This window comes from Caenorhabditis briggsae (genome assembly GCF_000004555.2).
Source record: "Caenorhabditis briggsae complete genome, chrX, whole genome shotgun sequence".
In the NCBI taxonomy this organism is placed as follows: domain Eukaryota; kingdom Metazoa; phylum Nematoda; class Chromadorea; order Rhabditida; family Rhabditidae; genus Caenorhabditis; species Caenorhabditis briggsae.
Window position 1 is genome coordinate 12,485,964 of NC_013491.2, and position 140,478 is coordinate 12,626,441.

The following is a 140,478-nucleotide window of genomic DNA, read 5'->3' on the forward strand; positions in this document are numbered from 1 at the left end:
ACTTCTAGAAAAACTTTCTATAAAACAAGTGGGTAGTTTTTCGAAAGGAGTTTTCTCTTGAAATTCACCTCGTGAATAAGAATCAAGTTTTTAAACAAGGCCCACGTCACTTCCAACTCATTATTTTTGTTGATCCGCGCTTAATTTTCACAAATATTATTCACTAACTTTTATAACGATAAACTTTTCTTCAAGATTCATAACCTGGCAAGCGGACAAAAATTCAAAAATATTTTTTTTTTTTGGTTTTGTAGGAAGTGTAAACAATCGAGATTTGAGTTTTGCAGCTCCTTAAAGACCACAAAAAATAGGAAGTAATAAATTCCTTCCTATTGGCCCTTAAACTTAACTATACTGAAGCTTTTTTGAGAAGTCGTTTGAGCAATGTGATTGACAAGGTTCGCTCCACTGTTTGAACCGTTTTACTAATATTGGGAGTTTTTTTTGAGAGTTTCAGAGGTTGGTTAGAAATTACTGAAAAGCTCATTTTACATCAGTCACTTTTTTTCCTGGAGGATTTTTTCCAGAATATTCTGAATCGTTTTTATTGTCAGCCGATAAACAAATAAAAATTGAAACATTTTTTTTCGGAAATCATAACGTAAAACCTGTATAAAAACGGTTCTTGTAACAGAACAGCCCTCCGCTTGGAAAAATAGAAACGCCTCTGTAACAGAAAAGAGCCCCTTGAAAATTCATTGTTTGAAAGTAACATTCTCCGTACGTTTCCAGTGGAAAATGTTTTGGAATTCCACATTTTTGGGAATTCCAAATTCCACAACTTCACAGAAACTTGTCGAAACACTTTTAGGCTCGAAAACTATTTCAATTTCAGTGAAATTGAGAGATTTTAATGAATTTTAAACAAGAATTCGTCGAAATTTTTGATGAAAAAAAATTGAAAAAAACAGAAGGACCGGCCCTTCTAATACAGGTTTTACAGTGTTTCCTCACTGATTTTCAAATATATTTTGAATCCATTCATCTTCTGAGTTCTATGAAACAAAGAAGTTACACCAATGATATCATGTCTGACTAATTCAATGATCTAGCATCTGGAAGTGATTTAAGAAAATTTTCAGTTGTGTCTTTTCCATAACAGTGATAATTTCTGCAATTAAGATGACCGAGAGCTATAAAAACCAGTCACGATCGTTCCAGAACAAAACCAATATAAAATTTTTTGAGCACCTTAACGTCATTCTTGTGCAGATAGGAGGCATCACCTTTTGTTCGTCAATTTTATGGACCTCCAGTAGTACGCACACCACTTTTCTCATTTCCGGGTGCCAAAACGGGATCAAGTTAGTGGGCGGGGCTTGTCAGTATCGGTTGGTATGCTCCACCTACTTCTTCCAATTTTATTTCGTACAAACTGCTAATTTCCTCGTCATCTCCTCATTTCTCTCTTCACTCCTCTTCAGGCCTCTCATGTCGATTTCTAAGCTGCTTCATTGAAATTCTTTCCGAGAAACAATAGATGGTGAAAGAATTCCTCTTCATCTCTTATTTTCCAATATTTTACTCATTTGAACTGAACACCTAATCAGTAGGAAAAGAGGAACAACTTAATTGAGATTAACCTCTCACTTCATTTCTTCTGCTGGGTGGGTGCATCTGAGGAGGGTGAAAAATAGAATCGAACTGACGTTTGCCACCACTTAACCCTCTCATTTCAATTTTTCTCCCTTTTGCCTCAGAACAAAAAGTAAAAAGTGCTACTTTTTCCTCATTTCTGAGTGAAAGAGTTAACAGACACATATCCACCAGTGTTTTAATTATCCTCTCTTGGATAATAAAGGACAAAAGTCTCTAGTCTGAAGAAGACTCAAACTAAGATCTTCATTCTAGGCGATCCATCTTTTTTGTGTCTTTTTTCCCAAATGATAATATCCAGGAAGTAGACTTAGTAGGATCAAAAGGATATAGTTTAAATTGTAACACTATTTCTGAAAGTTCCTCTTCAGGGAAGCCTTATATTTTTGAATTTGGGCCAAGACTTTCGTTCCTTTTTGATAATCCTTACTATAGTTTTGCTAAAACTTCGGCATTTTCATTCTCATTAATTGAACGTTTGCCTTCAGTTTCCACATTAAACACTTATACGATTTTCAGGTAACACAACAAAAGAACTCTTTTAGCTCTCACTATGAAGGCCGTTCTTCTTATCGCCATTCTTCTCGGCTCGATCGCCGCTGTCAGCGCGTTCAGACTTCCATTCCAGGTACTATGACGTGTTTCGAGTAGTCACATTTGATTCAATTTATACTGACGTTTAGTTAAACACCGATTACCAATCAAATAGTTTTTCCAGTTCTTCGGTTCCCAAGAAGACTTCAACAGCGGGCTTGCCAAGCGCAACTACTATGAATCTAAGCCATACAAGCGCGAGTTCAATGCCGACGATTTGACACTCCGCTTCGGAAAACGTGCAGGTGCCGGAGAGCCGTTGGCTTTCTCACCGGACATGCTCTCGCTCCGTTTCGGAAAATAACGGTCAGGATGGATTGGTTCTTCTTTCTCGTCAGCTTAAACAATACTTATTTTCACGCTCTTTTCCAAAACAGCTGTTCTCTTTCTGAATGTCTTTATTCTTTTCAAAAAACAAATGGTTGGACGACGCTTAGATACGATTCCTAATAAAGTGAATTTCTGTTGATCATTGCTTTTTTTGGAAATGGAGACAACTTTTGAAGAAAACAAAAAGATAAAACAAACCAAAAAACGGGGTAATCTCAAAGCCAGCCAGAAATTTTTATCACAGGAGGAATACATTTTTATTGGGAAAAATTAAATGGAACTTCAACCGGGAAAAAGCAATAACCTGAAAATTTAAATTTCTTAATTTCAGCTTATTTTTTAGGTCACTGAAATGATCGCAATAACTGCTTTTTACGGTTTTTTAATGTGATTATTCCGGTGAGGCAAACAACCCGGCAAAACATGGAAAGAATCAAAAATCTCGGAGAATGAACCAATCTGTCTGCAACTTCAGGTGAAAATCGAGTTTGGTAACCAAATTTTGACGCAAACTGGCGCACGCTGACGCACTTTTCATGTTTTGATTTTATTTTCATATTTTCCCTCAACTCTTTATTAGTAGATTTACAAAGTTTTATGTTCATATTTTAATTTTTAGGAGGACGGCACTACTTTCTGTACACTTTTTTTGGTTTTTTTCCTGTTTTTGGATCCTTGTGAGCAGGCCAGTGGGGCAGGAATACTACTTCTAGAGAAAATAATGATGTCGAAGTCATCGTGCCATAAAGCTCGAAAAATTGAACTATTCAAAAAGATGTAGAACCTGCTCACACGGAAAAACGTGTCCAGCAGAAAGTGTCAAAACCAGATTTTCCAACTTGATCCTCAAAAAAGGATGGCCTGTTTTGAGTCACATCAAAATCTAATAGCGATTTCCGTGCAGGAAACTTTTAAAACAGGTGTTCATGCTTGTTTTCACAGGATTTTGGGATCTGTCTGAACTATTTTCCCGGCGGAATGGGATAATTTGCCCGAAGAACACCTGTCTTCTTTTGGTTACCAAACTTTTGCCCCGCCCGTAGTAAGTCTTATAGGTTTTTTCTCTCCGAAGTTTCAGCCAGATTGGTTCCTTTCCCAAGTTTTTGCTGAGTTTTTGCTATTCTTTAGACTTTTCGAGGGGTTTGTTGTCGTTTGGAAAATTTCAGCTTTTAAAAAATTAGTTTAAATCGTTTTAGTAGTTGTTCTTCTATACTATCTTTTTCTTTAACATTTACAATTAATTCATTTTTGAAAATTCTGTTTTACAGGTAACCTTGAAAATTTGATTATACAAAATGGTAACAATGACCCAGCTGAAAATCAAACTTTTATGGGAGTAATTGCGTTCAGGTTACGAAATATGACAAATCTGAAGTTTCGCAAAAATACGTACCCAGATATGATTATTCAAATACGTGATAATTTTTCAAAAAAAAATCATACAACAAACGTAAAGTGGGCACTGATTCAATTAATTTGTTCAGAACACGAGTATAGTTGGCTTTCTGAAAACCCACGAATTCTGTAATCCCGTCTATTTCTGTATTCCAAAGAAAAACAAATTGAACCTGTTCAATATTCTGAAGATGATTTGTTTTTTGTCATTTTTAGTGTTTTCCGAAAACTAATGTTCATACTAAACACAATTCATTTTTCCTGGAGTTCAAACCCTTTGAACCAACTTCCAGTATCTTTTTAGTATTCCAGTCCATACCATAAGCTATAGGCAAACAAGGAAAACATGTATCAAAAAAAAGTCACGTTATTGAGAAATTAGACATTTTTACTGGATCTTGAAACTTCTTTTTTTTCAATTACTCACTTTATTGAGCCTCAAAAATATGTATAACACATCTGAAGAGAAACAAAGAATGAGAAAGTGAGAGAGGATTAGAAATCGCGCACCGCAAACTTATGTATATCAAAGGGATGAGAGAAAAAAGTTGAGTCTAGATCATCAGAGATGAAAAAGAAAAAAAACGTAATTTTGATTACCGAGCAGCTATAATGACAATTAATAAAAAAGAGAGGATATTCGAGAGAAATGAATATAATTGAGCTCCAGAATGGAAATTTCAGAAAGAATTTGGTGGGCATTTCGCAATAACGATGAAAGATTAGAATGGGTAACAACTACAGAAAAGTCACAATGAATCGACTCATAGGATTGGGGCGCAAAATAGTCAATGGATATGAGAGGAAACGATTCTTGAGTTAACGAAAAAAATGAAGAAAATAGAGCATCAAATAAAAATCAACCAGATTTGAAAACTTTTAGAAAAATGTTTATAGTTCGTCTTCGTCGGATTCTTTTCGTGTACAGTAGCACGCTAGACCGACAAGGATGGCGAAGAAGAAAAGTGAGCAAAATGAGAGCATGGCGGTGGCGAACTGTAAATTATTACGTTTCGAACTTTTTGAAGAAATATGAATGATTAGAAATATAAGCCGTGAATACCGTAAAACCCATATTAGAAGGGCCGCCCTTCCTATTATTCCAAGGCACCTCCGGAGGGCTATTCAAGTTTTCCGAGCTTCTCTCGGTCAGCTTTTCTATCAAAAGGGCCTATTTAATACAGGTTTTCTGGCATTAAAGCTGTTTTTTTGTATCTAGATTAATCCTGCAAAATGTTGGATATTAAAAATTTCGGGTTGTCTGTAAAGAAACATAAATTGCTAACAAGTAATTCGAATTTCTAAAAAACTTTTTTGATTATTGGTCATTTTGACCATTGTCAGGAGTTTGGAACTCGGCTGTCAAGTGTCCAATCACTTTGAAATTTTTGAAGGTTATAAAACAGTCCTGGCATGAACACTTTGAATTCACAGGATTTTTAGAAAAATCCTATTTTTTTGAGCTTCTTGCTGATTTTTAAATGGCACGAGCTTTCTTTCATTTTGGCAGTACAAAAAAGTCAAAAGGGGTGTCCTTCAAAAATCGGTAAATAGCTTTTAAAAAACTAGGAATTTTCGAAAATTTTCATGAAAGCTTTTTTCAATTTAGGTCTGTTGTATACGCTCCAATGTTTTCCAAGTGAACGAAAACTCGACATCCGAGCTCCATATTCCTTAAAATGTTAGAAATCAACTGATGTATATGTTTTTGACAGGTATTTCAGGTAATTGACAGGTATTTTACGGTATCTACACAAAAAATGCGTATATTCTAACAGTAAATGTTCACATAAGAAACAACCCTATACTTGTACTTTGAGCCCAATTATTTAAACTTCTATAAGAGATATCAAAAATGTATCAACTGGTAAATTGTTGGTAATGCTTTGACGAACATTTTATGTGTTTAAGAACTTTGTTATCGCTTACAGAGATTGAGGTAATTGAGCTCAAAGTGCAAGTACATGATGACCATTTATTAGAGAAGCTATAACGTTTGATGTTTATAACTCCTCTATAATATCCATTTTTTCAAGTACCGTACCTGCCAGTTGCCCACATCTCGGTCAAGTTGAGCAATCCTTTGTATGTTCCCTACATCGACAGCGTCCAGCGACCTGGCGTACCAATTCCAGAACACGTGACCCTGCCACCGATACCCAACCTGCAATCAGCAAGTGTTATTTAGCCTATCATAAATATTCCTACCTGCATGCTTGGACTATCAGTGATCGAGAGATAGCTCAACTCTTTTGCCGTCGTTGTCGTCCAATTGAAACTGAATCCATCGTTTTCGTGTGTAGGCGTGCTAAATACGTTAAGCTTTTATAGAGAATTGATCCGAAAATCTTCATACCCATAAAGTGCAAAGTTGGCGACCAACTCGGAGAAAATCTCAACAACTCGCTGATCCAGTTGCCAGTTCATATCTTTTCGTTTATTCAAAAACCTAGGTGTGACGTTGAATATGTGTAGTTTGTCAACGCCATGAAAAGCTCCTGAAATAAAATATTTCGACTTTTGAGAAACATCAGAGAGGTTTGCTTACTATCAATATCATAAAAATTTTCACTGATGTGATCGAAAGAATATAGATAAACCGGTAAATCGTGTTTGAGGTAGTATGTGGCTAATTGAGATGCAGGGGCGTCGTACCAGAAGTGGGAATACATCTGGAAGAAATTATCATGAATACTGTGAAACCCGCTGGTAAAAACTCACTTTTAATAGAGAATTGAACAAGACAGATTCAGGAAACGATGGATCCACTTGAGTCCATACATATTCTGACTTGCAGCCTTGTGATATCAAACGATGGTTTTGAAACTGCTTATAACTCATCGTCAGGTTTTCTGCCAACTTTTCTCCATGCTCCCATGTGATGGAAGAAAAATTGAGCTCTTTTTCGTTGAGGAGTACTGAAAATATTCGAATTTTAAAGATCAGTGGATTTTCAAAACATACATATCCTCAATGAACTTTCATCTTTTGTAGTTCCAATTACAATCGGAGTCTTCCTTCGATGTAGTGTCAACTGTTCCGGTGGCTCAGGTAGCACACCTCCGACACCATCGATAATTGGCACGAACTCTTCATAATCATCGTAATGAAGACGCTGAAAAACAGTTTTTTATGACTACGACTCTCCACTAAAGATGAGTTACTTTGTATTGAAAGATTTCTTCTTTCGATCGCTTCCTAGCACAATCAAGTAGCTCTGATGAGTTGAATGCTCTGAAAACGAACCTTTAGTAACAGTACACATGAATCAAGTCTAACCTGCAACCAAACCGGTCGTTCATATTCCACGTGGCATTGACTTGTGTGTTACGAACGACTCCTGGCTGGAGAGCAGAGCCGGACATCAATAAAACTTTTTGGAATAGACCTAAAAAACATTTATGGAATTATTGTTTGAGACTCGCTTCAAAACTCCAAGTACCTTCCGCTCTTGGTGACAACGCTAGCAGTGATGCAGAAGCTGCTCCAGTTCCATGGCCCATCAAAAGAATATTTGAGGGATCTCCTCCAAATACTTCGGCATTTGCTTTTACCCATTTGAGAGCCCAAATTTGATCCCATAATCCTATATTTCCTGGTAACACGCTATCACCCGTTGATGCGAATCCTAATGGTCCTAATCGATAGTTGAATGTGACGAAAACAATCTGAAAATTTTCGTATTTTGTATTCATTTCTTTCATCTACACACTTTGCACACATCATTTCTCCCTCAACATTTTTCTTGTCTCCATTTCAAAATCAAGTCCGTTAGAGCGAAAAGTTCACAACAGAGCCTAATTCGGTCTATGTGCAATCAGTGCAAAAGATTCAAGTAGATACGAAGATACGAGGAAAAGTGCGAAGCGGATATTCAATGTCGTCAATGCAAAATTAGCAATGCTTGTTCTATTCGCTATTCTACATTTTTGTCTGTTTCCTGAGCTTCTTTATCTTTTCACTCCATTTGCAACAGCAGAATCGCATTTTATGCTATCCATCTTTCTTTTTGCACAAAAAGATGATCGAAGCAGAACGAAAAAAGCACATCTGAACTGATGCAAAACGAAGATGTTCCTTTCCTCTCTTTTTTTTCTTTCTCGTTTTTTTTTGGCCACAATCATGTTGAATTTATACCAAAATGCTCTCAATTTGATGCCTCATAAATTATTCCATCAAACTTTCTGCGTAGGGATAAAGCAACAAGACCAACCACAGAAGGAGACACATATCCCAGCACAACGGGATGAGTGAGTGAGAGACAAAGAGAGAAAAAGAAAACAAAACAAGGATGTGCATGGAGACATGGTGTATGTGTGTGTGGGGGCAAAAACGCGAGAGTCATCGTCTAGTGGCACAGAAGAAAATATAAGTGTGAGGAGTGAGTAGTGGAGCACTTGCCTTGCGTGACACAAAGTTGCTGAGAATTGCCCGCTGAGGAATGTCGCTTCCGGAACCAGTTTGGAATCTGCCGCCATGGATGAAAACAATCACCGGATATGTGTCATTTGTGTACTGGTACTGTAAATGGGATATGATAAACAACAACAACAAAATGGGAAGTTACCGGAGTCGGCGAAAAGACATTTAGATAGAGACAGTCTTCGGAAACATGAGCAACGTATCGTTCGGGTTCTCCTGCGTCGTTTTCGTCTATGTTTTGCATACACATTGCACTGGAAAAAACATTTTTTCTAGAAGAAAAATTTATTTCATTGATTATTCGACATTTTTTTTAAAAGAAGGTGACGTTCCCCTGACATAATTGAGAGTTGTTCCTTGGCTCTCCCATCTCTGGTTTCAGAAAAAAACTGAAAATTTCCCCGCCAGACATCCAAATATATATCAAACTTTTTCTTCCTCACCGTCATTACTTCCGACCAATTCTCACAAACTCATTAGTGGGAATGTCAATAGAATTAGCATGTCTGAAGCTTATTATGCTCACTTCGGTCACTGTTGTTTCCTCTTTTATCAGTTGTTTTGTCAGCCTACTCTAGAATGTTCCCCATAGAGCTCACCTGTATTGTGTTGCATTCATCACCCCTCGCCATTTCGCTGGTTCTTTTGGCATCTGAAATTGTTTCCGTTTTCTGAAAATTCATCAGTTTTGAACACTTCCCTGAAACCTGAGATAGCCCACAGGTGGCATGGCGAAGGGTATTCCTTTAAAAACTGTATAATCTTGACCATCTATCAACTGAAAAGTAATGTTTTAGAAACAGTTAGTACACATCAGTAAAACGTACCAATCGTTCGCCCCGAATGGCCCCGGAATTGACAGTTAGTTCGAATGGGGAGATGTGTCGTGTGGTAGTGGCTAAGTGTGAGTGCCACCATAGAATGAACGGTGATAAAATCCAACGCATTTCCAGATAAGGTCAACTATCCTACATATCAACTACTCTGCAGCAAATACATGAACTATCTGTAAGTAGAAGAAAGTTAAAAACGCCAGTTTACACGAAAAAATACGGCAGAATATGGAAATATGGCGAAAAGGTCAAAAAACAACATAGACTTTGTTAGAAAGTTTTTTATCATACCGTATTTCCTTTAGTAGAGGTATATGGGCTTTTATTTTTCAACCTCCTTCTCAGGGTGAATTTCTATCGAAGAACGGGCTTCAAATAGAGGGTTTTCGGTTTTCCATTGGATAGGAATTTAGAAAAAACGACAAGCACCAAGGAAAATTATTAGAAAAAACATCAGCAATAAATTAAAAGAAGAACTGCACAAACATGGTTTGTAGTTTAATTGAAAAAAGAAAAATTGTCTGGAAAAATATGAAATGTTTTATGAAGAAAACACTACAAAATTTTTCAAAATCAGAATGAACTTAACTGGTGACGAAGAAAGTTTGAAGCATTTAGTAGAAAACAAGCAAACATGATACTTATTGTGATATAAGCATTTTGGGTTCCCATCTTTCTTTTTCAGCAACAACTAAAACTTTGCGTACAAAGACTTGTAAAGAATCATTGGTCAGTTGGACGACTTTTGCAAATTTCAGAAAAAAAATAACACAAAGTTGACTGGGAGGTCATGACCGATAGAAAAAACGGGTGATGGGGTGTCCCAGGACCCGAGATCAAACACGTCTCCTGTTTTTTCTCTCCACTTCCAGTCGAAACATTTTTTCTGCGTCATGTTTTTGGCGGCATGCGTCGAATAGCGAAGGCCCTGGACACAGGGATAGAGAGGCCCCAGGGCTGGAGAGAGCGTGATTGGTGCTGGAGCAAGCCTAGCCTTCTTTCTCGGTTTCTAACTCTGTTTCATATTTTGCCCTAGGATGGTTGTACGAGACATCAACGGGCGGTGTGATGGGCCGGCGGAAGCGGAAAACCGGCGGGTTCGGCTCGTCCCGTGGGGCCAGCCCTCGGGACGACGACGAGACTGAGAAGAGCTTATAGGATGGAGACATCCATGAGAAGGAGGAGGATGTGTGTACGGACGCTGTGGTGCAACTATCTCACAAAAGTTGCATATGGAAAGCATTCCTCATTTTAGAAAAATGGGAGACAAAACAAGTGTGCCACAGATTTTTTTCTAACAAAACTAGATTTTAATGTTGTCAGTACTTTGGGATATTCAATTTTCACTCAGTTTTTTGAGCTATTGACAAAAGTTCTAGACCTAAAGTTGAGTAGAACATGAATAAAAGCTTCAAGTTTGCAGAATTACAATTCAGCTTCATAAAACTATTATACAGGTAAAAATAATGCCAAAATATTCTATGAGACTTAATTCGAAATTAAACAACTCTTACGATTCCAAAATCCTTTTGTACTAGCTGTATACAAATTTTATGACACTTCTGTTTTTTACGTCTTCACATTCCTTTGGAAAAAAAACAGAAACAACAAACTCAATCATAACTCACAACCAACAGAAACGATTCATCATTTCAAAGTTTGCGTCTATTTTTTGCGCGGACCACTTCCAGATCACCATCCTGACATGCACCCAAGAGTAAGCCACAGAACGAAAAAAATATTCGATTGGGGAAAGATATTTCGGACAAGTCGTCGTGTCGTCGGCAAGATAGCAAAATGATGTTAGTGACAAAAACGAGTTGAAGAAGAGAGGGGAACCCGAGGAAAGGAGAAGACGATGTGCAGAAGGATGTCGTCGTCGTTGTCCCAGTGTTGGAGCATAAAGCTCTACTCCATTTTCCAACATCGTCAAATCGGAAACGCGATGGCGTGCTGTTGAATGCCTCTCATCAGCAAGATACACGCGGATAATAAAATGGTTTCGATTCTTCACAACCAACGCCAAATGGTGGTTGCTGCTTGCTACCCGTCTCCGTTGTGTCGCGCATCCGTTGTTGTATTTGCTGGATTTTTTTTTGACGAGGGACAGAAATAGATGAGAAGCAAGAAACTAGATGGTTTTTCTGAAAACAAACATAAACAAACAAAACGATAAACACTTGCATTTACTTTGTCATAACAGTTACAAGAAATTCAGCAGCTGTTTTCTTAAGAATGAGGGATATTCTATAAAAAGCGAGCATTCTTGAAAATGAAGTCTAGATTTCTATGAAATCAGAGTCACTGGCTGAAAAAAAGTATCAAATAGATACAAATCGAAACTATCAGTTCAAGAATTTTGTATTGAGTTGAAAAACATTTATTCCAGGTAAAAAACAGGATTGTAGATAAAGAGTGAAAGTGAAATGTTTTTGTAAATTCAACGATTAGAAGACGTCTAAAGATTTTGATGTTTTGTATTTTATCGAGTTCATTGACAATGAAAATTCCACTGAGGCCATGTCCGATAGTATTTTTGAAATTCATCAACCTTAAAATTCGAGTATATTTGTTCTTGTTCATACATTTTCAAGCGTTTTATCTCATTCGTAAATTTTTATCAGTTAAATTTTTTGAAAATGTGAAAAAATTTTTTAATTGTTACTTCTATCATCATTGCAATGTCTGGAATTATCATAAGTGCATAGTGTCGTATCAAATCTTCTGTAGATAGAAATTCAAATTTGAATTATCTGATTTTGATTAATTTTTATTTGTCAGTTGCCAAAAATCAGCTACCCGGCTCGGCAAGGATCTACCATAAGTATTTTTATGATTTTTATGATGTCTTCGTGGAAATCAGTAGCTTTTGAATTATTGTTCACACCTACTCAGAATTCATAAGTGCATGTTATCTAATTCAAAACCACACTTTCAGACAAATCTGAAAAGTCTAGAAACCAACCACCTTCGACACATAGACATTTGTCACATCCGAAAATTAGAATGATCAAATAACACAAAAACAGAAAAAAATGGAATAAAAATCATACAATGTTAAACAGATTCAATTCGACAACGTGTTAATTTCAAGTATTTTTACCTTTTTTTGCACCTGACATCTCTTGTCTGCCGGGAAACGGGAACGTGCTTTAATTGAGACAATTGCAAAAAACACCTTTGTATGCATTATCAGTGATCAGAGCAAAATGAAAACGGCAACAAGAAAAAAGCAAATCGTTTATACGTTAAAAAAAATTCATCTGACCAATGCTCAGAACGCTCATTATCATCACTATAATTTTCAAAGTCAACATGCACTCCTTTAAACGATTCAAGGTAATAATAATTTTCAGATTTGAACAAAATTCTCACATGATGTTCAATTTCTGTTGCTTTTTCTGTTCACAAGTAAACAAGTGAACACCATGCTTCAAAAAATTCAAACAAATTATTTACCATTAACATTGTTATTCTTTTCAACACAAAAAGTTTGGAATTTTCGAAGAAAACAGCTACCTCCCATGTCCTGGTTCTTTGTCACAGACTCTACACGCTCTGAAAATTCGGACTCGATTATGTTCTTTTTCCGCCGGGAAAAAAAAAATTTTTTTTTCCGCCAATTTGTCCGAGTCATTATGAAAAACACAGGTGTTAATCCACCTTCAAGTGGTCAGTCTGGATAATTAGCTTGTTGTATTCAAAGATCTTTTGATCATAGGGTGAACTTCCTTTTTTTGAAGCTCACATATCTCGCACGAGTATTTTTTCTTGTGTTACTGTTTCGTTTTTATTCAGTGTCAGTGGCGAAGGAAAAACAAAGGCAGACAAAACAGACAAAACAGAGATAAGAAAAAAAACTAATCACAAAAACAAAAAATATACAGACGAGCATATTTCCGTGGTTTGGTTCTTTTTTTCGATCGGCAAGAAGATTATTAATATTTTGTTCATTCGGTATAGACATCTCATCAACTCAACGAATTGGAATTCACGTCATAAAAATGTGCATTTCATAGAATGAGAATATTTGTTCACTCAGAAATTTTTTGTTCCTTATGGGACACAAATAATGTATGTTTTTGATTGCTTTTTTTCTTTTTTGTCACTTCTCAAATTACCTTTCTATTGTTTCTCTCGCTGACCTCATTGAACTAAACTTCCTTTCAACATGTTTCTCTTTTCTTTTTGCTCCGCGCATTTCTGCAAAAAACGTTTTCCCATAATGAAAAATGAACCTACGCAAACGGTAGATTTGATTCAATGAACTTTTTCGTGAGAAGACCAAGAAGTTCCCGGTCTCAAAAACGTTAGAAACTCACGTTTTTTGAAATTGAACATTCTCAAAAAAATATTTAAGACACCAACCGCCAATTCCAAGTGCACAATGCTAATTGAGTTTAGTGGATGGGAACATAATACAATCAATTTTCTTGTTTTATTCTCTCTCTCTTTCCAGTTTTTTCTCTTTTTTTCCGGTCCAAAATATGATTATCCTGCGTGTTGCCAAACGAAAGACGATTTTGGTGGGTGTTTCGTTCAGTTTAGAAATCGTTGTTTTGTTTTTCTAATCCTGGACTTATTTTAACAGTCTCTCAAACAAAACAAAACGATTAATGAATCAGTTAAGAACAAAAGATCAAGAGAAATGCACTTTATTTTTTGGAATATTCCCATACTACATTTTTTTTTCTCTCCTTCTGCTCCATTTCCCAGTTTTTGTCCTCTTGTCTCTGTACCAATCCGTGTAACATGAATATTGAAATGGGCTTTGTTCTATTTCACGAGTGTCCTTTCTTTATAGTACATGTCCTCCAGTCAATGAGAATGAATAATGCAGCGTGGATTCTAACTGACACCCGCTGTCAATCTATTATATTCTCTCTGAAATTGAATATTCTCATGTGGGGGCAATTTGAAAATAACACCATTTTTTTTTATTTCTTTGTTCGCATTCGAAGCTGATACAAAGCTGATAAAGCAGAAACGTGATAACAATAGCAAAATTATTCTCTTTGTGCTTGAAATCCGCTCAAAATCCAAGCGGATTTAAAAATTTTGTTCTGGAAAATCAGCCTATTATGAAACCTCGTGTTGTGACTCACTCAAAAAAACAAGGAAACAACATTTTCTTTACTTTCACATTTGTTCTCACGACACTTTATGAATGTGACTATTTTAATCCGCCACTTTTCTCCTATTCATGTTTTCTACACTTCCAATTTATATTCAAACTTTTTTCTCCTACTTTTAGTTTACTTCCCATACTAGTCGCCTTGAGGAATAATTAGTTTTCATGGAGTTTCTCTTTCTATTAGATATCCTCTTTTTCAGTTTTTTGTTTACAATGAAAGGTTTCTTTCTGAAATCCTACCAGAAGCCTCACACCTCTATCCCATCCCTCCAACTGTCAAAAAACTGAGCAGTCGTTCGTATTTTCAGCTGACATAAATTAGCGAGTAGGTTAACAGCGTCTGCCTCATCACCGATAATCAGCTGATGGGGAAAAAACACAAGAAAAAATGCGAAATGAGAGTTCTTGGAAAGAAAAAAAATGGGAACACTGTGTGTTCAGTTTTTGTTTTTTTGTCTTGATTTATAAATTTTTTCCGCTTTGAATTTCGTTTTTCTGTAATGCTGGAGATTACTCATTTTTTGAGGTTTCACCTGGGGAAAATGTGTATTTATTATAGTATAATGTATTTTACTTGCGTCATGATACTATCATTTTCTAGGATGCCCTTTTTTAGCGTTATCAGGATGATAATAGAATAAATTTATTCAAATGATTCTATAACGTGTATTCTGAGTTAACGGTTTTCTGAGGAAACTGTTCAAGTTAATCCCTTGATCCACAGCTTTCTTGCTCAACCCATTTGGTTATTCTGGTGCTCACACACGGTTAGGCAGAGAACTTCTGACTGAGTGACAGATAAAATGGGACATAAAATGCATTGAAGTGAGCGATTGCAACGGCAAAGAAGAACGTGTCCTTACCCGTCGTCTTTTTTTTTCTGTCCCATTTCCCATCCTCGCCTTTTTATTTCTTCGGATTTTTTTCTCCTCGTTTGCTCATCTCATCTCCCGATTTTTTTCTCGCCTCGCCTCCGTATTCAATTTTTTTTCTTATTGCATTTGAACGCGTGGCAAGGCTTCTCTTCTCGTTTTTCTTCCTTTTCTACTATCCTTGTTTTGAAAAAATAGCAAAGTAGGATAAAAGGAACAGGGCTTCTCATACGGAAAAAGGGACCAAATTGTTATTTTTAGTTTTTTGTTCTGCTTTGATGGGAGCAGGATGTCAGCTATAACGTGATTTTTTTTCTGTTTAGCATCAAACAGTAAGGGTGACGTAAACATTATGCGGTAAAGTTTGTGCTGGAAACTTACCATCACTATTCAAAAAGAGGTAATAATAGTTCGGATTTCTGAAATCCGAAAAACCTATTTTTCCCCTTTTTAAAAATTTTTTATCAGTAAAAAATATGTTACTGTCATATTTCGATATATATTGTTTTTGTAACATTTTACTACTGAAACAACGCACAGTTTCATTTCTTTTTTCCAGTTCTAAAAAGTTTGGACATAATTTTTAAAAACACCTTTTTGATTTAAACTACATATTTTGTTTCCTATGGTATTGAAACTTTCCGATTAGCCCACTCAAACAGTCAACGTTGAGCTCAATTATCTCGACTCCTGTCGAAGATACTGCAAACATGTCAGCTGTTAAAAAATTTATCATAATATCGTTAATATTTTACCAGTAAACAAAATGTTTTATCTCTAACTGGAATCGAGATGATCAAACTCCAAGTTCACGGTATGGGTGGGCTACTATTAGAGGATATACGGTAGCTCTAATTCTAGCAGATGACGGTGTTCTTACTTCGAACAATATTGAAAACAGTTAATAGCAACATCTTGATGTGCCCGTTTTTTCAATATTTTGTGAACACACCGTTGTATTTGACTTATTTCCTTCCGCAATATAAGCAGTAAGTGTTTTCCTGAGCGTCAACAACATCTTCTCCTCCTCAAGAAATCCCCCCGTTCGCCCGTTCTCCTTTTTCTACTAAACACTTCAACCCGAACGAGAAAAAAAAGAAGATAACTTTTCTCATCTCCCATTTTCTTCGCACGTCACCAAACTCCCCGTTTTTTTCTCCTTGATGTCCTTCATCCATATTAATTTCCTGTCCATTCCCATTTATTTCACACTCTTTTCCACTTTCCGCGGTTTTTTTTCTGGAATGGGGTGACACATTAATTGAATTCTTAAATCTATCTTAATGTTGGTTTGCAGAGCCGATTTGCTTTAAAAAACAAATTTTTTTGGATGGTTTCTTCTATTCCATAATTTATCAGATACCGTAAAACCTGTAATAGAAGTGCCCCCTGACTTTCAACTTTGAGCTCAATTACCTCGGTTCCTGATGATGATATCAAAAATGTGTCAACCGATAAATTGTTTATTGTGATAGCAGCAACAATTTATTAGTTGACAAATTTTTTACATCTTTATCAGGAACCGAGATAAATGGGCTCAAAGTTAAAAGTCAGGGGTCACTTCTATTACAAGTTTTACGGTAGATTATTGGTATATATAAAATTCAGAATGAATTTCCGAGTAGCGAAAATTGAATTCATATTATTTCTATTGGTTTTTAGAAAAGAAAGGAGAGTGACACATGATTTTCATTTGTGTCTTTCCTAGTAGCGTGACCAACCAATTACTTAATTTTTGACTCCTGACAATGGCTGGATATTTTTTTTCATTTCTTTTTTTCCCGACCACCCATTCATATTCCAGCTGGGTGATTTTTTCTCAATATACCGTATATCTTTCCTCTAATAGGATCCCACCTTCTTTCCTTCTCAATTAAAAACAGAAACATTTTTAATTGAAGCCCTTTTTTAAAAAACAAATCCACACAGAAAATGAGGTTCAAAAATAGAAGCCCATGAGCCTCTATTAGAGAAAATACGGTATCAGAACTTCTTGATGGGATTCAAAACTCTCAAAATATTTGGTTGTTTTCTTATCTGATTTAGAATCCAAAATAGAAAATGAATATCATTTGGAACTTTTTCTTCCTTCTATAGCATCATTTTTAATGCAATCCGGATAGTCTGATGACGTCTAACATTGTGTGCCTCCTCCCTTGATTTCCTCTCAATGAATTCAAATTTCCTCATCCATACTTTTCAAATTTCTCAATTCTAAAAAAGAAGGAATAAAAAACCTGGAAAACCAATTCTTCGAAAGCCGATTTCCGGGTATACTGTAGAAGCCAATTATCTATGACGCTCGTTACCGTAGGATTTATGAGCTTATTCGGTTCGCGTGTGCGTAAAAGCTTTTGTAGTTTTATGTGATTCCATTTTCAATGCCAATTCCTGATGTGGTTTCGTTTCTCTCTTTGTTTTTTGTTTCTTCGGTGGGGGTGTTGCCTTTTGTTTATTTCTTCTACTCCGTAATGTCACTCAATCCACAACCAACGAAAAAAAGCAAAAACAAGACCAGAAAACCACCCCACATGCTTTCCTTTTTTGAATTGTGTTGTTTCATTTCATATATCGCAATTCTATTGCACCGGGACTTCTGATACTCAATGCTCAACCGACCAGAAAAGAGCAGTAGTACGGACTTCCTGGTTCTTCTGCCAACTTAACATTCATTTCAAGTTTCTCTCTTATTCTGTCCAGCAATGACAGTGGGAGACTTTTTTTTGTGACCGCAAGAGTCGAAATGTTTATTTTTAATTTATTTGGCCAAGAGTAGGATGGGGAAGAAGGCGAAAGTCATCCGAGATGGAAACATATTCGTTTCATGAACGTGGTGGTGTCGGTTTTCTAAGGTTTCTGGAGGTTTTTGTTGTCTTGTGGTGACGTTGAAAGAGTTCAAAAAACTGGACCGGAGGTTAGATAAGCAGTCAGTCCTTTCCATTTTTAATCCATGCTTAGCTTTTGTTGGGTTAAAAATTTTTCGAAAGAGTCTTGCTCTTTTTTGACGTGATTTATATTATTTTCCTGATGGATTCTAGACTTGTTTTATAATTTTTAGAAAATACTTTCAAAATTATTTATTACCCGATTTTTTAACTTGATTAAAAATTTTCACATCATTTCCTTAAAGACACTTTACGATCGTAAATTTCATATAAATCAGTTTTCTGTTTTCCCGAAATTTCCTTCTTCTGATCTTTTGATATTTCCAATCTACAGTACTTTTCTAAATGCCGGATCTTCGGTTCCGGAGTGACAGTATCCTGTTAATTATTCATGACGAATAACACTTTAATAAGTCTTGCGAAATTGCATATTATTCATTCCCTCTCTCTTCTTGGTAGGTAATTGATCCTGCCGACTGATCCGTGAATAACTATAATTAAATGATCGCTTACTGACTACTAGAACAATAAGAAGTTGTGTATGTGCATGAAAAATGAGCTGTAAAAAATGTCGGAAACTTATTCAGCAAAGATCCATGAATATATAGGAAGACAAGTGGGAAAACAACAAGGTTCCATGTATTTTGATGTGTGATGTATTTGTCTCCAACTTGAATTTCTCCATCAGGAATAATCCCCGCTTTTTGAACCGTCTTTAATTTCCGAACTTTTCGTTTACAATTGGACCAATAAAAATAATTGAAAAAAAAAGCTTAAAGGAGGGTAGACATCAAAAATTTCAAAATTTTCATTTTTACTGAAAAGATATAACTCTGAAGTATAAATATAGCTATGTACTTAAAAACCTGAAAAAAACACTTCAAGGACGAAAAAATGCTCTTTTTTGTCACCCTAATTTCTTCACTAGCTTGCTGCTGCGGCGTCGCTTCATAATGTGAAAAACGCGATGGTCGCCTCTTACACGCGTAGTATAGTGGGTACGCTCTAGGCTAGTATTCAGGAGGTCAGAGGTTCAATCCCTGCTGGTGTTTTTACTTTTTTCTTCCCTTGTTTCCTTCGGATTGAACTTTTTGAACTCGGAATTTCTGAAGGGCTACCAGCGTGCCGCCGAGGCCTCGCTCCGAGGTACCAAAATCAGTTGAAAATGAAGAAACTTGTTTTATTATGTTAACAAATAAATTATGAAAAAAACTACAATTAATTTTTAGAAAGAGACATAACAATTGAAAAAAAAAACCACATAATTAAAACAATCCTCGTGCAGGGCTGGTCGTCGGAAGGTGAAGGAAGCAGTAAAAATGGAGACGTCTCTGAAAACCCCAGTCATAAAACAGTTTTTTATTCCTAGAGTAATAACGAGAAGTAATGAGATAAATAGGAACAGTGAAGAAACGGTTATCGAAAAGAAAATAGTTTTTTTCGCATGCCTATAAAAAACACCGGCGACTGGCATAATAATCGGTCGATAGAACTTTAAATTTACATAAAAAATTCACTTTTATATGGGTTTTATAATAAATAAGAAAAAAGAGCTTTTTTAATGTTTGAAGTCGTTAAAAATTGAAAAAAATAAAGTCGGGAAATAAAAAAATAAAAATGTTTGCGCGTGGGATTGCGTGCTTTAGGTGCGAACACCGCGACGACAAAATACACATTCCCTGAAATTTTCCCCGAAATTTTTGCTGTCTGCCCTCCTTTAAGACATCATAGTGGTCCTTCTTGTTTTTGCCGACACCACGCCTTTTTTAGTCCTCGTGATCATGATGGGCATTAGCGCGTCATTTCATCGTTTTGAACAAATTCATTGGTTAAGGAAAAAAATTAGCATCGTTGGACGGGGTCCTCCCGCCATCCCCTACTTCAAAAGTCAAAGTCCATGGAAAGCATTCAACGAAGGCAATTTCGGTTTTTTTTTTACTTTTTTCTCTTTTTTCCTAACGGTTCTACACATTTCGAACTGAAACTGATGGATAAAAGGAGAGGATGAGAGGTAGAGAGGAATTAATCATTTTTTTTTTGACGGATCGGATGATGATGTGTGGAATTTTGAGATGATGTTAATGTTGTTCATCAAAATATATGCATTCGGAAATGGCGAGCAAGGTCATTATGAGTTCTTGAAGAATTCCAAGAAGAGACATATGAATTCATTGAATTTCAGAATATACAGAATAGAGATTGAATATTGAATATTTTTCACTGAATGAAAAAAAAACATATTCTGAAAGTCTAATTAGCGTAAAACCTGTAATAGAAAAATCCCTTAACATCAAACTTTGAGCCAATTTATCTCGGTTCTTGTCAGAGATATGGAAAAGTTTTTAACGAATAAATTGTTTGCCATAATGTTACAAATATTTCGTCAGTAGAAAAATCATTGATATGTCTTATAGGAGTCGAGATAAATGAGCTTCAACATGATAATATGGGGGCCCTTCTATTACAGGTTTACGGTATTTGAAAACCGTTTCTTTAATTTTTTTTTTCCTATGTTTTATTCCAAATTCTAAACCAATTAATAATCCTGATACGTTTCGTTTCTCCTCCCTCCCATCCAGTTCCAATTTCCGTTTAGTTCTCTTTTTCGATCCTGCCTGCGTAGTTGATATTCCATTTGAAATTGAATTTTCGATCCCCCGATCCTGTCAAACGCAGACAGACACTCTTCAATTATTCCTCAATTGTTCTCGCTACCACACCACCACTTACTTTTCTCCCTTTTCTCGACTTTTTTCAACCTTCTTTTTTCAACCCTCGGCACTTGCCCGTTCAGATTTTTTTTTACATTTTTTTTTGGTCCTGCCAATCTCACAAAATTTGATTCTCCATTGTGTTATCTGGGTTCTTGATCAAGGCTTTTCACACCTCCATTCGCTATCTTCCAAAACCCTTTTCTTTCGTTTTTTTCCTCTTCTCTCATTTTTTGTCTTATCTCCCATACCACACATCTCACATCCGGACACACTCGCATTTGTTAATCGGTGATGACGATGTGCCACATTTTCTTCTTGACGCGAGCTTCTTCACCACTGTTTCTAGCATTTTTTTGTCATTCCCAGTGACTGATGGAACTCACAAATGTATTTGCTTCGCTTCTAGGGAGCAGAAGAGACCGAACACCACACTTCTTTCCCACCTTATCTGATGGTTGGAAAAATGAAAATCTCTATTTTTTTTCTCTGATTGTCTCTTTTGAACTTTTCAATGAGGGTAACTTTTCAATGGGGTAGAAATTTCTGGGCTTTCAAAAAAAGTGCACTTTTCAATTGTGAAATAGAGTACAACATAGTCATTGAGTCTTTCGGAATAGTTTTGTAGCACTAATACGGTTAGTGGATTCCGGTCCCAGAGTCGTAGGCATTGTATCCTTTATATGCTACTGTTCGTAGTTGAAAATAGAGTTTTAGTCTGGATTTAATCCCTGAAATAAAAGGAAGAAACCCATTTTCATGAGTTCAATCAGACTATCTATGGCTGTTGTTGATGAATCAATCTTTATGATGGATTACGGTAGAGACAGTTGGGTTTACGATGAATGTAACACACGTCATTACCTATCGCAATCCATCAGAAAACATATGGCAGCCAGAAGAGTTGTCCACTTAGATGAGGTGTCTTAAGACCAGGTCAAACAGTCCCATGATGTAACATTTGTCGACGAAATTACACCTCTTGTATGTATTCACTTTATACATCAAGAACGTCTTCTGGGTACCTACAATTCTCACACTTGAAAAAAGGGGAATATATCGATTTATCATTATATAACGGGAGAAATGTTTGAAAAGTGATAGTATTCATATAAAGATATAATACGTGCCTAGGATAAAATTATCTTGCGCTCAGCTGCATTATCCCTGAAAATCATAACTTTAATGGATCCATAATTTCTCACTGGAGGTTGAGAACGCCTTTTTTATGATTCTTCTGAACATGATTTTATACTAAATCTTGTTTCCTTGTGAACTTTTTTCCCCTGCGAACATGCGTCATTTCATCGTCCAACTGAGAATTCGCATAATGACAAATTGCCAATCAATTATTTATTCCGTGTCTACGAAGGAAAGGAGAAGAATCGTGTGGTTCAGAGCTCTCACCCCAACCACACACACAACACAAATACACATCTGCTTCCATCTGTTCTTTTCAATGGGTTTATCGGTTTATGGGCACAGCGGTTCCTTGCAGTCTGTCCTTCTGCTTTCCATTCGTCTCGTATTGCTGTGCGTTCCGAGGAGATGACAAAAGAGGGGCGGGGTCGGGGAGTGCCCCTGTGCTGCTGTGGGGGCATATCATTGGAAAGAACACAAAGGGGCGGAGCTCTCCAGGTTCTCCGTGAGAGGGTACCTTTCCTTTCTTTCATTTTATATTCTCTTCTTCCGCGATTTCTAGAATTCTGAAATTTCAGCGTTTCTTGAGATGAGTGGTAAGTTCCGGGATGATTCAGGATGAGTTGGATCGAATTTGATAAGATATTCCAAAAAGGGATTTCTAGGTAAACCAAATAGTTTAATGATAGGTATTCATCAAGTACGGTAGTCGTTCTCTAGCTACTCATCATATTTTGTTATTATTCTCCTATGTCACTCATGCTCCTCTTCTTCATATCTCTTTCCTCTTCCACTCAATAACAAGGCTATTGTACCTCCTATCTCTTTTTCACCCCATCCCAGTCACTCCATGCATATTATTGCATGGTCATATATATTCAGCAATAGATATATATTTTATTCTTCTTTCATTTTTTTTATATCCATGTGGTCCTTCTCGTTTTTCAATAGCAAGGACAAGCGCTCTTTCGTGGCATGTGAATTTTTTTCAGAGTCTGTTTTTCTTCAGGGAAAGTTCTCAATTTCAGATCTAAGTATTTTTTCGCATTCTTAAACACACGGGGAGAGAGTTTACGTTTTTCTGAAATGTTTTTGGGTTCTGCAGTTTCCCATACTCACAGGCATCTTTCTTTATACTTCTTCCTTCCCATTTTCCTTTAGCGTCTTCTTCTTCTTCTTTTTCTCCTCCCATTCAGAAAAGCCCGTGTTTTTGGTAGCAGTAAAAAGAAGACAGAAACATTGTTTTGTTACCGCGAGAGCCCTACCGGCTCATCTGTCACAAGAACTACTCCAAGGATCAGAACGTGTCCATTTTTCTCCTGATTATTTTTTCCTTCTGTATGGCTTGTTGACCAAAACAAACTGGAGGGTCCCTAGTTTTTGTTGTTCGACTAATACTAAGGGTTATTATCGTCGTGAGAAACCGGATACTATCTTCCTAGTGCGATTATTATCACTGTATGAGCAAGGCATACTCTAGAAACGTGGGCAACATTAATGGATTAGATAAGAGAATGACATTTCTTCAGATCCATGATATTAAATCGTGGGAAATTGTTAGAAACTTTCCAACGAAACGGATTTGGAGAATGTCGTGAGAGTTTAGATTTAAGTTTTTTTTTTCAAGAATCTTTTTTGGTATTTTCCAATTGGTTTCAGTTTTATCATACTATAGTGAAATACTGTTTAGTTTAAAGAAACAGCAAAGATCCCTGTTTCTACTTTGAGAAACGGTTTATTGAAAGTTTTCTAAAATTAAGAGCATTCTCAATATAATGTACCACGTATGAAACGGGTCAGGCCTTTTTAGAATTGTCTCTGCACGGCCCGGAGTTCCAGTAATTTTCTCTGATGTTTTGTCGAAAGAAGTATTTTTAAAAATCAAGTTTTCTGCCAACTAAAATGTTTGTGAAAACGGTATCTGGTTGAAAATATTTTTACGAAAAATTCAGAAAAATTTTCGAAATTTTAGAATTTTTCCAAATGTGAGAAACTGGGCCCACCAGGCCTGTGTTTTGATTGAGTACAATTTCAAAGTCTGTTTTTTTCACTCGAAACAATACTCTTGAAAACGACCTAAAATATATTCCCTATTTCCTTTCTCCTCGAATTTTCAGTCCGAAACTGTTTTTTTTTCTGTAGGGTTAAGACTATGAACTACAATAGATAACTCTGAAAAACTTTTTGCAAATTATCTTACGAGTTCTAGAGTTTCTCACGACATTTACAGAGCCAATGCCTTTTTTTCTTTTTATGGCATTATTGAATTTTCCTTCAATATAAATTCCCAATATAACCCTGATTTTCCCGTCTGTATCGATCACCAGTCGTTTTCTGAATAATCTCTGACAGACACTTCCGAGTCCTTACTCTTCTTCGAATGTGTGAATTTGTCAATGACAGACACAAAACAACATGTTTTTCCTTTCTACCAGCCAACAATTACAGAAAACCTCCTCCACTTTGAGATACTATTTCCACACCTGGGAAAACTGGGTCGAGAACAAATGCATATACGTGGACAGAGCCCATGAACAGAACGAAAGAAAAGAGAGAGTCAACCAACGCTCCCTCAATACCTCAAACTGACTCATGGACCTCTCGAGTATTATATTTCTGGTTCCTTCCTAGTCCGTGGTCCATTGCTTCCACCACCACCATTACTCCTGTTTGTTCATCCTCTCCTTCTTCCTATATCATGTTCCTTCTTTTTCCAGCTTTCATTTTTTATTGTCCTGGAATTCAGATGAATCTAGATGAACGCATTTCTAAAAAGAAAAACATCTCTTCTAGCAAGATTCTAAGAAAAATTCCAAAAAAAGTTGCTCTTTTCTTTCATTCGTTCCTCGTCCATCTTTTTTAGATCGACTGGTAATTGTTCCGTGAAGCAGAAGAAGAAATGTGTGTGCCTCATTACCCATCCTTACCCGTCTCTCCATTTTCCTTCTCTCTCTCTTGAGATTCCTACGAATTTTCCCCTATTTTTTCTTAATTTTTTTCTTTTCTCTGCCTACTCTCTCTTCATCTCTACCTTCCTATCTGCTCCAATTTTTGCAAATTTTTCAAAGTTCATTTGTTCATTTTTGGCCCTGTTACAGGTAGTTCCTCGGGTTTGGGTGAATAAGTGTGCTTGTAGCCTGTCTACTCAATCTATGTCTGCTCAATCGTCGTCTCAACGGTCTTCAAGTACCAGCAAGACACGGGAACGGAGTGAGTTGGCTCACAGAGTGGGCTCTTTCCTTTCTTCATTTTTTCTGTTTTTTCTGTTCTGTAGGATTAGAAATGCACTTTTTATAGTAACTTTTATCGTCTGCACTTCGTTTCCATTATAAAAATTGGGGTTAGAGCACATGTCCTTTTTCAAAAACTGCGGCTATTAAAAATGTTTAATTTCAAAAAGATCGCCTTCTCTCTATCTCTCTCAATTTTATTCGTTTCATCCGTTAAGCCGCTCTGGGGGAAATTGAAAAAAAAAGTGCAAAGGAAATGAGAATTCAGTGTCGTGTGTCTGAAATTGAATGGGATGAACCCGAGTGATACGGTAGTCAGAAAAAAATTGAAAAATGCTTTCAGGGAAGTCAAAATCTCGTCGACGATGCTGGTTTGGATGTCTGTGGTTGTCATCGAAAGTCAGTCTGATTCGATCTTCCAGTCGTTTTTCGAGGTGAGCTTTTGCAAACAAAAAAAAAGAGAAGCAAAAGAGAAAAGTGGTTTTTCCGTCTGAGTAAACCCAGTAGTCTGATGAGAAGACGAATGTGTGTTCGAATGGAAAATTGAAATCAACTCAGCGAATTTGAAAAAGAAAAATGCTGCATGAGACCCAAAAAAAATTTTCTCTGAAAAAACAGAAAAAAACAGAAAATTCCAGGAGTCCTGAGCCGGATGAAAGCTTGACGGTGGCCGACAGAGTGATGGGAATCATAAACGAAAAACCGCTCAAGATGACACACATCACTAGAGCTACAAGGTATCATCCCTTGTATTCCTATAAAATTCTATTTTTGTTTTTCAGACTCGTCAACGAAATTAGCTTCACGGATCGTAAACAATTCGTCGATTGTGGTGTTATCCATCAGCTGCTGGAACTCATTGGGGAGACTGCCATCTCGGATTTCTCTACTTCGTAAGTTAAGCGGTGGTAGTTCACACGGACCCAGACGATTACCAAATAATAATAATAATAGAAAGGATTTTACGAAAAAAAAATGACTGCCTTTTTTGGATTAGCGAGGAACGGGGTGACTATAGAATTCTGTTGTTCTGCAAGAGCATGAAAGAACGAACGGTGTCTAGTTACAAAATCTGAAAACTTCGAAAGGAAGTAAAGTAATTGTGTTTTTCAAAAACACAATGCGTTTGGTTTTGAATTCTGAACAGTGGTCCGGGATATATGTATATCAAATTTCTATAGCGAAGTTCCAGAGGTGGAACCAAAATCTGATTTTCTGAACTTATTGAACTATTTTTTCGATTTTTTATGATTACCAAAGTTCATTACCAAATTGAAGGCGTCAATTGTATTCAAGTTTTCTCACCACTATAACTCTCATTAAGATTTTCCCACAAACACATTATCAATCGGTCATCAAAACAAACTACTGTTATTCTGAAATTACTGAAACATTGCAGATCGAGACCAGAGGAGAACAAACGTCGTGCTCGTCGCAACTCGTCTGCTTCATTATCCCACAAGGGAACTGGATACGGAACTGGATCCACTCGGTCTCGTTGGGATATTGAACGGACTGTCGAAGAAAAATTAATCCGAGAGGAACATTTAACCTGGCTATTAAGTATTCTTAACTCTTTCATGTTGGGATGCCCAGTGTTGGATCATTTAAAACATAAACCTGAAGAATTGGTTCACATGAGTGAGACTGCTATCCAGCTTATTGCCGAGTCTTCAATTTTGAGCATTCTGGAATATAATCTGCGGAACGATAGCTTCTTTGATGTTAGCGAGCATTTGGAAATCTATCAGGCGCTTCTTGAGACTGCTGCTTGTATGGCTGCGGCTCCCGAACTGGTGCAGTTTTTGGTCCGACCATACACTCCAAACGCAAAATCTATTGCAAAAGAATTGATACCCCGTTTCAAGGATAACATATTGGCGACTCAATCTCGTTGGGGAGGCACTTTGGAAGAAACCAACTTCCGTATGACTGAGTTCGCCGCCAAAGTTTCTACACTCTCTGACGTTCGTTTTTTGTCTATTTTCTTTTCTTAACTTTTATCTCAACCCGCCCATTTTCAGTTTGTGATTGACGCCGCTCGCGTCTACGAGCAAACTCTGCCGCCCGAACAACGCATTCAAACAGCCACCCATCGCCGTCAGTCACATCCAGGAGTCCACTCAAAAATGCAGGAGGCAAAGGATGAAGAGACCATCTATAAGAGCAAAATGCAAGAGCTCCAATTACAAACTGCCAAGTGAGTGTTGTTTGTGTGGTTCTTCTGACTCGTCAATTAGTTTTTTTTTCTCTCTCGCGACGATCACTAGAACATGTTTTATTCATGGAGCAATAGATGTGACTATTATCCTAGTGGAATATTCAATGCGATTGAAAGAGTGAAAAGCCTCAACGTTCGGTTTCATTTTTCACGTGGGCCAGCGCGTTAGCAACTTTTTGAGAGAATACGAAACAATAAATTCGATAAAACAGAATATTTTCAGATTTATTGGAGACTTTGGAAAAGTCGCAGTTCCATATGCGTTCAAGAAGGAGGCTAAAAACATCAACCCATTTAGTCCACATTTGCGTGACAGGTATAATAACTAGTTTTCCAGTAACCAAGCAATCAAGAATGTTTCAGAACCAAACGCATTGCCAAGGAACTCGCTTCCATTGCCAACGCACTTCCATTAAACGCCAGCAACAGCATTTACGTCTGCTATGATGAGGGTCGTGTTGACATCATCAAGGTTCTCATTTCGGGACCAGATGACACTCCATATGCCAATGGACTTTTTGAATTCGATGTCTTCTTCCCAACTGGTTATCCATTCTCTCCACCAAAATGCTCTTTCCTGACTACTGGATCTGGAAATGTGCGATTCAATCCAAACTTGTACAACGACGGGAAAATCTGTCTCTCCATCCTGGGCACGTGGGAAGGGCGGCCAGAAGAGAAATGGAACCCATATTGCTCTTTGATGCAAGTGCTGGTCAGTATTCAGGTACATATTCAACTTTTTGGAATTTCTCACAGTCTTTGTTTTTGCAGGGATTGATCTTTGTGAAAGATCCATACTTCAATGAACCAGGATTTGAAAGATACCAGGGAACCGAGCGCGGAGATGAGTACTCGCGCAAGTATAATCTTCAAATTGAGCATGCCACATTGAACTATGCCATTAGGGAGCAATTGAGGAAACCATCTGAACATTTTAAGGTAAGAAGCTGTCAAGAGATTTTCAAACAATAAAGTTTTTCAGGAAGTTATCGAAAAGCATTTATGGCTAAAACGGGAGAAAATTCTGAAGCAAGCAAATGCCTGGATCTCTAACATGAAAAACGACTTTGGAGATGAGAAAATGAGTAAAAGAAAGGATGTGTTCGCTTTTGAAACTGGATTTAATCCAGCGACACAGGTGGAAATTATTTTTCTGTTTTACAAAAATCATTTGAAATTTTCAGGAACGGGTTGTAAGAAATCTGATTGATGAGTTGCAAGCAATGACTTCTCCATTTGCCAAGGAAGAGGCAGAAGAGGCTGAAAGAGTGAAAAAGGAGCAATTGGAGCTGGAAGAGAAGAAAAGGAAGGAGGCCGAAGAGAAGGCGGATATTGAAAGAGAAACCCGTGAGCTCGAGGCTGATTTCCAGCGACGGAGGTCCAGCGCTGCTCTAACGGGTGTTACTGTCATTCGCACACAACCAATGGGTAACTTTCTTGAAAATTTTCATTTTAATTCTAATTTTTCTTTTTCAGGCGACTACATTCCACCATCTAACAACAACGAACCATCTACGTCATCTGCCAACATTTAATCGCGTCATTTATTGCAAATACAACAATTTTAATTATAAACGTATGTAATAATAATCTCATCATTTTTTTTTCGTCTTCCTCTCTACCAATTAATTGTATCCTTTTTCTATAATTGAATTTTGCAATTAGGCAGCAAGGGTGCCTGTGAGGATTGCGTTTAACGCAAACGGTTTGTTCGAAAAATGTGTGATCTCCTGTCTTCAAAACTATTCAAATTCCCGTCCTGTCTCTCTTTAGAGTCTCAAAATGTGTTCGTTTATAAAACTACAAAACTTGTAAAAATTTATTTTCTTCGCAAAAACATTTTTCCAAAAAGAAAACCCATCTCTTCACTGTCAAAAAACCTTCAAACCTGTTTCTGCTTTGTATTTTACCTTTGTATTTTACCGTACTGCTTCTGCTCTCGAAAGCTATCCTATCCTCTGTTCTCTTGATTGTATCAGAATTAAAACTTCTGAAATGAAGAATGAAAATTGGCAAATTAAAAGAAATTTTTACAAAAAAAAGATCAATACCATTTGTAAAGACCCGGTAGACAATGGAAGGGGGAAGAAAAAGTGAAGGTTACAGTTTTCTCTTTTTTCGGCATACATAATCCACACCAGAATGTGCGCCAAGTGGATGTTGAAGAACGAACCGTCGATCTGAAGCCAAGTAAACCGAAGAAAAGAACAAGTTTTAGCTGGAGATGCATGAAAAAAAAGATGAGAAATAGAGGAGAGAAGAGAGGAAGAAGGAAAGAGGACTGTTTGGTGTGAAAGGGATTAATTTCAAATCTCAAAGACTGTCCTAAAGGACGTTCAAATTTTAGTTGTCAGAAAATGCTAGAAATATTGTTTGGAATATTGCGATTCCGGTTTGACTAGACTTGAGAATAAATGAAACCTTTTTTATTTGAAATACAGTATTTGTGCTTCTTTTTTTCTTATACTTCGAAATTCTTCTACTCGAATCCTTTTTTTGAGGAAGTTCTCTTACAGTTCATCACCCTTTTCTATAATGGAAAAAGAAACGATTAGTCATCCTCAACATGTTCAAAAAGTTTAATGGTAACGTCCTCGAGACAAAGGAAGAGGTGTAAACCACATCAGATCTTCGGTTTCTATTCCTTTCTTCTGCCATCATTCACTGTGAGTCACCTTCATAGATTTTCCTTTTTTCTGAAACAGCCCGCTTCTCTGTCGTTTTTTGTCATCTCTCGGCCTTTCTCACTTTCAATTATGCCAATCACACAGAAAAGGCTTTCGTTGTTCAGTCTTCCCTCAATCTCTTCTTCAGTTCTATTTTGTCTCTCATCTTATCCGATTCTTGATACTTTTCCTTGCGCAATGATCCATGTTTTCTTGATCAGTGATTAATAAAGATAAGATACCGTTCTCACTTTCATTTTCTTCCAGTTTCCAGAACAAAACAAACAGAGAAACTGAAAAATTTGTGAAAATTTTACTGCTACTATTCGCTCCTTTTGGATGCATCAGAATGAGAATAATAACGGTATTGGCAATATCAACGGTTGTTTTAACAACTCGAGCAGATACGAAACCCATACTGTCCAATGATGCACCTCCAGAAACACAAGGTATGACGAAAAACACTGTTCAATTGAAACATAAATTTATTCAAATTTTTCAAACATTTAAAACTAAATCAACCAAATTTTTCCAGCAATCAAAGATGAAGCATCCCAGATTCTCTTTGGAGAACGTGGAATATTAACCGGAATTTTCCGTATGATGGACCAACAACGCAAAGTTCAAACGGCACCACAACATGACACAGTTGCTGCAGACAATAGTAAAATCGGTGAGGATATAAGTAGAATAAACCTGTTTTCTATTTCTCACACCAGCATGACTAAGTTGGCAAGTGCCGTCACTTTTGCTGCTGCTACTGACCGTGACAATTTTTAGTTGTAATTATTCATACAAAAAGCTGGCTTACACATTTCAAAAAAAATTGATCAGATTAAAATAGATGAGTTATCTTCAATTTATAGGAAACTTCGACTTCAAAAAAATTGTTGACACGTTGGTATCGGGTTCTGCATCGAAAGGAGAATTAGGGGATCATGGAACTGAATTGCCGGAAGTTCTTGGCATCTGCAACAGATTGAGTTGTGGAGATATTTATAAAGCAATCGACAAGTTCAGAAAATCTGAAATGTTCAGTAATTTCCAGGTGAGCAGCAATTCTTTATACAGTATTAGTCAATATGATTTGGAAAACCATATTTTCAGATTTATTTTCGGCTATTTTGATTTTTTTTTGGGAGCTTGGAGCTCGTCTTTAACACAGAATCTATTGCAATTTTCAATTTTTCAGTTATATACCGATTTCCGAATAACCCTTTTGGGCCGTTTTTGTGCTGAAAACGTGAAAAAACAGGTGTCTATTAGAAATCGCCAAATGGCTGAAAAACTAAGAACTTTTAATAAGTTCTGTGAATGCAAAGTTTTCAATCTAGGCCTGTGTTACAACCTCCAAAATTGTCAAAGCAATCGGAAACTTGACAGACGAGCTCCAGCCTTATGAAATTATTCAAAATGATTTAATATGAAAAAATATGTTTTTATTTATCCTGTTGTTCTGTATCTGAAATGATTTTTAAATTTAGACCGCCTTGACACTTGTAAATGATCCAAATGGCTGGGAAACTATTGGAAAACTTCTCTCGAATCCTGAACTGATTGCTCAATTCACTGCCGGAAGTGGAATGGAAGAGTTATTTGGAAGTTCACTAGGAACAGCTGAGAAAGAGAGTAAAGCAAGTGAGGAAAACATATTTTCATTCATTTTTTAACTGGATAACGTTACAGATAGAAGTAAAAACTCGAAGATAATGCCAGAAGATGGTGATTTTGGAATCGACTTCAGTGAAGACGGCGAAGGAGAGAATGTGACAAAAACAATAGATAAAACTGATCCAAAAATTGAGTTCAGTGTAGACAAAAAGGGAGGATCAGAGGATTACTACAGCGAGGTAAACTATTTCCCTAAGTTTCCGATTTGACAGTGAGAGAAATACAGATTGCAACCGCCGGTGACGAGTCTGAGGAGGAAATCATTGTGGATCAAACCTTGCCCCCGTCTACGAAAATTACAAAGTCAGCAGCAGGAACAACAGATTTTAATGGTAATGTTAGAATATTGAAACAGATTTCAAATGTTTTGAATTTTCAGAAAAACTGCCTCCGGTTTCATTCTCGATCGATGGTGGAGGAGATGAGAAGGAGACTGAAGAAACCGAATCCGTGATGACAGCTGAATTGCCACCTAAAATTTCGCCAAGGGTTTTGAAGGTAAGCAAACTTTAAATTTTAGAAATTACGCTACCGTATTTGCTCTGGACACCCTATACTTGCACTTCGAGCTAAATTATCTCGGTTCCTACACAAGATGTCATAAAACTTTCAATTAATAACTTATTCAACATGTGATAACCAATACTTGATCACCGGACAGATTTTCGATATCTATCGTAGTAACCGAGATCATCGAGCTCAAAGTACACTTATTGGGTAAGCTTTTAATGGAGAAATAACGCACGGTCTCTCTAGCTCAATCCATGAGAAGTACTGTGCCAAAATTTGTTAATTTGGACGCTATCATTTTGATTACCCCTAACTCTATTTGAATTCTCCTCAATGACTTTTCCCTTGACGTTTTTCCAGAAAAAAACCTATGGCCCGCATCATTTTAATTTCTCCGAAAACCCATTAAACGATTTCACCAATTTGCTCCCCCTTTTTTGCGATAACTTATCTATCATCTTTGATTACAGAGAATACATGCCGGAGGCCCAATAGACACAAAGGACGGAGTACAACCTGCATCCGTGACAAGAGTACGTATGGAACCCACGTGTTGAGATAACAATTCTCATAAAATTCTAGATTCTAGGGGCCTGCGGAGAAAAAATGTTAATGATGTTTTAGAATACTTTGATATATTTTTTCAGCTAGACTACTCTCACTTTTGGTTCTTTCAGATTTCCTTCGCAACCACATCCTCACCAACCACATACTCAACGACGCCGTTCTTCCGTCCCGTACAAATGACAACTAGACCTGTTATGAAAACCACTTGGCGGACGAGGATTACAACCACCACTAAACCTACCACTACTACCACACTAAGAAATTACAGAAAGGATAACGACTATTATGCAATGTATTATGATGACGTTGATAAGGGATAATTAGTTCTCTGGCAATTGATTTTTGTATATATTTTTCTTCTTCCTGTGATTTGTTTCATGCATTCCAATTTTGATTTTCAAAATGATGTTTTATTGAAGTAATACAACAAATTATTTTCCAACTATATAATTAATATTATTACGATCTGTATTAATACAATATTATTATGTATGATTTTCAAGAAACAATCGAAGCTACCCATATGGAAATAATTATTCTTCAAAGAGGGGTGTAGTACAATGACAATAAATCATGATATCCTGTTTTGCACATTGACGTATGGAGTTTGGAATTTTTCTCACACAGGAAAACAGTGTGAGAGGAAAAGAAGTGAGAAATAATAAAAATTTAATTACCGCTGGAGAGCAATAAAATGTGATGTGACAGTACGGCTTTTGAACCGGGGGCAAGGTACAATTAAAGGACATATGGAGAAGCAAAAATATATTTGTGGGCAGCATACCGCATGATTTTCACGCGGAAAGAACGCTATTTTACAAGAAATCGAGCAAAAAAATTGAGAGGCTTTTGACATATGATGATAGAAATAAAAAGAAACAAGGGAACTAGAATCTTCATGGAAGAGTACGGTAGGAGTATCGTTTGCGGTTGAATTGATCATGAAAAGTTGGATAACCGGGGCAAGTGGCAGAAAAAAAAGCAGAAATAGAACATATGGAACACATAAAACAAGAAAAAAGATAATTAAACTGGATAAAGATAGAAGGAATTCCCACAAAACAACTGGAATGTAAGGGCGATGGTGAGAGAAGAAGAAGAGGGAGAAGATCGGAAACATGTGTCCAGAAGAGACAACTCACAGTTTATTGCTTTTGTTTAATCAAGGATGGAGAAAGCCGATCGAATGTCGTTCTTCATTCGGTCAAGGGTCAAATTGTTGTATCGGGTCATGTTAGCAGTGTAAGCGTTCTGAAAAATATTGATTTTTAATATCCACGGAGACATAGGAGACTCACTTCGTCTTGTCCAGGTGTGACCCTTCTGCAAAAACTTGAGTAGAGTTCATCCTGATCGTCTTTGTTCAAAGCGATATACTCTTGTTCCAAATACGCATCGTAATAAGTTTTGACAACTGAGCGAGCTGATGCTGCACTGTCAATGCAGATCTTGTTGATTATGTACTCCTAAAACCAGGAAATAAGAATGTAAATTCCTAGAATTTCTTCGAAACTTACATGACAGATTTGATGGCATGCGATAAAATTGCAATGCTTATTCTGTTCCACAAATTCACTCTTCTCTTGACGGCTGAACTCCATCTCTGCCATTCGGTCCACTTCGGCTTGAGAAATTTCGATTCGGATACTGTTACAAACATTTGAGCACTCTTTTTGAACGTATCTGTCAGTCAAACTCAGACAGTTGATGTTGCGGTCAAAGTTGTCAAAGTTCTGCATACATATATGCTTTTCTGCTGACCAAGGGGTACGGTGCATTCTGCATTCGTTTCGAAGGCAAGCATACTTTTGCATTGTTGATGAGCAGAACATTTTTAGATTGTTTCGATTCTTCACGATTGCAGTGTCCAAGGGAATCTCGAAATAGTCGGTGTCATAGATTTTATGGAAGTTAGCCTGTAAATTTCAAATTTCGAACTAATTTCAAACAAATCCACTAACATGAAATTCGTTTTTCCATTGTCCTTCACACACAACATCACAAGCGGGGGTACCCTTCCTATAATCATTTGAATAGTGTCGCCTTGGTCGGGATTTATGGCAAAAAGTGATACAGACAAGTGAAAACCATACTGCGGTGAGAAATGTCCACATTCTCATATCTGGAAAAAGTAGCTATTGAAAAAAGAAGTTAGAGTCATTAACTAGGAAATAGGACGAAAAGTATCAGTTTGAGGAAAGAACCAAAAAGAATTCATGAATTGTTCTGCACGAAACACACGTGTTGGGTGGAGCCTAAAAAAAGTTTTGTCTCGTTGGGGTGCATCTGTTTCAAATCAAACAAAACTTCTTCGTCTTCGTCTTTCTATTGTTTTAGAATTTAGCAAAAATAGAAAATTGAGAAAAAAGTTGGTGAAGAACACAATTTTGATATATTAAAACAAAAAAAAGAAAAATATAGTTTGACGAAATTTCGAAAATTTTTGAACGAGACAGGTATTTCAGTTGTTTTCAAGCCCTTTCTGGCGCCTAGAAACAGGGGGTGAAGAGGTGTTTGGATTCTTACCCTACTGACTTACACTCTACTGAATCAGTGAGTTATGTTGTAGGCGGTCATTCCAGATGATGAAAGTGATAAACTAGACAAACAGTGATAAGAGAATGGCTCCTGTAGTATAGGAAATAATGACTCAAAAAGGTTCTATATTTATGGTAAATGTGTTGCCTAAATAAAAGAAGGGAGATTGCAAAAAAAGCGAAGATTTTTGAGTTATGAATCCGTGAGAACCAACCATTTATGACGCGCTTTGAGGTTGGAGTCCCACGTACTCAATGAGTCAGAATAAAATTACTGAATGAATATCTGAAGATGTTAGAAAAGAGTAGGAGGTTGAGGTGAGCAAGAAAGAAATGCGAGAAGTGATGTAACCAAAAATAGTGAAACTGTCGGAGCATGTTATGAAATAAATTGCAAAACTGTTTTTGGAATTTTAAAATGAATTTCGAAATTTTTAAAGTTAGTGTTTTGGGATTTTTTTCATGACAAAAACTTTTGACAACTTGGTTTCTAACAACTTCAATTAGGGTTAATCTATTTGAGCCCATAATCAGCGAAAGAATCTCAATTAAAACATCATAAACTGGAAAAAGGGCAAAAACAGTTATCAGTTAAATAAATTACACGGCGTATTGGTGTGAAGAAATATGCTAAAATAACACCTATACAGCTGAAACCATCGTTATCGAGTTATGAAATTATTTTTTGATAACAAATGACCCACCCATTATTATTTCAACGAATTCTCTGGTTTACGACGACAAAGTTGAAAAAAATCCAGTACTGTTTCATTCATTTCTCCCTCTCTTTTTCCTCAACTCTCGGCTTCAAAAGAACTTTGCCGGCATAGCTCTCTATCGAATTCCAGGTTTTACGAGTTTCAGAGAATTGTTCACTACAATTGACACTGTTTTGAAAGTTAGATGACGGAGACTATCAGCGGGTTCTTTGATCGATGATAAGGAGGTGAAGAGATGTGAAAACGATATATGAGAAAAATGCACGTGTCGTTAAAAAATAAAATTTCTTTAAGGTAAGGTAACAGTTTTAGTGCAATTCGAATGAAAAAATTTGTTATAAACACACAGGAATGTAGGAAAGATACTGGAGTGTTGCACTATATTCACACCTGGAAGGCAAATGCAAGAAGGATCTAGAACCGTTTCTTGCTTCCGGCTGTTGTTTTCCTTTGATGCTTTATCATGTGTTCTATTGGTGCAGGCAGAACAATAAGACAACATTGCTAGGCAATCAGCCAAACAAAAAATAATTCACCACAGTCTTGTCAAGAATCTGAGAATTTCCGGAAATTTCTGGAACAATCAAGGATTGCGATGTCAGTCTTGCTTATCATCATATGATAACAACTTGCTCACATCATTTATGAAAGCGATAGTTTCAACATAAAAATAGAGCATTTCTTAATTTGAGGCAGTGGTAATGGGAGTCATTTGGAGTGGGCGGCGGTTTTTGGCATATTTCTGTTCAAATGGTTATTCTTTTTTGCTGTTCTTGCAATTTCGCATCATGAAAATTATGGACCAAAAAAATAATGGACCGGCTCGGGCTTCCAATAATGTTTCCTATTTTTTCCCTTTCGTGTATGTCTCAAGAACAAAAAAAAACAAAAAAATCAAGAAATATTCTGCTATCTGAAGCGCTCAAAAAAACAAACGTGATTTAAAACTTTTTTCAAATGACTGTTGTGACAATTATGAAATTTTCAGTAAATACTCATGCTAAGCAGACGGGATCATAATTTTCCGATTATGTGAAAATGTTCGAAAATCACTTTTTTCTCAAAGTTTTTGAGTTACTGTACAAACCCAGCTAAACTATCACTTTTGTCCGACATCAACGCACGTTGACAGCGAGGGCCTCATTAAAGGCGTATTTAAAAACACAAGAGCATATTACCGTAGTTGCAAGCCAATTTTCGATATTATTTGCTTATTTTCTCAATGATTTTCATTAATTGTGTTCAATTTTTTCATCAGCGTCGCAGAAACAATTAAAAACCGAAAAATCGAGAACATGGTATTGTCAATGGGCTCAAAAATTGTGTGTTCAGCTCCTGCATCTTCAAATCTGTTTGCAAGTTTTCAATTGTAATGCTTTCAAATCAGGAAATCGCCCGACTTCACGGTCCAAGGCAACAGGTCAGAAATCGCGCCCAAGTCAACATGAGATTTTAGAAAAAATTTGCATCTGAATTATTTGGCTGAGGATCAAACTTTTAAACGTTGGGCGAAAAAATCACACCTTGCAACTCGTTGATTAAAAATAAAAAGGTGAAATCCACGTCAACTTTGAAATTATTAAATTTGTTCTGGCCTAAAAGCTATTTGGGGCGCGTTTTTTTACCCGTTGCCTTGGACCCAAGTGCGACTTCGTTAACAAACTTGCTTATAGAGCTCCAGGAAAGATCCTAACAGTTTTGCCTCTCACAACTGCTTATTTCGAAAACAGCCATCACAAATAACTTCAAACAAGGCATTTGACTGAGATGCATCCTCTGGACGCATGATTTCATCTTAATTGCTGGCTGGATCTGGATCAATCATCTGAAAAACCATCTCAAAACGTCCGACCCATTTCACCGGTTACAAAACATTCAAATCAGGCCGGTGCGGCAACAAAATTTTTTCGGCAATTCGGCAACTCGGCAATTTGCCGAATACGAAAAAAAATTTTGGCTATTTCGGCAATTTTCGTCAACAAAAGTTTTGCGTATTTTTTAGTAAAATCGATACGTAACTCACCTGAAAATGCTTCTATCAGGCTCAGAACTACAGAAAATGTGTTTCATAAGTTCCTTAAAAAAGTAATTACAAACATTGGCAACTCAAGACCACGTTTTTTATGCAAACTATTTCTCTTTAGCATTAGAGGGTATTCCAATGGTTGAAAATATTTGTTCCGATTGTGAGTTTTGAAAATACTGCGCTCAACTTGTTAGGCAACCCACGACACGTTCCCTAGAGATTTGAGACAGGTTGGATAATTTTACTGATGAGTTGTGACTCATGACATCTATTTTTCTACTATGCTCTCAAATTTGAAGCCCATTTTTAGATCCGATGCAAGTATTTTTGATGATTATTGGGACACATTTCCTTTAAAATTCACTCTGAGAGAAGATGGTGTTCAAAATTTGTTTTTTCGAACTTCGAAATCATTTTTTTTTGATTAAAAAAATTGTGAAGATCTCTAAATTCAAAAAAATTTCAGTTGTCGAAATTGCCGAAATTTTTTTGCCGAAATCGGCAACGGCAATTCGGCAACTTTTTCTTCGTTGCCGATTTCGGCAACGGCAAATCGGCAACAAAAATTCGGCAATTTCGGCAATTTCGGCAATCGGCAATTTGTTGCCGCACAGGCCTGATTCAAATGCAACTAACTAAACTGTAGTTGAAACACTTTATCTAACAAAACAATAAACAAATCAAATTAAATAATAATTTAATAGAATAGTGACTTAGTTCCGACTTATACAGAATTTAATGTTGTTAAGCCCGAAAAATACGAGAAATGTAACGCTGGTTGAGAGGGAAAATCTTCTCAAATTGGGAAAACACCCGTTACAATTAAAACAAAATTGCATGGTGAGAAAAGGTAATTATTTTGGTGTCATCGAGAGAAATAATTTAAAGCTCGGTCTTGTCGAGGTCAATGTCGGACAGATCGATGTCGTCTTCGGCTGGAAGGGCTCCGTCCTTTCCGTCCCACTTCTCGGTCTTCTCAATCTTTGGGAAAGCGTTTCCTCTGAGGGAAGAAGTACGTCCTTTTCCGTAAGAAAGATCACGGAGGAACTCGTGGATTCCGTCCTTTCCGAACGATCCCTTGAGAACGGCGTACTTGCTCTTGCGGAAGTTCAAAGCAGTCATGGCTGGATATCCAAAACCTCCGACCTCGAAAGCCTCCTCAAGTGCTGGCTGGGAAGCTCCCTCAACCCAGATCCATCTGAAAAGAGTTAAAATTAGTCGACAGTCAAAAATATTATAATTAGCTACAACTTACCCCCAAAGGTTTTTCTTGAATTTCTCAGATTGCTCCTTGAGCATGGCCAAGTAGTTGTTTCTGCACTCAGATTGGCAGTCGAGAATGTGTGGAAGGAAAGCAAAGATGCAAAGTTGTTTCTCCTTGCAGGCATCCTCAACTACTTGTTGGTTGACCCCCTCAAGAATCTCTGGAGCTGGCATGTTCTCTTGTGCTTTAGCGGAAGCCCAGGCGACGATATCGGAAGATTGACGTCCTCCGTCGTAGTCTTGAGCATCAGAAGCGTCAGATCCTGGGGCAAAGTACTTGATGGTTGGGAATCCACGGATAGCGAACTTGTTGGCAGCAACAGTGTGAACAGTGGCGTCAAGGGCTCCAAGACGAACCTTGCCCTTCAATTCAGAAGCAGCAGCCTTCCATTGTGGCTCGAGGCTCTTGCAATGTCCGCACCATGGGGCGAAGAATTCAACAAGCCAGATGTCCTTGCTGTTGAGAACAAGCTCGTCGAAGTTGGCATCGGTGAGCTCGACAACATCGTTTCCAGATCCACCACCTCCGCGCTTTCCAGATCCGGATCCACTGTTTCCTCCAGTAGACTTTCCTCCAAGACGGGCAGCGACAGTCTTTTTGGCCTCAGCGAGGAGGGACTCGGTGATGGCCTGAGCGGTTCTTTGTCCTGCAAGAAATATCGATTTTGGTAGGTCTCCTCACAACACACGCACGTTGAAGAAAGGGGCACGTTAGATGACCCAGATAGAGCGCGCACACATCGCAACCCTAAATACCGGTACACACAACTGGTTGACCGTTTCTTCTCGGTCTGTCAAGGCCGTTTCGGCCACGTCTCTACTGCGAAAAGAGATCACCCAAATATCCACGAGCAAACAGTCACTAAATACACAACACTACCAGTTGCAGTCTCGACAGAGAGAATGACCGATATAGTGCAAACACAAAGGTTGGAAAATAGTTCGAGTATTGAGACAAATTGGTCTTTGTTTGCCGTGCCGCACAGTACCGCTACGTGGTTCGCTGTCCTTTTCAGATGAACTCTCTAGGAAAAAACCACAACCCACCATTGAAATCAGTTGGCTTCTTCTTGTCAGCTCCGAAGATCTTGAGTGTTGGGAATCCTTGAACATTGTAGGGTTGTCCGACGGATTGGTGTTGAGTCATATCGACAGCTCCAACCTTGGCGATCCCCTTCAGAGCAGTAGCGGCCTTCTTGTATTCCGGAACGAGGTTCTTGCAGTGTCCGCACCATGGAGCATAGAATTCAACAATCCAGATGTCGTCAGAGTTGAGAACCTTTGATTGGAAGTTGGCTTCGGTCAGTTCAACAACATCGTCCTTCTTGGAGTACATTCCACATGCCGAGTGGATCGCTGAAAGATGTTTTTATTGATTTTCGTTTGCGAAAAACTTGAAAAATAATAATATTTGTTCTTTTTTCATAACAAAACAGGCATTTCTGTTAGAAATTACTGGGAAAATCTCAAAATGCTTACCCAATGTGGCGAGAAACAGCTTGATGAGAGCCATCGTGATCCAATTATCTCACTGGTTTGGTTGGTGAGACTGTGAGGGGCGAGCAAATCCAAACTGAATGGAACAGTCGGTCGAGGAGGGCGGGCGTTTGTGTGTGCGACGTCGCTGACTTGTGTGTACGCAGTTGATTGGCTGACGTGTCGTACGGCGGCGCGCATTTGCGGTGGACTAGTCGGTTGCTAGGCCAGCATTGCGAATTGAAACGTGTAATATGACGATGATTTAAAACCGAACAAAGGAAGATTCATGTTTAGATTTCGTGTTGAAATAAATAAACAAACAGAAATTGCGAAATAGTGTTGTCACGTCAAGAGGGAAGCATGTGAAAATGTATTTTTCTCTTGTCATGGAAATAAATGTTCCATAGAAACGCAAAATATGAGTTACTTCCCGAAAAAAACGATCAAAAAAGAGTTTTTCAGAGTTTATCAAAGCAAAAAAAAAAAAGAAAAAAAGCACCATAGATAAGTACAATCAAAACTAAACAACCTGTAATCGGAAATTGGAACCGGTTTACCAAACAAAAAAGAAAAACACTACTAATCGAAATTCAAATCTATAATCTTTGCTCCTTGACGTCAATTTTTCGTCCACCGGCACCACTGGCCATGATGTTCTTGATGACAATGACGATGGCAAGAATATGGCAAATGTTGACAATGATCATGCAGATGCGGTAAGCGGTGAAGGTGAAGCAGCGACGAACGTTTTCCCTAAAAATCGATTATTTAGAATTTCACTGACTCGGAAAAATAACCAATTACCTGGCATCATGCTTTGGGTTCAATGGAAGACATGGCCAGAAAAAGCGAAGCTTTACAAACTTGACAATTCCCCAAGTGAGAGCAACCAACTTGATGCAAGAAGAGAGGTAACAAGTGCTTGCCAAAGATAAACGTGGCTCATTTGTGAAGAGAATGTTCATCAGCGTTGGAAGAGGCACCTGAAAAATGTGTTTAATTGTTTTCTATTCCATTTATTCTTTTTAATATTGAAATTTCAAGGTTTACCCCTTAAAAAATAATTTTTTATCATTACCAACTTTCAGTTGTTCTTAACACGTGTTTACACAAGCAGCTACTATTAAAATTAGCACTATCAAATGATATGTGTTTCCCAGTCTTCGTGCTCCACCGATGAATCGAGTGGTTTCCGACCTTTGTGACCCGTTTCAAACGTAACAGCCGTCACATTTGTTCTTTTTTTTTCTACATAGATGTTTTCCTCATCGTTCAGTAGAGTCAAAGAGGAGCAATATGATGGGGATAGAGGGTTTCTTTTAGCTGTCACCACAGCACCACAATTCATCATTCACTACATGCACAACGTTGTTTCCTCAAAATACACACGATCTCGAATGTTTCTACAATCTTTGATGATTTTTGGTTTTTGATAAAAATTGTACTAATTGAAAGAGTCAAGAGAACAAAACGGCTAAACTAGGAATAAATGCACTGCAAAAAATCATATTTCAAACACCTATTTCCTCTAATAAAACCCCAACGCAAGAAGTTTAACTTGAACTACCACAGTTCCCGTAAGAGATTTGAGAAAATCTATAAACTGATAAAATATTTTTCATCGTGCAGTCAACATTTTTGTGATTAGGAGATTTCGCATTACTCTAACGGAAGCTGTGATAGCTCAAAGTAAAAACCTAGAGCAATTTTTTTATGAAGCAAGTCCGGATTTTCTACCGTTTTGTGTGAAGGAAAAATCGGCAACATGATGAATACCGTAAAACCTGTGAAAGGAACCTCACACAGTCAAGTTTGAACGAAGTTATCTGAAATCCATTGCAAAGTATCAACAATATATGAACTGACAAAAAACACGTCTGATTTTATGATACGATTCATCAGTTGACATTTTTTTTATATAATTCAGAGGAACAATTGGTTCAAAACTGAAGTTATTTGGAGTCCTTCTGTTACAGGTTTTACAATAACGGTAACTCACTAAAACAAATCCAGGTTTTAAAAAAATGTGAGAATTACCAAAAATTTTTAATTTTAAAGGTGGAATAGCCGGTCCGAACAGGCCGGATCGGGATATTCTATAAATATCAGTTTTTAAAGATTTGTTATCTCGATTGAGGTAGATTAATTAATTTCAGAGTTTTGACTTTTCCGGCTTTTTCCACAACACTACAACCCCCTCTCATACTCATTTCGCCACCCCAAAAGTGTGGAAAAATGCTATAGATCTGATCATTGAACCGTTGCTTTCTTTTTTCATGACTTCTCCGCAATCTCAATTATCTTTCATCGCACCTGATGTGATCGCTCGACCCACTCTCTCGCTCTTTGCTTCTCGCATTTTCTCTAGGGTCCATGTTGTTTTTATGCCAGCAATATTTTGCCAACATTGTAATGATAGCCACTGGAGTGTTTTGGAGAGGGTGACCGGCTCATCAGTCTACAGATTATTAGTTTTGGTTTTTAGTTTTTCTCAAAAATCAGAGTGAACTCAGAGAGTAAACTCGTTCAGCTAAATCGAAATGTGAATTTGAGGAAAATGGGATTTTCCAGAACACCGAGGTCAAATCACCTAAACATAAATGTTCTTCAGATGTTTTTCAAACGCCCGCTCCTAAATTTTTCGACAAAGATACACGGGTACGAAAAACGCGTTGAGGTTGTTAGTGTTGACAGAAATTCGATACTCAGAAGTTTCCAGGTTCAGAATATAAATTTCGAAAGAAAGAACACGTTTAGAAAAAACTCACTTCTTCAAGAGCAAGAACCAATGATTTGGCGAGTCGAGCGTAGAAAACGTTTTCTTCTTCGTATTTCAACGTCTTGCAGACGTCGATCATTTCAAAAATGTACACGAAAACACTGATCCCAGTGAAGAAGAAGTATCCATACGCAGCATATGTGGCAATCTCACTTTGGAAATTTCCCAGATATTCTGAGATTCTGAAATAGATCAGGGTTGAGAAATCGAATATTTTGATTTTCTGCTCAAATCTGATCAAATTACGTCGAACTTGAGACCATCATTTGTACTTTAAGAAACCGTTCTGCAATGTCTTATACCCTCCAATAGATTAAATTACCGAGGAGTACTGGTGTCAAACACTGCTATCCAACTCAAGTTACTGTTTTTTTCAACAAAAATAAATTTAAATCAGGTGAATTGAAAGTTACCTGTTGCATACAAGAAAGTCTGCCAGTACATCCAGCGTTGAAGCGATTAAAGTAATTATGGCAATAATTCTGACGGGAGGTGCCCATTCCAAGCCGTTCCTGAAATTCGGAAACAATGATTCGGGTTCTTTTTTGTTTAACTTGAATTAGACAATTCAACTTAAAACTCACTTGGCATCATTATCCGCCCAAGCCAATCGGACACCCATGATTCAAACAAAATAGACTAGAGATAAAGATCCTATATTGCGGTTATCAATAATAACAGAAAAAGACGAGTAATGTTTCAGAAAGGAGTATTTTTCTCTCGGATGGCTCTTTGCCTGTGTTTCTCTATCTTCTCTCGCGGGAAGCCACGGCAAAGAATGTGTTGGATGGGTGGGCGGCGCCTCTGCGAACAAGAACACAGCTGTCTTCTGGCAGCAAAGGTGCATGGTTTTCGACCTGGTATCCACGTCATGGGCAGGAATCCCGGAAGGACGGTGAGGTGAATTGTCACAAGTTGAGTTGGAAATTGAAAAGTGCTTGTTTTTTAATTGGAATCTTTGACCCATTTGACGGAGCAAATCAACTAAAAATTTTCGATTCAAGATAAAAATTAGGAAAATTCAATTTTCCATTTTGGTGATGGCTGAGCGAGTTTCACAAGTTATAATTCGAGATCAACATGAAACCTAAAAAACATTAGCGCTATTTTTTCAGTAGGAAGCTGATTATCACAGTTTGTCTCAAGTATTATTATTATTATGCTGGTACGCAAAATCGGAGCTTTGGAAGAGAAAATCTGGTAGGCGTGGCCATCGCTGAGCTATCATAATTAGCAAATATTCTTCACTTTGATCTGAGGACCAAAAAAAAATCTAAAGACCAAAATAACCGACGAGAGCCTCAAATTTTTTACTAGAATATTATCCACCTACTGCATTAACATGGTTTTTTTTGAATTTCACATCAAATTCAACGATGTTTTCTGAAAAGATCCTTAATAAGCGAGATAGAACAACTCCGAGAATTTCGAAAATTTTATCAGTAAGGAAAAAGTAAAGATTAAAAATCTAGATAAATCGTTGTACGAAAGTGTGACTCATTGCACCCCATAAATTCCGAAGCTAGGAGGTACCCACATTTTCACGTGGACGTCGATTTCGAAATTTTGACCTGCTTATTTCATTTTTTCACGTCTGACATCATACACCGACACTTCGTTTAGCACAACACGAACAGGTGACTTGCTTTTGTGGATGCGGGGGAGCAGCTCATTTCTCTCATCAGAGAAATCTCCTGCAGAAAAAAAAAACTCACCAGGTCAACAACAAGTCAGATCAGTAGCAAACTCTCCATCCACAAGTTTGACTTTTCGTCTTATCAGTTGTTTTGTATATGTGCGCTTTTCTATTATCATCTATCAGTGTTAGTGCTCCGTCGACTGCGATCATGGAGGACTAGTGTATTTTTTCACAGAAAACTCTCATGATTAATGTGAAACTTGTGCACTTTACAACAAGATGACTTTGAACCGCCTGGGGTCATAGCTCGATTGATAGGAAAGAGAAAAAATTTTTGGGAAGGTTGGTCGTTAACAAAACCGCCATGTGATCCATTAGTATTACTCCGGGTGTGGGGAAGTAAGTGTTTGACACTAATGAATCATGAAATGATGAGAAAGTTGACGGAAGTGATGATTATGTTTGACAAATGGGAAAATGAGATACCTGAATCCTTGGGAGTCATGAATTTTGCTCTGCTTTCAGGAAATTTTAGGGATAAAGATTAAAAAAAGAATATCACCACTTTTGCCGATATAAAAATGTTGAATCTGATAGCAAAGAAAATCATTCAAATTTTCACATTGAATTACATGTAAGCTTTATAGAATGCAGGACATCTTGAGTAAAATTATACCTTAACAAGATACAATAGGTGAAAGATAAGCGGTGTTTCTGATGAGCACGTGTTTTGGCTGAAAAAAAATGAGGAGTGAGAGGGAGCGTATATGAAGTGTTGCGAGGGAGAGACAAGTTGTTGTGACTGTGACGAGAACTTACCATGTCCAACATAGTATAAATGTGTCCTTTCTCGAAAATAATAGTCAGCGATGTTTACAGAGAGTGTACAGGGTAAGGCAAACGTCTTTGTGCATAAACAATTTGTTGTAACTTTCTTCTAAGTAATCGGGAAATTGTTGAAACTTTGCAGTTATTTTTTTTTCTATTGCTGAAATTTAAGAATCACTTTGATTTTTAGAATTGTCTTTTTTAGTTTTCCTGCTAGAATCAGAAGAGTGGTTGATGACATAATGCTTGAGACACGAAATTTTTTTCATGTTTACTCTTGTCTATCTATTGTACTGGTAATGGCGGGATTTCGAAACGTTAATTTTAAAAAACTATGAGTCCTGTTTCAAAAAACTTTTCAAAGCGGCAGGAATTCGAGAGGAACTTTCCTACAATTAGGAAAAATATATTTTACGATAGGGTAAAAAGATCTGGTTAGAATGACATAATGCTTTGACTATCTATCTCATTCCCTAAACAAAAAATGAAGTTTTTCGAACTTTTGAACGGTCAGCGGATAACCATGACTGAATAGCAAGTACCGATCGGAGTTTAAAATAGCATTTTTTTTTCGAAAACTACAGATTGTTTTCATTATTGTAACATAGTGTGAACACTCCTACTAGTCTCTATTCGGCCATCACATATGCTGGAAAAAATTAGAAGAAGTTGCGTGCCAACATTCCTTGAAAAATTACCTTATCCCTTTGAACCTATGATGGTTTCGCTAATATTGTAAATATTGTAAAACCGTGTTATGAATTAAAGTATTGAATGAGAATTTGAATGATATTGATTCATCACGATATCCCCTTACCCCGAGTGATATTGAAGCGGAAACTTGATTTTCACCACTTTAAAAAAACCGGTTGCTGCTCAGCGCAGGAAAATTCTGGACAAAAACTGTTTTGTTTTTCAGAAACCACATTTTTCGCAGATGATAGTAAAATATATTTTCACATACTTGTAAAATTCCGGGCCGGGCCTGAGATTTTTTTGCATTGTTTGTCTGTTTGATCGAACAAGATCGAAAAAACTCGAAAAAAATGTTTGATCTAGAGTTAAATTCGAAAAAATGAAAGGGGATCTCTTTGGTTCGTTACATGAAATAAGGTGGAACATCCCAATTTGATGGTTTAAGCAGCTGAAAACTTGCGCAGTGACTAATGAACCTCAACAATGGGAAATGCGATTTTGTGAAAATCATCTGAAAATTCTTGATAACGCCTAGTTACAATTTTTGAAATTCAAAAGGTTTTTAAAAAATCCGTTATTTTCTTTTTCACTTTGTGTCAGATGCTAATATTTTCCAATAGCTGTCAATGCAAAACAGAGATTGGCAGAATTCCTTATCACTAATTCCAGATTCGGGCTTTTATTTTTCAACCTCCTTCTCAAGAAACTACCTGAGAAAATTGTAAAAAAAAACACAATCTGTAAATTTATATTTAACCGGCCTAACAATTTATGAATCGGAAGTTTATTGTCAATACATTCGATTACAAATACATATTCTTAAAGTTTCAGAGTTGATTCAACTTCTCCAAAAGCTCTACTGCAAAATGTTTTCTATCACAAAAGTGAGTTTCAATTGTAGCGAGGTATCAGTTAATGCAAAAATAGGATTTGTTTATAAATTACAATGTTTTGTTTCATATACAAAATGATGATAGAACCATTTTGTATTTTCAAAGTGATTGAATTATTACTTGAAAAGACCTGAAATACAAACTCAGAGAATAACTAATACATTTCTTGCAGAGATGAGCGGAAGAGATTTACGGAAATTTACGGAAGACGGTTCTCAAGGAGAGCTATCGATTTTTTGACTGTTTCTCTTTCTGCTTTTTCTCTTTCTTTCTCTCTTTAACTGAATTTTACTTTTTCAGTTTTTAAGAATATCCTTTTTTAAATTCTCCCTAATGTTAAACTTCCATGCAATTACCAAATCATATTTTCCTTTGCTGATCAAAAAATGTATCGCAATCGTCGAAGTATTATTTTCTGCTAAATTCAAATTCTCGTATTTTTGGCTTTATGACTATAACTTGAAAGAATATTGTTGGAAGAGAGAAATTTATTTGGATTTTTTTTTGCATTAAGAGAATATTAGGAATTCAAGGAAACGACCAATGACGCCATTTTTGAAAGGAACTTGCGTATTCACAATGAAGTTGCCTTTTCAGGATCAGACTCGTAATAGGATGTCTCTACGATGTTCATTAGAGCGAATGATGACACGAACGGCGGAGAAGAAGAGTCCACAGACAATAGCCGCTGAAAATGATTAGCTTGAAAGTTATTCAGGAAAAATTCGTATTCTTACCTAATGGGAGGTTCCATACATCCAAAGTTTCCATGATGTCAATCAAATCCATTGTTTTTGTGAGTCTACAAATTCAATGTGGTTAGGGAATATTTCTTCTATGGTGAGCATAAAAATTTAAGCGTCAATGGAAAAATATTTCTATTTTAAGGCTACTGATTCCGAGCGATCCCAAATTTTATGAGTGTAGCAATAATTACACCCTTTTTGAAAGTTGTCATAGCAACAAGAAACTGGTGCTGAACTCATGTGAGAACCTTTATTTTTTGTTTTCTTCAGTCAAAAACAAACTAAAAACGTTCGAGAATTCGGATAGAATGAGAGAGAAGAACATTGCGTGAGTGATGCGTAACTTTCGAATTTTTCTTTCGAAAAAAAAGAAATTTCTGTTCTTTATGATCAACTTTTTCGGAACAAAAGTTTATTGATACGACAAAAATACGAGTGACGCAGCCAAAAATACGAGAATTTGAATTTTGCAGAAAATAATATTTCGACGATTGCGAATACACTTTATGATCAGCAAAGGAAAAGATTATTTAGTAATTGCATGGAAGTTAAACATTAGGGAGAATTTAAAAAAGGATATTCTTAGAAACTGAAAAAGTAAAATTCAGTTAAAGAGAAAAAGAAAGAGAAAAAGCAGAAAGAGAAACAGTCAAAAAAGAAATATATGTCTGGTGTGATAACAAACGTTGAATTGCGTATTTATATATCGTGCACAAAGTCTCCTTCATCTTCTTCTCGGTCCATTTGTAAAACAGCAATGAGGATAATAGTCATAATGATGCTTCCCACAACTGAAAATAATCTTGTTAATTTCATTCGAAAGCTATCTGCAACTTACAGAGATCTAATCTGGTCGGGAGAAAGACATGCAAAGGTTCAAAAACTTCACGCAATATTTTATAGATAGCAATAGTTAAAATCGTGGACATGGCAACGCGATGGACCTGGAAAAATACATTGTATTTATTTTCTGAACAGAAATGGAGAAATGAAGAGAGAAATGTAGATCTGAATAGTGTTTCGCTCTATCAAGAAATCAGAGATGAGCGGAAGAGATTTACGGAAATTTACGGAAGACGGTTTATTTTCAAAATGAAAAATGCTACCAAAAAGTTGTGAACGGACAAAATGTAGAATTCAATGAGAGTTATTTATTGGTATAAAAGTTATCTCATAATAGTGATGGAGAGTTGAGATGTGGCGTTTCTTCCGTGTTCCGTCTTCCGTATGGCACACGGAAGACGGAAGACGGAAGAAAGACTCTATTTGAATAATCCAACAAAATTTCGAAACAATTTTAATACCAATCGATAGCTCTCATTGAGATATCGATAGCTCTCATTGAGAACCGTCTTCCGTAAATTTCCGTAAATCTCTTCCGCTCATCTCTGCAAGAAATGTATTAGTTATTCTCTGAGTTTGTATTTCAGGTCTTTTCAAGTAATAATTCAATCACTTTGAAAATACAAAATGGTTCTATCATCATTTTGTATATGAAACAAAATAATGTAGTTTATAAACAAATCGTATTTTTGCATTAACTGATACCTCGCTACAATTGAAACTCACTTTTGTGATAGAAAACATTTTGCAGTAGAGCTTTTGGAGAAGTTGTTTCAACTCTGAAAATTTAAGTACATGTATTTGTATTCGAATGTATTGACAATAAATTTCCGATTCTTATAAATTTACAGATTGTGTTTTTTTTTACAATTTTCTCAGGTAGTTTCTTGAGAAGGAGGTTGAAGAATGGAAGCCCGAATCTGGAATTAGTTATATAGAATTCTGCTGTGACAAAGGAAATAACGGAACTTTTAAAGACCATTTGAATTTCAAAAAATTTAACTAGGGGTTTTCAAGAACTTTTAGATGGTTTTCACAAAATCGCATTTCCCATTGTTGAGGTTCATTAGTCACTGCGCAAGTTCTCAGCTGCTTAAACCATCAAATTGGGATGTTCCACCTCATTTCATGTAACGAACCAAAGAGATCCCCTTTCATTTTTTCGAATTTAACTCTAGATCAAACATTTTTTCGAGTTTTTTCGATCTTGTTCGATCAAACAGACAAATGCAAAAAAATGCAAAAAGATCCCCTTTCATTTTTTTTTGAATTTTACTCTGGAATCATCAAATTAAGTAGAGCACATCATGAGATTTTGTACATCACATTAAACCACTGCTTCTTTATGACCCTTTTAAGTGCGTTGAATCCTTTTTTAGAGCACTCCGAAGACAAGCAAACCACGCCCCTTTTCTTCCATTTTCATTTCATTTTCTTTTCTCTAGTTTTCCAAATTTTGAGAGGATGACGACTGGTTTTCATCTGATTTTAGAATTTCGCTATTTTTTCTGTTTTCTTTCCGAATACATTCGTAAATTTTTCAGAGCTCGCTTGAATTTCGGAAATGCTTCACCTACTCCCACTCATTGCGGCGATCAGTGCACTTATGGCAAACTTTATCGCATTGTCCGATGATCCGTACGTCGGACTCGGCATTGCATGTGGGTTTTAATAGTTCCAGTTGATAAAGTATATTAATTTTCAGGCCTCTTCGTTCCACTTCTCAGTCATATCGTCACTGAAAACTACGGTCACGGACGCCGCAGAAACCGTCTCTGGCGATAAATTCCCTTCCTGGCAACATTCACAATGTCTAAACCCTGTATTTCCAAGAGTACTTTTCATAAGATGTTCCTTTGCAATTAAATCGGCCACGAATGAAAACATACTAAACCACTGTGCCGAAATTTGACTTTGACATAATATTAAATCTCTTATTTCCAAAATAAATCATTCCTAAGGACGCTTATATTTTCAAAAAATCCAGATTCGGCAGTTTTCGAAAAAAGTACGAAGAGAACCAACAAAACCTTCACAATTTCAGATTCGAAAAAATCCAAGTAAAATCGATATGTAGAAATCTAGTGTATTTAGAAGCATTTACTTTACTAGATGTTCTTTGAAAATAATCGATAAGGAGGATGAAAGGATCCGAACACGGAACATTAAGTCTGAAATTTCCGTGTCTTCGAAACTTGTTTTTCACAGCCAACCTCTTTATCTGACATTTACGTTGAGAATCAAATCCAACCTTTTAATCGTTTCAATTTAAAAACAAAGGGACTTTATGATTACGTGACTTCCATTTTCCTTATTCCGATTTCCGTTTTCCATACATCCGAAATCTGTTACCGCTCAACACCGATGAGATTCAATGGTCTTAGACTTGCGTTCATAAAGGTGGCCTCTTGATCTACACAGTAGTGTTTGCGTTGCGCGCGTTGGTATGGTCCTTTTCTTCACTCGCCCCCTCGCTCATCAAAAGGCCGCCAAAACGCGTAGTGCGCAAAGGGGGCTGATTGACACAAAACGTGTGCGCGTTCGGCGCGAATCGCGGTTCTCATTCCTCAGTCGTCAACTCATTCTCATTCTTATTCATTTTACTCGCTAACTCTCCTTTTTTTCTAATGTTTTTTCGTTAACTTTTGATATTTTAACGTGCGTTTGGAAACTAAAGATAATTTCTATTTTTAGTTTCAAATTACAAGTGCTTAGCACAAATTCTTGTTTGAAGTGCTACGTTTCCCTTGACTAATGTGCAGCCTATTTAAACTATTTCTAAATTATCGATTTTTCATTGACGGAACAGCATTTCCCCCGATAAATCGCGTTTCTTGATGCTTTGCACCCGTTTTCAATGCTTTGTTTAGACACTGCCGTGGAGTAGCTGCTGTCGTTGTGTCTTCGTCTCTCCGAACCCTCACAAGAAAACACGATTGCAGTTGCTATCTCGTGCCGCCCGCTTTGCACTTATTTCCTATACTTCGTTCAGACACAGCAAGCGCCGCGTAAAATAGCTTTCACCGTGGCGTCTTTGTCTCTCAAATGCGATTTTGGGGCGGTATATTACTGTTCTGCACCAGACAGTTGCCTCAGACTAGAAGATATTAGCCAGTTGATGTTATGAAGGGTTATTATTTAGATGTTTTTGGAGCAACATAAGGACCAGAGGAAGCGGAAAACAATCGTTCGTAGTAGGTGGCTTGGCATTTTCTAACGCGCGAACCATTTAGCCATTTTCGAGTGAGTCGTGACCTCAGACAAGCGGAATTGTGGTATAATCTAGTTTCTATTTTTTCCAAGCTGGGTTGGTATACATCAAGCTGTCTCTTGCAGTGCGATCGATTCATAGCAGGCATGATGTTGCAAGTTGCTTTTGCCCGAATTAGATGGCTGTTAAGACTCGAATCGTCAGTGGAACAACACTTTTGTAATTCCCTTCTTTCTTGTGTTTCCGTTCCTTTTTTGTTTTGGATAGTGAAAAGTATTTCACATCAGTTCTGTTTCCCGTTTTCCTCTTCACCTTGCTTCTTTCGGCCGCCATGCCACCTGCACACGTAATGCCAAATTATCGATTATTTGTTGGCGGAACAGCTTTGTCCCCGCAACATTGTGCTGGTCGATGCTGCGCACTCGTTGTTGATGCGTTGTTTAGACACTGATGAGGTGTAGCTGTCTCCGTTGCGTTTTCGTCTCCTCAAACCTCCTTATGAAGATAGATTTTTCTTCATTTTTTGATAACCGTCGTTCACTGATGTTCTTTTCGCAATGCACCCACCAAGAATAACATTATTTTTAGCGGATTAAGGCTTCCCCGCTGTTGTCGCATTTATTTTACATTTTTCTTTTTAGAGCGTAGCATAGAACGGTTGCCACTGTTGCTTTTTCATTTCTGAGAATTTCCCGCCGCCAACACCGTCATTTACTGTTTTCATGCTCTTATTCTCTACAACTTCTTATATATCTCAATATTTTCGCAATTTGAAAGATTCTAAAGCTTTTTATTTCAGAACTTGTTATCAGAATGTACAATCCACCAGCTTTACCCTATAATCCGCCAGCTCTATCGGATGTAAGAAATAATCGACGTGGAGCTTCCAATGCAAATTATCGTGCTAATCCTCAATGGCGAAACCCGCAGATTCAGCAACACCAACTTGCTTACAACCAGCAACCGGTAGAGCAATTCCGCGACAACGACAACAACCGCAACTTTGGCCGCAACTGCCTTCATCCCGGAGTTGGTCATCCACGCGCCAATGACCACGTTCGCAATTATGACCCGAATCGCTCTTTTGGAGGTAAGAGTAAACTTCTGCTAGTGACTTCTAAAGCGTACATTTCCAGGTCAGAGTCTCCGCGGTCGTCGTCCGGTTGATTTCAATCAGACGCTCCCAATCACTCCGGAATGGGTGAAGCAACACAACAACGATGTCGCCAACCGTTCGTTTGGTGGTGACGCTTACGCTCAGCGTGGAAACCGAGCGAACCGTGGAGGACGTGGAGGCGGTCGTGGAAATGGTGGTGGATACGGCCGTGGGAACGGACGCGATGGGTTCTACAGAGGAGACGGATACTCCTATGATGACGAATCCGGTCAAAACCGTTTCAACCACAATCAATCCGTGCATCGTTACAACTTCAACAACACCTTTGATGCAACCGCACTCAGAATTCTCGAGGAATCCCATCGCTCGTTTGCAAATCAATCGTACAATGGAAACGTGCCGGATCGTTGGACAAGTGGCCACGATTACCGAGGACTGGGAACCGGACGTGGTGGATACAGAGGAAATGTCGGGCTTTCATGCAACCAATCCAATCGCGGTCAATATGCTTCACGTCCAGTCTGGAACCACTACAACGAAGACAATGGAAACAGCTCCAACTGGAATAATTCATTGATTGAAGAATCCAGTCGTCGTGGACGTCATTATAATAGCCAACGTGGTAATCGTGGAGGATCCGGAAACGGACGCGGTGGGTTCGCAGGAAGTGTCGGTACATACCGCGGTCAACAACTGCCAGCACCATCAGAATCAGAAGTAGCCACCCAGCAAACTGACGACAGCATTGCTAATGACTTCGATGGAAATGTCGCCATCTGCGAAGCTACTGGTTCTTCAGACGCTGCTAACTGCTCAATCTCACAAGGAGTATACAGCTTGTCGTCGATGGAAGCTTCGGAACAAGGTGAGTTCCCTATTTGAAATCGCCCATTATTATTTTTATTTTTAGATGTCAGTGAAAGCCTTCCAAGTGTTTCGGACGTCGTCTCCCAGAACAACAGTTCTCGTCGTCAAAAGCAAAAGCGACCACCTTCTGCAGGAAGAAGAGTCCCAGTTGATGATCTGTTTGCGAACACTCAAGGACGAGCAACATTTGTCACCAAGGAATCTATCACCGATCGCAATACTTACGTGAATAGTCTCAACGCTTCCTTCCACGCAGGAGTCCATGACGAATCCACTATTCTGACTATCCCAGATTCTACATCGATTGATGATGCTCCAAGTAACTCTTCGATCCTCGACAAGCTATTTCCTCCAAAAATTGTTGATTCCGATGAACAGGGGACTTCCCAAGTCATCGCTCCGAAGAACAAGAACCTGACCAATGTGGTCCCAAAAAGCATTAGCTCTGATGTGGCCAAATTGAATTCGACTTTTCACGGAGATATCGATGAGAAGGAGCATGATGATGTCATGTCTCAGTTGAACAAGACCATCGGAAGCGTGCCCCAAGGGATCTTACGTTCGCGAGCTGAGGAAAGGACACCAACAAGAAGACGCTCGAGGTTAGTGTTTTCTTATTTTATTCACCTGTTAGCTGCGAATTGTGAATGAAACAAATCACAACATTTCCATTGTTTCCAGATCCGTGAGATTCGGTTCATCGAACCAGTTTGTCGAACCGAGCCCAGTGTCATCCTTGAGATGCGATTTCGACGTTGACTCCCCATCCCAAGAGATCAGAATCCCCATCAGAAGAAGCCAATCATTGGAGAAGATTCTTCCATCAGATCTTCCATTCCTTCGCCCAAAATCACGTTTTGCTTTTTCCAAAGAGGATGTCATTGAAGACGATTTCAAGAGTACTGCTCCATTGAACAGAACCGTTGTCAACGTCCCAGGAGACCATGAGTTTGTTGGCAGTTACACTGTCAGGGAGGGTTTCACCAGACTGATGCCAATCGTTCAAGTTTCCGACGGCATGGTCACCTTCCTTCATCCGGATACCAATCAGCCGATGCCAATGTCTCGGGATTTTTCCGTCGATCTGCATCCAACGGTGGACTACGTGAGAGGAACACTTCCAGCTGGAAACTACACACTCCTCAAGTCTATTAACCATGGATCGTCCGACGGAAGCCTTTCACGCAACATTTTTGGACGCTCAAGTCATAGAAAGCTGAGGTAAGTGAAGTTTAGAAACTTTCCGATATAATACAATAATTCCAGTTCCCCAATGGTGTCGAACAAGGCCACACTGATGAGCGTTCCGAAGATTTCTTCCGAAGTCGAAGGTAATGGTGGTTCCGACAACGATTCTTCGCCAGTTCCAGTCACGTTGCCAACACTTGATGGGTTCCATAGACGAGTTTCTATTGATAGTGAGGCTTCGGAAAATGTTTCACCATCCAGTGATGCAGTTTCCACATGTGAAAATGATCCAACTGAAAGTTTCCATGATGAGATCGCATCGCTCTCCAACGCACTGGCTAACTATTCCATCACTTCTCCAAACGGTCTCATGAGCGCCTCAATGATTTGGCCACAAAAGAAGAAGTCTGGCAACAAGAACATTGCTTCAAAAACCAATGCCCCATCGGATTTTGGAATTTTGAAGAACACGATGACGCTTCCCCCACTGTCTAAAGGGAAACTCGGTTTCGGCCCGCCGCTCAGGTAATTTATCAAATTCCAAATGTCAGGTAACAAATGTTCTTTTCAGAAACCCACTCAAAGATCTTCCCGAATCGGAGCTGTGGACCGTTGAGCGTGAAGAGCGCATGAATTCCAGACCAGCGAATCTTCGCGGATTCGTCGAGAACACCCGCTCTCCAAAACGTGTCACGTCGAAGATTCCCGAAATCGGAGAAACTCCTGTTACCCGTGGTTTCGGAGTCTCAGCCCGTCGTGTCAGCCTTCGTGGACCCGGATTCAACGACGAGGATGTTCACCGGATGAAGTTCCTCACTCCGTCAACGAGCACTGCCATCGAGTGCTGTTCGTCGGATAGTTCTCACCGTGAAACTCCTTCCCCAGATCAGTAGTCTTATCTACGCTACTGATTTTGTCAAATGTATAATTTATTTATTATTGCCCCATTGTCAGATCTCTCCACCCCGTTACCAGTTCTTCCCCCCGTAAATCTCGAATTCTTTTCCCCCGTGTTAAATCTTCTCCTCTTTGAACCCACCTCCTTATCAATCCGCTGGTTTTGAGGTTGGTCTCACTTATTACGGGACACGGATCCCCATCTTGTAAATGCTAAAAAACACTTCGCGAAAATAAATCTTTTTTTTGTGAGACCAGAGTTTTCAGTTCTAAAAAATGCACTATTGTTAGACACAAATTTTCAGTGGGGACTTTTGATAAGAACTTAAGTTTTCGGACTTTCATAGTTGTCGGTAGAAAAATCAAAACAGTTCCTACATCCGCTAAAGAAACTTTATCCGCTTATTGAGAACATCTCAGAAGATGAAATCAATCTTGGTTACAAATTGGATTCAAAACCGAAATCATATTCCAAGTAAAGTCCGGATCATATAACAGAAGAGAAAAATGTTTAACAAACCTAATGCCCCCAACGTCTTCGCCGCTCGAAGCGGCGGATCACACACTCAATGACAAATGAGAGACTGTAGAGCGACACAACTGAAAATATGGGAGAGCTGAAGTTTGTTGCAAATGAAAAAATGAGGCTCACCAAGAAAGAAAAACTCAACAATAGATGAGAAATCGAGTGTGTTGAACATGATTAGTGTTGGTGATGGTCGACGTTCTGAAAAGTGAGAAAGTGTTTGAAAAAAAACTATGTAAAAAGGCTTTTATGACAATGTGAATTCCATTTTTACTTTAGGTCAGACGTTTGAAAATAACCGATTTCTTATTTCAAAAGTCAATAAAACCGACACATAAAAATGTCGGAGTCTAAAAATAAAGAAAGTCTGACTCTAATCTCAAATACGAGCATATCTTGAACTTTCAAACCAACTATGCAAAAAATTTAATCAAGAATTTGGGCGCTGTCACCATGATTAGTTATACTTTTGAGACATGTTATATTAAAAAAGTTTAGAGAAAAAAATGGTTGATTTCAACCTTTTCTTGGAACAAATATAAATTGCTCACAAATCGAAAATCCGTAGATTATTTTTACAATCCATACATCGCTAACGAGATGCCTCGATATAAAAAATTTAGAAGTAGGTGCAGATATGCGATTCATTCAGTTATCAAAATTTTCCATGTCCAAGGTAATAAATATATTTATTTTTTGGAGATATAAGTTATTTAATTGTGATAAGATCATTTTTGTTCCTAGTTCTTAAGTTTCATCTACTTGAAAACACTTTCAGAAAACAAAAAAGAATTCTGAAATTCTTTAGTTCTTTGTTTGCTTGCCAGTCTGAATGAAAATGATTTGTTTTGGACAAGTCACATTTTCAAATACTTTTTCGAAAAATACTGTATGAACATTTTGTTATCTCTTATCACTACTAACCGTCCTTAACGCCTAATACGTATACCAAGCTCAACGCGTTTGAGCACACATTCAACAACGTAGAAGAGACTGTATGCCAGAATGGCTGAAATTGATAAATATCGAAAAATGCGACAACGTTATTCAAACTGACTCAGACAAATGATTTCGGTGACGTCCGATTGCTTCAAATTGTTAAACAGGTTCAGTATGGACATCATAGAATCAACAAATGCACAGCAGATAAATGAGAACGGTAAATCTGTAATAAGATTGGAACTGAAAATAATAAATCGTCTATTTGAAAAACATCTGACTGAGAATACTCTCTAGAGAGGTCTTTGTTATCAGTAAATCAAAGAAATAACTCAAATTTAGGAGGATTTTAGACAGCTGAGTATGGGAATGAAGAATTGAAAGAAGAGAAACTGGAAAACTACTATCATGGGTTTCGCTAAATACACGTTTCATGCTTGTGAGATAATAATTTCCCTAAAAATTAATGAAATTTTTAGTCGGAAGTCTGTTCTTTGCAATACAAACTACGATTTTACAAATGACACCAGTCAATTTGCATGATGTTGATGCTTGAACTCCGCTGAATCAGGAACTTTCTAGAAAACGAAATGACAAATGGTGCAACGCGGCAGTTTGGGAGTAATGGGATTTTTCCTTTTGAATCATTTGAAATGCAGCGTTACAGATCATTAAGTCAAGTGATGAGGGGAATAGAGAAAAAAGAGCAGACGTTCGAAAAAAAAGAACCTCAAAGAATATCTTTGATTCATTTTCTGTTCTTTCCTTGTCATTGGAAATTAGGTTTCCACTCAGAGACGTTTTTCCGACTTGATTTTTCTGACATTTTTTTTGAATAGAACTGTTTGGACCAAAGTATGACAGAGGCACACTCGAGGTCTTTCTTGGCGGTCACGAATGAAATTACATTTGATATTATTTTGTGTTTTCGAAATGGCAGTACCTTTTTACGAATGCCCCAAAAAATGATTTTTGTCGTTTTCTATATACAGGGTGGCTGAAAAGTATTGAGACACTTGTTAATGGCTCTTGGCACCGTGCCAAGTCGTATTTTCGAAAAGTTTCGTATTATTTCGAAAATAGGGAGCGTATATAAGCCGACATTAGAGCCATTTCCCATCACTTTATCTCTTCACGAAGTTATGCGAGCTTCTCCTCATCGCCAAACCATTGCCAAGCTGTTCAACGACGGCATCTCCACCGGTGACATCGCTCGAAGACTTCTTCTTCCGAGAGCAACTGTCTATCGAGTTGTGCAACAATTGAAAGATCGAGGACATGTGTTGGAGCTTAAGAAAAGCGGAAGACCTCGTACTGTCAACACTCGCCGGACTCGTGGCATCATCAAGAAGAGAATCACACGAAATGATGCGGTCAGCATGAACCAAATGGCTTCATCGCTCGGAATCTCAAGACAATCGGTTCAATCCATTTTGAAAAAGGACTTGGGTCTGAACAGTTATCGGCTCCTTCGTGGCCAATACCTCACAGAACAGTCCAAGAAGAATCGGCTCGAAAAAGCGAAAAAGTTGCTCGACGCACTCAAGGTGCGCCGCCTCTCTGAAGTCATTTGGACTGATGAGAAAATTTTTACGGTTGAGCCGCTTCCGAACCGACAGAATGCTCGGCAATTGTTGTCAAAGGACGAAGCAAAGTCCCCAAAACGTCGTCTGGCCTACAAGAGACTTTTTCCAAAGTCAGTGATGGTGTGGGCTGGATTGACGTCGGAAGGTAAAGTCCCATTGGTTTTCATTGATAGAAATGTGAAAATCAACTCGGATGTGTACCAAAAGTTGGTGTTGATGGATGTTTTACGTCCGTGGGTCACTAGCCACTTTGGCCAGCAACCCTTCATTCTTCAACAAGATTGGGCCCCGTCCCATGGCTCGAAATCCACGAAAGCTGTTCTCGACGCTCATTTCCCTGGCTACTGGGGCAAGGACATGTGGCCCGCTTCCTCGCCCGATCTGAATCCACTCGACTTTTCCGTTTGGGGATATTTGGAGGAAAAGGTGATGGCTCGATCGCACCCAAATGTGGATTCACTTTGCTCAAAGCATGGGATGATCTTGACGATGACTACCTCCGGCGCACCGTCGCTTCTGTTCCAGCTCGTTTGAAGGCGTGCATCAAGGCCGAAGGCTCAAACTTCGAATATCTCCTCTGATATCTTTTCTATTACTATCATTTGTTGAAAAAATAAATCTGGTTCTTTTGTTGAAACTCCATTTTTGAAAATACAACAAAAAACAAGTGTCTCAATACTTTTCAGCCACCCTGTATTTTTAAGAAACGAGTGAACATTTATGTCTATTAAAATAGTACTCCAAAAATTCTATATGACAGGAATGATTATATTTTTTATTTTTGGAATTCTTGGGTTTCTCAACTCAAGTAATTGCCTACGATAAATAGAGCACATAAAAACTAAAAATGTTTATGACTTTTGAAGTAGCCTATTTTTCAAGGAGAAGTTCTAAAAAAAGGAAAAGCTCTCAAAAGTTTCAAAAAACAGGAATTTACCAAAAATAAACATAACATTTGAAAAAAATACCTACAGATAGTTTCACATAAACAAAACTGTCATTGAAACATATTGCTCAAGAACTTCAAGAATTCTCATTGAAAGTGATGAGACATCAAGAAATTATTTTTCTCTAAGTTTTCGCCTAAAGAAGTCCCCACCGATGCAGATGAAACGCCAAAAAATATTCTGTATGATCGTTGATGTATCAGTGCATTTTTACGCACTCCGTCGATTTTTTTGCACTGAAAAATTTTATTTCTAGCAATAGACGTTCTGTGAAGAAAAAATAATAATGAAACGGGTAGCTTGGAAAATATGAAATGTTACAGGAGGATGAATGAAATCAGAATTTGATAGAAGAAGCGACAAAATTTATGGCTCCGATTCATGAGCGAGAGGATTCAATGTTTACTCTGGATCCAGAATGAACATGCCTGCAAACTCAAAACTGTTTACTGATTATCAATAACTTTTTAAACTCACCGACTGCTGCAACGAAAACCATGAGAACAACGAATTGAAGCGGAATGATAATAATATATTGGCAGATGAAGATTTGAATAACTGACACTGCCAGCAAGAATGTGTAGATTCTAGAAAGAATTGTTTTATTAACAGAATCAATTGTCTTCAAGTTTCCATACAGATCCAAAAAGTTCCTTAGATAAAACTCACTGGTGCATGGTCCTTCTGACCGGATATCCCATCTTTCCAATAATATATCGCACGACGAACAAAACAAAAATGATGAGAAGCACAATCTGTGCAAAAATGAACAAGCTTCCAATGATTTTGAGAATGGTGAGACATGGTTTTGAAAGAATCGGAGTGAAAAAATCGTAAATTCGCGTAAAGTCTTCGCGGATAAGCTTTCCTGCTGTTTTGAGGTAGATTTTATAAGCAGAAACAATGAGATTTTTCATTTGGACACGAAAAGTGGAGAGATTGGGCATAAAAGAACGAACACTCAGAATAATTTCGTAATAGCGCCGAATAGGCGCCACACAGACACAGTATAGACAACGAAGCGCCCCAATTTCCCAATTTCCAAGGAGGCAAATTTATGACCTGACAGGTGTTGGGAGCCATCAAGGTTGAAATATTGCTCCCACTTAATAAGGTCTAAATTGAAAAAGTGCTCTCGGAAAAATATGAGAACGTTGTGGAGAGAAATCTTAAGGAGTGATGAGAAGTTGAGGGAAAAAGTTTTGGCAAGAAAGTTTTGTTTTTCCCAGGACAAAGTCAAAGATCATCAGGAATTTTTACGATTAATATGATTTTTCGAACTTGATAGTGAACCGGAACACTGAAGAAAATCACCAGAGAGATGTTCTTCACTGACCGGCAGGATGATTTTTTAAACTGAAAAAATGAATTGTAAAAACGTTTCCCCAATTTTTGCTCCAGTATTTTTTTAGGGTTTCCTATTTTTCGGCGTTTTTTTGAATCTCCACAAACTTCATGGAGTCCTTTAACTGAAATAAAGCCAATTTTCCCCCCAAGTTCGATATAGTTTACCAAACAGTCTTGAATTTTTTTATATCAACTTTTTCACTTATTCGATAATGTTTTTTTTTCTTTCCTGCAAATCTAAAAGCTCTTCAGTTTTTTAACTTTATTTTGAAAGTCTTCAGAGATAGTTAATGAGACAAATATATGTGTGAAAGGTAATTATAAAGTGTATACATGGGCCAACATATATATTGGAGATCAAACTAACAGAATGAAAACTTGTTCGAATCCAAAAAAAAACCGAAATCACTATTTTCCAATTTGTTCAAAATTGTTTCATCCCATTTTTTGAGAAGGATCAGATATTTTGGAGACCGAGAACGTGGAAAAAATTTCAAACTTTCAGCATTATTCAAAAATAAGTGAAAATCAATTTGGGAAAAATCTCGAAGAATTATGATTTCCAGATATTTTCTACCCTCAAAAGGAAGGCTGCAAAATGGGAACTTGTTCCATTTCAACGTAATTCTACATTTTTTGGGCAAAAATCGATAAATTGATTTTTCAAAACTTCTGGAAGTGTGTAACACAAAAAAGTTGATTTCCTCTTTCCCGAGCTATCTGAAACGATTTTGTTCCAAACAAGCCTGGTGAGATGGTGAAAATAAAAATTTAGATATATAAGGATGACGGTGGAAGTAAATGTATAGAACTTTCAAAGAAATGACAATCAAAGTGCAGGGGTTCAGACATAAATTTCGGTAGTGTGCAATGCCGGAGTAGTCTCCGTCGGTTGCTCTTGCGCATTCGCAGCCTCGTCTCCGGTCGTCGTTGCTTCTGCTTCTGCTGTCGCCGCCACGGCTACTTCGCCCTCTCCTCGTTCTCCCATTTCTATCCAACGTCTTTCTTCTTCGCGCGCTTCCTCTTTTGGATTGTTCTGGCAACACCATTCCGTAATCCAGCGACAAATGGGCCGATTAGTACCGTCGAGTTTTGGACGACATTTCCAGCACTTGCATTGCATTGCTTCAGGGGATGTGGTGAGTGTTGGACGATGGATTTGATACATGTAGATGAGAGTGTACACAATCGGATGAATGCAAACCCAGAGTTTGGCGATGATGTCGAAAACTGAAATAAAATTAAGTTGAGATCAAGAAGAAAACATTTTTAGGATAAGTCGTATTTGAATAAAATAAAATTGAGGTTTAAAAGACAATAAAATGGAGTTAAAAAGAAATTTTCATAGCGTTTCACACAAAAATACAACATCAAATAATTTTTTACCGTTTGGACGTAGAACTGGATGAGCACGAACAACCATGTAGACGATTGGGACGATAAGAGGAACATCATGTAGAACCTTAAACAGTTTGTTCTTTTTTTCTGCTTTCTTCAGATAGCTTACATGAAGAGTGATCTGTTTGTTGATACTACGGCTGAAAGTATCGATTGGGTCGTTATCGTTATAGCAAAGATCGGATCGGTAAACTCTGTAGGTGTGCTTGAGAATTCGGGAGAAATCAATGAGCAACATCGAACTCGAGCCTATTTGAATAACACGAAGCGATGTGATGAACGTATCGTAATGGAAATAGGTGGCTGGGTCGTAGTTCGGATAAGTGTACTAAGACGTGGTATTTGGAAGAAGATTTTCGAAAATTAAGCAACGTACCATTCCATATGGGTAATAGACCTCTGCATTGAAAAGCAAGAACGAGTATATGGCAATTATGAAATACAATATCACTGAGAGTGCATCAACAAGAAGAGATTTCTCGTAGTCTTTTGGTTGTCTCTCATAGTGTGTTTCCAAATCGCGAAACTTGTAGTTGATAACAAGCAGGTGGTAGTAGACTAAAAAAGGGGGTTGAGTTGGCATTCACACACTATGGAAAAACAATTTTATGTTCATTTTTTAAAAAAATAATACTATTCGCGCAACTCGTATGGATTCCCAGAAATTCTGCATCGTTTCAAACACATCGTTTTAAACACATGTTCAAGGTGACCGACAATCACAGGTCGTTTCTAAAAATCTCTAATTTTCATCAAAAAAGAATTTATCTTTAATAGCTTCATTGAAATTTTCAATCCGTAGAGCTTTCAAGCTACCAATGCCGCGGTATGCAGAAAAATGGGCGTTCAAACCAGCAAAAAGTGAATTTCGATCTACATATGGTTCCCAGTTTTGCAGAAGAATGAGAGGACTTTCAGCCCAGTATTGAGTGCCCCTTTCAATCCACACTAATAGATGCACTGGTTATCGCGATTCCACTTCAAGCCAAGGATGTACAGTCAACATACATCTTTAATTTCAAAGCTGACAACTTTCTCAAACAATTTCATCGAAATGAGATATGACGCTTGGAACAGATCAAGTGTAAAAACTTCCAGAAACATCACTAAATTAGAGAAATGACCTCTTTAAGCGGTGGGTCTCATTTGGAGAAAGCTGATCCAAATAACTGTAAACAACAGAATGAAGTACTAATTTTGTTCGATGAACCAAGAAAATATCAGTCTCGTCCAACAGAGTCTACTATATTTTTAGACACCTGTCGTCAGTTATACAAAAAAGAGGAAAAGTTGATGAACTTTTAAGGGCACCTTTGTTTTCAGATAAGAATCCATTTTTTGAATTTTTGCCTGATTTTTTTCACATAAATCAAGATATTCAGAGAAAAGTTCGAGGTTCCAGTCAACAGAAGAAAATACCGTATACTTTCTTTTAACGAAACCCATAGTTAAAGCTTTAAAATTTTGTCACCCTTTGCCCTTTCCCTCTTTTTTCCAAATCAAAGATCCCCGGAAATATATCACGTGAGTGTGACCTATAAAACGCTCTCAAATTTATTCTGTCTACCATACTCAATGGCTGCCAATTAGAGAAAATCTAGGAGTTGTTTATCATCCAGTTGAAAAAGTCTAGAGTACACTATAAACCAAATTTTAGACATAACATCATTTCTGACTTGTAGTTATCGTTTGTTTTGATGGTTGAATATGAAACTGAGGTGTACCCGAAAAATTTAAATTTTTTTCTGAATTTTGGTTTCCATCTAAATTTGCCCTTTCCAACGCACAGATTGACGGGACGAGGAAGAGCGTATGAAGGGATCCCCAGAGGAAACAGGAGATGGACATGGAATACTTCAGCATGACGAGTTGGATAATCGAGAAAGTACAAATGAGAGCTGTGTGGACAGTTCCGCTGAAAATCGTCCTAATTCTCTACTCTTCGACCCATCTCTCACCTCATTATAAATTTTCGGTATTCTCCACGAAAGTAGTTGTATCTGCAAGGCATGTAGTTGGTGATGAAAGCGAGCCATAGGAACCGAGACGAGATGCCAGACAGAACCATCAGTACCACGATGAAGCCAGATACGCCTAGAATCGTAAACCAATCCATAATTACCTGAAATTCGCCTGGTGAAGTTTTGTATAAAAAAGAAAAAAGCCTGCACCGCCTAATGGGCAGATAGAAGAGGGAAACTGAAAAAAAGTGATGTTGATAACTAGATATGAATGAAAAAGGGGCGGAGTTTCGTAGTGAGTGTGAAAATGGGCGGAGTTTGGGGGAAAATCTAACGAGCCGATTCGTAAACAAAGCGATGAAAACATAACCACTGAAGGGAAAATCAGAAATAAACGATGCACTGAAGTGGCATTTGTTTTCAAATCCATTTCTGGAAGCTGTCGACGTACAACGTAAGAGATGTAAACTGCTGCTCACTTTGAGCTTTTGAGGCGGATGATTTTTGATATCAAATATTTGCATTCATAGATCAATTTAGACATTGAGCTCATTTGAAAAGGGCGGAGACATCAGTATCAGTGTGTGCCGTTTACGTCATAACGTCTCGGTTTCGTAAATGAGACTCGGATTAATTCTTCTGCTTCACTAGATGTAGACTTTGTGGAAGGAGCAAGATAAAAAATCTTATTGAATCGAAAATTGAGAGAGGGATCAAAAATACAAATATAAGAGGGGATAATAGTGGCTGTCTATGTTGAAAAATTCAAGCAGAATGTAAAGTTTGTTTATAATCAGAAATGTAAGGCACTGATCAAGTCGAAGGTTTCTGATCAAGTAGAAGGTGACGAGGGGAGAATGGTGAAAATGGGCTTCCGTCTTTCTGAATGGCCTGTTTGGCAGGGCACACTTTGACACGGTTCTGAATCGGAATCGATGCCAGCTCCACATTTGGCTTCTCTGAAAACAGGGATATGAATCATAGTTTTTCAACAGAAATGTACCCGCAGGGACAGCGTCTTCGTCTCATCCGACGGCCCTCTCCACAAGTCGCTGTGCAAACGCTCCACTGCGACCATCGTGTCCAGTCACACTGAAAAAAGTTTACTGTAATTTATTGGAGAACTAAAATTAGTTTGTACTTGAACATTTCCTATAGAACTTTCTACTTTCGATTTCACCTCTTCGGCGGGGGGCTTCTCTGCTGCCACCTCAGAGTCTCCATCCTCTCCCAAAAGTTTATCCAAATTGTTCTCTATCTGAAAAAAGAGGAGAAGGTCTCGTTTCCTAGTATCATTATGATTCAAAAAACACACTTCTCTGTCTGTTTCCTCGTTGCTTTGCTCAATAAATCCGGTGGCGTTGCAGGGCTCCTCTTCGTGCGGCTTTCCAACACACTCGCAGTTACTCACCAGCTCAGAGTCTAAAAGTACAAAACAGCGTTTTTCGTAACTAGCAAGCTAATTCGGGAGAAATTTTGTGCTTAATAAATCACACTAATCTTTCAATTTCTAAAGTGCACAATCTTAAAAGTACACTATGATTAAGACAACTTTCTCAACTGAAAAGGTCCCTAAAAGTCATGGTCTACCTTTCTCTCCTATGCAGAATCTCTTTCGTTCCCTGGTGGAATTATTGTGACAATGACTCCAATCAGACCATTTGGACCAATGGCATACCTAAAAGTACAACTTTATACATTTTCGGATAATGTAAAGAGCTCCGAATTTGCGGCTTTTTGCAAAAGTACAATTGAATGCAAATTTTCGAAATTCTGTCCCCCTGCTCCTTCTCCTAACGTTCTCGACCACTTTGTTTTTCGTTCTTTCTCTCCCGAAAAAAAACGAATACTAATTGGAATTTTTTTTGGAGAGAGTTCGAATTGGGAACAAGGAAGACAAATTAACATTTCGACAAAAAGAGAATTTGCATGGAAATTGGAAATGAATAAAGATGGGAGGGTTAGAAAAGGGAAGGTAGTAAAAACGAGAGGGATCAAAGCTGAAAAAGATCACTTACTTTATATGGGAATTCGGTGGTTTCAAATGCTTCTGGGTTGTCTTTTTTGCTGTATGTTTGGGAATCTTTGCCGGCGCGGAGCTGGAAATAAAGTTGGAGTGTAAAATTGTAAAGAGGTATAACTTACTTGAACTCTACCAATGACAGAGTCAATTGGAACATATTCGTCTGGACCACGAGAATGAGATGATAGTCGACGGTTGTTGTCGTTACCGTTTCGCCCATGGTGTGGGACTGAATAAATGATGTTTAACATTCGAAAATTTGGAAGAATATGAACCTATAATAAGATAAGACAAAATCGCATTTTTCAGTTGATTTTGACTATTTTCGGGAGTTTAGAGCTCGGCTGTCCAGTGTTCGATCATCTTGAAATTTTGGAGTTTATAAAACAGACACAGATTAAAATTTGTTTTCACAAAATTTGTTGAAAGTTTCTAGTTTAAAGGTACTTGTCGAGTTCTGATGGACACCTACTTTTTACCGTTTTCAGTACAAAAACAAGAAAACAAGGGGTGTCCTTCAGAAATCGGCAAAGCTAGCTGGAAAACTTGGTTTTTTTTCATGAAATTGTGTCAGTGCAAAATTTTCAATCTAGGTCTGTTTTATAACTTCCAAAATTTTCAGAGTGATTGGACATTTGACCTCCAGATTCTTGAAAATGGTCAAATTCAACTGAAAAACACGTTTTTCTATTTCTTATTGAACGGTACTGTTCATTTCTCAACAACTGCTCTAAAAAACTAGATTTCAATTTTTTCTGATCATTCCATCATTCAAAGTTATTCTACCTGATGGGCTCTGATATGCACCAGTTTTCCCTCTGAACTCTTGCCGTTGATCCGAGTTCTGCATACTAGCTGCATTGCCAAACCTGCCAGTAGAAGCTTCTCCATAGCAACTCTACAAATTTACAATCGAATATTTAATAATTGTTTTTGAAATTGTTTACTCGTTCCATTGGACATGGTCTTTCTTGATTGTCATCCCCATCACCACAATCACATGTGGAATCTGGACGCATTGGACCCCCAACTTGACTCCTATCACAGAACCTACGGCGAACTTCTTTTCCTGGCTGAAATTCAACAGAACATTTTCAACGTTTTTCATGCGACCCTTCTCACCCTACACCTCATACAACCACACCAGTCTCCCCATTCTGACCATTCACATCTCCTGACGGGATCTTGACAAGAATTTGGTTCTAAACAAGGTCTTGTCTGGAAAGTGTCTCCTGGACAATGACACTGAGGTGTTGCATGAATTCCAAGTAGTACTTGACGCTTTCCTCGATGTATTTCAACTGGCACTATAGGACTCAGTCCTGCTAGAAGATTAGGACCTACGGCTCCGCTAGCAGTCACATAGGCGCCTCTTGGATTATCCTAGATATAACTCAAGTATTAGTGTCTACAAATTTCATGCTTTCTTCTCACTTGGAAGCTGATTGGAGGTGGTGCAGGCGAGTGTCCCTCCATAGAACACACTCTGTTTCTCTTCGAAATTCCGTCTCTTCCACATCCGATGCATGGAGACCACTCGGTCCATCTATTCCACACACAACATGGACCTAAAACACAAAATTATATAGCTAGACATTGTACTCGTGATAAGCCGGATGAAAACTCACCCGCATCGCACACTTTTGTCTCCATCTCCGGTCCATCGCATGTTCCGCCCAGTTCTGGCTCAGGGTTCAACTGCCGGAAGGGAGCTAATCGGGTCTGCAAGTCTGATATATGTGAAAAGGGAATTTGGAAAAATTGCAGACCTCGTTAGTTCTGCGATACTTGGAAATTGTTTTCGCGCGGGCAATGAGGGCTTCTTTGGCTTCTGAAAAAATATCAAAAATAGATATTAGTGTGCAAATCAAACAGGCTAAACGAACTCTCACCATGTTTCTCCAGCGAGTCATCTCTTTCCAATTCTTCTAATGTTGGGAGTTGTAAGAATTCATCAGTGATACATTTCCTGGTCCTCTCACAAACACCTTGTCCACAACTAACAGAGCACCCACTCCACGGACTCCAATCTCCCCAATAAGGACATGAAGCCACTTGACAGAAACGCATCTCTTCCGAGGGACCTGTACACTCGTTTCCAACATCGCATTTTCGGAGTCTAAAATTAAAATTGGAGTTTTTTTTTTAATTCTGGTACCGCGCCTTTTCTGAGTTCCCTGACCACAAGTAGTGGAACAATCCGCCCATTCACCCCATTCTTCCCATTTTGGACAACCTCGATATGGACAGCTCATTTGATCTTGCGCAGGTCCTTCACAAGCATTATTATTGTCTGCATTCAGACATTTTCTGAAACTTTGGATTTGTTTTGCAACCAGTGAGTGTTAAACTACCTATTTCTAAGACGGATAGATTCTTCGCCACATCGTTCATCGCAAACTGTCCAGGCGGTCCATTGAGACCAATCGGGACATGGTTGTTGGTTACAGAGAACTTTTTCTTCGGAAGCACCTTCACAAGAAACACCATCGATGCATTCGCGAGTGCGGTACTGAATGATCAGAAATTTTGAAGGACTTATACACAGTGCCCGGACATTAATATATACAAGAACATAACTTTGAGTTGAAGTTCGGTCATTTTGACCCAGTCCAGAAGTTTGAAGCTCGACTGTCAAGTTTCCGATCAATTTGAAAATTTTGGAGAATGTGAAACAGAACTAGTTTAAAAACTTCGCATTTACAGAATTTTTCAAAAACTAACAGTTTTCAAGCTATTTGTCGTTTACCGGTTTACCCTGTTTTTGTACTGATAACATGAAAAAAAACAGTTGTATTTTAGAAACTGGCAACCCGTTGAAAACTAGAAATTTTAAAGAAAAGCTGCGAATGGTAAACTTTCCATCTTGGTATGTTTCCTATCCTCCAAAGTTTTCAAAGTGATCAAAAACATTACAGCCAAGCTTCAGAGTTTAGAAACTGGCGGCTCTGAAATGCTACATTGCCTTATAATTACCGTATGCCCAGCTCCACATTCTTTACTGCACTTCTCCCACTGTCCCCACGAACTCCAATGCGGGCATGGTCCCTTGTCACACGGTCTCTCTTCAGTTGCCGGTCCAGGACAAAGTAATCCATTCTGCAAATGGAAGTGTTGTGCTTTTACTTTTTTCTTCTGTTTTTTGACGTCTTCATTTCACTCCTCCATTCACTTTTTTGCTTCATTGACTCATAACCTCAATTATCGTCACCTCACCTGGCAGATTCGCGATCGTCTCTCGATGCCTTTCCCACAAGAGTTTCCACAACCTGTCCATGGCATCCAGGAAGACCAAGTAGGACAAGGGAGCAGTGATTTACACGCCTCGACTTCCTGATTTTTGAAAATATAAGTGGACTATTTTTTGTAGTTGGTATTTTTGAGTAATTTTGAGGTATTTTTCATTTCAAATGTTCCCCCGGAAACCCGTCTCAACAAGTACGTGATGTTTCTTGGCAAAGAAGAAGGTGAATACGTACAAACGGAGGGGGAGACGCCTCTCTAATTGGCCTTTTCAAAATGATGCAACATATAACTTCTTCACCGGCTAGTTCCGAAGAAGATGATTGGGTAAAAGCGAATTTGGCCATGGGTGCCGTGGCGGAAAAAGGCAAACAGTTTCATGAAATGTATTTCTATTTCTGGCAGAAGGGATGAATTCAGAAGTAGCCTCAAAAGTTGTAAGATATATGTAAACAACCTAATTCCTATCTTGTCAGTTCAGAAAATCAGAACTTGTCAAAGTCATTTGTATAGGAAACGAAGTGACTCACCACACTGGGACCTTCACAATTCCTACCAGTCTGACACACTCGACTACGTTGGATCTCACCAACTCCACAAGTCGCAGTACATAAGGACCATGGACTCCATAGTGTCCAAACCGAACATTCTGGGACTTGACATGGTATTGTGGCAGCGCCAATACATGAGATTCCTCCTACATTTTTTATTTGAAAATCTATTCTCCAGTTTTATTATACCTAGACACTGCCTGGTTCTTAATGATATTCCACAACTTGCCGAACACTCGGACCATTCTGTCCATTCTGGCATTGGTGGAGCTTCTTGAGCAGGCGGTGCAACATGATAACAGTCGTCATTCATCTGACATAAAAATTTAATGTTCCAACTCTTCAGAAAACTTACGCATGGTCTTTTTGGAGCACACGGATCTCCTTGGCGAGCTGGACATGGCGCAGTATCTAATTGATACAGTGTACGTGCACAGGCTGCGTTTGCTGAATATTAATAAGAATTCGATAAACCAACAGCTAATTATAAAGGAAAAGAAATCGAGAAAGAAAAAAGTGAAAATAATTACGCAAGCATGGATTCCCAGACGCCATCGGTGAAGCACTCATTTGTTGAGACGACTGTTGTCCGCGATGCAAAATTGTGGGACGGATTGGTCTTGCGGATTTCTCGGTTTCATCGATGGTTTTCAGATATTCTCGGTCTCTCTGACGGTCTGTATCATCTCCACGTTCACGTTCGTGAGAGGATTGGTGGAAGCGGGGACCATCGTTAAAGGGGTCTCGGGGAAGCTCTTCTCGATTTTTGGCGGCTTGGATTTCGACTTCTTCGATACTCCGCATAACCTAGAAACAACAAAGACAAGTTGGCGAATGAAAATTGAGAAACCAAAATTTAAGAAAAAAAGAAATTTTCAAAATCTTACTAACCGCATATCGTTCTCCTTCCAACTTGAACTCATCGTCCGATCCAACATGATCTCGATTCTCCGGAAAGAACGCATCCGCCAGTCTAGCCATATTGTCATTTTCTGAATTTTTTTTCTAATCGCATTTCTCCTTTTTCTTTGACTTACCAGCTTCTCTTCCATCCAATAGAGCATCCCTATGAAGTTTGGTTATCGGTGCGTAATATCACTTGCAGTGAATGGTGGACACTTATCGAGAAGCTCATAAATGATAGATAATGGAGATAATGAGGCATCTGGGTGGATTTGAGCATCTTTAGTCTCATTGAAAAGTGTACACACACCAAGGAACTGAAAATTAAAGCTTCGTTAGGTTTTTAGAAAGTTTAGAAGCTTACGTCATTTTCGTCTTTGATAAATTGAGCAATAAAACAATACTGCATGTCTTCTATACATCGTTCTACACACCTCTCGGCGGAAACTAATTCAACTCTGAATTGAATATTTTAGGATTCGGATTCTATGAATTCAAATAACTCACCTTTGTAGTATGGCATCTGAATGGATTTTGTAGTGTCGTCTGGTACAAACCCGTAATGAACAAACTGAAAAGTGAAAAAAAAACTTTAAATCAAAATTTTAGGAATCTCACCTATAGATACAAGCTGCGTCAGCAGGAGAAACAGAAATATAGTACGCCTCTTCATCAACCTTCTCCAGAAATAGTATGGTAAGTGAAGGACAGCAAACACCTCAGCTTGACAATTTTTATCCGATCACGAAAAAAAAACTTTTAACCAATTGATGATGTAAGCGACTTCAGGCTTTTTCCTCAATGACAATAGTTTATTTTCGGCCCATTGAAAACTCATGCAAATTAGAAAATCGGGCAAAGTTTGTAAGTGTATGTACACAGTCAGCACACCTACAAACGGAGAGAAGCAAAGAAGGTAAAACCAGATGCCATATTATACACTTTTTTGGAGGAATCGGATTCACCAAGGAGGGGGATCCAGGTACTCGTATGTGTCTGTCTTTTTGAAGGAGATCGTAGGGTAGGTGCTTGAAAGTGACAATGATTTCACTTTTTTCATTTGATGAAGCTAATTCTCACAGACAAATGATTTTTTGGAATAATGAAGATTTATAGAAAAATATCATACTGATAGAAACTGTATTTGTTTTCACTTTCAAAAACAAAAGCACAGTACTGATAAATTTGAGATCAGATTTTTAGGCGAAAAATGTAATTGGATTTCAAACAAGTGTATAGATGTAGCTCTGTCAAGGGAACTTTTTTAAGAAGTCCTCTGAGAGTCTTCAGAATTTGAGTAAAAAAGTGAGAAACGGAATATCAAATATGCAAATCTTCTTGAAACGAACTAATTTTTGAAAATGGAAGCTACAAAAAAAGTCTCGTAGTTTTCAACATAATTTATGAACTTGTCTGAACGGTCCATAAAATGAGCCAAACAATCGAACAGTTGTTTGTTCCAGAAATGCAGTCTACTCTAAAAATGAAACTGCAATGCATCAAAAACAAACTCCAGAAAATTCAAAAAGTTGGAAGTTCCACAAAAACGAACAACTGCAAAAAAGTGAAAACTTGAAACTAGTGAAACTATGGGTCATTTTCAACTTCAATTTTTCTAGAACCCTTCTTACTAGGAATAGTAACAATTAACTAACCGAGAACGAAGTGTCAAGAAAAATAATTCGAAAAAAGTGTTACGTAAAAAGGGGGAGAAGAACTATTGACTGCGAAAGGTACGCTCGCCTGAAGGTAAAGCCAGTTACAGTACGTCGAGGACAACCGTGGATGCAAAAAAAAGAAGAAGAAAGGCAAAACTAAATTGGTGCCTCGTACTGTCTCTCCTGGCAGCTGGAAAGGCAAATAGGAAAAAAAAGGGAATGAAAAAAGACTAAAGAGGGGTTGGTTGTGTCTTTTGAAATTATATAGACATACATGTTTCATCTTCGGGATGGCTTTTTCTCAAGTGACAATCCTCATCCAGTCATTATAATGACTTACAACCCAAAATATTGCGTAATGCAATTTGTTCTCCTTCTGTCCGATAGCAGCACTTTTTTGAGTAGGTTGATTGGTATGAACATTGAATTTTTAACTCAACCGGAAGAAACAAAGTTTCACTTTCTCTAGTTCTGGAACATGAAGTTAGAAAAATTGTGATTCTTGAAATCAAAAAGATTGAAACAAAAATCGTTCAATTCATTCTCAATTTAACAAGAGCGAGGATTCAACTATATCAATCACAGAAGAAATCACGGACCAGCAGAACAAGTAGAAAAATGGAGAGAACAGTAATCTTTGGGAGCAAAATTCAATTTTTTTTGTTCGGATTTTGAGAGAAAACTGAGATGCCTGACAACAGATTGTGCCTATACTGATTATGGTGAGACTAAATGGTTGAGCAACGTTAGTGAAGGTGAAGTTAAAGAAAATCTGATTTCCAGAAAAAGTAAGGAATGACTTAGGAATAAAATACTCGAAAAATAAAATTCAACAGGTAAATCAACATGTTATGGATGTCTACTTGTCTTTCTTTGACTCTTCAATTGCTGGTGTTTCGGCATTTTCATTATCTGTGGACCCTTCAACTGGTGGTGGTACTCCGTGTTCATGTTCTCCAGAAGTTCCATATTCGTTCATTCTGGTTGGGTCGACGCGGTAGATCCAGCGTTGGTATAGGTAGATCTGAAAAATTATTGTTTGTCGACTAATCAGGGATCTTGTGAAACTTACCAAGAAAATTATATCATCTCTGAAACATCCGATACGATAGAGCGTTGGCATTTTGATGACAAATGCGAACAAGTCGTCAATAAAGGTGTTGATGAATTTGTAGGTCAGCATTCTCCAAGGAAGATGAGCCACAGACTTCAATTTGTAGTTTATGAAGAGCTGAAAAGGTGTTATATTGGATGAGTTATTGAAGTTTGTGCTATCATAATTGATTACAGATGACATGACTAATTAAACAATGTCTTGAAACTATACTTGTCCGCGGGACGATTTCTGGCGGGGACGGGTCCGCTGATAACTCGCTTAAAACACAAAATTGCGGACGAAGGACGAAAAACATATCAGATGATAGAGTTCGGTGAGCTCTATAACCTACAATAAAAATCTACCAGCATTTAAATCAGTAACCGGGGGCGGGTCAGGCTAAAAAGTGCCGGCCCAAACCACATTACCTTTTTCGAAGCTGGTCGATTTTTATTGGAGTTCATACAGCGTCCAAGCGCTGTTGTCTGGTATGCTGGTCTAACCAAAGTTTCAGTTTTGAAGCAAGTTATCAGCGGATCCATGCCGGCACAGAAACGGCAAGTCGACAAGTATGCTTGAAACCTTTTGTTTGTCCAAAATTCTTATTGCATCAGACATAGAACTGACAACTACCCTTATTCTACAGTGCTCCACAAAATGATGCTTCCACCCTCCGTGTTTACAGAAACACCTATTTAGGTCATTATTCGTGAAAAGGTGTCAACATGAAAAATGAAGGTCTCCCTTCAAAACCTACGTACTAATAATTTGGACCCATCACCGTGACCCGGAAACGAGATACCGGAAAAAATCCAAAAATCACGTTTTGTCCGATCCACAAAATAATGCTTCCACTCTAGAAAAGTGAGATTTTGGAGGTTTTTGAGCTCTGCGGCCACTTTTTGAAGGTCTGAATCTGAAGAATGTTGAGTATCTGACATCCATACACTGAGACTTTAATACAGGGTTACTGAATTCCGGATTCCGGATATCCGTTTTCCGGTTTCCGGTAACTGAATTTCCGGATTCAAAATTCCGGTTCACGGTTTTCGGATTCTGTATTATATGTCTTGAATTCTGTGTACTGAATTTCGAAATATGCTCTCCGGATTCTGGGTTCCGGAATCCGGATTTTTCGATTCCGGTGTTCCGGATCAGCTTTTTGAATGAATTTAAACGTCCCGAGAACCTGATATTCAGGTTTTCTTGACGAGCAAGAATTTCGGGAAGTTTCCGGGAAGTTACGAGAGCTTCTGAGATTCTGAGGGATTCTGAATCAACTTGGGATTTTGAAAGATTCTCCAGGATTATGAGAGATGGTCCCGGATTTCGCTCTGACTCCCAAGACTTCAAAAACGAAATTCGAGATTGTCCTGAAGAAATTTCAAAGCAGAAGGGATCTTTTTGGTGGTCGTGGTAGTTAGAGCGAAGTCGTCTCTCATAATCCTGGAGAATCTTTCAAAATCCCAAGTTGATTCAGAATCCCTCAGAAACTCAGAAGCTCTCGTAACCTCCCGGAAACTTCCTGAAATTCTTGCTCGTCAAGAAAACCTGAATATCAGATTCTCGGGAAGTTTAAATTCATTCAAAAAGCTGATCCGGAAAACCGGAATCGAAAAATCCGGATTCCGGAACCCAGAATCCGGAGATCATATTTCGAAATTCAGTACACAGAATTCAAGACATATAATACAGAATCCGAAAACCGTGAACCGGAATTTTGAATCCGGAAATTCAGTTTCCGGAAACCGGAAAACGGATATCCGGAATCCGGAATTCAGTAACCCTGTATTAAAGTCTCAGTGTATGGATGTCAGATACTCAAAGTTCTTCAGATTCAGGCCTTCAAAAAGTGGCCGCAGAGCTCAAAAACCTCCAATATCTCACTTTTCCAGAGTGGAAGCATCATTTTGTGGATCGAACAAAACGTGATTTTTAGATTTTTTTCCGGTATCTCGTTTCCGGGTCACGGTGATGGGTCCAAATTTTTAGTATGTAGGTTTTGAAGGGAGACCTTTATTTCTCATGTTGACACCTTTTCACGAATAATGACCTTAATAGGTGTTTCTGTAAACACGGAGGGTGGAAGCATCATTTTGTGGAGCACTGTATTGCTTGACTCTCCAAACCTCTAAAAATGACGAATGATCTCACCTGAGGTGTCATTGTGATGAATCCAAACATCAACAGATATCCGTACAACATGTTCAACACCCATGAGTACCAACCACGTTGTTCCACGTAGATGATAGAGTAGATAGCATATCCAACAAGCAGTGGGAATAGAACCCACGACAGATAGCGGAATGCCATTTGATCGTACACTTTGGTGTCTGACTCCACATATGATCCTTTGTCGCTGAACTTCAATCGAGGAAGCACACCGAGGATAAGGTTCTCTCGATCCACTTCAACATTGAGCACCTTTGGAATCTTCCAGCACTCAATGAGGAGACCGATTCCAACGCTCATCTTGACGACAAAATTGGTCTCGTTGTCACAGATGTAGAGGAAGACGATGAGGGACTGAAATTTTTGTTTTTTATGTGAAATAATGGTCTTGTTCTTTTTTCTGTGCTGCAGTTTCTTCCCAATTCTGCAGTAAGTGCCGAAAGTACAGAGATTACCCAAGGCCAAAATCTTCAGTTATTTCAAAAGAGAGACTTAGTGTTTCCCAAAAAACAAGCCAACAAGAACTTCATTGGCCCATCAATAAGAAACCAATAAGCAATTTGTTTAATAGTTACCAGATGTTTTCAATAGATGCTCTCACCTGGAAGATATTGAATAACACAGAGCGTACCGAAAGTCCCACAAGGTCCTTTCTACTCTTCCAGAACTGGATGTCGTTTTTGAAGGCAAGAAGCTCCAGAACAGTGTGAAGCATGGAAACAACAATTGTGATTCCGAGAAGGATCGGGTTAGTTTCCAAAAGTGCCACTTTGATAGAGTCGTCGTCTTCCTTCTCGGTCTGGAGGATGTCACTCCACTGGCTTCTCATCTGGAAATATAGCAAATTTTCATTGTCTCCTGCTATCTGGCTACTCACATTTTGACTGGCATACATTTGATATTTGAACAGGGAGAGTGGATAGAAGGTGACCGACAGCTTCAGTTCCTTGACGGTCTCATTGATAGGCATGTAGTCAGCTCCGAGGTTCCAGTAGTTGTTGAAGAACAAGATTGGGTGGTAGAACTCCCCATTTGGAGCGAACTTGAGATCCTTGTCGAGTGGAGGAGGTACACCACCTTTATGCCAGTTAGTGTGGTCGTCGACGATGTTGATGGAGATGTTTGGATGCCAGAAGTTGAGAATCTGAATAGAAAGGATACTTGATAAGTAGCACTTCTCATCTCTCGAACTCACCTCGAACTTCATAATTTCCGCCTTCGCCAGGTCTTCATTACTCTGCTCACTGACTCCCGTCAGCAAATTTGCAGTTTTCTTGTAGTGCTTCTTCTTGTACTTATTGAGCATGTAGGACCCATAGACGACCTAAAATTTTGTTAGTTTCCTCATAATTATTGTACTAGTTTCTTTACCTCTCTCCGAATGTAGTTTTTGTCAGAAGGGTTTGGTGATTGTCCAGTTTTGACAATAAACGCATGGAGGTAGTAAGATTGGTTCTTGAGCAAGATTTCTGGCGTTGGGAAAGTCTTTTCAAAGACGTATGATCCATCCTTATTAGGTCCGCTAGTCCAATCTCCGTACTTCAGTCTCATTTTCTTTGCGAATAGGTTTCCATTATCGAAATTGTTGAATTGAAATTCCTGTAATGTTTTGAGGGTTCAACAAATATTCGAAATTTGAACAACTCACAGATTCATCTAGGTACATGTAGAGATCGAAAAGCTGTCCGGCTGGAAACAGGTTGACTGATGGAGGGAATGCCTTCAAATTTGCTGCAGCTGTCGAATTGGTCTTCTGTTGTCCTCCGCCACCGAATTTTCCAAGCATAGTAGAAATAAAGTAGAACATCATGGCTTGTTTCAGGATTCCAAAAATGATTGAACTCCATGTCCGCGGCTAAAACAAACAATATTGGAACTTTTGAATTCAAAAAGTTAATTTACCTCCTCTGGAGCTGCTGCTGCCGGGTCGGCAGGAGCCACTGCGTCCGCCATTCTGAAAAGAAAAAAATCTAATTTTTTTTAGAATGAACACAAAATTTTAACTCTAGAAAGTTCTATGACGAAAGGTAAAAATAGGCGACGAAAAAGTAACATAACGTGTTGTGTTTTCAGTGGGGTGCGTTTGCTGTGTGGGCCGTCATCAGTCGAGAGAGAACCGGTTACTATCGGGTGGGCAAGGAAGAGAGCGCAGAAAAACGGGCGAGTAACCGAGAGAGTACGCAATGAACGGAGGGTGCGTGGTGTTCTATATGACCCCCATCTTCTTCTCGTCTTCAATCTATACATATGTATGAGAACTGCAGAAGAGTGGAAAGAAGACACATGGTGACGTGTCCTCCTAGCTCTTGCCGTTAAATGCGCACGCATATACAGACCTATTGTGTGAGAGAAGGCCCCTAACACGGCAGGCTTATGGTGAGAAGGAAAGGAAATGTGAGGAAATGAGAAACCCATTACGAAAAAGAATGCGAATGGGATGATGATATTGGGATAGGATGAAATACAACTTCTGCTGGAAATAAAATAAAAACCTGAAGAAAAAGTTTTGTGGGAACTCCTCTCACAAGTCACATTTAGTATAAAATTGATTCTCGTTCATTGAAGATTCTTGTTCATTTGAAAAACAAACAGTACCGGGTGAAAACAAATCATTTTTACTTATTTTACAATCCAATATAATTTGGTCAACTTTGCAGTCTTGAAAGTATATTTCAGATCTTCCTTATTGTTCCGAACAGTTCAAACTAAACCAAATATTGAAAAATATAAACTTCTGAAATAAAAACTTTTGTCGAATTCAGTATTTCGAATAATATTCCGGCAGAACAAAATTGGAGCTGTGAACGAGAAACGCCGATGGTCGTGGCTAAAGATTCCATTTATGACTTCAAACATATCCTGGAATGAAAATTACAATTCTAAGCAGTGTATTTTGATTTGTTGGATTCCAACGACAAGAAAAAAAAGCTAGAACATACGTAGTTCATTTCACTCTTGAATTTTCAGCAATATTTAAAATTTTCGGATAATTCATTTAGGAGTTGATAAGTGGTTATCATTCATTTAAAAATCAGTAACAAAGCAGAATCTTCAAACTGAAAAAAATCTTGAATGCGTGAGTCAGTTTAAGATAACGGTTTCAACTCAGTGGAACTCGTGTGGTGTTTTTGAAAGTTGTAGAAAAACAATTAAAGCACTCTATTCAATTGACTTAGGATCTGGAAAGTATTTTGAGACAGCCGATGTGATGTCTGAAAACAACAAATTTTCAGAATTAGTCTTGCGATGTTCAGAATCCAGTATTAATTTCCTCGCCTGTTTTCCATGACTTCATCTCATATTTTCTAATACGATAATCTTATCTATCTGCTCAATTCTGATTGCTCATTAGCATCTAACCGCATCATACAGACCATCATCAGACGGCTGCTAGTACTTTCTTCGAATGTTAACTAATGGTCTCTCCCAGTTCTCATTTCAAGATCTATGCTTAAAAACGTTCACAAATTTCTACATTTTATCTTGTTTTTCTCAAGAAAATTTGATAATCTGCCTCTACGTTTCCTGTCTCTCTCACGTTTTTCCCCATACATGTTTTTTTGTAATTCGCCCAGATTTTCTTGAAACCCCTCAAAAAATTTTTGTCCTCCCACATTTCATTCATTCTAAGATGCTTACCTCAAATCTTCTATTGGTGAGTTTTCCCTTTTCTATTTTTTCATTTATTCACTTTAAAATTCCAGGTGTTAACATTGTCTGTGTTCACTGCTTTTAGTACTGCAATGATTCGGAATGAGACATGCAACAACTCGGCAGACTGTTTGGATGGACTTGTTTGCAAAAAAGAAATATGCGTTGATAGGCCAGTCTTCAAAAGGCATTCGAGATCATTTCTTGACCGTCCAAAGGCTCTTTGTGTCCTACCGTTGGTTTGCTTTCCATGAAAGTTTCTTCGAAGAATTATATGTTTGTGATGAAAAAATAAAGTTGATTGTTGATAAAATTAATTTTTGATTTGAAGCTAATAAAATTTAAACTTACCGTAAAAACTGTAATATAACGCCACCTGTATTTGAAGACCCCCTCTAATACAACGCCACGCTTATGAGATGATTGGAGGTACCAAAGCGAAGTTTTCTTCTTGATTCATAGAGTACCAGAGGAGTCTATATAATTCGATCCATTTTCTGTTTTTATACTTTGTATTACAGTTTTGACGGTATGCAAGAAATCGTTTTCTAAAATTCAAGTATCGAATTTTATTCATGGAAGCAAAATTCGCTGGGAACAAATAGACAATTAAAATCATGAATTAAACGTTCATCAATTTATAAAAAAGGCGTACAATAAAAAAAAATGGACAAAAGTATTCAACTGAAAATAGATAATGAAAATAAATAACAACTGAAAAAGACTAATGTTAAAAGAATATCCCAGGATTTGTGCATCGTAAGTTTTTATTGCAGTCTTGAGTTCAATTAACTTTATGCTTTTTCTTCTTCTTCTGCCTCCGAGTTTGTTGATAAACTTGTTTGAAGACTCTCTTCTCGTGATTGAGGCGTAGAAGAAGCCTGATTCAAGGCTAAGTCTGTCGGCGTTGTTGCGCTTGATGATGCAGTTTCTGTACTGCCGCGTGAGGTTTCGCTCGTTATTTCTTCTTCATAACTCTGGGTGATTTCTCTTGATAATATACATTTCTTTTTTTGCAAACAATATTTGCACCACTTTGCCTTGTTCTCAATTCCAAATCGAGCGCGACACATTTCTGCAAGATGTTGAGTAGGATCTGAAATCAAAACTATTAACGAATATTACTTTGGACAGAGTTTTCACATAACATAATGAAACTCACCATGTATTCGTTTATTCGCTTTCTTGGGGTTCTTCGGATAGTTATCCTTGGCGGACCACTCTGGATACTTGTCTTTGTGGAGTTGCTTCTCAATTCTGGCCAATTCAAAATACTTCTGTCTCTCTTCATGTGAAGTTTCACGCCAACGTCTTCCAAGCTCTTTATTTATCTCGCCTGCTGGTATTTGATCGTATCCATTCTCTTCTAATACAGTTTTTCTATTTTCTTTGATGAACAACATGAATGCATTCAACGGTTTTTTGATGTAATTTTCTTTCTTTTGGCGTCGGTTTAGAGAAACTCGTTGAACGGTTGAAGGAATCGTATCTATCTGATTTGCTGACTCTGTTTTCATTGCTTCTAAAGTTGGGACCATTGGGGTGAGAATTGGCATTTGATCGTATTCATTTTCTTCCAATGAAGTATTTCTATTTTCTTTGTTAAATAACATGAACGCATTCAACGGTTTCTTGATGTTTTTTGCTGTTCTGTTCTTTTCATTTCCGAGTGTTTGTTGACCGGCCGAAGGAATCGTATATATCTGATATGATGACTTCTTTCGAATTGCTTCTGGGAGCGGTACCGTTGGGATGATTGTGGGAAGTCCAGTTAAAGAAAGAGCATTCGGCTGAGGAAGGGGTGTCATAGCTTGCATTGACATCACGTTTATCAGGTTCGTTTGCATGTTGAAAATCGATGGCACTGGTAAGAAAGGCGGCTGAAATTTTGATTTGTGTTTCAAAAAATTGCTAAAAACGTTTACTCACCGTCATCATCGGATCCATTCCAGAAAAATTATAAAATGGGTTGACCTGCGTCATTGGCAGCACACCAGGCAACAAATATAGTGGCACAGTGGGCAGCATTTGTGGTTGTGGGTACGAGACTGTAATTTTATGATATTGTTAGGTATAGATCCACATTTTGAGGTGATGGATGGTTCTGGGAGCGAAAACAACATGAGTCGGCTCAGGAGCCAAAAATTGTATCGAAATGAATAGAACCGTTTCAGTGGAACTCAACAAAATAATAATTTGAAAACAAAAGCCTAATATTTGCTAATTCAACTTTACAAATGAGGTGTTTTTAGAAAGGCTTTGAGAATTTGCTCAAACTTTGGTTGTTGGCACTTTCGAACATGACTTTTTGAAAGGGCTAAGAACAGTTTTTCGAAATGTTCTGATTGTGGACCTTATTTTTTGAAGTGTTTCCACAATCTGGCAAAGTTTCCTCATTTTTCAAAAAAAAAATGTTGAGAAAAAGTTGCCATGGGGTACCCCTTTTTGGCAATTTGTACAATTTTTCGAAAATTTTCAAAATATACTAAAATGATTTCTAAACGTAGAGAAGCGATGAAATAAGTTTTTTTCACAAAATTTGGTGACTCCCATTTTTCTTGAAGTCAGGAATAAGTTATTTATGAAGTCAGGAATAATTTTTTTTTAAATTTTCTTTGGATCGCAGTCTTTTTATATCCACGCAGTAGCACTCAAATCTTTTGATAACAAAGATTTACATCATTTCTGATTGATTCATTACTGTACCGCACCCGAAATGATATCTGGGTGGTTCTGACTGACAATTTGACTAAAGATGGATTTCCAGCAGTGCTTCAAGAAAATTTCACAATGTATTTCTTTGATATTTTTTTCGAAACAAGTCAAAAGTTATGTTTTTTAGAAAAAAAAATGAAAACCGGAATGAAATTTTCTTCGAAAAGATTTTAACACGTTTTGAGATTTCTAGAGGCGTCAGAAAAAAAACAAAATAACATTCGGAAGAAGGGGATCGAACCTAACCCTAGTCAGACACGTCGCTCCCTCTTCACCACCACACCACACTCGCTGTTCCTCACTGCTTCCACAATTTGTATAAGAAAGGGGGAGATCGAGCTCACGCTTAAAACGCTTAAACATAGGTGAAATTTCAGACTCATTTTTTCAGCTTCCAGGTACATCCGGGCAGATAAAAAAGTCGTTTCGTTATTCACCATGTCCGAAAGTATATGTGCACCAATGTTCAAGAAATTCTCAAAGCCTTTTTGAAAACACTTCCCTTGTTAGATTACTCAAGGCTCAAAAATTTTTATGCAGCCGTGATATCGTAAATTATGAACTTACTTTGAGGAAATCCAACCCCGTGGGCTGATAGACTTTGCTTAGAATCCATTGATCGAATCGGAGCAAAAAATATCAATAATGAAGAGAAAGAAAAAGTCTGGGTAGACCACCAAATGGGGGAAAAACTGAATAATGAAGTGATCTTCTCTGCGCACCACTCCATCGAGATCATTTCAGCTCTCCGCCTTCTTGTATCAGCAAAGTGTGAAAATGCTTTATTTTTCTGTCTTCAGATGGATTACGTTTGTTTTCCACTCTTCTCTACAAAGAATTGGGGTGGGAAGGCTCGAAGGTTGTAAACACTGAAGACGCACTAGTAATAAAAATAGGTGAAGAAGGGTTTTTCGTACTTTCTCGGCAGACTAGCATTAGTGATATCACGGTGGCGCATTCGGGAGACGTTCTGTATTAGATTGGTAAAAAAGTGATGCACATTAAGTGCAAACTACTTCAAACCACAGACAGTTTAGTTCTTTGAAAAATACATTGAATCTTTGCCAAAAAAGGGTTATAATAATAGAGAACTTCGGTTTCATTAATATCCTCTTGTTTGCATAAAGTTAAAATACATTAAAAACAAGTATTTCTTTTTTACGAACCTAGTGTTTCGAGACTCCCGAAAATCAGAAATTCATAAGTGTTTTTTATGAACAAATGTGTTTTTTTTTTAATTTTCGGAGCCCTTGGATAAGTGTTCTTTTGGAGAAACTACAAACCATAATTTGAGAAGTGGACGAAATTGTTGATATTCAGCTGTAAAATTGTATGCCTGCGAAATATCAAGCTATTAAAAAAGAACCGATTTTATTGAATTTCTTCTTGCTTCTGCATATAAATCAGTTTGATTATTAATAAATCGTCATTCGAATGAATATCATTAAAATATTTCCAAAATTGACTGCGGCTATACCGAAAAATTCTGGTCCTTAAAAAATTAGAAAAAAACTGCGTTTTTTTTACAGAAAATCCAAATCATCTGGAGAGCGAGAGTCACTATTCGATCTAAATTTTTTTGAATAAAATCAGCTCTTTTTAGTTGCAAGAATCACCTCAAATTTTTTCATATCTTAACAGGTTTTTTGGAAGATATCCTGTTCACTGTCTTTGTTGTATTCCGGTTTGTAACTGATTTCGGATATGTAACCGCTAGTCCTAAGTGTCCCGAGAATTGGGTCTCAGATGAGTCCCAGACCGGCTAGAGCGTAATCTCCGCAAACATACGATTTTGGAAAGGGTCGATATTTGAAAAAAAAAGCAAAAACACGCTTTTAACATGTCGGTGATCGTTTCAGTCAGTTGTAGAAGAAGAGGAAGACGAATAGTGATTTGTGGAAAAATAAAATTGAGAAAGATGAAGCAAGGAGTAAGGCACGTGAGTGTGATAAATTTTCAATGATGGGAAAGTTTTTTGAGATTTCAATTAGAAATAGCAGAAATAGGTTTATGAGATAAAGTATTGTGAATTATTTTCAAATACAAGTAAACCTTAGCCAAAAGAAACATGGAAAAATCTGCAAGTTGATGGGCCGTTAGCTGATAATCATTGAGAACAATTACCAAGACCATCAGTTGATCCGACATCGTTTAGAACATGCTTGCAATATTTTTCTATGGATGTAACTTTCCAAACAACCAACCTTTTTTTTGTGATATATTGTAACGGGGTGTACAGGGTGTGGCAAAAGTACGTGTGCATAACTTTGAATCAAAATTACCCATACTAATATTTGTCATACAGTGCCCAAACAAATTGCAATTGATGCTCAAAGTCATTTTAAATACATCTGCCAAATTTTGAAAAAATCTCATGACCTATTCAAAAGTTACAACTATTTGAATTCATAACCTCAAAATTTTTACTCTGATTTGGATGTTTTTTTTTTTGAGGTTAAGAGTAGGTTCATCAAACTGCTTATGCAAGTTTGAACGTCTCATGTTTCATTGATTACCAAATCATACAGTTTCATGTTTCATGCATGTTATGAACAGGATTTTCTAAACATTAATGTTTCAAAGTCCCATCATAATTAGTAAGAGAGCCGCAAGCATTATGCAATCAACCACTCTTCCGATCCTAGCGGGAAAGCTAAAAAAGATAATTCTAAGAATTAACGTTATTCTTAAATTTCAGCGTTGAAATACTCTGCCTGCAAAGTTTCAAAATTTTCCGATTACTTAGAAGAAAGTCATAACGACTTGTTTATGCACACGTACTTTTGCCTCACCCTGTAGAATTTATATTCCACTAAAACACTACACCTTATCCGAAGACCAAAAACTTTTGAAAATACTGATGAAAATGTTCAGGAATTCAAAAAATATCCTAAACTTTTGAAGTACTCGTGAGTTTGAAATTTTCAGAACTTTCAAAACCAGAGCTTCTTCAGATTACGCCACCGGAGTCCCACCTATGGTAGTCTTTGGGTAAGATACAATAAGACCTTCTTTACATATTATTACTACCTTCAGTGTTTACAACCTTCGAGACTTCCCACTCCAATTCCTTCCGAAGAAGAAAGGAAAAAAGTACACAACTCTACCTGAGGATGAAAAAACCAACGTAATCCATCTGAAGACAGAAAAATAAAGCATTTTCACCCTTTGCTGATACAATAAGGCGGAGAGCTGAAATGATCTCGACGGATTGGTGCGCAGAGAAGATCACTTCATTATTCAGTTTTTCTTTAGTTTGTTGGTCTATCGAGACTTCCCTCCTCTTATTCAATTATTGTTGTATTCAGTTACGATTCGATCAATGGATTCAATGAAAAATCCAACATCCAACAGGGTTGGATTTCTTGAAAGTGAGTTTAGAGTTTACAATATTACGGCTGCAACAAGATTGTTGAGCCTCAATTGCATAAGCGTGAGTTACCATGCCAAAGATTAGATTTCTTAAACATCATTTTATTTGTTCACTAAAAAATGTTTTAATCATTTTAATACTATTTACGACTCCTGAGATCCATGTTTTTTTTTTTGGCTTCTAGAAGTGTCCATCAATACAAAATGTCGACCCTTTGCTTACCATAAAATCAAATTGCAGCCTCGTTACCACAACCACAAATACTGCCCCCTTTACCTCTGAATTTGTTGCCCGGCATGCTGCCAATCACACAATACAACCCTTTTTATAACTTTCCTAGAATGGCCCCAATGATTACGGTAAGTTCTAATTTTTTGTGAAACTTTTTCGAACACCTGATCAAAATTTCAGCCATCTTTCTCACTTGTTCCTCCAACCTTCAACATACAAATGAACCTGATGAACCCGATGGCAATGCAAGCCATGACACCCCGAACTCAGTTGGACGCTAATTCTCTAACTGGTTTTCATACAAACGCTCCAATGGTCCCATTCCCAGAAGCGATGAAAGCAAAGTCATCATTCCTGATAGATACGATTCTTTCGGCCGGTCAAAAAAATCCTATAAACCAAAATCACAAGAAAGAAAATCACATCAAAAAGCCGTTGAATGCATTTATGTTGTTTCTTAAAGAAAACCGAAAAACTTTAATAGAAGAAAATGGATACGATGAAATGTCATCAGGATTGATGAATAAAGAGCTTGGAAGACGTTGGCAAAAATTGACAGATGACGAGAAACAACCGTATTTTGAATTGGCCAAAATTGAAAAAGAACGGCACAAAGAAAAGTATCCAGAGTGGTCCGCTAAGGATAACCTCAAGAAGTCAAAGAAGTATAGTAAGTTTTATGCTATTACCGTAAAAACTCTATTAGATAGCCATGGCACTCTATTGTTCGAAGGTGGTCTGGGGTGGCACTGTATTAGGGGGTGACATTCAATTAGAGGCTGACACTTTATTGTTCGAAGCTAATTTCTACTGAAACTTATCACAAAAGTGCTCTATTTTCAATTCTTTCATAAAATGACTTCCGAGGTTTTCTTGATTTTTCTACTTATTTTTCTAGAAACTTTCGGATTTGATATTATCCTGACACATTTTTACAAATACAGTACCTCTTTTAAGCTTGAAAAAACTAGAAAACCAGGAAATGATTCTTTGTGTTATTCTTTAACTTTTACCATAGTGACATCAACTCCGCAGTGACATTATATTAGGGGCTGGCACTCTATTGTTCGGAGGTGCTCTAGGATGGTTCTGTATTAGAGGCTGGCATCAATTAGAGGTGGCTATCTAATAGAGTTTTTACGGTATGTGAAAATCAAGTTCGAAGTCATATACTGCCTTGATTCAATTGATATTGGAATCCTCTGTTTAAGTATATGTGTTAGTAGTTTTTATTACAGATCCTGCTCAAAAAGTTGGGAAAATGTGTCGCGCTCAATTAGGAAATAAGGACAGGTCAAAGTGGTGCAAATATTGCTTGCGCAAACAGAAGTGCATATTATCAAGAATCCTCTCTCAAATCGCTCAAACTCATGATGAGGAAACTGCGAGCGAAATCTCACACGATAATCCAGAGAGTTCATCATCAATCGAAACAACACCGATAGACTCATTTCCAAACCAGGTTTCTATTACACTTCAGGAACAAGAAGAGAATCTGGACAACTCGGAGGTGGAAGAAGGAGGACCAAAAAGTTGATTTAACATAGTATTGCAACAAAAATTCAAGATAGTTATTGAACATTTTCAAAATTAATTCACGTGCCTATTTTCAGATGAAACAGTTTTCATTTATCTTGTATCCAGTTTTTAAAATTCAATTATTTTTCGATTGTCGTCTCGTTTCAAGCTGATTTTGCTTCAATAAATATATATTTTTACTTAAAACTATAACTTAAACGTTTGGAGAACTGCTGGAAAACCATCTTTAATCAAATTGTTAGTCAGAACCACCCAGATTTGCTCATTTTGGATGCGGAAAAATAATAAATTAGTCAGAAATTATGTAAACCTATTACAAGATTTGAGTGCTACTGGGTGATTACCGAAGGCTTACGATCCATTAAAATTTTGAAAGAAAGCACATATTTGTGATTTCCAAAAATATTTAGAATACCAAATTTCATGAAAAGACTCATTTTATCGGGTTTTTTACGTTTAGAAATCATTTTAGCACATTTGAAAATTTTTTCAAAAAATTGTAAAAATTTCCAAAGGGGGTACCCCATGGCGACTTTTTTTCAAAAAAAAATCTTTTTGAAAAATGAGGCTACTTTCTCAGATTGTAGATAAACCTTCAAAAGTACGATTTACATTCGAGAAACTCCGAACAACTGTTATTAACCCCTCCAAAAATTCACTCCAAAAGTGAGAAATTAGCACTGAAATCACTTTCAGAGCCTATAACTTTTTTGTGAGGGGCAAAGGGCAAAAAATAAAAACAGCGCTGTGATCAGCGTGTCCAAAAGTACCAATGACCAAAGTTTGAACAAATTCTCAACCACTGTCTGAAAGCACTTCCCTTGTGAGTGAAACAGTATGACATCCTAAAAATCTGTGTGAGTTCATGGCGAGCATTGCGTTTTGTCCCACATTAAACTATTATTATATAGAAGGATCATGAATCCCCAAAGCTGTTTGTTGCAAAACTTATCCAAAACGAGTGAGAGAGAATTAAAGTGGCAATACTCACTTGACAGCTTTAAAATCACCTGTTGCCACAAACCCGATTATTTTTTTGTGATTTGCAGCCGTTGGAAAACAACAGAAAATCCTTTTAATTTTAAAAAAATCAGCATTAGATTGTGCGAGGAGAAAAAATGGTATTCACTTCCACCGCTTAGGAAACATAGAGTGACGCGCGTAGCCTGTGAATTCAATGCTGTCGATATACAACATCTCTCTTCTTCGAGTTTATGGAACCGAGAAGGCTGTCATCGTTAGAAAATGACGACAGGCATAGCAATATTATTTGCCTCATTTTGTCAAAGCCGGCACTTAAGTTTGAAATTCTGGAGGATAAAAGGAATATGTGATGAGGAGAATTGGCATAATGGAGTTTGAGATTACGATTGAGGAGAACGAGAGAGTGCACTGTACGTTCTTTTCTCTGTTGTCCGCCGCTTTTTGAGGAAAAAAAAGTTGGAGGAAAAGGAAAAGACTGTTGAGAATATTACGGTTTCCTAATGAGTGTTTGGAAAAATTCAGATGAAGAATAATAAGGAATAAAAACTTGAGACTATTTTCTCATAGAAGAGAAATGCAAAACTCAACCAACACGAACAAATTCCTGCTAACATCAAAGACATGGAAATGCATAGAACAACCCGTGAGATGTAGACCCAAACATAAATACAGTGATTCTATGTCTAAATTTCGCAACACTCATTTCGAATCAACCAGCTATTTGAATAAACATGAACATTTTTGGAAAAAAAAATGGTTTGGAACAAGTTGCTGTGTTGACAAAGGTATGAACAAAGTAAAACAAGAAATGGTGCAAAGAAAACGCAAGGTTCCAAATTTTATGATCTATGCTTGGCTGGCACAAAGATCAAGATATAGATTAGACACGGTTAATGAATGCGCACACAGAGCTCGGTCGGTGAATTTATTATCTGATTTATCTTTATCATCAAGCAATTTTAACACACCGCCAACAAAAACTAAAGGTTTCCGCTGAACGTTGAAAAAGGCGATAGACAAATTTTTTGTGCTTCACCCTGTACAGTAGTAACTTTAATGTAGAATGGTGTGTCCAACACTGCTGATAAACCTTGATGACGACAGAAGTTATCTTCAATCTCTTCAATCCTCACAATTCAAGAAAATTCCAAATATCCGCTTATTGGATGCACATCAGTTTGCTTCAATGCAGATGTTACTGGCCATACACATATGCACTAAAAATGGAAATGAAACAGAGTGCCAAATTTTTTTTGATGTGATTCAAAATCAAATTTTGTCCATTCACATTCAGTAGTTTTAAACGCGATTTTTTGTCTGATTTTATTTCTGATTTATTTAGCCTTTTTTCAGCCTTATATGGAATAATAATTTTCAACCATTGTCGTTTTTCACACTCACTGCCCATTCAGTACCTCAGTCCTGTCTGATTTTTTTTGTTCATTTTTCGCTCATCATGTCTACCAATTGCGACTAAACTGTACGAATCGCAATGACAAAAATCGTATGTATGTGTGTCTCGATCTAGTGCTCATAGTCTTTTTTCTCAGTTTCTCAACTTTTCTGCTATTTCACTTCCTAAATGGCAAATCGACAAATTGGCATTTTGGTTCTAGGAACGGCAGGACACGGCCAGAACTCTATGGGATAATGTGAGGCGCGCTCTTTCGGAATTTCACTGGACAGGTTCATCTGGAGTATCATCAAGAAAATTTCAAAATGATTCTTGGGTTTTTTTTTTGAAAAAATTTTTTTTTTGAAACAAGTCAAAATTATTTTTTTCAAAATTAATAAAAATCTGAATGGAAATTTTTTCTAAAGGTTTTGACACACTTTGAGATTTCCAGCAAGATCAGAAAAACAAAACAGAAAACAAATTGGGGAAAGAGGGATCGAACTAACCCTTGTCAGTTACCACCATCCCTCTTCACCACTACACCACACTTGCTGTTCCTCACTGCATCCACATTTTGTATAAGAAAGGGGGAGATCGCGCTCACGCTTTTAATGCATTAAACAGAGGTGAAATTTCAGACGCGTTTTTTCAGCTTCTAGGTACCGAGGGGCACGAAAAAAAGTCGTCTCGTTATTGACCATGTCCGAAAGTATATGTGTACCAATTTTCAAGAAATTCTCAAATATTGTCTGAAAACACTTCCCTTGTCAGTAAGCGTCTTTTGAATACTGTTAACCTCTTTATCTTCCTTGCTAGTTTCACACATCCAAACACAGAAAAGTTTGAAACTCTATTTGTTTAGGAAAAAAACTGTCTTGACGACTCCTCTTCTATGTCGTCCTCTCTCACCTATTCGAACTCCTTCATTACTGTTCTCTTTCTGCCCCGATCATTGGCTGAACTGCATCTCCGCGGCGACTAGCCAGGACACACGAGCGTCACTCTTTTTACCCGTGGGGTAGGCTCTAGACCTTTCCATCTTCTGTGTCCTTATTCAAACTGTATCAATACAGACTTTCTCGCTTGCCTTCTAGTTTTTTCCTTATTTCTCATCTTCTACTTTTTTTTGTCATAATGAAGGCTAGGATACGTGGCGTTTACGTTTTTAACGTTTTGTGGATTTATTATGAATTATGTATTACTTCGCCGATTCCTCCTCAAAACTCAGAACGGATTCCATCCAACTATTCGAACAGTTTTCTCAATACTTCAGACGCATTTCTTCCTTTGATCTGCCTGCTCCTTTTTTCACACTCACACCGAAATTTTTTTTTCCGCAACGAGACATCGATGAAATGGGATTTGAGCGACCGGTGTGAAACTCTCTTTTCCGTCCCTCTTTGTTGCGATTTGTCTTGTCCTGATAGTTCACCCCTTTCCTCCTCATATTCACCTACTTCCCGACTCTCCTAAAAATTGCCGTTACTCATACAACCGGTGTGATGTACATAACCGTTTTTTCCGTCAGGCCTTGTAGGAACACATTTTCACAGATTCTTTTTCTCTCCTTGTTTTAACATCTGCGACGCGACGTTTACGTTTTGTGGAAATAACAAAAATTGCTGTCAGACGGGTTCAACTTTGAATCTCCATTTTGTGTTTCACCGCTCGCTTGGTCTGTACTGTGTGAAATCACGGTTAGAATCTCGAAAAATGGTCGCGAGAACTGTTTTATCCTAATATTACCTCTCATGCATAATTTTTCTATGTTGTCCTCAGCTGGCTATTCTAAAAAATTGAACAGTTTGCAGTTCTCTTTTCCTCTCTTCCTCTTTCCCTCTTTTTCCCAAAAGTATCCAAAACATCTGCCGTAACGAGAAAGACACATTCAGACATACTACTTGGAGTAGAAAAATGAAATTGTTTGATTTATTGCCGTTTTCAGAAACTTTTCTTTGTGGATTTTTATCTCTTTGTTCTGCGCAGCTGCAACATATCTGCTGTTTTGATCTCTCTACAGACAAAATTATGGATTACCTGTCGCATACGAGATAAAATCCCTGATAAGAATTTCTTAAATGTTTCATCTAGTTTTTCCAAATTCAAAATTGTCCAGTAAGATCATGTTATTCACAGAAATTTTCTGTCCTACTGCATTATCTTTGATTAAATGTGGATTTGATTAGCTTTTAGAAAATTCTGTAAATTCGGCTGAAACAACTTTTAGAGAAATCTTTCCATTTAGACAAAAGTAGACTGACCAAACTCTCATTTTTTGTCGAAAAAAACTGTTTCACGTTTCTCTATTGTCAAAAATGCAAAACTTTGCATTTTCAGTTGTTTCGACTTTTGTATTTTTGAATTTTCCCACAGATACCGTAAAATCTGTATTAATATTGCATGCAAGTCTATTGTTCAAGTCACCTTAAGGGGTGCAACTCTATTTGAGAGGCAATTCAAATAGAGGCTGCAATTCTATTTTTCAAACTACAAGTTGAGGTTAAAATTTTGAAAAAAAAAACAGTTTTATTATGAAAATCAACAAAAAAAGTAACAAATTGAACAAAACAAAAAGAAAAGTATCGCATATTTTAAAAAATCAAAAAATCGAGGTGTTGTTTAGATCCTTGATCCTACAGTCAAACTATTAGAACAATCGAGATAAACCGCCGTCTCATCACATGCGAAAACTTTGACATAATTATTCATGGTAATTAATCGTTCCACATAAAGCAGAAAGTCAATAATTTTCTGCACATAAAACTCTGGCGGTTTTTTACAGACTGTGGCACCACGTCTACTCGAAAATCCATGCCGCTTCAAAAAAGAAACCAGCCATCCATTCGAGAACTGCAACATTTAATGTTTTATCTCAAGTAGGTAATCTGTTTTCAAACCTTCATTTTGAGCGATTGTTGCTATTATTTTTTTTTCTGAGCTCTCCACTGTTGCACATTTTGTCTTGAAACTCCAAATTTCTTTGCTGCTTCCGCGTTATTTTTTGATTCTGCTCATTTCACCATCGTAAGCTTGTAATCTAAGGTGTGTGCTCCACGTTTTCTCTTTCTAGAGTTTTCACCAATTTTTTCAACGTCTTCTACGTTATCCACGTTTTCCACGTGTTCCAGGTCATCAGTTTTTCCACATCGAACACGTTTTCCACGTCTTCTAGGTCTTCTTCAGAACTCATTGCTCGCTTCAATAAATGGAAAATATTGTTAAAAAACAAAGAAAAATAAAAATAAACCAGAAATTAGGTAGGTAGTTAAAAAAAAAGAAATTCGAAAAACAACTGTGCAATAGTTCTTCACGGTGTCACAGACTAAAAATTGCACAGTACTCCCGGCGGAGCCGCAATACTGCTGCAGATGCAATTGTATTACGGGGGCAATTTAATTAAAGGCAGCAAGTTTATTTTTCAAGTGCCCTCAAGGGGTGCAAGTCTAATAGAGGAGCAATTCAAATAGAGGCGCAATATTAATACAGATTTTACGGTAATTGACAGATTTTCTACCTCCTCTGCTATCGATACATACACATCAAAATCGATTTTTCGTTGTTCTTTGTTTTCGAATACTATGAACTGGAAACCGTTGGTTCCATTCTGTTTTTTGTCTTTTAGTACCTTTTTATCTTCTTTTTTTTCAGATGACTGGAAAAGCAAAACTTGTGAAGAAGTATGAGGGGTATTCTCGCATTGCATTGAGCAAGGATAAATATGAAGTGGAAGAAGATATGGAGGAATTACGAAAGATGAGAGCCCAGAACCATATGGTAGATTACAGGTGAGTGTCATTTAGCAATGAATGTTTTGATAATCAAATTTTTCTTAAAGTGATGTACAGTACAACCACCTCGAAATCAAGCCACGTGGAGCTATCAATATATATGGAGATTTAATCTCTCCATTCGACAAACTGGAATATTCGCAAATTCCAGAACATTTTTTTTTACTAGACCACTCAGGACACAGCTCCATTAACCGTAACCCAACCGTACCAGAAAGATGGCTCTCATCACAGAATGTAAGCAAGAGATCACATTGGATATCGGTTCAAAATCCAGAAAATTGTAGGAGGATGCACTTCGGGAAAAGTACGTTTTGAAAATTAAACGCTCTTAGACTTGAGTTAAATTTTTATAGGTATCTCTGGTTATGGATATGTGAATAAAAAAGAAAGTTGCGATCAAGGTTAGGAGCTTCGGCGCTACGATGGTTTTTTCCTAGATGCAAGAATCATCTGAAAGTTATGGCTGCCGACGAAAACCTAACTACGTCCAATTTTATTATGGGTTGTTTCGTGATTTCCATTATGTCGTCATGGAACCGTTCGAGACCAATATAGAAGCCTATATGCAAAAGAAATACATCATTTGAGGTGAGAGAGGGTAACAGGCATGGTTAAGAAAATGGATATTTGCATTTTTGAATTTCAAAATAGTTTCAAATAAAAATGAAAACTTCCACGGGAAGTCTTAAAAACGACTGTGAAAATTTTCCCGCTCGAGACGCATGAAACGTTCTTTTTACATTATCTGTTCTATATTTTCATTGCTTCTTAACATATTGATTTGCCATCCCGAATAATCTGACATTTTTCGGAATTACCAGCATCTACTCCTTTTCCCTATTTAATGGAAAACCAATATGATTCACCGCGGCTGCAAGGATGAAGTTGATACGTTAGTGAAAATAAATGTATTTAAAAAAAATTGTTATTTTCAGCGAGTTCACCAATGCCTCTCGTCGCTGTAAGCTTCCAGGATCAACTCCACTCAACAAAATCTTCCCGAGAAAGAAACAAGGAACCCCATTTGGACTTTCTTCAGAAATTATTCCAGTGGATGCCAGAATTCCGAATCACCGCAAAAAGACGCAATGAAGCACCCATTCTCTGCCACTCTCCATGATTGGACTATGAGCCAGTAGTAAAATCTCTATGACTGAATACATAACCTCTGAGCATATTAATCCATCCTGAATGATGCAGTTTTCTGTTTCTCTTCCACCTTTTTATTCTTTGTGTTGAAATCCTGTTTTTTTTTTTGTTTTTTTGGCTGATTCTGAAGCAAGCTGATTTTTTCTTATTTTTAGTTTCCTGGTTTTGAATATAATCCTTAAATTGTTTAGTTGTTTCCATCATTCTTTATGTTTGTTCCCAATCAGTTTTTGAACTGTGTTATACCTACCTTTCTTGTCATTTTTCAGTGTCTTTTTTTATCAGTTTCAGAAGTTTGCGTCGTCGTTCTACAATTTTCATCGTCATCAAACTGTGAACATGAAGATCTACAGATACTGGCAACGCTTCAAACGAGGCAGCCACCGGGTAAGTGGATTTTTTTCGAAACAATATTAGGAGACGGTAGATTTTGAGGGTCCTGAGCTGTCTCTTGCACTGAGTACGCGGCTAAAATTTTCAGAAGTATAGATAGGCTTCACTTGACCTTTCTTGACATTTTATTGCAATTTTTTCAGAGTTTACGAGGTATTGCGGTTTCCTTGTAAGAGTAAATCATTGAGATTGCTGTTAGTTAATTAAGATTTCACTGAAAAATTCTTTGAAAAAATTGGCTCTCCAAACATGAAAGTGTTGGTGGAGGAAATTTGTGAATATTATTGTTTTCATATTAAGCGTCATTTTCCAATTTCCTGTTGCTTTTTATTCAGAATAGATTGAGTTGAGTTCCTTACATTAATCCAACACCTAGTCGATTGGATTGAGCAAATGCCTCTAAAAGCGCCAAGAGTAGGAACATAACTAACACTTTCCTTTCACCAAACTAATCTTCTCTACAATTCAGATTCTCGTTCGGATTGGGATTCTCAAACCCAGGTCTCGGCTCTCATCGGATGAAGATCCACCAAACGAGACTGATAAGGAATACATCATTAGATTACGGAATCTGATCGCCGAGCCGGCGTGAGTTTGTTTTCAGCTTAAAATGTGTGTATTCAAAAAATCGAATTTGCAATTTTGTAGTTAGCAAAGATTCTCGAAAATCTACTGTGACATTGAAAAAAAAACTTTTTAAAAAAGCTTTCGCAGCATTTGTCAATAATTTTCCCAATCCCTCTCAAAGCAAAGCTGAACTAACTGTTTTTAATATCTTGCTTTCTTTAGCAACTCCAGAAAAGTTTCAGACCGAAGAATCCGGGGTGGGAGTTCCCAAAGTCAGCATTGCACTTCAAAAAAGAGCTGACCCCGTACGAGCAGAACGAGATCCAAGAATACGAGCTCGTTTACACGGCGGGGTCACGTAACGCCAAGTTCGGGACGTGCCACTCACTCCAGCAATTTACAACGAACGAGGGGAGATATCGCGTTAGGAAGAATGATCATATTGATTATAGATATGTCGTAGAGAAGAAAATTGGAGAAGGTAGCTACGCCGAGGTAATTTTTTCTATTTTCAAATTGATATCTGTTCTTGTTATTCCAGGTTTTCAAGTGCATAGATACAAGAAACGAAAAGAGCGTTGCCGTAAAGATCATGAAGAGACCGATATCGAATTATATAAGGAGGCAGCTACACTCTTAAGAATCCACAAGCACGGAAAAGGAGATCAATCACACGCTGTGGAGTTGTTAGACTATGAACACTTCCGAAAGCACCTGTTCATTGTAATGAGTCTCTACGACACGGATTTCACTCATTACTTAGCAATGAAACCACGTCAAGAGACCATTGTGAGTTTGCGTTTCTCATCTATTTTTTATTCTGAAACTTATTTTTCAGCATTATATCATGCAATTGAGATCCGTCTTGCATGGGCTGGAGTTTCTTCGCCGTCATGAAATTGTACACGGAGACTTGAAGCCGTCAAATATTTTGCTGAATCTCAACGACAAGTTCAATTTGAAACTTGCGGATTTCGGATTGTCGGCTACTTCGAATCAACCAGTCGGAACAAACGTTTTCCAAACGGTAAATTTCCGAGCTCCAGAAGTATTTTTGGAGCTGCAAGTGACCAGCGCAATTGATATGTGGAGCTTCGGAGTCATAGTAGCCCGTGTGGTCAACGGAAATCATTTTTTGAATGAATACACTGCGGCGAAACAGTTTGCTCTTCTCCTCGACTATTTCGGAATGCCACCCAAGGAGATGATGGCAAAAATCCGACATCCTAACAAGTTCTTCACCTATGGAGGTCATCCAAAATACTGCACTGCCATACAAGATGAGAACGGAGAGGTGACCTACGAAACACACCCGTGAGTGTTGAAAATACTTGTGATAAAAAGTTTATTTACTGTTTTTTAGGCACGATACCGCTGCAATCGGTCGGCAACCACCTGGAGTCGAGAGTCGCCTTGGAGAATTTTTCCAAGGAAAGGAGAACGCTCGTATTCTGGACTTCTTGAACAAGTGTTTCACATGGAAATGGGAGAGCAGAATCCATCCAGCTTTTGCCCTAAAGCACCCCATTTTCTACGCTGGACAGTAATTTTACTGTTCTCTGAACGTTTTTGGGTGCCTTGTTCTCGAAAAATTCTTAATGCCTTTCTAAAAACACCTATCTTGGAAGTTCTCTATGTTTTTTGTCTACCGTTTTCTCGTTTTTTCTTGTAAAATCTCGATTGTCAAAGTTCTCCTCTCACCTGTTCTCTTGTCCTACCATTGCCGATGTAGCTCCGGAACTTATTAATTACGTTCATCATGTGCTTCTTGCTCAACCAAACCAATTGTTTGGTAGAATTACACATGGTTTTTTCTTATCACACGCAATTATGTAGGTTATACCCAGTGATTGTTTCCATACCCACCTCTTCTTTATTTTGAACCTTCTTACTCACCTATCAGTTATTCCTACAATTGTGCTGTTTTATCAATGACTCATGCTCTAATCTTCCCACACATCTGACCCCTGGTCACTTTTCTAGTTTGAAAATTGTAGTTTGACATCTATCTAATCCGACCTTTTCAATTTTCTCGAATCTCAATCAACTCAGATTATGTTTCACTTGATTTCCTGATTGGAAAAACTTTTCCGAATTTTTTTCCATTTATTTTTGCACCCGGATTTGTTCCTCTAGCCCGCCTCCAAGAACATATTAGTCACCGTTGCTCCATTCCGGTTTGTACCCAAAAACTTGTACCCGTTCCAGAATAATGATTCATCCTTGTCCCTTGCCTATTCTATAGTTTTCCAACTCATCTGGATAAAAAGTACCCTTCTCAATACGTCATTACTTGTTGTCCCTCAACGACTCATCTATTTCTGGGTGTTGACAATGCACTTTTTGGGGAACTGAAAAATTTCTCTACTCAAACATCCGATTAGCTAACGCTTCCCCCTCAAATCTATACGAGTTTGCTGTTTCAATGTATAGATAAATTTGTTTATTTTTGCAAATTAGGTTCGTCAAGAAACATGAAGCAAATCAGAATGGGATGTTATTAGGTAGTAAATAGAAGATGCAGTGTATTGTGTTACGCGAATAAATGAGGCAAAGTGTTTGTTGATGCAAATTGAAACCAAACAGAGAGAGAAATGAGTTGATACAATGAGTTGAAGATGAGAAAAATATGAAAAAAATGAAAGAAATTGTCATTGAGGAGTTTTGAAAAAAAATTAATGCGAGTGAAGGATGAAAAACTTGTCATAAGAAAAGTGAAATTTTGGTGATCGTATCAAAGGGGGGGGGGGGGGTACGAAATTTTTACCAGACATATCTCTTTCCTCGGATCTCATCTAGCATCTTCCGAAGCTTTTGAAACTCTTCTAGTCTCTGAAAATGCTTGAATCAGATTTTTATTGGGTTACTGTAGCTTACATATTTGTGATAGAAGCAATGAAGGTGATCCTCATCATCTCCGTTTGGGCAATCTCTGCGACCATTGCACAAGTCAGTAATCCTAAAAAATAACTATAAATTTTTTTGAAAATCGAGTAGAATGCCTTACTTTATGCACGGCCAGTTTCTCCCATTTCCCAGATCTGGCGTTGCACATGGCATATACTTGTTGCCGTGTCGATCTGTGTCACAAACTGAAAATCTCCGATCAAATTACTGTATCGTAACCCAAACTCACTTGGCCTACTGGCTGCCACTTCGTCTGCATCATTCAATGGTCTGTGTGATCCGTGACCCTAGAAAATGAAGGTTAGGTTACAGTAATCTCTAGTACAACTTACAAATGCTGATTGTGCTACTGCTCTGGAGACACACAGTGCAAAGACAATGAATCGAAAGTTCATGATGACGTGGATTCCTAAAATAACTAACTGTATTTGGAAATGTTTTTGACATTCACTGTGTTATTCAAATAATCCGGCGTCCTTTGGCTCCGAAAAAATTTGAACACGGACAAAAACACAGAAACAAGAAGATAAATGAGCAGGGATTAGCGAGGGTTGTAAAAGAAAACAAGAGAATAGAAGAGTAAACATTTACTACAAAACCTGAAAATCTCTCTAGGTGATTGGGGGAATTTTTGAATGGCGAATCAAGGTTCTGAGAACACGATTGGTCTGCATTTTCAAGAATTAATCTTCACTTTTTGGTGTATGAAAATAAGAAAAAGAAAATACTTGAAATGCCAAAAGATGCTTGATGATTTGATAAATAAATATCAGAAAAGATCAAAAAAGTGGAACTGCAAAGTGGTGGGAGAGGTGTGTACGACACGTAAGGAGAAATTTTGCAGAATGGTGGGAAAATGAGAAGGTGAGACTTCTATCTTAGACTGGAAGACACGTCACAGCTGAGACCATTGTCAAAGAACGACCATTGTCACAAAATGACAATTGGACTTATGGAAAAGGTGTCGATTCATCAGTCTCTTAAAGGAGTTTTCAAAATATAAATAGGGGCGGAGCTAAAACGCTACTGTGTCATCACCATGTTACGTAGTCTTTTTTGCTCCTTCTTCTGCTTCATCATTGTCGTTGTCTTCGTTCATATTGCGCGATTTTCATTGTCACTTACTTTAATCTGCTACAAACTAAGAAACGAGCTCTTGTTAATGTTACGTATATTTTGATGGATGACGTAAACTTCATATCATATCAGCACTTCTTGGAGTGTTTCTTGTTTCCGGATTTTAGACGTAGGCATTTGTCATTTAATCAACAGAAGGGGACTAAATTTGGAGTGAGGAACAGATTAGCGCGGATGATGCAGATAAAGATTTGGATATGGAAGTTTGAAATTCTTCCAACAAAGAATGAGGATTTCCTCGAAAAGGCTACATCAAAGAGCGACTGATCGGTCTATGCAGGGGAAGTCTGAATCAAAACTATGAATCTCAAAGAAATGAGTCTTGGTTTTATACTGAAGGTTACTGGGACAAATATCAGACGGAGGCTAAAGGGATTCCTAATGATTATGAACCAAGTATTTCAACTAACTGATGAATAATCCTACCCTGTTTATCTCCACTATACGAATTTTCTAGGTATACGGTAGCTGCACTAAGACTGGTGCACTCAGGCAATGTTGTTTGCTTCCGTTCCATAGTCGAATTGGCACAGAGCCAAGCGGGGGTAGACATGACGGAAATCAGAAACATATCCAAGAAGAAAAAAATTTCTACGTCAAAAGTGACATGAGTTAATATTTTCGAGATTGAAACCCAAAATTGTTTCACCATCCATCACACCCTCACTCCTAATAGTCAATAATGATTCAAATCATCTTTGAGGAAGCCAATTTCGAGAAAGAAAAGCAACAAAAAACTTCCGAGAGCAAAACAAAATTGGATAAACTGACATGATGAGTAATAATGAATAGAAGATTTCGAAGATTCATTCCGAAACGAAGGAAGAGGGGATGAATAACCAAGGTGTGACACTTGCTCTTTCTCGTGTTCTGGTTGGAGACAGAGAATGACGACTACAACTACAGTAGTTAAGAAATCAGGAAGCAGCATTTGTATGAGGTACACTCTACTCTGTGACGAGTAGTCGTTGCATCAACAACTATTTTAATAGACGTGACGTCTTGATGAAATTGTCTACCTGGCTAGCAAGGTAACAAAAGGATGGGTCTATAATGGACTCAAAAAAGGGAGCATGACTAAATGGACTTGTCTACCAAACAGGATGAGAAAACATGTTCTGGGAAGTGTCATCTCGGACTGACAGATCCCGGACTGGACATGAAAAAGAAGATACAAAATGGGGCTAGACCCTCCTCAAGACCTCGAGAGCCCACTATCCCTGTTTTTTGTGTTTCAAGTTGTTTTTTGTTTTCTCTGAAAATTATGAATTCAAAATATCTCAAGTCATCCTCTTAAACTCATTCAATTTTTTTAAATTTTCATTGCTCTCAATGAAATTGAAGATAAACCGGAACAAAATTGGAGAAAATAGTCAACATTACTCACTCTACCATGTGAAGATGTGTGAAATCGAAAATCGTTGTTGCAAAAGTTTTTTCTTAAAATGAGAAAAAATTGTATGAAAAAAGTGAATCACATTTTGGGGTGTAATGTGATAACGCTTGAGTAACGATCAACTTGTTTTTCTCGTACTTTGATTGTTAATATCAAACTGGAAAAATAGGAAAAATGCCTGGTTTAGACATGTTATCTAGAAGTTGAATTTTAGAGAAACGAAGTGAGAGCACTGGAATTTCAAAGAACCAGATAACAGTGAAGCGGACCTATAGAAACATTTCTTATATGAAGATTAGATATAAAGATGATACTGTAGTTCTTAGAAGTAAGGTCGTTTCAGAGAATGAGTCAACAGGAAGGGGGCGGATCCTAAGTATTCGAATACTCTAGAGCAAAAAGATTACCGTAGCTTCTTAAATCTTTTGATTTCGGATATTAAATCTGTTGCAAAACATTTTGATTAGTACAAAACATTTTGATTAGTAGTATGTGTACCTTGAACGTGCAGAAAAAAAGGAGAGCATAGTGAAGAACGGGCTGAAAGCCAAAAGCGAGGGTGGGACTGATCTTGCATCCTTTCGCCCTTCTTACTAATCTGTTTAAAATGTTTCGAACATTGGGCGTGTAAAAGAAAAAAGTACTCGTGACGATTTTTTGAACGATGAGGAAGGATATGAGGAAAGTTTGAACAGAGAAAAAAACCTAAATTTGAACAGTTAGGGTACCTGTCTGGTCAGAACAGCAGTTATAATTAAACCACAATTTAGAAAAAATTATTGTGTTCTTGTTCTTCTTTTTTCTATCTTCTAGGAACTTCTATTCCGAAAATGTCAAAAACAAAAGGTGGTCGATTTTTTGGTTTTCAAAGCACATGATTCATAGTGAGGGTGGGAACTAATACCAATCAAAGGATTAAATATTATTTTATTTATTGTATGAATTGAATTAAGATCTTCTCATTAATGTCAGAAATATGTTCCTTGGACGTTAATCGGGAGCACACTCTGTTGGTTGGAATCAGAAATTACAGTAGGTCCAATACTAGGAACTTGTGATAAATGTAAAACTATGTTTCCTGAAAAACTTGCTGCCTTACCCAAATGTCATCCAAAAAAAAGAGCAAAAATTCAATCCACGCTATATTTAGTTGCATGGATGTAACGAAATTAGGAAGTCGTTGGGAAGACTTGCTGGAGAAAATAAAATATCACTAGAAAACACGTTTTGTTCAAGGAAGTCATGGAAACATTTCAATTCTTGATGTTTTAAGAACCAAGTCAGCTTTGCACCAAACGTGATGAATAAATCACAAATTGATCTCGTCCAAAAAAAAACTTGAAAAATCAGAAAAAAAATCAGAATCAAAGTAACCATTCAAAAAACAAAAAAGAATGAAAACAGTTTGAAATTCTCAATTGCCAAGTTCATTCCGTTTGTAGAATCATTGTGATATAATCATTCAAAAACCTTTGGAAGTTTCCAGAATTTTCAACATTTTTTACAAAATTGAATTTAAGTCTCTTTTGAGAAAAGAGTTTGAAATTTCATTGAGGGAAGTTTCCAAAAATACTGGAAACCTGGTTTGGTAAAAAACGGTTTTATTTAGAGTACACTGAAATTTTTTTGAAGTGTTTCGTATTGGACATTTTTCAGGTACATATTTTTTCGGTTTTTTATATTTTTTGCTTGCAAATTCCTCGGAAGTCCAGACATCAATTGTGAAAAATTCTGTACACAAACTCGTTGAATGTTGTTTTATGGGATGTTCAGATGCAATGAATTCTTTACTGCCTTGTTTGTCCTTCATGACGTTTTTTTTCTGAAAAAAAGAACATACGGCCCTAAAAAAAGATTCAATATCGTTTATTCGTTACAAAAAAAAACTATCGGCCAAATTTGTTATCTTATTTTTTTTCGTTTGTCTTTCTTTGTCTTATCTGCCTTTTTTATTAATCGTAGACAAAAATCGGCCATTTTCTTTTAAAGGGCAGACACATTGGCTTTCTTCTCGTGTCTATTGAGATCAAGAGAAAAATTCCTCGGCGGGAGGTCGTCAATCGAAATAGACAGAGGAGATTTTGTTGATGGTGTCCGAAACTGTATTCGTTGTGTTCATTTTTTGAACTCTTCATGTTTATTGAAAACGGTCATTATCGCGGTGAGTTTGAAAATACTTTAAAACAAAATAAACATAGATAATCTAAATTGTTATTATAAAATTAAGACAGTTATATAATAGATTCGCTAATTATTCATTTCAAATTTGAATCAGAGGCATCACTTCCTAAGATCATTATAAAATCGAAATTTTTTGACTCGTCGCTTCAAATATTGAGGTGCTTTTCATACAAAAACTCCCATTTTTCTGACAAAATATCTTCAAAATCAAGTTTGGGATTTTATATTCAAAGGCGAAATAAAATTGGATATTCACATGCAAATGTTTCACAAATCTTACCCGTTCCAAGATCAAGTCGATTAGATGTCATTCAAACCATGTTCTTGGTTTAACGCTTTTCTTACATTTTTATTGTCAACAATCAAAAACGAATAGTTGACAAGCATGTGATAAAGTGTTCAGATACATCTCATGACGTCATGAAACTTTTGTTAGGAATGTATTCTATAAATCTGATTCATAAAAAAATCTGTGATGGAACATGAGTGAGTTTGTGGCTAGTTGATATACCATTTACATCGCGTTTAATAAGTTTAGGCTAGCGTTGATCCCTTAACTTCAACGGTCCGTTCAAATCTGTAACAGACATCAAAAATATGTAAATGCAGTTTGATGCCAAATGTAAATTGACTTCGGAAGGCAATTTTCGTGCCTCTCACCAAATTATCCTGCGAATCACCAAAAATACACTTCTCCAGACAAAATTAAGGACCCCTCCCTCCCAAAATATCGAAAAAAAGTGTTTTTCCAAAAATAGAAGTTTAGTCGAAAAATGTGAAAAATTTAAATAATTCTGATCATGTAAAAATGAATAAAACGCCTAAAAACGGACCACTCAAGTCTATTTTGGCTCAATTCATCTCAATTTCTATTAAAAATTCCAATTTTTTTCTACCAACATATTGTTTTATTAGGTTGGCGGGAAAGTCTTTGTCACTCTGTTTGTTTAATCACTGTTCTCGTATATGGAGGCTGTGTATGATATCGACTCTAGTGAATAACAAGGTGATAAGAACCTTCCATATAAACAAGTCCCCATTTCCTTCCCTGCTCCTCATCTGTAATTGAAACGATATGTTTGTTCCCACTGCTATTCACATCAGACATGTTTTGATTTACCTCTTCCTATCTCACACCACGATGAAGGATTCGGAAACTTTCTTGAAGAATGTGTACAACACACATGCCCCTCACTACAATACTATTCGCAATTGGTTCCATCGTTTCGAAAAAGATGACTTCTCGCTCGATGAAAAGGATCGCTCTGGGAGACCCCGTGAGTTGGATTTGGACAAGCTGAAGCACGCATTGCAATCGGATCCATTTCAATCTAGCCGTGAACTAGCTGTCACATTCGGAGTTCACCATAGCACAGTCCTTGAAGGTTTGAAGTCTCTTGGAATGAGAAAACTTTTTGGTCGATTCATACGTCATCACGTGACTCAAGCCAACCTTGACCGCCGAGTCGACGATTCGATTACTCTTCTCACTCTCCACGCGGGCGATCGATGGCTGGACCGGCTAATAACCGGAGATGAGAAGTGGGTCTTCTACGATAACACCACAGGAAATCCCAGTGGGTTGGAGAAGGAGAGAGCCCACAGGATGTCCCCAAACCCGACCTTCATCCGAAAAAAGTTATGCTCTCTGTGTGGTGGGGAGTGGACGGCCCCATCTACTGGGAACTTCTGCCCGAGGGCAAAACAATAACTGGAGACCTCTACACTACTCAACTACGAAACCTCAAGAAAGCAGTCGACCGTTCGGCCCTGAAAGACAAGAAAGTGTACTATCAACATGATAACGCTCGCCCACATGTTTCGAAACAAGTGAAGCAGGAGCTGATGGGATATGGATGGAATGTTCTCCCTCACCCCCCGTATTCTCCTGATCTTGCTCCTTCCGACTATTGGTTATTTGGCGATATGACACGTGCCTTCGAAGGAAGAAGCTTCAATTCCCGTGGAGCGGTCGAAGCGGCACTCAAACAATACTTTGCCTCACGCCCGGCTGGATTCTACCGCAATGGAATCCATAAATTGAGGGAACGTTGGAGACATGTTGTTGATAATGATGGACAATATAATTAATTATTCGGTTATTTTTTCTTTGAGAAATAAACTATTGAAAAAGTGACAAAGACTTTCCCGCCAACCTAATAAATGTTATGGTAGACATCTCGTAACGGAAACACTGTTTGATATGTCTCACTGAAATCGGGAAAATGTGGTCAAATGTGTAAATGTGGGGCCATTAGTTGATACAGGTTTTACGGTATTTTGAAAATTCCTGTGAGAAGCTTCATAATGTTTTAGAGATTAGTTTTTTTGAAAGGCTGAATGGATAATGGCAACTTGCGTTTAGCCGAAAATTATTTTCCGTTTTTTTTATTGGAATCTATAAGTTTGAAGTATATTTCCGTATGAGTTTAATATTTTATTTGTTTATCGTTTTAGAGAAGTTGCTTATGAGTATCATGAAGAAAAATGGAGCCAACTTTTGCCAACTAACATTCAAAAGATTTTTAGTCGGTAAACAAGGTTAAAAGCCGTAGAACTGCCGAGCCGGAACCGATCAGTTTTCACGATTAACTTGGTTTGTCCTTTTTTCACGTACAAGACCAATTTTTATCATACCTATTCCAGTTTGTCAAAAATATCAAGCTGAAAAAAGCGATGGTCCAACCGGCATGGGTCTGTTCTAGGCTCTTTTTTGAGTAACGTAGATATACTTATTGTAGAAATCTCTGGGCCCGGTCCGCAACAACCCGGGTTTTCCACATTAAAAAAAACTTTTTAGGAAACTTCGTTCGTGGCGAGCTTACTATTTCCCAAAAAATTTGTTTCATTGCTTTTATTTACCCCTTAAACTTCTCGTAAAGTCAGGAAGAAAAAACTGAAAACCCGGGCAGTACCGGGACAGGGCTCAATGATTATCATCCTTCAAAACATCGGAAATCAGCTCTTCCATAGATTCTAAGATCAATCGCCTCCACATTCATTGTTTAGTATTATCCTGTTATTGAGTACCCAACTTTTTGGCTCTTCATGTTTTCAAGGCGTTTCGAAAACTAGTTCCGTCTTCTTCAGAAAAACTGAATCTCATTTCGACGAACATGAAAAGTCATTGTGTCTGAAAAATAACAATGCAGCAAAGTGAACTCCGTGAGCCACACAGACGTCCTCACGCAATGTTTGGTCTTGCACGGGCCGCCTCAGTGTCCGCGAAAACAATACAAAATGAATTTCAGATGTATTTTCATTAGCGTAGAAATGTAGAATTTTTCGTTTTCACATTCACTTGCTCCTCTTTTTTTTCTGCAACAAACAAAAGCGTTGAATTATCAAATATTTGTTATCAGTTGAAATTAAGTTTAGTTCACAGTTAAGACGTTTGCCGTACCAACCTGGCAACTTTTAATCAACGTTGAGTTTTCCATTCACTTTTTGGTGATTGCTCTGTGAATTGTTTTGCTCAGTAACCTTTTTTTCGTTTTCTTCATGCATATCAATTTCCTTTTTAATAGGAAAGTGCAATACCATAGGATCAACTAGACCAAGAATTAATTTTTTTTTGTGTCTCTTCAGAGAATATAGCCGAAGGGAAAAACCTTCTTTTTCTTATTTTTTGGTGCCAGAAAATAGTGAACCATCTGAGTTTTTCATCAAATGTAAGCAAAAACAATTTTTATTTTTGTTCCCTAGAAATAAACAAAACTCGGCCATCATTCCAAACAAATAACCATCAAAAATTGCAGCCAAAGTCACCGACACCAACCCAATCATCTTAAAATTCATTCCATTGACTTGTTTTTGTGCATTCGTAGATGAGAAGGGGTGCTACTGCCCAACTGAATAGTAAATAATGTTTGAGTAAAACTCACGCACTTTTGAGAGAATGTCTGCGTTTGTTTTCTTATTCTCCCCCCTTCTCATCCTTAGTGCTTCGGGTCGGTCTAGTGGAAAATGAGTCTGAAGAGCTCATTCGAACAGTGTGGGAGGAGTGATGATGTTTTCCAGACTGGAAATCTGATCAGTCTCTACGCTTTTTTCACGCGAACACATGATGCTGATGACCTCAATATTAGTATCATTCATATGTGTTCTAGTCTGTTTATAAGCTCGACTTGGGACGGAACATGTAACGCAACAGAAAAATTGTTTCATTCATTCTATTTATAATGGTTTTGTTCATCAATATTAAGATTTCGTTTAAAATGTCATGGTTTCTTTAAATTTGTCGAATTCGGTTTTTTTTCAATTTTTCAACTGATTTTTTTTAGTCTGCTGACCTAATATCTGAAAAAATAACAGAGAATCATTTCGTAAACAACTCTCACTTCTCAAAACCTGTTATTTGTTTTAATTTCACAATTCCCGTTAGTTTCCGACCACCCTCACTTGTCATACTTTTTTCTCCGCCAGAAAATCACGCACTTTTTGTGATACCTCAGTGTTTCCAAATTAGAAACTCACTGGAAAATGCACAAAAGAGTCATTTTCTAGGCTGGGTGTTCTCTCATTTCTATTTGTTACGTTTTTGCCCTCGCAAACATTCGTATGAGCCTCCGCCCCATCTCTTCGCCTTTCTTTCGTCAAAAACATTTCCTATCTTTTTGCCACATTTTTTTGTTCTCCTGTTCGCGTTCTTATCATCATTTTGACACATCTGCTGCCGATCTAGGTTGGCTGGAAAACACTTTTTCGAAAGTTTTTTGTTCCTGCTTCTTTTTTGTTTTCCTTGGACCAAGTGTCAGGTTTCATCATAATAACATCTTACAGATGACAGAAAATGGAATTTGCTCGAGTCCGTCGCCGAGTAGTTCTGCATCAGAATCGAGCACTCAATCAGAAGACCCACCTTCTGAAAATAATGTCAGTCTACCGAGAAAAGGTATTCTGAAGCGAACTCAATCCACAGACGATTCAACACCAATGCGAAGACTGAGAACAAGTGAATCTTTGGATAGTTCAAGACGCGATGGAACATTACCAAGGTACTTTTGTGTTTTGATTTTTTTATCTTCATTGTGTAAAGGAGGAGAGAGAAAAAAACCTGACATCTGACCAAGTAGTTCTGTTAGACATAACAATGGAATGTAAGAAAACTGAAAAAGATAATTAAGAGAGGGTTACGGTAGGACTCTATAAATAAATAAAAAGTTTACTTCTAAAACTCACACACGATTAAAGGACAAAAAATATATATTTTATTATTACGCGAATTCAAAAAATGCTACCTAAAAATATGATACCGTAAACACACTAAAAATATGATTTCCAAACGGTCAACTTTAAGCTCATATGTCTTATTTTCCGTAAGAGATATCGTAAAGAGAGCAACTGACAAAATTTTCATCATATTATTAACAGTATTTCATCAGTTCACCACTTTCGATATCTTTCATAAGAAATGAGATGCATTGGCTCAAAATTGAACTTCAAGAAGTCATTCTATCAGAGCGTTCACGGTATATATTGTTTTACTTTTTTGGTTCCGTTAAACAAGCCATTTTTCTCAAATCCCGTAATCCTTCAAGTCTATGTAGAAGGCACATCTCGAACTCCTCTTCCTCCTGATCCAAAAAACTATTGACTCATATCGATAGGAAGGCGCTATTAAGGGATTAATTCTGATAATCTCTATCGGTCATAGCCGATGTCAAATATTTTATCAATATTTTCATTTTCTCTCTTCTTTTTTTACGAAGCGATATTCTCAGATTTTTCAAGGAATGCATTGAAATTTGATATTCTGTTTTTTTCCAAACACGTGAACTCTTGAGAACTTTTGTCTGGAGCTAGAATACCCTTCTTTAAAATCGTCACATGACCCATCCAACCCCTAAACAGTCATAATATTTGCGCTCGAACAAAAAGTGCAACTATTTTTTCGCGCTGTTTTTATTTGATTTTCGGTGTGCTGCCAGTGACCTTACATGATTGATGACCAATTTTCGAACACGGTTCTAGGGATTTGTCTGTTTCAAATTTTCTGAAATTTCAAAATTTGGCTGAGCGTATGATTTTTAATTAGAAAATTGAAAATAATGATCAAACGTTCTTCTTAAGTTTTGAACCACAATTTTTTATATTGGATAAATGCCACTTATTGATTTTTACCGCAAAAAAGCTGAACAAAAATGAAAAAACAACACTTCCTCATTTTTCTATCCCTTTTTTTCAGTTTGCCCTGTAGACCCTTTCCCCCCTCATCTCTCCTTGTTTACCCTCTCCTCCCGGAACACTCATCCGTGCCTAATGGATGTGAGACCTAACGCATGACAGATAAAAAAACAAAAAAGATCCACGAGAGAAAAAATTTCAAAAGGGAGAAGTGGTTTTTTTTGGCTTCTCGTGCGAAGCTTACTAATAAACATCCCTATCACCGATTTTCGCCATCGGTTAATCCATCTATCCTAATCTAATCTCCACGGGACTGAGAAGGAATGATTAGTTTGGCGGTGGTGGGGTGAGAGAAGAGAAAAACAGTTGGGAAATGATGAATAAATCGGATTAGCCTGGCTGTCAAAAGTTGGGATTCAAAAAGTGAGAGGATTCAGGTTTACTGGAAAAACAGATAATGATGTGACGTCTTCATATTGCGGAGCCGTATAATTCTAATGGATTTCTTGGTGCATTGAAGCAATTTGAATTTTTGTCGAATTATGTCAAACACTTGCAATGGACCGACATTTTTTTCAGAATTTTTAGGGGTCGAATTCTGAAACTTTAAACTTTTTTCAGATATAAAAACCCGAGTCCACCGGCCCAGGATTGATGTTTCGAGTTCGTTTAATTATTTAACATTCTGCAAAAATTACCGTTTTTCGTCTAGTTATCGGAATCTGACAGTTCGAATAGGTATTTTTTATTTGATTTTTGGATGTTCTTTCCCTGCGTTCCATTTTGTATTATTTCTCACTTTTGCCGCTCGCAACAATCAGTAATTCGAAGAGTCAGTGGTCTTTTTTTTCTTTAAAAAAATGTTGAATAGCTTCCTGACCTAAAAAAAATTTCCCTAATGGAATTTATTAGATATAAGAAAGTTATCTCCCTCTCGAGAAGAAAAAATCTTTGCATGCCTTTTGAGTTACTCCCAAACTTTTTGAAGTAAACAAATTCTTCAATTAAACTTTTCAAGAAAATGTCGGTTTTGAAATTTGCTGAAAACTGCAAGAATGAGAAACAAACTAAATAAAAAATGAACTAATTTTCAAATGGAACTAGAAGACGGCTCTCCTCCTCTATGCCATTTAGATGTTTCAATGTAGAACTTTTTCACGACTCTTTTCACACGAATGTTTTTCATGTTGCCCCATTTTGCAACACCCGAATGACGCCTAGACCACGTATTTGTTTTGGACAACAAAGATTACACTTATTTTATTCTGCCGTTTGCATTTCGCTTGTACTTTCTATCTATTCCTGACCTTTTTGTTTGATTAAACGCGCTCCGGAAGAAGAGAAATAGAGATGTTTTGATGCTGAAGTCCTGTACATTTGATCATGCATAATACCAGAGTAGTTGGGCAATTCCAAATTTGAAAGTTGTCTGGTGCAAGGGGCTAGAATTGGCCGCTCAAATATTGAATCGTTACATTAACAATTATCATTTATCAAAAACAAATCTGAAGTTTTCACAAATTGAAAAATTAGTCTTGAAGGCTTTCAAAATTTCTGTTCATTGTCTAGAGTTTATGCACATCATTTTGGTTCACTAAATCTTCGTTTGTTTACAACGTGACATATTTCAACTCTTACTCATAAAAAATTTCAAACTTCGAAAATAGATGAACTAGAAGGAAATGACCCCGGAAATTATAGGATAAAAAAGAAACTCGCATTAACACAAATTTCCGATCCGATTTGCAAGTTTCTCTCCTCACCAAAACGCCTCTTCTTTTCTGGAAATGACATTTTTTCTGATGCTCACACTTTTTGTTTTTCTCTCTCCTTTTCTATCATGTATGAGGATTTGTGACCTGGAAGGATGAAGGCAAAAGTTTTCGCAAGCTAGAAAAAAAAACCAGAAAATAGGTTGTGGTCATTTCCCTTCTCCAAATTTTTCAGTTTACTTTATGAATATTCAAAATCACTAACTGGGTCATTCAAAGATAGCCGTTGTGCCTGTGAATCTGCTTTTTTGGTGATAATTTCTGAGAAACGAGATTTTTTCACCTCAGTTGTTCAAGCAGTGATTATTTAATATTGCTCATCTGAAGCTTGAGTATCCTCTCACATCTTTTCACATAAATATAAACTCAAAATCTCCATTCTTCGAGCCAAAAGAAGTGTAAACATGACTTCTTCCAACACATATCCTATTTTTCTCCTCTTTTCTCTCAAATAGGTGCTTCCTTCTGTCAGCATCAATCATCAGAGATTATATCAAGTCATCACACCTCATTGCCTATTAATTTTTACAGAAGCTCCCTCGTCAAGACCGTGAGCTTCAGTACGACAGTGTCTGAGTTGATCTTGCCAGCGAGACCACTTCCAAAAGATATGGGTGAATACGTGGAAACGGACTTCAGAGCACCGGAAACCAGAAGGCCAGATCAGGTGATACCGAGGCAGGAGGAGTCACCGAATCGAGGTGAGTGGGTGATATTTATTTTGTTTTGACGAGTAGCTTTTGATAAAACCCGGGTGTCAGTTTTATTTCTGTTTTTTTTATCTGAAAAGATTCTCATTTTTAAAGAAATTTTTTAAAGACTTATGGTTGGAAAATAAAATTTTCAAGAAAATTTATGGAAAAACTAGCTGAATTTTTTCATAGCTTAATTTACTTCCATAAAACCTGTATTAGAAGGGCCGGTCTTTCTATTTTTTGTGTGGCTTCTAAAGGGGTATTTAAATAAAAAGAACCTTTCTAATTGAGGGTGCATTTGTATTTTCGTGAGGCCGCTTTGAAGGCCGCTTCTATTCTAGGGACATCTTTTTTTGGTGAAATTCGAATTTCAGGCGATTTTCTAATAAGGTTTTGAGGTAACTTATAGGTTTTGCGGTAACTTATTTGACCACATTTTTTCCAGTTCGATAGATCAAAAAACGTTTATTCCGTGATGTTTACCTCATGCAGTCACACCGCATGGAAATTAGTTTTGCTTCCGTTTCTCTATAATCCTAATTCAATCATCACGTATGATAATCAACCCACTCATTTTAGCGTCTATCGCGGTTGCTGATAGCGACGAGCGAACTCGGAGAGAAAGTAGGCAACAAGGACAATTCGAGGAAGAAGATAAAGGAAAACAAATGAAGAATCCAGAGAAAAGACGCGATCCGAATCAAGACAAGGCGTTGAGAGAGGCTCTTCCAAAACTAACAGTTGAAGATCTACCCCAAGATGAGGATCCAGATGAGTTTGGAATCCCAAATCTTTACAAGTGCGGAAACTGTTTGGTTGGATTTGCGCCAGTGGTGAGTTCAAAAAGTTATTTGGTAAATAAATAGAAAAACATTTTCAGAAAAAAAAGAAACTGATGTTTGTGACACTTACGGAACGTTGTCTAGAGCTCTACGAGTCTGAAAAGGCTTATCGAGCTGGAAAATGCTCGAAACACTTGGTGGATCTGGCAATGACTTTCAATGTACACAGTGATCACGTATGTTGGAATGAATCCGTGTTCTTCAGAACACTACGATTTTCAGTTCGACGCAAAACTCAAAAAGTGTTTGTGTTTAATGGGTCCAGATGAGACAATCTGTATGAGACCGGAAGGAGGAATTCTAACCATTGAAGGATGGCGTCGAGCAATAGTTAAAGCTGTACATGAGGCGAGAAGAAGAAAAATGGATCGGATTCCAAGACCGGAAGATATTTTCGACGCTTGCTATGACATCCGAGTTTGTATGACCCCGAAAAATAATGATAATTATTTAAATGATATCAAGACACAAGGAATGACTAGTATATGTACTATTGTCAAGGAGCTTCTAGGAAAGAAAAGGTAGCTTCCGGTTGTTTTTTTTTTAATTATCCTTAATTTTTTTTAGACTATGCTTGTTTCCAAATTCTCTTGCCATTGTTGATATATGCATCGAACCAACCGCATTCGGGCTTCCACCAGCTGGTTTTCCACCATTCCGAGCTGCAAACATGTTTATATTGGAGGTAGAAAATATTATTCGCAACTACAACCATGACATTTTCTTCACAGAGAAGTTGTGTTGCCTATTACGGATTCAAGGATGGATATTTTTTCATTCGAATCGGCAAAGGAAGCCCGTACCGTGGATACGAGATCCTTTTTCAAGTGGAAAACAATGACGTATGCAAAGAAATATATTCACGTATTAGGGTGCTGATTGAACGGGATGCGGAAATAAGGAAACAAGCTTTAGCAAGGTGAGGGAAATGAAATTTAGGAATTTTGCTCAATTTGAATTTTTCAGAAGAGCTGAAGCAAGGTAAGTGAAGTGGGACATGAAAAAAAGAGAAGTTTATAACAGTGTGAATAATTGAGTTAATTCCCTTCACTTCCAGAATACCTTTGTTTTTTTTTTGTTGTTTATACCTTCCTAATGCTCATTCTGATTTTGATTCCTATTCAGCGATACGCCTGGAATGGAATCGCTTTCTGTTCCCTCAACGCTTTTGCATCGTACTAAACTGTCGCTAGACTCACCTGTCATTACCCCAAGAGATCGCCGTTTGCTTCTGGGAAGAGATTGTCTCTCGTTTGCATCTCTCGAGAAGGATGATTCTGCTCCATCGTCTCCATTCGCCAATTATAACCGCCCACGAGGCTCATTGGGAAACTTCCAGCTTGATCATTTGTCTAGGTACTAGCATGATTGATTATTTAAATTTAAGTTTGAACGTGAATTTATACAGATTTGATCAACAGCGCGGATCAATCCATTCACTCGGAAATGTCCCGATCGAGAGGTTTCGATTGAATGTGTAATATACTAACTACTAACTTTGCATGTTATCTCGGTGTGCTTTTCCGCTTCTTCCCTTTCACAAAGTTGCAATAGAAAACTTCAAACACCCTCTTTGAATATTTCGTAAAAAGCACCTGTAAACTCCTCAAGTTCAATTTGACTGTCGAACAGAACATTTCCCGCAATTTCAGACAACGTATTCCAACAATGCCAAATGCAAAACCACAGGATGCAGGTCTTCGTGAAGTTTTATTTGAAGCTTATGCTATGAAAAAGAAGAATTCAACTCAATCTGAACGGGGAGAAATTGTGATTCCGGATCCGGAGAGAAAAATGTCGGATAACAGATCACGTAGACCAACTGACGGGAAGAAAGAGTATGTTATTCTCCTGTGTTATTCATCTGAATGTTTTTTTTAGGGATTCGGCAAGACCACGTCTTCCTCCTTTAAAGCTAGATGCCAGCAAACCGTCTGGAGAGTTTTTATTGTCTATTCAAAAAGAAAAAGAGCGAATGGAAGAAGCTAGACGCAATGGATATGATGGAAAAACCCATAACGTATGTTTTTATAATTATGATTTGTTTGAAAACCAATCGTTTTGTTTCAGCCGGACGGTAGTCTACGGGATCCAAACAAAAAAGCTTTTCTCGACACGATATGCCCGCCACCTGCTCCGCCAGAGCTTGTTATCGCTGAAAAAGTAGCTGAGCGTAGTGAATACACTGTGATGGGGCCTGCCGATTGGGGCAAAGTAGAAGAATTGAGCAGAGATGACTACTCCGACAGTGGTGACAGCTGTTATTCGTCGAGGGTGAGGATTTTCGACTTTTCTGCTATAAACATGATTTATCCTTCAGAGAGGAACTGAAACTCAGCGTTCTCGACCGCTACAACCGCATTTAGCATGTCAGATGCCGAACAGAGCACAGTCCTTCGGGGCCAAACAACTGACATTCTCTAATAGGCTTCCACCAACCGTGAATCTGCCAGATTCGGAGCGCAAAATCTCGGCTGCTGTGCAGAGCTCCACTTCCAATCAGTTGGACCTTCCAAACGATGATCCTCGGAAAAGAGCATTTTCCCTTGGGAGCAGAAACTTTTTTAAGTGAGTTACATTTTTTAGTTTTCCCGGTGAGTGGTTTCAGTCAAGAATTTTTTCAGCATGATTGGATTAAACGATTTCCGCCGACTTGTCAGCAAACGTCATCGCACCACGTCACCAAACCAAACATCCACTTCTGGAATATCGCTGAATTCGTCCAATGCTTCACCATCTGCTAGCAGTAACTTTTTGGCATCTGCAGAGTACTTGGAACACAACAGGTAGTTCCATATTCAGAATGAATACTATTAACACTGACATATTTAGGACTGAAAGTATTGGGTCTTCTGCTAGAAGTAGTCCCTCCAAAGGATACTCTACTCAACGCATGAATTCCCCCAAAGAAGACGATCTCATGTCTATTGATTTCTCCAAGTTGGGTAAGAAAAGAAACTCCATCACCGACACACGACGCTTTCCTTTCGGGGGCAGTGGTCCGGGTGGCTCAATGGACTACAATCGAGAGAAGCAGGAGCGAGAAGAAGAAGAAAAACGGGATAGAGAGCAGAAGGCGATGGATCTGAAAAGAAAGGAAATGCAAGAAGCACGAGAGTTGGCCGCCAAAAAAGCGGAAGCCGACAAAAAAGTTGAGCAGAAAAAACAGAGGAAATTGGAGAAGGAGCGAGAAAGGGAAAGGGAGAAAGAGCTGAAAAGGGAAAAGAAGGAGGAGAAAGAAAAGGACCATGACCATGACAAAGATTTTCGTCCAAAGGCCGATAGTGGCATTGCTGACTGCACACCAAGCTCCAGTTTCTCTGGCAAGAAAGATGGCAAAGACGGTGAAGGTATGTTGTCTTGCCCATCCCAATTTTTTATTATTCATTTGTAGGCAAAGTTTCATCATATGTTGATCCTGAAGGATTGAAGTTTCTTGCTGACATTAAAAAGCGGAAGAAAGAGCTGGAGAACTATGGAACAACCACCTCATCAACTTCGTCCTTGAGCACAATCGTTTCAGTTGAAGATAACAAGTATGTGATCAAAGCTCAAAACCTCTTTTTTCAAAATGCGTGGTTTGAACTTTCGTTACATTTCAGGTCTCGCAAAGGTTCCACCGATATAACTCAAGCCATCGCAGCTATAGATATCAACAGACGATCTTCTGTATGTGCTGAGCTCAATCGCAAGCCGTCTGTTTGTACTGCAATCATGGAGGAGAGAGAAGGAGAAGCTTCGGAGAGCGAGTCTCGAGGAGAACCATCTGTGGCTCCTGCTCCAGTTACACGGAAACCTGCATCAACTGGAAGTCCGTTCATGAGCCCATTCAGAAGACTCAAATTCCTCTCTTTCCGTAAAAATAATTAATTTAACACACCACATCTCAAGCTGTCAAATTGCATTCTGTACTGTATCATATTTATTTTTCATCCTAAAACATTCCAAATTCATTTCAATTCCGTCTGTCCATTTCATAATCTTCTCGATCTGTGAATTTTTCCTTCAAATCCCGATTAAAGTCATAAAGCCTCCAAAAAATTCAAACTTTGAACATTCTATTTTTTCCGAGGGAATTCCTTTCCAACTTTTTCAATGAAACATGATTATTTTGTGCAGCCATTAGAATCAACTCTCAAAAAAAGAAACTTATCATATTCGGTCATCGAAAATACATGATAACATCACATAGATGAACATTCCGGAATATTACTGACTTTGGAGCAGTCTAAACACTGATAAGCACAGATTGTGAGGAATGGAGAATCATCAAGAGAAGGAAGCATAGGGCAACACCCTCAGACCATCGAAAATATATAAATAGGCGTGATAAGCGGCATCATTCTATCGCTTAAACCCTTCAAAGAATGCTTCGCCTATTGTCCTTGGCCATTTTCTGCAGTATTTTGGGTTTCACCGCAGCAAGATGTCTCCCCGGTGATGCATCATTTGAAGACTTGTAAGTCCGAAACAAGAAATTAAGATTAGGTACATCTATTTTACGAATTTTCAGCTGCTTCTCATTCAATCGTCTTCAAGGATCTTTCAACGACAGTCAGGAACATTGTATCAAGAGTGTGGGAGGTAGCTTGGTACCCATTTACAACATGATCGAGAACAATTGGATTCAGAGTTAGCGAATTATCATTTTCAAAAAACGTTAAAATGAAAATTTCAGAATTTGCTGTGGACTACCTCGACGCTGACTACGATCTTTTCTGGATTGGCGCAAGTGATGCTGGTCACATAAAAGACTGGCGCTGGACCGACAATTTCCCACTAAACTTCACCAACTGGAAACAAGGAGAGCCCCTTGAAGACCGTCACTGTGGCACCATGTCTGTGGCTTCAGGAAAATGGTTCTCGGAATTGTGCACTAGCAAACATCAGTTCGTCTGTCAATACCCAGCAAGTGATTATCCAACAGGAGCTTCTTATACCTGTCCCCCATGTCCATCATGCTCTAAGTAAACTTTTATTTCAAATTGTCTACTGGCATAAATGAAGCTTAATTCCATCCAATCAGTATTTAGCAGCAAGATTAACGCAGACAGTTTTGGCATCCGAGTAGAAATGAAGAGAGTCGTGAAGCCCTTCTCTTCCCGTTCCCGACTGTTTGCATCCACCAAATGGCATGCTCAGCTCACGAGCCTAAAATATTCTAGTTTTGCACAAGATCAAAATTTCACAAACGTCATTCACATTTCTCCCACATGTCAGACTTTTTTTGACCAAACAAGTTAGTATCAGTTTGTGTTTTTGTCATCCCGTAACACATCACTTTTCATTAGACTTACCAGCCAAGTGTTGCACCAAACAGTTCCTGCTCTCAACTCGTTTGCAGTGTTAAGCAGCTCATCGGTGTTCGCACTCCACACGGTCGCCGACAAACCGTAACTTGTCGAGTTCGCTCTCTCAATCACTTCCTGTAATCATGATAAGATAACAATTTTTTGCAATGAAGACATACTTCCGCTGTGTCGAATGGGGTGATGCACACGACAGGGCCAAAGATTTCATCAGTCATTACTTGAGAAGTGTCTGGCAAACCGGTGATAACGGTCGGTGCAATGAAATAGCCCTGAAATTATTGGGTGCGGTTAGTTTTGAAAATTCCGAAGCAGTAACTCACATCTTCACACCCATGCAGAACTGTTTTCACACCTCCACAGAGGATAGTGCCTCCTTCGGCTTTGGCGATTTCAATGTATTTCTTCACTTTTTCGAAATGAACTTTAGAATTCATGGCTCCGATTTGAACTTGGGTTGATGGATTACCAATAGTAAACTGGAACAATAAAATGTATTTCCAGTCAGAATAAATCAGAAGTACATACCTTCTCTGCTTCTGCCACATAACTTTTCAGGAAATCTTCCAGAATCGGTCTCTGAACAAAAAGACGGCTAGTGCAAAGACAGATCTCTCCTTGATTTAAGAAAGATGATCTGAAATTTTTAGTTCACAATTTTTCCTTCAGCATTTTCACTCACCTCGCAATCGCTGCAATATCCGATTTGCGATAGTTTGCATAAACGATTCCTGGATTCTTCCCGCCCATTTCCAAAGAAACCTTCTTGTTCATTTTGGCACTATCCTCTTGAATCTTCTTCCCGATCAGAGTGCTTCCAGTAAAACTGATCAGGTGAACATCAGGATGATCAACCAATCGTTGTCCAGCAGACCGTCCCTCTCCGATTACCATATTCACAACTCCTGCTGGGAATCCAACCAATTTAAATGCGTGCATTAGTACCCAAGCAGTGACACTAGTCATTTCACTAGGCTTGCAGACTACTGTATTTCCTGCGACCAGTGCTGGAGCCAGTTTGAAGGATAACTGAAACAAAAAGTGTTCTTTTGGTTAATTTATCTGATCTTACCAAGTAGAGTGGAAGATTCCATGGACTAATGAGTCCAGCAACACCGACGGGATCATGTTTCACATAATTGATGCACTTTCCGCTTGGCTGTTCTAGAATCTTCGAAGTTGATAGTGTATACAAAGCAGCGTTGGCAAAATCACGGAAGTTTTGAACACAACGGGGAATATCCATGACTCTGTTAAAATGGATTTTAAGTAATGCGAACCAGGAAAGCTTACTTGGCGAGTCCGATAGGTTTTCCTTGATCGCGACTCTCGAGAACAGCGATTTCATCATTGAATTCCTCAATCAAATTGGCGACCTTGTTCAGAAGAGTTGAACGTTGCTGAACAGTGGTATTTTTCCAGCTGAAATTAATATTTAAAAGTGAAAATAGAATTTTTGGTTTTGCGTGGCGCGTTTCCGGGGCCCGTCACGGTTGTTAATTGGTGTTTTTGGCTAATAGCTATTGCTTCGGGCGCGATTCAGCAGAAAGCGCTGATAATAGTAAATAAACAGTAGCTTATTGCGGACCAAACTGGCTAGTAGCAAGCTAAAAAAGCTAAAAGCGGGCTAGAATGACTAATTGCAGGTTGTAATGGCTACCAGAGGGCCAGACTGGCTAGTAACGGGCTAGTATAGCTAATAACGGGCCGAAACGGCTAGGCACAACATTCCTGCCACTCCTAGCACTGCTATTAGCCCAAAGGTTTTCTGCTGTATTACCTTCTGAATACTTCCTTAGCGGCTGCAACAGCTGAGTCCACCTCAGTCGCAGTACCATTTGGAATCTTGATCCATGGTTTTCCAGTTGCTGGATTCACAGAATCCATCAACGATTCAGACTTCACAAATTCATTCCGGATGAAGTTTGTGAGCGCAACATGCTCATTATCCGGAGAATCAATCAATTTTTGAATAACAGATTTGAATTCGTCGCGATAGTTTGCAGAAGTCATGTCACGTGTTGAACGAATACGAATATTTGTTTGGTTATTCTTCTTCTCCTATCTCTTTTTCGTATCATCATCTCTTTTATACTGTCGAGAAGAGACACAATGTCGGTATCTTTTGTTTCAAGGTCAACCTTAAACGACCAATACGCAACAAACCACAATGTAGAGTACATACAACAATGATAGAGGCTATGTAAATGTTGGCTTTAAAACCCGAACACAACGCTTTGGTTGAAAAAAATTAAATTATTCAAAATTTATTCCAACATTTTGATTCGAAGGAAGGAAAGGAGCAGAAAGCATTAGAAATGATGTGTGATCTGTTTGTTTGGCAAAGTTTTTGGTACGAGATAAGTAATAACAAGAAAAATGATGTAAGTATTTTGAATAGAGCATCGTGAAGAACGTTTTGTGAAGGGAAGGGGAAAGGGGGCTTAATGTGATAACACAGCATTATCACAAACAAAAAAGTAATGAAAAACAAAACAAAGTCAGATAGGAAGATGGAACAGTAGCCGGAGGGCCAAAAGTTCAATCTTATATTGCACAGGGAAAAAGAAGAAACATTGACAATAAGGCGACAGGAAAAGGAGTAATTGAAAAACAAGAAAAAACCAAATGAAAAAAGACTCGTAAATTATTAATAATTATAAATAGAATATAATCGTTCTTTCATTTTACTTCTGTCCCTCTTGCTCCAAATTGATGACATTGAAGCATTTGGTTGGCAAGTTGTCGCGAATTTCCTCAAGATTCACAACCTGTAAAACGAAAATTAGGATTTTTGCGCTCAGAAAAGCGGTTACAAACCTCCTTCTGGAGCTCAGTGATGTCATTCTTGAGCTGCTGCACCTTGGCATCTTCGTCAGCGCGATACTGTTGGAAGTTTGGCACTTCTTGGGCGAGAGCGGCTTGAGCCAACATTTGGTCAAGTTTGTCAAGTTCCTCCTCGAGTTCATCCAATTCAGCATTGTTCACTTCTTCCATGGTATCTGAAAATTTTGAAATTGAATTTGTAACCGATTGATATCAAATACTCACTCAAAGCATCAATAATCTTTTTGATCTCATCTTGCTCAGAAAGAATGGTCGAGTTAGCGTCAATAGCAGAGTTCTTGGCAAGAGTCGCCTTGCGAACAGCTTCAGTAGCCATCAGTTTGTCATCTTCGGCTTGTTTGCGGTAGTATTCTAAGTTCTCCTTGGACTCGGTCAATTCTTCCATGAGCTGCTCAATATCTCCGTTGATAGCTTCTGTGGAATCTTGGGTGTCGACTTCGGTGTTAATCAGGTCCTTGTACTTGTCAACAAGAACAGCGGTTTCATCCAGGAGAACATCAGCAGATTTTCTGTAGTCAGCAGTGAATTGTCTGTCGAGTGGGAGAGAATTTCTCTTGGCATCCTGAGCAACGAGAACTCCATCAAGCTTCTTGTTGATGCTTTCAACATTGGCGAATTCAGCGACAGCGTCATTTCTGGATTGCTCAATCTTAGAAGTGAACTCTTCAAGGGAAGCAAGAACTGCTTCGGCGTCCTTCAGAGTCTTATCAGCGTTGGTGACAGAGTCCACAATTTTTTCACGCGCCTTCTCGAGTTCAAGCATCAGTTGGTCGGAAACTCTCTGTTGGTCTTGAGCGCTCTGAAGTTCGTTGCGAGAATCAGCAACAGTTCTCTCAACCTCTTCGAATAGCTCGTCGTTGGCAGCGTTCTCCTTGTAAGAGCTGTCGACAAGGTTTTCAGCTTCCTCCAATACTCCAGCGACATCATTTTTCAGTTCCTTTGGATCAACACTTGGAATCTTCACAGCCTCTACGTTAGTAAGGGAGACAGCAGCCAGATTGTTTGCTTCGTCAGCAGTCTTCTTCTGTTCCTCAGCCAAATCCAAAGTTCTCGAGATAGACTCATTGATTTGGTTTTGCTTCTCTTTGAGCTCAGCAATCTGCTTGGAGATTTGCTCTCCACCATAGATAGCGTCACTAGCTTCTTTGTTAGCTTGAGTGGCGTTGGCAATAGCCAACTCGGAGAGCTTTTCGATCTCCATAGCTTGCTTGAGATGCTTCTCAGCTTCTTCGCGAGTACCTTGAGCCAATTCCGACATTCTCTTGCTTTGCTCTCCGTATTTCTGGCTAGCGTTGTAGGCGATTTGAGCTCTCTCATCTCCTTCTGTCTCAAGGTAGTGGAGAACATTTTCAATTTCTCTTCGGGCATTCTCAATGATGATTTCCCATCTTCTCATGTCGTTTTCAGCAGCATCAGCTCCAACACGTGCTTGAGAAACTGAATCATCAATGGTGGTGAGCTTCTCCAATGCAGTCATGATCTCTTCCTTGATGGCTTTTGACTTGGTTTTGATAGTGCCACCTCCTTCTTCTGAAAACACGAATTTTAGTATGAAACGCTTTGATATAGGACTTACTGGTCTTCTGCTTAACGGCTTCCCAAACTTCGGTGGCGGCGCGAGATGTTTCCTTCACTTTCTCATCAAACTTGGTATCATTCACTGGAGCTGGGTTCTCGATAATCTCTTGGAGAGTGTTGTCAAGACTCTTCACCTTCTCTCTGAAGGTGTTGACACGGCTCTGAATAAGAGTGTAACAGTCATCGCATGGCAGACATCCTTGAGTAATTCCATAGCGGTTTTCAGCGCACTGATCGCATCTTCTTCCCTCCACGTTTTCCTTACACAAGCATTGCCCATTGTTCACGTCGCACTGTTGGCTTTCGGATCCGATGTACTCGCAATCACATGGTTGGCATCCGTTAGCACTGAATCCGAAATGGTAGGGTGCGCATTGGTCGCAGTGCTGTCCGATGACTCCTGGTTTGCAGAGACATTGTCCAGTTACGACGTCGCAGGTGTTTCCTTCAGATCCCAATGGGTCGCAACCACATTCTTGGCATCCAAGTCCAGAAGTAATGTTGTAGAATCCACTCTCACATTGGTCACATTGCATTCCCCAAACATTTGGCAGACATTCACACTGTCCGTCAGTTTGTTCACATTCCAAAAGAGTGTAGTCGTTATTTGGACGGCGGGTTCCAGCAGCAAAGCATCCACATGGTCGGCAGTTTCCTTTTGGCTCGATGAGAGCATCTCCCCAGTATCCTGGTTTGCATTTCTCGCAGTTGAATCCATGGGTGTTGTACACGCACTTTTTACATTCTCCAGTAATCTTGTCGCAGTTTCCAATAGAATTCGGATCGGTGTTGTTGTTACAAGCGCATTCATTACACTCGATATCGTCCTTTGGATTTCCAAAGAATCCATCAGAGCACTCGTCACATCTACGTCCAGTGTATCCGTTGGGGCATTCGGTACAGATTACGTCTCCGTCGGCGTGAAGAATACATGGTCCGTCATTTGGACATGGACACTTTTGGCAATCTTCCGATGTTCCTTGAAGAGCATCTCCGTAGTATCCACGAGCACATCGTTCACAGGTATCTCCAGCAGTGTTATGTTCGCAAATGCACGATCCAGATTCAGCTTCACAACTGTTCGAGTGATTGTGGCAGTCGCATTTGATGCAACGGTTGAATGGTCCTCCGAACTTGGTCTCACGACGGAATCCTGGCTCGCAAGACTCGCAGAACTGTCCGACAAATCCAGGAAGACACTCGCAATGCTCGATCCATGTGGCCTGTTTCGGGTTCGACTCTGAAGGAGCAAGTCCGGCACTTCCAAGGTGAACATTGGAAAGGTATCCGATATCTTTGTATGAGTAGGTCCCACGAATTTTGATGGCAGTGATGTTGGAAAGAATTCCAATGAAGTCGAGTTCGTTGATTCTTGGATACCATCCAAAGTATGGGTCGGCGTGAATACGGAAGCGGTAAGTTTTGCCTTCATTGCTTGGGAATGGGTTTCCTTGAGCAGTGATGGAGGTCGACAGTTCCTGACGATCGGCTCCAACAATGATGATGTCTCTGGAAAAGGTGTTTCCTTTAATCACTTCTGTAAAAATTAAACTTACTTGACGTCTTGGTTGGTAACATGGTTGGTCACTCTGAGAGTGAAAACAAGATCCTGGTTGTAACTGCTTCGTTGATCTCCTGTGAATTGTTGAGGAGCGACGAAATAGACTGGAGAGTTGTCGGTATCAGAGACAGCGACAGCTTTGTCGAGCTCAGCGAAGATGGCGTCTTGGAGTCCGATTCTGTTTTGTCCCTTCCAGTTTTCCTTTTCTTTCTCGAAAACACTGGAGACATTAACAGCGAAATATCCATCAGCAGTGCTACAGATAGATGAATGACCGAAGCAGAAACATGGAGTACATCCGAACTGGTTTTCAGTTGAAAGATCAAAGTATCCTGGTTTACACTTGTCGCATTGACGTCCTTCCACATTGAGTTTACAGGTACATGATCCAGATGTTGAGTCACATCTTGGTTGATTGTTCAGTGATCCCGAAGCTTCGCATCCGCAGTTCCTGAAAAAATTTGATGATGAAATTTGGTGACCTTTGCCAACGCTTGATATCTAATGGTAAATCAAAAACTAGCGTCAGCTGCCTGTCGGCGCCACTCTTTTCCTTTCTCCCTAACTCACTTGCATCCATTAGTACTGAAATCGTAGTATCCATCCAGACACTGATCACAGAAACGTCCAGTAACTCCTGGTTTGCATTGACACTTTCCTTCATTGTCGCATTGAGTAGAGAGAGATCCGATCTGAAAATATCCTTTTTATGTTTGAGATAAGAAATCCTAGTTACCTCGTTACATCCGCAAGCAACACAATAGTTCTCTCCTGGACGTCTCCAATGGTTGGCAACACACTGCTCGCAGTGAACTCCCTGGGTGTTTCCTTGACAGTCGATACAGTGTCCCCCGTGTCCGGTCTGCTCAAACAGTTGTTGGTCGAAGTAGCATCTGTTGGAGAGTTGAGAGCAGTTGCAAGCTGGAATACAGTAAATCCGGTTTATTTACTGACGGGAGAAAACAAGAACACTTACCAATACACTCGTTAGCCTCATTGGCAGTTCCAGCCTTCCACGGGCGATCATTATAAAATGGCAAGCACTCATTACAATCGGCTCCTTGGGTATTGTGTTCACATCTGCAGACAAGACGGTTCTCACCATCAACCGATGATGAGCCTACGCATTCGGAAGCGTGGCCGTTGCATTTGCATCTTCCTCCAACGGCGAAATCCGAGATGGCATAATAATAACTCTTCAATACTTGTGGATCTCTGAACACTTCATCTCCGAAGGTGTTCATACGATTCAGGGAGATCTTGATAGCAGAAGCAGTGACCCAGTTTTGAAGAACATCAGATTCTTCGAAAATATGGGCAGATGGACGTCCTTCGAGTGTGGAGAACGCGATATTTCCACCGGTGATTGGGGAAATGTCAGAGAATTCTTTGGTACACTGAGCAACATTTTCGTTTCCTGGCAAGATTGGTGCACGATCTGGGATACCGTAGGTAGCACGGCAGGATCCTCTGCAAAAATCCGTATTAAAGCCTTCAAGGTATAAGAAAACTCACGAGTAATATTGCCATGGAGTCCAATCGTCATCGGCAGTGGTCTTCTTGTAGATAGTGAATGATTCTGGACGTGGACTGATGAACTTTAATCGGACGTAGGTGATGTCGAAGGATTTTCCTAAAAGAAAAAATGGTTTAGTCTGTGGAAAAGTGGAAATTTTGACGAACCAAGAGTGAGAGTCAGATTCACACTGGTTGGGAATTGCATGCCCTCCATCATCGTGTCGGATTGCCACCAGGTTTCGTTGTTTCCCACATTGAAATCGGTGAGGAATTTGGCCGGATGAGAGAAACCCTGAAAAAATTGAATAGAATAAGGAGTTGTGAACGGATTATTGGATGCTTAGACAGTTTTACTTACTCATTTCTCCCGTATTTAACTAATTTAGCTAACAGATGGCCACAAAACCATTTTAATACTTTTTTTCAATAGCTTTACTGGTTAAAATCTTTCAAATTTGAAAAATAACCAGATATCGTTGCGAGACCATGCAAACGACACTCCGCGTATGACTGGTCGCGCTGTGTTTAGTCGGGGTTCTAAACCAAATCAAATACGTTTCTAGGAGTTTTTTCTCAGGTATCTTACAGCATGTCAAGAAAAATAAATCAGAAATGCTGATTTCGGAATTTTGAGATTGCTTGTACACACTTTTTTGCAGGAATTATGCCACTATAAATGGAATAACGTTTGAACAATGAAGAAAATTGATGAATTTACAAAGACATGAGAAATCATCAGAACAAAGAAAGATTTTCTGTACTATGGGCATGTTTTGAAGGTTCATAGCTCTTTCCACACGCACCATCTTGGACAAATGGGATTTTTGACGTCAAAAAAGCGAGATGTACGAAGAAAAAGTGCAAAACGACAAGAAAACTGTTCTAGAATCGACTGGATTGAATTTCAACAACAAAAAATTTTTGAAAGTCATAGTTGCCAATCGTAAGCTGTCTGGCCCTCAGCCGATCACTCCCTCTGTTCATGACCAGTTTTAACTCAGAATTTGAATTAAAACAATTAGAAAATGTGGAATTTAGAGATTTTACAAAAATGAATGCCCAGGGTTTTAGTGAAAATCACAGAGCATACTTGACGTTTCTTGGAAAATGAAGCTAGTTGAACGCAGACCCGTAGTCAATCAGTTCGCAAACTGGGGTAAGATTTCGGAACCATGATCGGCTTCTCTGATCTTGTACAGTCTGGGCTCAAGTTCGAACGCCGACCGGGCTTTATGACTATTGCTTTCAGAACACCTAATGTTTTTACGAGAACCCCAACCTTCTTCTAAACAAAAAAGAGTCAAAAGAGTCATAGCCCTCGAAACTCGAAAAAAATACGACCCATTTTTTCATTGCCACCGCCGACAGTGTCCCCAACTAACCTCATGTCGGTTGTCACAAGTCTCACAGACGCTTCGTTGTCCAGTATGCCCAGATTGCACACAGAACTTGGTTGGCCGTTTCGTACCACACGTGTTGGTCACTTGCACATCGAGGTTGAAAGCGGCGTTTACGAAGTCGGGCACACATCGTTGCGGTTGATGCGTGCTGCGGTCGTAGCACGGATTTCCATCGGCACCAAAGTGATTCGGATCGATGCTTGGATAGAGTTCAGCCGGTTGTGGGTGGCTGACCTGCCATAAAACGGCAAGGTAGAAAAGCCACTGTATCGATGTCATTTGCCCAATTGTGACTTTTTCCCTGTTGAGTATTGGGTGGTGTTATCTGAAAGCAAATAAATATAAAAAATGCTGTGGGACCCTCAATTGTGGCATGGGATAGAGCGAAAAAGAGAGAAACAGAGATGTCGGAAACTGATAACGTTCATCCAATTGTACATGTACTTATCAGCAAATCGAGTTAAGGAGAGGGTCAAAACCACAGTCAATAGCGAACGGCGAGAGCGGCTTATTGTGTGGCAAATAGTCATTTAGAGTGTACATAGCAACTCTCGGGCAAATAAAACAAGGACCCTCTTTTCCCTAGCCAACGAAACTGTAGACGACCAGTTGAGAACGTAACAAAGAAGGAGAGAAACTGGGAAAGACGAATAAGAGATGGGAAGATCGGATTGGTGAAGGTACAGGACCACATATGCGAGGGGTATCTAACACACAGAGGCAGAGAGCAACAGGCCCCCAAATGCAAGAAGGGCGTGTCGTCTTCTTCTTCGATGTGAGCAAACTTTGCCATGTGGCCGACCAGAGCTCTTCTTTCTTTCTTTCTTTCAATCCACCACCCAATTGATTAATTGGAAGGGTAGAATTGAAAAAAAAAGTGCATTGCGTCTTTCTAGACGAATCGAATTTTGTGATGGATCTCTTTCTGGTACGGAATGGAAGGCGGTTTGGGCTCGGAATGAGAAAAAAGGTCGGGGAACAGCTGGACATGGTGATGGGTTGTGGTATTTTAGGAACACCTGTCAAAAATTTTTATTTTGCACTCTGTGGGACTGCATTGAGTCTCGTAAAATTAAATGAATCGGAATACAGTGTTGGTGAAATTGTGTGTATATTACCAAGATTGGAGATGAACAAGGTACGAAGAAACGAAATTTGGATTGCGCAAAAACCGAATATCGATTTGTTAGGTGGGCAGACAGTGGTCCGTAGGTTGTGTGCGCTGGGACGTCTGGTGGACAAACAGACGTGACTCGTCATCAAAGAGCAGACGCAAACTGTACGTTGATCCTAATAGACAACTGCCACAGATTACGTAAACGATAGGAGAGGGGTCAAATGGATGGCTAATCCACCGCAGAAAAATAACTACTCAAGAACTGATGAAAACCTATAAATTGATAAATTGATAACCACTACAATCGTCATATTCGAAGACTAATATTGTAGTAACACCAGACGATGATGACCTCTTAGGCCCTCCGCAATATGTGTCTTTGGGCCAGAGATCGTATAACTCGAAGAGACACTAGACCGAATGCAGATAAGGGCATAGTTGCGGTGGTGGGAGGGAAGATTGTTCGAGAACGGGTGAACGCGGTGGAGACAGATTGGATATATTCATAATGATAAGTTGGATTTTCTGAAGGAGAAAAAGACTTTGAAGGTGACGTTCGCGCGCGAAGTCGGAAAATTTGATGTGCGAGGAAGGAGATGAGAGTTAGAAGATGATGAATGAAAAGAAGAACTTATCTGAATGAAGTGAACTTATCAAAAATGAGAGAAAAATAGATTTTCCGTTCTTGGCGTGATACATTTTTTTTATAACACCTTTCAAAATAATTTTAAAAAATCTCTGAAAAATAAGAAAATTTTTAACAAATATCATTACAGTTTTTAAAAATGTAGGATCACCTTTTTCATAATAAATCAACAAATTGATGTCTCATTCTTTCTTCGTGTGTCATTCCGTTCTCTCAGATTGAAAATCCCTGAGACTTAATGTGACCTGCCATGAAACTTTTGGGTCTAGCAGGTGTCAATTACATTTCGAAAGCTGGTTCAAAATTTTGAGACCAAAATTAATTCTCAAATAAGAGACGAAAATGCGTTGAACGTTAGATGGCGCGGAAAAAAAGGCAAGGATTTATTATACTCTATGAAACTATTCATTCAGATTTACAAACAATTTTACATAGGAGTGAAATTCTCAAAACTGACAAAAATGAAGAAAACTGGGAAAATTCTGCAATTCAGTCTTATTTCCTCTAAAACATATTTATTGATGTTTGAAAATAATAACAATTGTTACCTTCCTTAGGTGTAATTGTTACCTTCCTTAGGTCTTAGGTGTTATTTTTTAAAGATAGGCACTACTTTATGATGATGTGCAACGACTGAAACACTCAAAGTTATATTTTCCTGTTCTTAACTGTCTAAAGAAATTGTAACCTAAATGTCTTATTGGAATGGTCACTTCAAGAAACAACAAAACCCAACAAAGAAAAAACAAAACGTATTCAGAAATTTGATCATCGAGAAGAAACCTATCTGTGGGTCATTCGAGCCGCAATCGGAGCAGAAAGAGAAATAGAGGTGGGGGATCGGAGGGGCCTTCTACCACCAGAGGTCAGGCCAGTGCTTCTTTTTTCGCAGTTGCCCGCGCTCATAACCCGTAACTCTTCTCCCTCTCTCCTCCACTGTTCGATTTGTTACACTGTTTCTGATATACACGAGCGACCCCGCTGTCTTGCGAGATAGAGTTGGCTGGTGTCGACCCCGGCCCAATGTCCTACTCTATCAGAGCCCGAGTCCACTACCCAAGAGACCGAATAGTGTGTTAATCAAAGAGATCGCAGACGACTAGAGAGATCTATAAAAAACGATGGGAGCAAAAAAAGAAGCGATGGATTTGCAAGACTCATCCTAACACTGAATTAAGTGCGCCAAATGTCTCTCAATTGCTTCTTGAAGATATGAGATGAGTCATTGAAGAAGAATTGCACCGGAGCTATCTTGTTTCTTCTCTTTTGATTGAATAGATAAATCTATTAGAGCTAGCAAGAAAATGACAAGACACAACATAATGTTATGTTTATTAAGAATATGCCAATTATAAAAAAATGATGGACACATTATGAAGTTATGGTTTTCGAGTCTTCTTGTAGATTTCGAAAAGCTCTTCCAGAGTTTCAGCCGGGAGTTTACGCATGATCCGTCTCATCATCCGATTGGCTTTGTTCGTGGGAAGTTGCTGGGCTTCCAATAGTTCAAGGATCTGGAAAATCTTGGTTAGTTCGGATTGCCTGGAATACTCTACTATCAAACATCACATACTTATTCAAAATCAAGTTTCACAAAGATTGCGACAAGTTTTAAGTTATCATATGACAGTCATGTACCGTCTCTTTTTTTGTCATCCCAGCCTTTCCCAATTTGGAATTTCACACATTCCTCCAGATTCATTAAAAAAGGAATCCGTCAAGAATGAAACGATTTCTCGATGCATAGAACTAAAAAACTATTACAGTCTGTGACAAACTGGTAGTTGATTTCAACTTCACATACGCCATCGTCTTCCTTCTTCTCCTCGTCTGTTCTATTATTATACACAACCTATCAGCCATATTTTTCTCTCTTTTTTACTAATTGAGTAGACGCCAGAGTTATACGTGGTAACGATTTCAATATATCAAACTTAATGAGATTGCGACTGCATTTAAATGATTGAATGTATCAGTGTGACAATTTCACTTACGATGTCGCTCAAACTTGGGTCCAGATTGGTTAGAAATTCTTCGAGACCCACTATTCTCTCCTCTTCACTGTTGCATTCTGTAAAACATTTGTGAGTTGAGGTTTCTATGTAGTGTCTGAGTTGTTTGTCAATCATCCATTCGGATTACTGTATTTCCTCAAATAGAAACCCACCCAAATCGTCAATTTTGAGCTCAATTATCTTGATTTTTGTGAGAGGAATCAGAAAATTATCAACTAATTAAATATTGTATATAATATGATAAATAATTTACCAGTTTACACTTTTTTGATATCTCTTACAGGAATTGAGATAATTGAGCTTAAAATAGACGGATTGACGGGTTTTTGCATATAAGATTCAATATGTACGACTTTCTTAAATAGAGTAAAATTTGGAGCAGATTAAAAATATAAAAAAAAATTTTTTGCGTTTTTCTGCTTTGGTGTTCTATCTAAATCTCTTTTTTTCTCATTTCAACCAGCTAAGCCCTTGTCCAGTTATCTATGTAGAATGTCCATAAGATCCTGACCTCCCAAAAACGTTGTGATGAGTAAGACCACTAGAATGGCGGACATCCAAAACTGATTCGCAATCATCATCATCCAAAATCCAAAGTGATCAAATTGAATCAGCTGAGGTGCAGAAAAATCGTCTTAGACAATCGTTGTTCAAATTTTCTTGTATTCTGTGAAAAGACGATGTCTGAACTATGAATCTCGTAGTAACACAAACATTGGAATAAAAAGGGAAGCGAGAACAAAAACAAGAAACAAGTGATTAGGTGTCCTCCAACTATTTGATTGAATTAGTGAAAAACTCGCGATGACAAAAAAAACCTCCCATATGTATGATGATGATTCTCACATTAGCTTCTTGTCTGTTAAAGGCGGGAAAAATTAAAAGAAATTGGGAAAACGTTGCCATTTTTCGAATCACAAGTTTCGTTTTCTATTTCTACCCTTGTTTTTCTAATTGTACTTTCTTAAGAACGAACTGTGGTGGATATGAAAAACACTTCACATGTTTTTTCACATTAAGAAAGTTTTTTGAACTCTCTAGTTTTAATAATTTGATAGAAAGATTAAACTAATTTTTGATTCAGTTTTGAAATCAATAAACGATAACAAGAAAGTTAAGATATCGTGAAAAAGTTCATCTGATAGTAAAAATAAGAGAAAGTGGTCAACATCGGGTTAATCGAAATGTTTTAAAAGTAACAAATTTGGTAGGATTGGATGTCCTGATCAACTTCGTTTATTGCAGCTAGATTTTTTGTTTCTAGATTTTCTCTAGATATCCTAGATTAATTTTTTTTTAATAGATTTGTTTTTCCTATTGAAAGATCTAGAGTTCTAACTTTTATAGTACAGTGCCGGTCAAAAAAAATACACAAACACGTATTTTTCTGTGAACTTTCAGTTATTTTAAACAGCTTCAGGAGAACGGAGCTCAGCTATCAATTTGCGATTACCTTGAAAATTTAGCATACCCAGAATTTTTTGAAAATTCCTTTTTTTCATCTTTTCCAAATTTTTTTTTCTGGAAGACCGATTTCGGCATGTTTTTTTTACTAAAAACGAAAAAGGTATTATTTAGAAAACCACAAAAAATTTACAAATTCACAATAAAGGTGTCTTTCAGAAGCTCACAAAAAGCTGGACAAGAAACTAGGATATTTCAGACAATTTTACAAATGCAATCTTTTCAATCTACATTTGTTTTATACCCTTCGAAAATTTCAAAGTGATCGGAAACTTAACATTCTTCTGAAAATGGTTGACATGACCGAAAATCAACTCAAAGACACGTTTTTGTTTATTTTATTGACCGGTACTGTATATCACGACTATATTTTTTTGAATTCGAGATTATTATGGTGAACCTGAAAAAGGTTCCCCGAATTCTATTGTCTATTACAAAAAGAGATCGACCCCATCACTGTTTGAAAACCACAAAATTATTTGAAGTGTACCGACCAGAAAAAAGACATTTCCCATCAACTAATCAAACGAAAACCCTAATGTACTTATTGTTTCTCAGCTGTCATACTATTGCACTATCTTTCAAGGTTCATTTTTTTTTCTTCTACGCCACTGCCCTTTTTTACATTGATTTCCCTAAAATCAAAGCAGTAATAAATAATACGATCCAAATGTGGGGCGAGAAAAGAAGTGAGGAAATCAGATGGTTACAAAACAGTTTGGCGAGAAAAAAAGCGAAACGAGACCCGCCACCACGAAATTGACTCACACATACACAATTTTTAGTAATAAGCGGTAGCATGAAATTGGTTGCGACATATATGGAGACTGATCAAGTTATCAATTATTGGTTGTAAGAGAAAAAATCGAGAGAGTGATCGAAAGAGAGAGAATTTTTTGAAAAGTCTCTCGGTCATTTTCCAAAACTAGAGAAAGAAGGCGTCGTTTGGGGGGACAACGGGGAGAGAGAGGGTATGGTGTTGGTAAGAAAATGAGAAAAAATCAGTTGATGATATAATCATCAATCGTTTCTATACAAGTGGTGACACTAACTATTTTTCTTTAAAAAACTCAGCTTGAATTATCTTCTCCTATACTTCTTATACTTATTTTGAACCCATGTTTGATCTATCTTTCGTGTCAGTTTCAATTTTTTATCTATCCCTTCTTATCTTTTTCCGTTTTGATATCATTTCTTCTTTTTCTGGTTTATCCTCCCTATTTTTTGTCTTCTTACCTACATACTCCTTTTTTTGGTTTTTACGTGTTTTCTTTAAGAACCCTCTTCTGGGGGCCGCAGGTCATTTTAACACTCTCCACCCTCCATTTTATTCTCCCATTCCATTCCCCCTTACCGCATCAGCTACCACCATCACCCATCTTTATCATCGTTCGTTTTTCTGTTTTTGTAGTTGCGAGTAATGACCACAACCGTCCTAATGAAGCCAAGTGGTAGACCTCCTTTTTTTGTCACTCGCGATGATTTCATAGTAAATTCTTGTTTAAAAAGTCTTGAAGGCACACGAGGCCCTTCAGACTTCATTCCCGTTTTTTGAAGAGTGGTTGTACTTTCTTCTGAATTTAGATTTTCGTTTTCTTTCTTCTTTTTTGGAAGTGTCAATATTTCCAGATGTCAAATGAAAATGAAGATAAAGAAAATACAAAAGCCAATGGAGATGCAACAAAAAAAGAAGAAGCAGGAGAAAAGCAGTCGACAAAATCCATTATTTATCCGATAGAGCCTTCTGCACTTTATATTGATGATATCAAAAATAGTAAGAAAGGTTTGTGAATTCATTTTTTAATTAGCCTAATTTTTGTTTGTTTAGCATATGATATCACGATGGATGATCCTCCTGAAAAATCAAAAGGTTCCAAGCCAAAAGTAGGATTTTTCGAGCCATATAAACGACTATATGCCTTCGCTGATAATATTGATATGCAGGTTGGCTAATTCTAGAATATTCATGTTATTATTCATATCTTGTTTCAGCTGATGGTCATGGGTCTATTCAGTGCTCTTCTTCAATCTGCACTTCCTCCATTTGTATGGCTTATTATGGGTAATTTTGTATCAGTTTCAATATTGAGAGAAGTGAGTTTCTAGACGTTTTTTTTCGTCATTTCAAATTCTCTAAATTTAGGAAGGAAAATTAGGCTTGAAAAATCTCACATCCGAATACCCAATCGACGATCAGTTTGCTTCATCAGCCACTCCGGCGTTCATTTCTATGTTAGGTCTATCTATTGCCATGTTTATCGCGGCTTTCTGTCAGGTAACTGGTTTTTTTTCTTAAACTTTGGAAATTTTCCACTTTTATTGGATTTTTCGAAATATTTATTTACTTTGCAGCGAATCGCCTGGGAAATTTCTTCGATTCGTCAAGTCTTCCGTATCAAAAAGGCATACATTCGAAAGTTACTTCTCATGGATATCTCTTGGTTGGAATCCCGTCAAAGTGGACATGTCGCCGCAATGTTGCAAGAGTAAGATAAGCGTAAAGAACAAAAGAGATCTACGACATAAAGTCAAAACCTGAAACCACCTAGAAAGCAATCTTTACTTTTACCTCCCCCGCGCAAGACGGGAGGGTAAAAGGAAAGCAATGATAATAAATTTTGGTGGTCACCGAGGAAAAACGGAGAATGGTAGTAAGAGTAGTAGTAGTGATAGTAAATGTGTTTGGACCGGGAAGGGATAGTAATGGGCGATGATAAAGAGATCAGTATCACGAGTACAAAGAAATTTGGGTTAGTATAATTGTGGATCGTAACGCAAGTCACAGGGTAAAAATTTGATTCAAATGTTGACAGATTGACAGGAATTAAAATTACCGTATTTTCTCTAATGAAAGCGCATTCAAACTGTTAACTTTGAGCTCAATTATCTCGATTCTATTAAATGATATAAAAAATTTGTAAACTGACTTATTAGCTATCATATTATCACCAATATTTTTCAGTTGACAATATTTAGATATCTTTCACAGGAGTCGCGATAATTAAGCCCATGTTGACGGTTTCGGCGGGCTATTGCCAGATGAAGTCGGTATACGGGAAATAAGGAGAACAATAGTTTTAGGAATGCTAAGTTTTGTATTCGACGTATTTAGTAAGGCGAAAGCAACAATTTCAGCAGTAATTCCATTATTTCGGTTCCTAAAAATATAAAAAGTCTGAAAACTATAAAAATTTGGGATGATGTGATGAAAAAAATCATTGTCTGCCTACAGATTCACGGGATCATTTAAGACCTCACCACTTCAATATTTTGCAGATCCGCTGACTCTATCTACAATGGCATTTCGGACCATCTACCTATGGTGGTCTTCATATTATCATACCTCCTAGTCAACATTGGAGTGTGCGTTTACATCCAATGGGACGTCACACTATTCATGTGTCTCGCTATCCCTCTTCTTATCATTTCACGTATTTTGTACAGTAAGGTGAGAGATTGATTTTATAAGATAAGATTGATGGTATAGCCGGACCGGAAACGGATGCATAGAAATGAAAAATACTTTATTCAGTGGTTTGCAAATACGATGGAGGAGGAAACAAAGCTACAAAATAAGATTACTAATCTTGTCAACGAAACGTTTAACTGTATAACAACGGTCATCTCGTTTGCCGCACAGAAACAAAAAATCAACAAGTGAGAGAGATAAACGGAGATTTGAAAATGATATTATTGAATTTGCAGATTTGAAAAGTTATCTGCAGAACATAGCATGTTGACGGAAGAAAGATTAAGATCATCGGTAGTGTTTGATAGTTTGACTCAGGTATTGATTATGGTCATAGACAGGCAAAAGATTGGAAAGAAGTTTTAGATCCTTCTCACTGAACTAATTTTTACCGGAGCATTGTGTTATGGAATCTGGAGAGTTGCTGATAATTCACCAGGTCGTCTTTGCGCGGTAGGATAATTTGATTAGGGCTGAAAATCTATAAAAAGTTCAGCTGGCCATCAATATGCTTTACATGTGTGTTACATCGATTTCTATTGGTTTCCATATCAATGGAGCAACACGAGCCAAGGACAATGCAAAGGAGATTTGCGAAGTTTTGAGTAAGACACATTTCTCTGATTTTTCTAGTTTTCCTGATAATTCCAATTGAAGATGAGCAACCGAAAATTGAAGTTGAGTTAGGATCCATTGATAACAACTCTGATTATGTTCCCGTGACAAGGTGCAAATATCGAAGACAGAGTATGAAGTTTATGGGTATGTATTACGTCTCCTGCTCTAGCAATTTCTAAAATTTTTAGGAAAAGGAGCTCTCCACTTCCGTGATATCCATTTCTCCTATCCCAGCAGAAAAGAAACCGAAGTGCTACGTGGAATCTCGTTCAAGGTGGAAGCCGGTGAGAAAATCGCCATTGTTGGTAGCAGTGGAAGTGGCAAAAGTACTTTGACAGCTTTGTTGCTTAGGTTTTATGACCCCACTAAAGGATCGGTATGCGGACCATTTAGCTGAAAATTTATTGAAAACTAATTTTCAGATTCTTCTTGACGGAGAAAACATTAAAATGATGTCTCCAGATGATCTTCGTGGACAGTGCTCGCTGGTTAGTCAGGAGCCAGTACTGTTTGATGGAACCATCAGTGATAATATAAGATACGGAAGATTGGATGCTACTCAGCAAGAAATCAACGATGCAGCTAGAAAAGTTGGAGCATGGAAGTTTATTAATAGTTTGCCGGATGGAATGAGGACTCGAGTCGGAGAGAGGTTTGTCATATTTTCCGGGTAGTGCTATAAAAATGAGTTTTCAGAGGTCATCAATTATCCGGAGGTCAAAAACAGAGAGTTGCAATTGCTAGAGCTGTAATTCGAAAACCCATTGTTCTGATTTTCGATGAAGCCACATCTGCATTGGATAATATTCATGAAGAAGAAGTGAATGCTGCAATCGACTTGGCTTCTGAAGGTCTCACCACGATTACTATTGCTCATCGCTTGTCGACAATTAAGAATTCTGATAGAATTATTGTGTTGCATGAAGGTAAAATAGTTGAGGAAGGAGCGCCAGATGAGTTATTGGCTGATGCGAATGGAATTTTCCATAAGGTTAGTTTTAATTTTTCCCCCTTCTTCTCTCCAGCGTTTTATTTTTCTTCAATTTCAAAAATAACCAACAACTTTTATCTCATCTCGACAGATGTACAATGACCAACGTCTTGACCAAATCAGCCAACAGCACCAACAGCTGCAGACGAAACCATCACTCCAGCAACAAATGTCCTTCAGTCCACCCCCAAAACTGGCACGTTGTAAATCACACTCGCGACCCTCTGTTCTCATAAATCTCTATTTTTAGGACCCCGACCAGCAGCGACGTGCGTGGGCTCGTAGCTCTCTTGGAGGCACTAAGAAACTCGGAAAATCGTACTCTGTGAACAGTATGGAGAAGGAGAAATTGAAATTGCCGGTGATGAGTAAAAAGAAATCGGAAAGATTGGATTATAAATACTCGAGAGTGCATAGTATGGATGTGAAACAACATGGAGAGAGTATGGAGGATGATGTAATTCAATTAGGGAAACTATGACAATTCGTTTTTGTTTTTTAGGATTTGCCAGGGAAAGAAACAAATTTCACCGTTCTCAGAGATCTGATCTACTCCTACAGAAAAGGGTTGCCACTGTTAGCCGGAGCAATCCCAACGACAATTGTTAGAGCTGTATTCTATCTTCTTATCTGTTTCCAAGTAGCTTCCGTGCTAGAAGTGAGGGACTCTTCTATTATTGAATGAGAATAGAAACAATATAAATTTTAGATTTCTATTGCTCCGGACGACGAGCGAGCTCTACAGATTTTCATTGTCGCTGCTATCTACACAGCGTTGATTATTGTTAAGACCATTTTCGAAGCACTTGGGGTACGCTACTAGCTTTGCAATATTCACAATGATTGAAAACAATTTTAGCGTTTGTTCATTGCTCTCTACGGACACGGTTTTTGCAAGTTTATGAGGAATGAGATGTTCCGAAAAATTCTTCGACACGGTGCCGCTTACTTCGATGAAGAAAAAAATAGTCCGGGCAGATTAGTACACAAAGTGATCAATGAATCATCCACGCTGAATGAAATCATGGAACAAAAACTGGATATGCTGATTCCGGGAATCGTATGCTCTGTTTTCTCAATTGTCTGTGCACTTTGGATTAATTGGAAAATGGCCCTTCTTTGTTCGTTCCAGTTCCCAGCTTATTTTATTATTCGAATCTTGCAAATTAGAGAAGGAACAAAAAGGTATAGTCATTTCATGAACAACACTAACGGACCCATTTTTCAGACAACGTCAAATGGTAGACGAGGAAAAGAAAGCAGCAAACTTGGCTTCTGTAGTGCTTGCTAATATGAGTACCATCAAAGCCTACAACCTACAGTCTCACTTCTATAATGTGTTCTGTGACGCTTTGAAACCAGTTTCTCAGTAAATTCCTATTTCAAAAACATCTGGTGAAAAATTAATATTCCAGGTGTATGCAGAAACAATCTGTGATTTCTGCGTTTGTGTTCGCATGTCAATATTCTTTCACCTACATCCTCATCGCAATCACTTTGCACTTTGGAAAAGTGATGATGTTGGCTAATGAGATTAGTGTCTTTGACTATATGAGGTATCAAATTCCAATATTTCTGTAAATTAAATAATATCTTTAAGAGTTGTTCTGCTCACTCAATTCGGAGCTAACTTCTTCTCTCAACTTATCGCATCTGTCAGTGATTTCACTAAAGCTCAGATTGCCGCAGAGAATGTTATGAGAGTTATCAGAGAGCAACCTGTAGAAATGGATAACTTGTCGGAAGAAGGATTGAGACCAGTGAGCATTTATAATTTGGTGTTGGAGAAAAAAGTCTTCTGGTTTTTCAGAAATTGGAAGGAAACCTTTGCCTCCAAAATGTGTCCTTCCGTTATCCAACAAGACCCATTGTACCTGTTCTGGCGAATTTGAACTTGAAAATTCGTGGTGGAGAGTCAATCGCACTTGTGGGTCCATCAGGATCCGGAAAGTCTTCAATTATCTCTTTGTTCCAAAGAATGTACAATGCCACGGACGGAGTTGTCATCATTGACAAGTACAACATCAAATCCATCAACCCGGCCTATTTGAGACGATGCATCGTACAGGTCGGCCAGGAACCGGATCTCTTCTCATTCACTATCAGGGTATACCTAAGCCATTTGTCATAATCAAAATAATTAGATTTTTTATCTTGTAGGAAAACATCGCATTTGGAATGATGGAAAGCGAAGCTACCATTGATAAAGTGATCGAAGCGGCGAAGATTGCAGATATTCACA

General features: G+C 38.1%; 27 protein-coding genes across 27 annotated transcripts in view; 13 read left to right on the top strand and 14 right to left on the bottom strand.

The window, feature by feature from the left end:
• Positions 1–2,149: 2,149 nt before the first annotated feature.
• Positions 2,150–2,494, top strand: Cbr-flp-26 (the record flags this gene model as incomplete). The annotated part of the gene is made up of 2 exons (XM_002644935.1): positions 2,150–2,224; positions 2,315–2,494. The coding sequence occupies 2 exons, from the start codon at positions 2,150–2,152 to the stop codon at positions 2,492–2,494; spliced, it is 255 nt and encodes an 84-aa protein (XP_002644981.1).
• Positions 2,495–4,806: 2,312 nt separating this feature from the next.
• CBG10957 lies at positions 4,807–9,284 on the bottom strand (the record flags this gene model as incomplete). Its single annotated transcript, XM_045239907.1, has 15 exons — positions 4,807–4,911; positions 5,960–6,079; positions 6,124–6,223; positions 6,272–6,413; positions 6,464–6,587; positions 6,637–6,833; positions 6,880–7,030; positions 7,080–7,149; positions 7,195–7,303; positions 7,358–7,583; positions 8,311–8,436; positions 8,483–8,591; positions 8,937–8,989; positions 9,032–9,115; positions 9,165–9,284. 15 exons carry the CDS (start codon positions 9,282–9,284, stop codon positions 4,807–4,809), a joined length of 1,836 nt encoding a protein of 611 aa, XP_045094418.1.
• A 12,268-nt stretch (positions 9,285–21,552) lies between these two features.
• Positions 21,553–24,501, top strand: CBG27774 (the record flags this gene model as incomplete). The annotated part of the gene is made up of 2 exons (XM_045239908.1): positions 21,553–21,693; positions 24,415–24,501. 2 exons carry the CDS (start codon positions 21,553–21,555, stop codon positions 24,499–24,501), a joined length of 228 nt encoding a protein of 75 aa, XP_045099104.1.
• Positions 24,502–25,064: 563 nt separating this feature from the next.
• Positions 25,065–28,901, top strand: Cbr-ubc-17 (the record flags this gene model as incomplete). Its single annotated transcript, XM_045239909.1, has 11 exons — positions 25,065–25,122; positions 25,486–25,576; positions 25,781–25,879; positions 25,925–26,035; positions 26,542–27,109; positions 27,167–27,342; positions 27,587–27,679; positions 27,709–28,090; positions 28,138–28,305; positions 28,349–28,504; positions 28,551–28,901. 11 exons carry the CDS (start codon positions 25,065–25,067, stop codon positions 28,899–28,901), a joined length of 2,253 nt encoding a protein of 750 aa, XP_045094419.1.
• A 1,480-nt stretch (positions 28,902–30,381) lies between these two features.
• Positions 30,382–33,100, top strand: CBG10960 (the record flags this gene model as incomplete). The annotated part of the gene is made up of 9 exons (XM_045239910.1): positions 30,382–30,481; positions 30,568–30,705; positions 30,899–31,080; positions 31,517–31,670; positions 31,719–31,882; positions 31,930–32,035; positions 32,083–32,201; positions 32,684–32,746; positions 32,891–33,100. 9 exons carry the CDS (start codon positions 30,382–30,384, stop codon positions 33,098–33,100), a joined length of 1,236 nt encoding a protein of 411 aa, XP_045094420.1.
• An 838-nt stretch (positions 33,101–33,938) lies between these two features.
• On the bottom strand, positions 33,939–34,900 carry CBG10961 (the record flags this gene model as incomplete). Its single annotated transcript, XM_002644939.1, has 4 exons — positions 33,939–34,031; positions 34,079–34,246; positions 34,298–34,696; positions 34,742–34,900. The coding sequence occupies 4 exons, from the start codon at positions 34,898–34,900 to the stop codon at positions 33,939–33,941; spliced, it is 819 nt and encodes a 272-aa protein (XP_002644985.1).
• Positions 34,901–38,944: 4,044 nt separating this feature from the next.
• Cbr-tag-320 lies at positions 38,945–40,838 on the bottom strand (the record flags this gene model as incomplete). Its single annotated transcript, XM_002644940.1, has 4 exons — positions 38,945–39,260; positions 39,318–39,972; positions 40,373–40,681; positions 40,805–40,838. 4 exons carry the CDS (start codon positions 40,836–40,838, stop codon positions 38,945–38,947), a joined length of 1,314 nt encoding a protein of 437 aa, XP_002644986.1.
• Positions 40,839–41,400: 562 nt separating this feature from the next.
• On the bottom strand, positions 41,401–44,205 carry CBG10963 (the record flags this gene model as incomplete). Its single annotated transcript, XM_002644941.1, has 5 exons — positions 41,401–41,557; positions 41,609–41,787; positions 43,573–43,765; positions 43,997–44,095; positions 44,168–44,205. The coding sequence occupies 5 exons, from the start codon at positions 44,203–44,205 to the stop codon at positions 41,401–41,403; spliced, it is 666 nt and encodes a 221-aa protein (XP_002644987.1).
• A 4,879-nt stretch (positions 44,206–49,084) lies between these two features.
• Positions 49,085–49,314, bottom strand: CBG27775 (the record flags this gene model as incomplete). The annotated part of the gene is made up of 2 exons (XM_045239911.1): positions 49,085–49,176; positions 49,224–49,314. The coding sequence occupies 2 exons, from the start codon at positions 49,312–49,314 to the stop codon at positions 49,085–49,087; spliced, it is 183 nt and encodes a 60-aa protein (XP_045099105.1).
• Positions 49,315–53,252: 3,938 nt separating this feature from the next.
• Positions 53,253–56,504, top strand: CBG27776 (the record flags this gene model as incomplete). The annotated part of the gene is made up of 6 exons (XM_045239913.1): positions 53,253–53,529; positions 53,576–54,421; positions 54,467–55,025; positions 55,105–55,644; positions 55,690–56,136; positions 56,183–56,504. 6 exons carry the CDS (start codon positions 53,253–53,255, stop codon positions 56,502–56,504), a joined length of 2,991 nt encoding a protein of 996 aa, XP_045099106.1.
• Positions 56,505–60,908: 4,404 nt separating this feature from the next.
• CBG27777 lies at positions 60,909–61,423 on the bottom strand (the record flags this gene model as incomplete). The annotated part of the gene is made up of 3 exons (XM_045239914.1): positions 60,909–60,934; positions 60,984–61,093; positions 61,176–61,423. 3 exons carry the CDS (start codon positions 61,421–61,423, stop codon positions 60,909–60,911), a joined length of 384 nt encoding a protein of 127 aa, XP_045099107.1.
• A 1,274-nt stretch (positions 61,424–62,697) lies between these two features.
• Positions 62,698–72,572, bottom strand: CBG10970 (the record flags this gene model as incomplete). Its single annotated transcript, XM_002644942.1, has 32 exons — positions 62,698–63,083; positions 63,240–63,315; positions 63,361–63,579; positions 63,628–63,809; positions 64,928–65,166; positions 65,210–65,450; positions 66,122–66,171; positions 66,216–66,304; positions 66,354–66,470; positions 66,528–66,634; positions 66,803–66,890; positions 67,231–67,311; positions 67,358–67,464; positions 68,022–68,133; positions 68,183–68,308; positions 68,358–68,618; positions 68,670–68,803; positions 68,864–68,957; positions 69,005–69,066; positions 69,128–69,354; positions 69,399–69,545; positions 69,590–69,747; positions 70,212–70,334; positions 71,009–71,175; positions 71,219–71,342; positions 71,385–71,476; positions 71,560–71,836; positions 71,921–72,021; positions 72,129–72,249; positions 72,297–72,390; positions 72,440–72,503; positions 72,551–72,572. Coding segments are annotated over 32 exons (4,488 nt in total), but the record flags the coding sequence as incomplete, so codon positions are not given.
• Positions 72,573–74,449: 1,877 nt separating this feature from the next.
• On the bottom strand, positions 74,450–78,811 carry CBG10971 (the record flags this gene model as incomplete). The annotated part of the gene is made up of 8 exons (XM_045239915.1): positions 74,450–74,821; positions 75,583–75,640; positions 75,789–76,132; positions 76,841–77,212; positions 77,460–78,182; positions 78,230–78,457; positions 78,507–78,713; positions 78,761–78,811. 8 exons carry the CDS (start codon positions 78,809–78,811, stop codon positions 74,450–74,452), a joined length of 2,355 nt encoding a protein of 784 aa, XP_045094421.1.
• Positions 78,812–80,489: 1,678 nt separating this feature from the next.
• Positions 80,490–80,763, top strand: CBG10972 (the record flags this gene model as incomplete). The annotated part of the gene is made up of 2 exons (XM_002644944.1): positions 80,490–80,513; positions 80,563–80,763. 2 exons carry the CDS (start codon positions 80,490–80,492, stop codon positions 80,761–80,763), a joined length of 225 nt encoding a protein of 74 aa, XP_002644990.1.
• Positions 80,764–81,303: 540 nt separating this feature from the next.
• On the bottom strand, positions 81,304–82,537 carry CBG10973 (the record flags this gene model as incomplete). The annotated part of the gene is made up of 3 exons (XM_002644945.2): positions 81,304–81,605; positions 81,672–82,389; positions 82,439–82,537. The coding sequence occupies 3 exons, from the start codon at positions 82,535–82,537 to the stop codon at positions 81,304–81,306; spliced, it is 1,119 nt and encodes a 372-aa protein (XP_002644991.2).
• Positions 82,538–86,546: 4,009 nt separating this feature from the next.
• On the top strand, positions 86,547–88,365 carry CBG10974 (the record flags this gene model as incomplete). The annotated part of the gene is made up of 4 exons (XM_002644946.2): positions 86,547–86,595; positions 86,838–86,956; positions 87,009–87,498; positions 88,067–88,365. The coding sequence occupies 4 exons, from the start codon at positions 86,547–86,549 to the stop codon at positions 88,363–88,365; spliced, it is 957 nt and encodes a 318-aa protein (XP_002644992.2).
• A 2,039-nt stretch (positions 88,366–90,404) lies between these two features.
• On the bottom strand, positions 90,405–90,759 carry CBG27778 (the record flags this gene model as incomplete). The annotated part of the gene is made up of 2 exons (XM_045239916.1): positions 90,405–90,432; positions 90,659–90,759. The coding sequence occupies 2 exons, from the start codon at positions 90,757–90,759 to the stop codon at positions 90,405–90,407; spliced, it is 129 nt and encodes a 42-aa protein (XP_045099108.1).
• A 3,636-nt stretch (positions 90,760–94,395) lies between these two features.
• On the top strand, positions 94,396–94,915 carry CBG27779 (the record flags this gene model as incomplete). Its single annotated transcript, XM_045239917.1, has 3 exons — positions 94,396–94,532; positions 94,583–94,772; positions 94,892–94,915. 3 exons carry the CDS (start codon positions 94,396–94,398, stop codon positions 94,913–94,915), a joined length of 351 nt encoding a protein of 116 aa, XP_045099109.1.
• A 569-nt stretch (positions 94,916–95,484) lies between these two features.
• On the top strand, positions 95,485–95,658 carry CBG27780 (the record flags this gene model as incomplete). The annotated part of the gene is made up of 1 exon (XM_045239918.1): positions 95,485–95,658. One exon carries the CDS (start codon positions 95,485–95,487, stop codon positions 95,656–95,658), a length of 174 nt encoding a protein of 57 aa, XP_045099110.1.
• A 368-nt stretch (positions 95,659–96,026) lies between these two features.
• Positions 96,027–98,194, top strand: CBG10975 (the record flags this gene model as incomplete). The annotated part of the gene is made up of 6 exons (XM_002644947.1): positions 96,027–96,074; positions 96,550–96,668; positions 96,890–97,128; positions 97,189–97,436; positions 97,486–97,961; positions 98,011–98,194. 6 exons carry the CDS (start codon positions 96,027–96,029, stop codon positions 98,192–98,194), a joined length of 1,314 nt encoding a protein of 437 aa, XP_002644993.1.
• Positions 98,195–99,410: 1,216 nt separating this feature from the next.
• Cbr-hen-1 lies at positions 99,411–99,949 on the bottom strand (the record flags this gene model as incomplete). The annotated part of the gene is made up of 5 exons (XM_002644948.1): positions 99,411–99,479; positions 99,525–99,606; positions 99,655–99,739; positions 99,784–99,841; positions 99,887–99,949. 5 exons carry the CDS (start codon positions 99,947–99,949, stop codon positions 99,411–99,413), a joined length of 357 nt encoding a protein of 118 aa, XP_002644994.1.
• Positions 99,950–109,050: 9,101 nt separating this feature from the next.
• Cbr-ist-1 lies at positions 109,051–117,573 on the top strand (the record flags this gene model as incomplete). Its single annotated transcript, XM_045239920.1, has 18 exons — positions 109,051–109,265; positions 109,680–109,795; positions 112,652–112,867; positions 113,441–113,694; positions 113,742–113,879; positions 113,926–114,224; positions 114,271–114,388; positions 114,435–114,622; positions 114,670–114,684; positions 114,829–115,059; positions 115,112–115,165; positions 115,356–115,541; positions 115,585–115,723; positions 115,774–115,977; positions 116,024–116,271; positions 116,328–116,489; positions 116,536–117,053; positions 117,098–117,573. The coding sequence occupies 18 exons, from the start codon at positions 109,051–109,053 to the stop codon at positions 117,571–117,573; spliced, it is 3,777 nt and encodes a 1,258-aa protein (XP_045094422.1).
• A 497-nt stretch (positions 117,574–118,070) lies between these two features.
• Positions 118,071–118,674, top strand: Cbr-clec-86 (the record flags this gene model as incomplete). The annotated part of the gene is made up of 3 exons (XM_002644950.1): positions 118,071–118,162; positions 118,217–118,335; positions 118,382–118,674. 3 exons carry the CDS (start codon positions 118,071–118,073, stop codon positions 118,672–118,674), a joined length of 504 nt encoding a protein of 167 aa, XP_002644996.1.
• Positions 118,675–118,725: 51 nt separating this feature from the next.
• Positions 118,726–121,025, bottom strand: Cbr-alh-10 (the record flags this gene model as incomplete). Its single annotated transcript, XM_002644951.1, has 9 exons — positions 118,726–118,854; positions 119,001–119,129; positions 119,174–119,284; positions 119,336–119,491; positions 119,541–119,649; positions 119,695–120,041; positions 120,085–120,262; positions 120,306–120,434; positions 120,793–121,025. 9 exons carry the CDS (start codon positions 121,023–121,025, stop codon positions 118,726–118,728), a joined length of 1,521 nt encoding a protein of 506 aa, XP_002644997.1.
• A 674-nt stretch (positions 121,026–121,699) lies between these two features.
• Cbr-lam-2 lies at positions 121,700–128,195 on the bottom strand (the record flags this gene model as incomplete). Its single annotated transcript, XM_045239921.1, has 10 exons — positions 121,700–121,783; positions 121,833–121,915; positions 122,001–123,389; positions 123,436–124,946; positions 124,994–125,480; positions 125,569–125,919; positions 125,975–126,468; positions 126,514–126,631; positions 126,682–126,808; positions 127,899–128,195. The coding sequence occupies 10 exons, from the start codon at positions 128,193–128,195 to the stop codon at positions 121,700–121,702; spliced, it is 4,941 nt and encodes a 1,646-aa protein (XP_045094423.1).
• A 2,863-nt stretch (positions 128,196–131,058) lies between these two features.
• CBG27781 lies at positions 131,059–131,808 on the bottom strand (the record flags this gene model as incomplete). Its single annotated transcript, XM_045239922.1, has 2 exons — positions 131,059–131,193; positions 131,674–131,808. The coding sequence occupies 2 exons, from the start codon at positions 131,806–131,808 to the stop codon at positions 131,059–131,061; spliced, it is 270 nt and encodes an 89-aa protein (XP_045099111.1).
• A 2,979-nt stretch (positions 131,809–134,787) lies between these two features.
• Positions 134,788–140,478, top strand: part of Cbr-pgp-10 — a gene marked incomplete at both ends in the record, with an annotated part of 6,176 nt that continues 485 nt past the window's right edge. The window contains 24 exons of the mRNA XM_045239923.1: positions 134,788–134,941; positions 134,987–135,102; positions 135,151–135,252; positions 135,302–135,433; positions 135,511–135,644; positions 136,435–136,606; positions 136,691–136,815; positions 136,864–136,945; positions 136,994–137,080; positions 137,124–137,259; positions 137,285–137,346; positions 137,415–137,621; positions 137,668–137,915; positions 138,204–138,236; positions 138,271–138,439; positions 138,487–138,693; positions 138,739–138,894; positions 138,946–139,047; positions 139,096–139,421; positions 139,465–139,605; positions 139,652–139,792; positions 139,837–139,996; positions 140,047–140,343; positions 140,397–140,478. The exon at positions 140,397–140,478 is cut by the window's right edge and continues 23 nt beyond it. Coding sequence (XP_045094424.1) covers positions 134,788–134,941; positions 134,987–135,102; positions 135,151–135,252; positions 135,302–135,433; positions 135,511–135,644; positions 136,435–136,606; positions 136,691–136,815; positions 136,864–136,945; positions 136,994–137,080; positions 137,124–137,259; positions 137,285–137,346; positions 137,415–137,621; positions 137,668–137,915; positions 138,204–138,236; positions 138,271–138,439; positions 138,487–138,693; positions 138,739–138,894; positions 138,946–139,047; positions 139,096–139,421; positions 139,465–139,605; positions 139,652–139,792; positions 139,837–139,996; positions 140,047–140,343; positions 140,397–140,478 — 3,571 coding nt within the window. The remainder of the gene's footprint in view (positions 134,942–134,986; positions 135,103–135,150; positions 135,253–135,301; positions 135,434–135,510; positions 135,645–136,434; positions 136,607–136,690; positions 136,816–136,863; positions 136,946–136,993; positions 137,081–137,123; positions 137,260–137,284; positions 137,347–137,414; positions 137,622–137,667; positions 137,916–138,203; positions 138,237–138,270; positions 138,440–138,486; positions 138,694–138,738; positions 138,895–138,945; positions 139,048–139,095; positions 139,422–139,464; positions 139,606–139,651; positions 139,793–139,836; positions 139,997–140,046; positions 140,344–140,396) is intronic.